The following is a 144,179-nucleotide window of genomic DNA, read 5'->3' on the forward strand; positions in this document are numbered from 1 at the left end:
ATTAGTATGTCGAACCAAGTTCAACATAATTCTTCCGGATAACCCATGCAGAAAGGTTGAGCTGGCGGAGTCACAATATAGCATGGAGAACTCATCGAGAGCACTCTTGTTGTCATCTTTTGGTTCAGAAGAACTCCTGCCAAGAATGGTTCATGGTAATTGGAAGAAGGATGTACCACGAACCTCGAGAGCTATTGCAAAGGTTACTAATATCCTGAAGGAACTAGCAAACACTATCAACATGAAGTAAGTAGAGTGAATCTCGGGTTCAAAACCCAGGGATAGAATGCCTACTAACTAAATGGCATCACGGAATGCTTTCGAGAATAAAAGCCAGAATCATCACACTGGGGCACAAAACGTTGCTAGATTTCTAGGTGACTCCCTAAAACACCTAGGGTCATAATAATAGCTCCAACATATATGTCAAGGCAATAAATTACCTCAACGCACCGGTTAGTGTGCTTATTCTGACCATAAGGGACATCGGGAACGGAAAGAGAGGATTTGCAAATGCATCAGACTAATTAGAAACCTGGGATGACTCGGACAGCATAACGGCTGTAAATGCTTAGAAAATTTTTTTGACACATTCACAAAAATGGTGGCATAACCACTCAAAAGCACAATACCAAGGTTTCGGGATCAACATTTAACATACAGAAGTCGTAGGAGGTGAACTCAAGCTTAGATCCAACAATCTTATAAGTCTACGGGTTAGTAACACGTGATCCTGATAGAAAGAAGAGAAAGCCTAGTTCCTTAACCCCCGTAGAAGAGAAGATGATGACTCAGATCAGAAGGCCATGAGGTATAAGGAGTAAAAAGAGCCTTACGTTCCATCCCACAATCAATTCCCTTATATAACTAAAGAATTTCTAGACTCAACTTCGACCAGTTTGGCTTGGTAATCCTGCAGGCAGTCAAGCTCTGATACCAACGCTGTCAGGACCCCGACTCAATGCCACATCGATCTAGCATGTAACACCTCATATCACTTTGCGGCCTAACGCACGGTATTCCCACGGGTGTCGCCTTACCTTTGCCCGGGACCGTTTGCGTCTTTTGGCACACGTATATGATAGTGTCGCTAGCATCCATATGATAAGGAGCCTGGGCTGACATGGCTAGTCGTAAACCCAAAGTGGCACAGACTTACAGGGACAGGCATCCATGACCCAGCATCGAACGTGTCGGTCATCAGCGAGTGAATCCAGGCTGTAGCACTGGGCTAGCAGGACTCCGGTGAACCGGGCTGTAGCGGGCTAACAGGACTCCGGTATTCATCGCGTGACATTTCCCCGAAGGGACAGACACAGGAACGAAGAAGGACACATGCCGGCCAGCCTAAGTGTTCCGGAGCAGTAGCAAGCTACCATGGCTCGGTGGAAGCACTAGGAGACATTTCCCGGTAAGAGAGGCTACTAAGGATAAACAACTAGATAGTCAGATCCCACACATACCAAGCATTTCAATAACATACACACAATATGCTCGATATGTGCAAATACAACATGGCATCACAACATGACTCTACAACTCAAGTATTTAATCAATAGGCTCCGAGGAGCGAGATATTACAAACAAGGGTCTCATGACCCAACATTCTGAGCATACATATCAAAGCACAAGCGGAAGCTATCATGTCTGAGTACAGACATCTATAAATGAAAAAGGCTGAGAAGCCTGACTATCTACCAAATCCTGCTGAGGCACAAGATCGTAGCTGAGATAACAAGCTAAACGTCGAAGTCCACGTGGAACTACTAGTGAGACCGAAGTCTCTCTGCAAAAACATAAAATAGGCAAACGTGAGTACAAATGTACCCAGCAAGACTTACATCAGAACTAACTACATATGCATCATTATCAACAAAGGGGATGGTGGAGTTTAACTGCAGCAAGCCAGCTTTGACTCGGTGGCTAACCTAAACTACGACTGCAAGTAACTCTTTTGAGGTGGCGCACACGAGTCCACATATTCACCATATCAATCCACCACTATGGATCCGCTCCCGTCTCCCTACGAGAATGCCATCCATAGCACTCACGCTTATCTTGCGTGTTTTAGGGTATCACCTTTCACTTGTCTATGAACTGATATAAGCAACCCAGAAGTCCTTTACCGCGGACACGGCTATTCGAATAGATGATGTTAACCCTGCAGGGGTGTACTTCTTCATACATGTTTCCACCACTTAGCGTCTGCACACGACATGTGCTCGTCAGACTTCAAGCGAAAGCTGACGTGGGTGTAGACCACGACCTACCTAAACACTCAAGTCTCTAGTCCAGGTTTATCGCCTATTCGGGTTCCATCCATGAGGAGATCCGGCCGGAGTTTCGCTCACAGCCCCAAACGATGTGAACAGGGTTCCGTGACACCAAACGGGTGCCCGGTTTACCCAGCCACGTGCCTACCGCATCACAGCCCACCCCTCCGGTCAGCACTGTGCACGGCCTCCAGCATACTACAAACACCAGAAACTACTTGCAACTCCTGGACAGAGGACTTGGGTGAATAAGAAGTCGAGCGGGGTCATATTTCAGGGCCCAATGTATGGTAGTAGCTGAATCATGGATCACAAACACAGAACTCAGTTCCTAAGAACGGCTTCAATGAGACAACCCACCATGTACTCCTACATGGCCTCTCACCGCTACCTTTACCAAATCGTGTTCACACACTTAGCTCACACACAGTAGGACATGTTTACACACATCTGATTCATCCCCGATGAATCAGATCTGACTCAACTCTAAGCAGTAGCAGGCATGACAAACAAGCATGAATGAGTAGGCACATCAGGGCTCAAACAAATCCTACTCATGCTAGTGGGTTTCATCTATTTACTGTGGCAATGACAGGTCATGCAAAGGATAAAGGGGTTCAGCTACCGCAGCAAGTAACAGATGAATCGGTGTTGTCCTAATGCATTAAAAGAGAGCAGGAGCGAGAGAGTGGGATTGTATCGGAATGAACAAGGGGGTTTTGCTTGCCTCGCAGTTCTGAAGATAACATTGAGTCTTCGTCAGTGTCAACGATCACATCGTCGGTATCACGTCTATCGAGAGGGGAGAAATACCGGCAACACAGAAGGGAACACAATCAATGCAATGCACAATATGATGCATGATCATGACATGGCAATATGAATGTGTTTTGAGCTAATGTAACTAGCAACAGATTAAATGAAGTTGGTTTGAATACAAGATTCAAATTCAAACTCCATATGTGATTATTCAAATGCCATTTTAATTGATTTGTGCTAAACAGCAGCTATAAGTTGTTCTAACATGCATGAAAATGGTACAGATGGATTCCTTGAATTTTTTTGATAATTTTTAATATATAAATTATTTAATTTGGAGTTACGGTTGAATTTCTATGATTTTTAAGAAGTTTTTTACAATTTTCTGGAATTTCCTGAATAATATAAATCCAGAAATGAATTATGGCGTCAGCACCACGTCACTGTGACGTCAGCAGAGTCAACTGGGCTGGCTCGGGTCAAACCTGACGTGTGGGGTCCACACGTCAGTGACACAGGTTAGACAGGGGGGTTAGTTTAGTTTAATTAAAGATTAGGGGCACTAGGGCCCACATGTCAGTGTCAGGGGGTTAGATTAGGTGGTGATTAGCTTAAACTAATCACCTGATGGCGGGGGCCCACCTGTCATAGACCCAGGAGAGGTCAAACCCCTGGTCAAACGACTCAATCCCGCCGGCGTTGAGTCGCCGGCGAGGCCCGAGACGGTGGCGGCGGTCGGAAACACGCTACAGGGCACGGGCGAGGCCGTGCTTGGGCTCGTTGGAGAGCCCTTGCTCCCGCGCGTCGAACGGTGCGGTTGCTGGGTCGTGGGGAGGCCGGAGCTGACGACGGCGAGCTCCAAGGCGGCGGCCGGAGTTCGGGTGAGCTCGGAGTCGGCGTTAGGAAGCACAATAGAGGGTGCGGATGGGTGCTATGGCCTCCTGGGGGTGCACTGAGCACAGCTGCGTGCTCGGTTGCAGCTCTAGGCAACCGTGGCTACGGCGGCGACATGGCCGGCGGCGAAGAGCTCTCGGCTCCGACGGTTGTCGGTGTTAGAGGAAGAAAACGAGTCAGGGGAGAGGGGGAAACGACGGAGGAGCTCACGTGGATCCCGTAGAGGTGGACGGCGGGCTCGGGGAAGGCCGAACGGCGATGAATTTGACGACGGCGATCCTCGGTGGCCGAGGAGGGGAACGGTGAGGCTAGCGGCATCCAGGGGCTCTTCTGGTCGCGTGAGACGACGAGGAGGACGAGGGAGGACCGGCGGAGCTCGGGAGCGCAACGGCAAGGCGGGGCAGTGGCTGTGGCCATGGCAGCAGCGAGCGGCAGCGGTGAGCGCGCTCGATGGCGAGAGAGAGGGGTCCAGGGGAGAGGATGAGGACGCAGGAGAGTGAGGGAGGGTCGAGGGAGGCGCGTGGCGTCACCGGGGCGTCGAGGAGGAAGCAGGAGGTGGCCAGGGGAAGCAGGAGGTGGCCGAGGCCTCTCGGGCGCGCGCCACGCCTCGCCTCTGCCTACTGGCAGAGGAAGACGACAGGGGGGGAGTGGAGATGGGCTGGGCCGTGCTGGGCCAGGTAAGTGGGCGCCAGGTAACTTCCTTCTCTCTCTTTCTTTTATTTCTTTTCTATTTCTGTTATTTTGTTTTTGATTTGATTTAAAATACCAAATCATTTAATAAAATCCTGGAAACAATTGTGGGTGCTTTCTGAATTATTTCAGTGACCCTTAACAATTTCCAACATTTATTTGAACATTTAAATTATTTATAGTGTTTTAAATGCCCAAAGTCAAATACAATATGATTTAATTCAAAAATCCAAAAATGACCTAAGAATATATTCATCATTTTTGGCAGAGGTTTCCACCTTAACCAGAAATCATGAACTTTTCTTAGGAACTTTTTGGGTTTATTGAAAAGATTTTAATTCACCCTAGTTGAGTTGATTTAATGCTAGGGTTTGAACATCCCCATTCCAATTTTAGGCAAAATTTAAACATGATGCAACACATGACTAGCTAGCTCAGAGCAAACCAGAAGTTAGGGATGTGACACCGGCGGTGACAAGTGGCGGCGGGGGAGCGTGTCGGCGCTGAAAATAAGGAAGGTGACGGCAGCTAATGATTGGGGCGGTCCGGAAATTGAGGAGGGGTTGGTAGGAGGCCACAAATGGTAGGGGAGGCGTCTATATATAGAAAGGGGGCTAGGGTTAGGGGTTTTGCTCCATTTCTGGACCCTCCGATCGCAATCGAATGGCACCGGACGGAGGGGGAAACTAGGTGGGGTTTGTGGTCTGTGCAGGAGGGTTAGGCTGAGAGGAGAGGGGAGAGATGCAGCCCGGCACAGTTTCCGGAGACCGAAAACGTCCGATAAAAAGACCGGCTACTATTGCCGCTATATTTAACCGTTGGGGCATCAAACGGACTCCGAATGCGATGAAACTTAGCAGGCTGTCTACTGACAACATAACAACACCGCACGCTAACTTTCAACCCATTCCGAGAGCATTTCCTGACCACTTATAAAATACTATTTTGGACATGCCGCGGGCACGTGCAAGTGTGTGTGGGCTCAGAACGGACAATGAAAAGAACTGGAGAAACCCGTACGGATGCAGGTTTTGAAAAACATGATGATGCAATGCACATGATGACATGATAAGATGCAACACGCAAGCAAATGACATGGCAACATCGACGAATAACTGGAAGACACCTGGCGCATCGGTCTCGGGGCGTTACAACACTACACCACTACGAGAGGATCTCGTCCCAAGATCTAGGATGGCACCGGGGAAACGGAAGAGGAAGATAAGAGGTAAAACTAAGTTGCTTCTTTGACAAAAGAGTGAAACCAAAGAATGTTGCGAGGTTGAACAAATTTAAAGAAAGAATAGGATGAAGATGAACGAAGTTGAAAACACTCCGTTAGAAAAGAGGAACAAGGAACATTACGAGAACCTTGTAGGTTGAAAGACATAAGAAAAAAGGGTTGCAATGGACAAGAAGTACATGCAAGCACTCTAGTAGACGAGATGTACAAGGAACGATACGTATTAATTACGACAACACTCCGGTTGGAAAAAGGAAGGTAAAGAATATAAACTTTGCAAAATGAAAGCACTTGGGTGAGACTCCGGTTGGAAGAGGAATGATAGACATGACACTTCGGTTAAAACAAGATAGAGAAGGGAAAAGAATGATATAATTTGGGCAGCACTCCGACTGTAAATGGAAGGAATTGAACAAGAACTTGATAAGATAAGAGCATACTTGACGAAATCAACAATACACTGCCTTCCGAACTATTGAAAGAATGGCCCAAGGGGTAAGAAAGATTTCAGACAGCACTCCGGTTAAGAAGGGAGACAAAACTTGATAAGATGAGAAGAACTTAAATGGAGGACACGACACTCCGGTTGAATGGTTTAGTAACGGAAAGAACATGATCTCTGAAAAAAATGGAATGATGGGTCGAAGAGTGAAACATCACAATGCCTTTGGAAGAAATAATAGAAGATAGATCACTGGAACAAAAGAATGGAGAAGAAAATGATAACTCCTCCCACAAATGAATTTTAAAGAAACATCCTTACGAAGAAGGCTTGAATGGAGTTGTTGAAAAATCAACAACGAAAACAATAAGCTGCTTGTGGGCTTATGAAAACATCTCAAAACTTGAGGTGAAATTCTACCATAAATGGAAACAAGATTGGATTGATATGAACAAGGAGACAAGAAACTTATTTCACCGGGAGGATAAATGAAGAACTTGGGTCATTTATAAGCACCATAAATAGCAACAATCCTAATGGAAGGCTTTAGGTGAAATCTATACCAAACAAAGAAGTTGATGGATTTAAAATATCCCATTCTTGACCACTGTGAATCATTAAACACAAAAAGGGAATGTCAAGAATGACATAACACCACCTCAAAAGATAAGGTAAGAAGAATAATATCTCACCCAAAACTAGCAAATCCTACATCCAGCTGTATCCATCCTTCAACACATAACCAAGAAACCTTCGGAAATCATTTACCTCAACCTTCAAAAAGCATCCGTTATACGAGTTATGGCAATACTCTCGAACTCCCGCCACAGTACTGGGTGGCGTCGAGGTTATCTCACCAACAACTGCGTAAAAGAGGTTTTCGATGTTGCAAACTCAGGTATTCCAGAACTGCAACGATAAAATTGTGACGACAACACCTCGGAGCTCAACTCCCTGGGACACTGCCACAACCCCTAAATGTCAAGAGGCACCAAGAACAATGTTCTCGTCACAAAACCATCAGAACGATTCCAAGATACCACGTGATCCTAAAAAAATTCATGAAATTTGAGGAGAGAAAATTCAAAACTTCTACGTCAGGAGGCCTCACCAGAGAGACGAAGGGACCGAGGAGTAAAAAGAATCCTACTCTCCAATATATATAATCCTAAGACTCAAAACATTTTGATCTTGACTCAACAACGTCAGCGATTCGATCAAGCAGGGGGCTCCTAAGTCGGGGATGGCTCTGATTACCAACTTGTAACGCCCACAATGCGGCTATATCTCCCACGTGTCGGGGCACGACTTAGAGGCATAGCCTCATGGTAGGCTTGTTGCAAGAGGGGTAATCTTCACACATCCCATGTACTGAATAAGAAAGAGATAAAGAGTTGGTTTAGAATCACCACTTCCAACAAATACAAGTTAAACATACATCATCCAGAATACAATCAAGGTCCGAATACGGAACCAAAATAAAAGAAGACAACCCCAAAAGCTAGATCCCCCATCATCCCAACTGGGCTCCACTACTGATCAACAGGAAACAAAACAACACAATGATCAAGATCTTTATCAAGCTCCCACCTGAGCTCAGTTGCGTCATCTGCACTTGTATCATCGGCACCTGCAACTGTTTGGAAGTATCTGTGAGTCACGAGGACTCAGCAATCTCACACCCGTGAGATCAAGACTATATAAGCTTATGGGTAGGAAAGGGTAGTGAGGCGGAGCTACAGCAAGCACTAGCATATATGGTGGCTAACTTACGCAAAAGAGAGCGAGAAGAGAAGCAATGCACGGTCATTAACTAGAAGTGATCAAGAAGTGATCCTGAAACTACTTATGTTCAAGCATAACACAAGAACCGTGTTCTCATCCCGGACTCCGTCAAGAAGAGACCATCACGGCTACACACGTGGTTGATTCATTTTAATTAAGTTAAGTGTCAAGTTCTCTACAACCGGACATTAACAAATTCCCATCTACCCATAACCGCGGGCATGACTTTTGAAGGTTCAAAACCCTGCAGGGGTGGCCCAACTTAGCCCATCACAAGCTCTCACAGTCAATGAAGGATATTCCTTCTCCTAGGAAGACCCGATCAGACTCAGAATCCCGGTTACAAGACATTTCGACAATGGTAAAACAAGACCAGCAAGACCGCCCGATGCGCCGACATCCCGATAGGAGCTACACATATCTTGTTCTCAGGGCAACACCGGATGAACACTACGTACAGCTAAAACCAACCCTCAAGTTTCCCCGAGGTGGCGCCGCAAGTGGCTCTGGCACTTAGAGAAGCACTGGCCTGGGGGGGGGGGGGTTAAAATAAAGATGACCCTTGAGTCTGCAGAACCCAAGGGAAGGTGATAGGTTGTTAGGCAAATGTAAAACCAAGGCTGGGCCTTGCTGGAGGAGTTTTATTCAAGGCGAACTGTCAAGGGGTTCCCATAACACCCAACCGCGTAAGGGATGCAAAATCAAGGATCATAACACCGGTATGACGGAAACTAGGGCGGCAAGGGTGGAACAGAACACCAGGCATAAGGCCAAGCCGTCCACCCTTTACCAAGTATATAGATGCATTAATTAAAATAATAGATATTGTGATATCCCAACATATCCATGTTCCAACATGGAACAAACTTCATCTTCACCTGCAACTAGCAACGCTATAAGAGGGGCTGAGCAAAGCGGTAACATAGCCAAACAACGGTTTGCTAGGGATGATGGGTTAGAGGCTTGACATGGCAATATGGGAGGCATGATATAGCAAGTGGTAGGTATCGCGACATAGCAAAAGAGCGAGCAACTAGCAAGCAAAGATAGAAGTGATTTCGAGGGTATGGTCATCTTGCCTGAGATCCCGCAAGGAATAAAAATGAGTCCATGAAGAAGACAAACAGACGTAGTCGAACGGATCCTCACAAACACGACGTTATCGGAACTAACCCAAAGAAGCAACAACGGAAAGAAGCGAACAACATGGTAAACAACCATCACATAAACATGGCATGATGCACAACCAAGTATGATGCATGTCCAGTTTAATGATTCATGGCATGGCATGGCAAAGTGCACAAGCAAAACTACCAGTTAAGTGGAGCTCAATATGCAACGAGTTGCATATTGACAAAACACCACATTCAAGTTATTTAGTTCGATCTCGTTTATGTACCCAACAATATTAAGTGTTGATTAACATGGCAGGAGGTGAAGCATAATTAAACTAACTATCTAGTCAAGTTTAAATGAGGCCGGAAATAACAAACAATAATTCCGAAAAATCCTCATGTGCATATTTTTGTATTAGGTACTATTCTTCCATATACACAATTTTAGAGTTGTCAAACATGCAAAGTAATGCCACCATGTTAATCTATGCATTTTTCTACCCCATTTACATATGAAGTTTATTTAAAATCGAGCTACGGTTTATTAGATATGAAATAGAACATTTTAACATGGCATATGAGCAAAAATTACACAAACGGCCTTTTAAACATTTTAAACATGGTTGAAAGTTGGACAATATGAATATACACAAAATTCTAATCACTTATCATATAAAGTTTGTTTTAATCCGATGCACGGTTCAAGAGATATTAAATGCATGATGTCCAAGGGCTTTTGTGTAAAACAGCCATCCTCTGGAATAATTACGCAGATCTAAAATAAAACTAAACAGGCCAAAACTGAACCACCCAGGTCAGCGCAGGAAACAATATTGCTCAAGGGGCGCAGGATAGTATGTGTGTGCTCACCAAAGGGGCCTCGGCCCAAGTCAGTGGAGAAGGTCCACGAGGCCGGCATGGGCGCACAGCTGGGCCTTGGAGCCCACATGGCGGTCACTTGCGGACGCAGCGCAGTCAACGCATGCGTTTGCTGCACGCGAACAGAGGCAGCGCACTGGATGGCTGCGGCGGCACGTTGGAACTCCAATGAGGCTCGGGCCGGCCGTGAATAAGCGGATCCAGGCGAGGATGGCCAGATCTGAACATGGGGAGTCCATTTTGGTGGCCGAGGAGCTTGGCGGCGTCGGTGGTGGAAGTGCATGCTTCGGACGCCCATGGAGGTGCTTCCATGGCAGAGAGAGGGAGAATGTTAGAGAGAAGGGAACCCAAACAAGTTAAGAGGGAGGAGAGATAGGGAGGCCGGAGAGGACCTGGGCTTTTGGTTGTCGGCGATGGGGCTCGCCGGAGTGGGGGAACAGCGGGAGGCGCGGCGACGGACGGGAGACGGCGGGGTGCTCTCCCGATCCAGATCGGGATCGAGCGGGAGAGCCTCGGACGTGGGCGGTGGCTCAAGACGCTCGGGCCCTGGATGGGCTCGGGCGGGCCTCGCGCAGGCTCCGCGGGCCGCGGTGAAGTGGGGCGCGAGAAGGACAAGTGGCGGGGTGTGGTTGCCTGCGCGCATCGATGCTGCTGACGTGGCGGTGGCGCTGGGTGGTGCTGGCAGTGACAAGTGGCGGTGGGGGAGCGTGTCGGCGCTGAAAATGAGGAAGGCGACGGCGACTGATGATTGGGGCGGCGCAGAAATTGAGGAGGGGTAGGTAGGAGGCCAAAAATGGCACGAGAGGCGTCTATATATAGAAAGGGGGCTAGGGTTAGGAGTTTTGCTCTATTTCTGGACCCTCCGATCGCAATCAAACGGCACCGAATGGAGGGGGAAACTAGGTGGGGTTTGTGGGCTGTGTAGGAGGGTTAGGCCGAGAGGAGAGGGGCGAGATGCAGCCCGGCATGGTTTTCGGAGACCGAAAACGTCTGACGAAAAGACCGGCTGCTATTGCCGCTATATTTAACTGTTGGGGCATCAAACGGACTCCGAATGCGATGAAACTTGGCAGGCGGTCTACTGACAACATAACAACACCGCACGCCAACTTTCAACCCATTCCAAAAATATTTCCCAGCCACTTATAAAATACTATTTTGAACGTGCCGCGGGTGCAAGTGTGTCTGGGCTCAGAACGGACAACGAAAAGAAATGGAGAAACCTAGACGAATGCAAGTTCTGAAAAACATGATGATGAAATGCACATGATGACATTATAATATGCAACACGCAAACAAATGACATGGCAACATTGGCGAATAACTGGAAGACACCTGGCGCATCGGTCTTGGGGCGTTAGAACAGTACACCACTACGAGAGGATCTCATCCTGAGATCTAGGATGGCACCGAGGAAACGGAAGAGGAAGATAAGAGGTAAAACTAAGTTGCTTCTTTGACAAAAGAGTGAAACCAAAGAACGTTGCGAGGTTGAACAAATTTAAAGATAGAATAGGATGAAGATGAACAAAGTTGAAAACACTCCGTTAGAGAAGAGGAACAAGGAACATTACGAGAACCTTGTAGGTTGAAAGACATAAGAAAAAGGGTTGCAATGGACAAGAAGTACATGGAAGCACTCCAGTAGACGATATGTACAAGGAACGATAAGGATCAATTACGACAACACCCCGATTGGAGAAAGGAAGGTAGAGAATACAACTTTGCAAAACAAAAGCACTTGGGTGAGACTCCGGTTAGAAGAGGAATGATATACATGACACTCCAGTTAAAACAAGATAGAGAAGGGAAAAGAATGATATAATTTGGGCAGCACTTTGACTGTAAATGGAAGGAATTGAACAAGAACTTGACAAGATAAGAGGATACTTGACAAAGTCAACAATACATTGCCTTCGGGACTACTGAAAGAATGGCCCAAGGGGTAAGAAAGGTTTCAGACATCACTCCGGTTAAGAAGGGAGACAAAACTTGATAAGATGAGAAGAACTTAAATGGAGGACACGACACTCTGGTTGAATGGATTAGCAAAGGAAAGAACATGATCTTTGAAAAAAAATGGAATGATGGGTCGAAGAGTGAAACATCACAATGCCTCCGGAAGAAATAATAGAAGATATATCATTGGAATAAAAGAATGGAGAAGAAAATGATAACTCCTCCCACAAATGAATTTGAAAGAAACATCCTTACGAAGAAGGCTTGAACAGAGTTGTTGAAAAATCAACAACGAAAACAATAAGCTGCTTGTGGGCTTATGAAAACATCTCAAAACTTGAGGTGAAATTCTGCCATAAATGGAAACAAGATTGGATTGATATGAACAAGGGGACAAGAAACTTATTTCACTAGGAGGATAAATGAAGAACTTGGGTCATTTATAAGCACCATAAATAGCAACAATCCTAATGGAAGGCTTTAGGTGAAATCTATACCAAACAAAGAAGTTGATGGATTTAAAATATCCCATTCTTGACCACTGCGAATCATGAAACACGAAAAGGGATTGTCAAGAATGACATAACACCACCTCAAAAGATAAGGTAAGAAGAATTGCACTTCAGATGCTAGATGAAGAATGCTTGAACTCCTCAGATCAAAACATGTGTTGAGCACCATGTTTACTTCAGAGTATAGCTTGGCGGATCTTAACTTTGAGAGAAAACTTGAAGAACAAATGAAGAATTGAATGAATCCTTGATGAACTACCATGTTGGCTCCATGAAGAACTCCGTAATAAAAGGATGATAAAAGAAAGAGAAGTTGAAAACACAAGGTGAAGCCTTGTGTCGGGGGACTAATCCACGAGCACCTATGGGACCGGCGGACCGAGTCCCTTTCGGTTCGGCGGGGGCGAGGGTCGCACGAAGAGCGGATCGAGGTGAAGCACACGAGCAGTTTACCCAGGTTCGGGCCGCACGGATGTGTAAAACCCTACTCATGCTTTGTGGTTTGTATTCAGTTCTTGCTCGGGAGCGCGGAGTGCTACAGTACACCCCAGCAGCTAACGAGACCGAGCGTGAGTGTTCTCTTCCTCCCCTTTTTTTCCTCCTCTACGTTGCGCATGGGCCTCCTTTTATATGCTCAAGGGGTCACTGACGGGTGGCAACGTAGACAAGGGTAAAAATGGAAAGGTGTTGCGGTTGGTACAGCTACCTGCTACAGTGTATCATACCTAACCCTGACGGTAGGGGACCAGGGCATTAAATGCCCGTCTACGTCGCCTAAATAGTGTAAAAGGGACCGTCAGGGACGCCACCGCTCGCCACGATGGCAATCTTGTCAGCACCGCTTGCCACCGCGCACCGCTGGCTGCACAGCCTCCCGCCACGTACGCCTGGAAGGGTCCCAAAGCGACACGTTGGTGGATGTGCTAGAGCACGGACACAGAGTGGTGGCTTGCCACGGCAAGCGCCTTGCCGCGGTCGTTGTCTTGTCGCGTCCGGGAGCTTGTTGCTCACCGGGCCTTGCCGGGACGCGTGGCGCGTCGCGGCAAGTTCCTTGAGATGCCGTGGTTGGCCTTCTCGGCAAGCTCCTCTTGCCGGGGTCTTGTCTCCTTGGCTTGGATACTTTGTCCTTGAATGGCTCCAAAGGAACCACGGAGGACCTTGGCGGTCACCCGGCAAGCCTTGCCGCGGGATGCTGCGACTGCCCGTGCACAAGTTCGGGATACTAGGGTACCCCTACTCTAGTACACCGACAGGAGCCCCCGGGCCTGGGCCATACACGGTGCCGAGCGCTGTTGGGCCAGGCCCAAAACAGGGCACGGGCACGCGCGGCCTGGGTTACGCCGTATCTCTCCTCGTATCCACCGCGCCCTCCCCGAACGGCACGCGTTGAATGCGGCGTCGTGGGAGAGATCGTGGGTGGTTTCTTTATTCGGAAAGGCGGAACGTCCGCCCCCTCCCTCTTTATAAGCATGGGAAACAGGGGTGGTTCGCCCATTCGCCGGTTGCTACTCCAATCTCGGAAACCTCCGCCGCTCCCTCGTCTTCCCAAAGCTGAAAGAGAGCAGCGCCCCGCCCCCCATCGCCACTAGCACCACCAACGCCGTCGACCTCCTCCACCACTTCCACCATGGCTCCGAGAGCCGACAAAGGGAAGGTTATGAAGTCGACCGAGGCGCAGCGGCTTGCGGCGCTGCGAAAGGAGCGGGCTATCTTCCCCCCCAAGCTCGCCGCGAGGGAGCTGAGGGAGAATGTGGAGCACTAGATGGAGGGTCTCGTGAATGCTGCCGCAGATATCGACAGGGAGCTGGCGCAGCTGGGGGTGGAGGATCTCGGGTATCCCTCTGATGAGAACCTCCAACCCAGCGCCAAGCTCATCTTGTTCTTCAAAGGCATGGCGACGGCCCTCCAGCGGCTCCGGGAGAAGATCCCAAAGCAGCTGGCCGATGAGTCGCGCAAGATCTGCGCGGGAGCTCTTCAAAAGGTGTTGGTGAAGGTGGCCTTCCGCAACCCAGGCCTCAACCTCACCAACATCCTCAAGACCCTGCCGCCGGATGCTGATCTGGAGGCGCTCAAGACCCTTGTCGCACCCATTGTGGACAAGGTGAGCGGGATCAAGAGGATTGAGGGCGATCGCATAGACTAGGCCGCCCGTTTTCTTCTTTTCTTGTCGCTGCTGGTCATGTTATGAGAACAATCTGTTAGAGCCGCGACAAGCTACCTTGTAATATAACTCTATTCTGGGTAATGATTGCAATGTTATTCCCTTTACTTGATTCCTTCCTTTGTATGTTTTTGCCCTACGCTTTTAGGGAACTTGCCGGTGCAGGCACCTTAGCCGCGAGCGCTGAGTGCGGGACGTCAGCAGCCTGCTGGCGGTGCCGCTACCGAGAAGAAACCTTGTCGCAACTAGTCGCAGCTCACTTAAGTTGTTGAGCGGACTCGAAACAAAGTAAGGGCGCAACTAGCTACGAGTTGGTTCCTACGCGCACAGGTTTTCCATACAAAGTGCGGTCGTTCAAGGGAGATAACTTAAAAATTTTAAAAATCTGATTGCTCAAACTTTGGCAACTTAGCTTTTCTGTTGTTTGCTTCCCGGTAAGGCGAAACTTTCTTGAACGACGCCTGGTCCATACCATTATCTTCTCCTTTCCCCCCCGGCAAACTTGTGGGCGAGGGAACCTTCCTTTCCGGAATGCTATCTTCGGTCTCAAGGCGGACAGCGCCAGGCCTTGTGACTCGTTTCACCCGGTAAGGGCCTTCCCACTTCGGCGTCAACTTGTTGGAATTCTTGGCGGACTGAACACGCCGAAGAACAAGGTCGCCTTCCTCGAGACTTCTGGCGTTAACTTTGCGGCTATGGTAGCGGCGCAAAGCTTGCTGGTAGCGAGCAGCTCGTACAGCTGCCTGAAGACGGTCTTCCTCAAGGAGTAGCGCGTCATCTTGTTGCAGCTGCTCTTGCTCAAGCTCATCATAAGCGAGCACTCGAGGTGACCCGTATACGAGTTCCGTGGGGAGAACTGCCTCTGCTCCATAGACTAGAGCGAAAGGTGTCTGGCCAGTGGCTCGATTTGGCGTTGTCCTCGTCGACCAAAGAACCACCGGCAGCTCCTCGATCCAGTTTCTTCCGCACTTGTGCAGCCTGTCGAAAGTCCTGGTCTTGAGCCCACGCAGCACTTCAGCATTTGCCCTCTCCGCTTGACCGTTGCTTCTCGGGTGAGCAACAGAAGCGAAGCAGACCTTGGCGCCAAGATCTTGGACGTACTGCATGAAGGTGCGGCTCGTGAATTACGTACCATTGTCGGTGATTATCCTGTTAGGGATTCCGAAGCGGCAAACAATCGACCTGAAGAACTTGACTGCTAACTGTGCTGTCACCTTCCTCACTGCTTCCACTTCCGGCCATTTTGTGAACTTGTCGATTGCAACGTATAAGTACTCAAAGCCCCCGACTGCTTGGGGAAAGGAGCCGAGGATGTCGAGCCCCCAGAATGAAAATGGCCAGGATAAAGGGATCGTCTGGAGAGCTTGAGCTGGTTGGTGTATCTGCTTGGAATGGAACTGGCACGCTTCACACTTGGTTACTTGTGCAGTTGCATCCTGGAGGGCTGTCAGCCAAAAGAAACCTTGCCGGAATGCTTTGCTGGCAAGTGCTCTTGCGCCAATGTGGTGACCACATATGCCTCCATGTATCTCTGCCAACAGCTTTTGTCCGTCTTCCCGGTGAATACACTTCAATTTCACACCGTTGAGTCTTCTTCTGTACAGTGTGTTGTCGACAAACTGGTACATACTTGACTGCCGGGCTACTCTTTCCGCTTCTTCTTGCTCTTCGGGAAGTTCTCCTGTCTGAAGGAAACGGACAATCTGCTATGTCCATGCTGGAGCTTGTGGCTCGACAACAAGGACTAAAGGCAAATCTGCTGCTGCGGGAACATCCGCTTCTATGGCGAGAACCTGCGGCTCTGCCGGAGCTTGACGTTCCCCGGCAAGCTTGCCGGAGCAAAACTTGTCGGGAGTTTCTGCTTCAACGGAACAAACCCTAGGGCTTGCCGGAGCAGACTGCTCCTCAGCGCTCTTGGCGTTGATCTTGGGGACCTTCTTGGCGACGGCTTCGGGAATCTCTGCCGGAAAATAGTCACCAGAAATCAACTTCCTCTTCTTGCTCTGTCCAGTTGATGGCGTTATAGATGGTTGAGTCAGCTTGAGCACAAAGATCCCTGGTTCCACAGGTAACTTAAGTGCGGCGCACTTTGATAGGCCATCGGCAATGGCGTTCTGAGCTCTTGGAACATGCTCCATCTGTAGGCCGTCAAAGTGCTCTTCTAGCTTTCTCACTTTGTCGATGTAGGCTTCCATCAGCGGACTCTGATAGCTCTTGTTCACTTGGTGGACAACAAGCTGCGAGTCACCCCTGACAATGAGCTTCTTGATCCCAAGGTCTGCCACGATCCTGAGACCGGCAAGCAAGCCTTCATACTCTGCAGTATTGTTTGTTGCTTGCTCCTTGGGAAAGTGCATCTGGACTACGTACTTGAGGTGCTCTCCGGTGGGTGCGACAAGCAGCACGCCAGCGCCGGCGCCTTGCAGCGAAAAGGCACCATCAAAGTACATCAGCCACTCTTTGCTTGCTTCCTCGACGGGGATGCTCGTTTCTGGAATTTCTTCATCTGGTGTTGGCGTCCATTCTGCTATGAATTCTGCCAATGCTCTGCTTTGGATAGTTGAAGTACTCTCAAACTTGAGGCCAAAGCTTGAAAGTTCCAGTGCCCACTCAACAATCCTGCCTGTCGCTTTTGGATTCTGTAGTATCCTCTTCAGCGGAAAACGAGTGACAACTGTGATCTCATGTGCTTGGAAGTAATGGCGCAGCTTTCTCGAGGCCATGAGAAGGCCGAAAAGCAATTTCTGCACGCCAGAGTACCTTGACCTAGCCCCCTGCAGAAGGGAACTGACAAAGTAAACTGGGCGCTGTACCATTCTCTTCTGTATCTCCTCGCGCGTCTGCACAGATCCATCCTTGTCGGGACCAGAGCTTGTCGGGGAAGCCCCCTGCTTGTTGCTGGATGCGCCTGCCATGGTTGCTGGCTCGTCATCTGCCTCCCTCTCTGCTACTAACGCAGCATTAACCACTTGATTGGTTGCCGCTATATACAGCATCAACTTCTCTTGTGGCTTAGGTGCGACAAGTGTTGGAGTGGAGGACAGGTATCTCTTCAAGTCTTGCAGCGCAGCCTCCGCTTCCGGAGTCCATTTCATTGGACCTGCCTTTTTCAATATTTTGAAAAATGGCAGGGCGCGCTCAGCAGACCTAGAGATAAACCTGCTGAGAGCAGCCACACAACCGGCAAGTCTTTGTACATCCTTGACGCGCTTTGGTGCTTCAATCTGCTCAATGGCCTTGATCTTGTCGGGATTGGCTTTGATTCCCCGCTGAGACACGAAGAACCCGAGAAGCTTGCCGGAGGGGACTCCAAACACACACTTCTCGGGGTTGAGCTTGAGGCTGATCTTGCGCAGATTTGCAAAGGTCTCGTCTAAATCTTGAATCAGAGTTGCCTTGTCCTTGCTCTTGACCACTATGTCATCCATGTAGGCTTCCACATTTCTGTGTATTTGTGGCTCAAGAGCGACATGGACTACCCTTGCAAATGTTGAACCAGCATTTTTTAAACCAAAAGGCATCCGTATGAAACAGTACGTGCCACATGGAGTGATGAATGCGGTCTTCTCCTCATCCTCTTCTGCCATGAAGATCTGATGGTATCCTGAGTATGCGTCAAGAAATGAAAGCAAGTCACATTCGGCCATGGAGTCAACAATCTGGTCAATGCGCGGCAAAGGAAATGGGTCTTTGGGACAAGCTTTGTTAACATCGGTAAAGTCGATACAAAGTCTCCATTTCCCGTTCGCCTTGCGCACGACTACAGGATTGGCCAACCACGTAGGATGGAGCACTCCTCTGACAAGGCCTGCTGCTTCCAACTTCTTGATCTCTTCTGCGATGAATTCTTGGCGCTCCACTGCTTGCTTCCTCACCTTCTGCTTGACGGGCCACGCATGAGGACAAACGGCAAGATGGTGCTCAATTACTTTCCTGGGTACACCGGGGATGTCAGACGGTTGCCACGCAAACACGTCGACGTTCGCCCGCAGGAAAGCAATGAGCGCGCTTTCCTATTTAGGGTCGAGAGTGGCACTGATGGTGAAGGTACCACCAGTGCCGTCCTCCTTGGCAGACACCTTCTTGGTCTTTGGCGGAGCTGCCATTGTCTTCTTACACTTGCCGGTGGAGCTCGATGGTGCGTCCTCGACGGCAGCGCAGCACTCCGAAGAGGTGCGCTTGCCGGAGTGGGCATCAGAACTCTTGCCGGACTTGTTCTTCGTCTTCTTCCCCCGGGAGCTTCAACGGCAGGTGACTTGCGATCTGTTGCGGCTGCCGCTTCCCGATAGATCTTGTCAGCGTAGATAAGAGCATCCTTCTTGTCGCCAGGGACAGAGATGACGCTTATCGGGCCTGGCATCTTCAGCATGTTGTATGTGTAGTGAGAGGCTGCCATGAACTTGGTGAGTGCTGGACGGCCGAGTATCCCATTGTAAGGCAATGGAAAATCGGCAACGTCAAAAGTGACCCTCTCAGTCCTGAAGTTCACCTCGTTGCCAAATGTTACTGGCAACGTGACCTTCCCCTTCGGCTTGCTCCTTCCCGAGTTGATTCCTTGGAATGTGCCGGTCTCTTCAAGCTCGCTGTCAGGGATCTGGAGTTTCTGGAGTACAGCGGAGGAGATCAGGTTCAAGCCGGCCCCGCCGTCAACTAGCATCTTAGTGACCTTGAGGTTGCGGATAGTTGGTGAAACCAACATCGGCAAGCACCCGACCGCAATTGTGCGATCAGGGTGGTCCTCAATATCAAAGATGATAGGCGTGCTGGACCATTTCAGAAGCTTGCGTGACTCGACAGGTGGTTCCGCCGCATTGACTTCCCGCACCCACTGCTTGAGTTGGCGGTGCGAAGTATGCAGAGAAGCACCGCCGTCAACGCACAAGACCTCTATGGCTTTCTGGAACTCCTGCTCACTGGTCTCGACACCATCCATGTCTTCGTCGTCGTCATCATCTTCATCCTTGTCGCGGCCGCGGGGAAGTCTGTCTCCTTGCCGCTGCTTGGCCTTGCCGCGGCGTCCTTCCCGGCCGGCGCGCTTCTTGCCAGATTCTCCAGCGCCTCCTTGGGCCCTCTCCTTGTCGCGTTGCTCGTATTCAGCCTTTTGCTGCTGGACAAGCTGCTCGACCTTCTTGCAGCTCTGGAGGTCATGGCCCTTGGTGCAGTGGATCTTGCAGTACTGCTTGTCGGTGCCGTCCTGCTTGTCGGCGACCGCCACAGTCTGGCAGTTGGTGCATGCGGCAATCTCCTTGTCGGAGCTACCAGCTTTGGCTTTCTTGGCGCCACCTTCATTGCCGGACTGCTCAATGACTAGCACATCTTTGCCTTTCTTCTTCCTGTTATTCCGCCGCCGGTTTTTGTTTGCCGGAGCAGCATCCTCGCTGTCGGATCCTCCTGCTCATGTATTCTCTCCGGGGAGTTTCCTCCCTTCCTCAGCATGTGCACACTTGTCGGCCAGGCCATACAGCTCACTGACGTCTCTGATCTTGCACATCGCCATCTCCTCCCGCATCCTGCGGTTACGCATGTTCTGATGGAACGCGCTGATGACCGCGGCAGGGTGGACATCTGGGATGTTGTGATGTACACGGCTGAATCTCTGAATGTACTTGCACATGGGCTCTCCTTCCTTCTGGGCGAGCAGATGAAGGTCACTCTCTTGGCCATGAGGTTTGTGGCCGCCTGCAAAGGCGCCGACAAACTGATGGCATAGGTCTGCCCAGGAGGATATGGAGTTGTCCGGCAAGTGCATGAGCCAGGACCTGACATTGGGCTTGAGCACCAGCGGGAAGTAGTTGGCAAGGATCTTGTCGTCCCGTCCCCCGGCAGCCTGCACCGTGATGGTGTAGATGCTGAGGAATCCGACGGATGCGACTTGCTGTCGTACTTCTCTGGTACGTGCGGCTTGAAATTCTTATGCTGGGCCACTGGACTTGCCGCAGCTCACGAGTAAACGCAGGGCAACCTACCGCGTATGGCAAGTCGCCTGGTTCCCCTAGCGCATGCATGTCGACAGAGGGCCCAGCGCACTGGTCCGATTGACGTCGCGCTTCTCTTCGGTGCTCGATGCGAGTACGAGCGTCTTCTTGCTATCGTTCGTGAAGAACTTGGCGCTGATCGCGACGAGCTCGTGGATCTGATGACGCGGTGGAGTCGCTGTCGAGGTGGATCCGGCGAGTCGGCGATCTTGGCCTTCGGGGAGGAGAGTGCATAGTGGTTGCACCCCCACCAGTCTTGTCGCCACTGGCTCGTGCCTGGCTGACTTGCCGCGGTTGCGACGTGCTCGGCTGCCATTGAGTGTCGCCGTTGGCGAAGCCGATGAGACTCTGAATGGTGGCCCTCCAGTCGTCGATCTTGTCTGCCGTTGGAGGGTAGTCCAGGAGCAGTTGAGCTCGCGCCAAAGCTTCTGCTGTAGTGGCGGGTGGCGGTGGCGAACGGTGCGAGGAGCGGGATATGCTCGGACTTCTAACTATGTTAGAAGGAGCAGTATCCCGTCCAGGCGACCGTGCCTCGCTCGTGCCAGCATGTTGGCGTGCATGCTGGTCTTGAGCACTCCGAGATCCACCAGCTCGATCTTGGTCCAGCAAACGCATGGTACCGTGAGTACCATGACGCTGCCGGTCCCGCGCCTCCTGAGATGGGCGCGGTGCATGTACGGACGCCGAGGTCTTGGAGTGCGCCCGGTCGTTGTGGGAGCCGGCTACGCCGCTGATGGGCAACGCAGCCTTGTCCTTGGACCTGGCAGCACCTTGAGCTCCCTCGTCAACGTCCATTCTTCCGCCGGCGTCTGCCCCATCAGCCGTTTGCTCCAGCGGTGGTGGGTTCGGCGCGGACGGAGCAGTCGCCTCCGAAGCCTTCTTCTTCGGCGGCATGTCGATGAAGATGATGAAGATCTAGCTCGTGTGAACGCCGGATCTGGCTCACACAACCTCGAGACCCCTACCTGGCGCGCCAAAGATGTCGAGGGACTAATCCACGAGCACCTATGGGACCGGCGGACCGAGTCCCTTTCGGTTCGGCGGGGGCGAGGGTCGCACGAAGAGCGGATCGAGGCGAAGCACACGAGCAGTTTACCCAGGTTCGGGCTGCACGGATGCGTAAAACCCAACTCATGCTTTGTGGTTTGTATTGAGTTCTTGCTCGGGAGCGCGGAGTGCTACAGTACACCCCAGCAGCTAACGAGACCGAGCGTGAGTGTTCTCTTCCTCCCCTTTTTTTCCTCCTCTACGTTGCGCATGGGCCTCCTTTTATATGCTCAAGGGGTCACCGACGGGTGGCAACGTAGACAAGGGTAAAAATGGAAAGGTGTTGCGGTTGGTACAACTACCTGCTACAGTGTATCATACCTAACCCTGACGGCAGGGGACCAGGGCATTAAATGCCCGTCTGCGTCGCCTAAATAGTGCAAAAGGGACCGTTAGGGACGCCACCGCTTGCCACGATGGCAATCTTGTCAGCGCCGCTTGCCACCGCGCACCGCTGGCTGCACAGCCTCCCGCCACGTACGCCTGGAAGGGTCCCAGAGCGACACGTTGGTGGATGTGCTGGAGCGCGGGCACAGAGTGGTGGCTTGCCGCGGTCGTTGTCTTGTCGCGTCCGGGAGCTTGTCGCTCACCGGGCCTTGCCGGGACGCGTGGCGCGTCGCGGCAAGTTCCTTGAGATGCCTTGGTTGGCCTTCCCGGCAAGCTCCTCTTGCCGGGGTCTTGTCTCCTTGGCTTGGATACTTTGTCCTTGAATGGCTCCAAAGGAACCACGGAGGACCTTGGCGGTCACCCGGCAAGCCTTGCCGCGGGATGCTGCGACTGCCCGTGCACAAGTTCGGGATACTAGGGTACCCCTACTCTAGTACACCGACACCTTGCGATGATTTAGATGGAGCTTCGCGACGAGATAAGCGGTTAGCTTGGAACTCTAGAAAAGAAAAGATAAAGCAACTTGGAACCAAGAATTTCTTCCTCATGAACAAACTCCGGAAGAAGGAATTGAATTTACTCGATGAAGCAAAAATAAGAATTACATTGTGCTTATCCTTCGCGAATTAAATTGATGACAAGCAACGGATTTGGCATACTACTTATTCTCGTTGAAAAGAATTAAAGAGAGATATAGCGCAAACTTGGGAAGGTCTTCAACGAACCACCGGTAGGATTTGGAAACAACGAATGAATTGATATGAAAAAGAAGGAAGAATAATCTTGACCAAACCATCGTAAGAATTGAAAACGAACAAAGTAAAAGGGGTGAATCACCGGTAAGAATTAGAGAATGAATGAAGATACTAGAGGGAATTTGATACAAGAGAACGAAGAGATCACGAGCTGATTAGATAATACTTGAATGATGCAACAGTATGATTTAGAGAATGAGAGATGAAAGCTGAGAATGTATACTTCTGAGATGATGGGCTCCGGATGGGTGAAAAGAATTCTTACAGTCGAAAAACAATTATGAGAGGATGGCAACAAGGTAGAATCACGAATCTTGAAGAGAATGGAGCAAGATTGAGAGAAAAATCTTCCTCGGTCTTCAAGCCCGAGAATGGCGATGAGAAACAACACCATGAATTGTTGAGGAACTCCGGAATGATTAAAAGAGGAAAAGTTAAGCCAAAGATGAAAATAATTTGAAAGATCTTGAAGAAAGACATATGACTGATGACAATCCATTCTTACGTCAAACTTGGAAAAGAATTTAAGAGTAACTTCGGAAAAATTAGAAGAGTCGGATAAGATCCTGGAAAAGGACCTGTGGGTTAGGTCCCACTCAAGAGAGAACACCGTTGAACGATTAGTTGAAAGGGAGATTGCACCAGTTGAATTGAATGGCTTGAATGAGATAACAACCTCGAAATAGGTTGAACGGATCTTGAATGTAACCGTGAATCTTCTGAGATATCTTCAGCACTCCAGAACAATTGAATAACGAGAATTGAAAGATTAAGAGGTGCACCGGCATGAGAAAGCATTAGAACCGAGCAAAGGATATGATCGACAAGGCTTGAATTAAATCCACCGGAGAAGAAAATGAGTGAAGAGTGACGAACTTGAGGCTCCCTTAGTATCTTCATGAGAATCACCGGATAAGATCATTGAGGCAAGAATGAAGAAACTTCACATCCATAAGATGGATACTTGATTTAGAAATCTGAGTCCTTGAAGGAAAAGGGTGGGAGGGCGGGAAAAAACGAAAGCAACTTGGGAACGGATGAACCGAACAACATTGAGAAAAGTGAGATTGGATCTAGCGGATGTTGAAAATGATCGGATCCACTTGAAGAGAAACACGCGGGATGAAAAAGGATTGACATGACAATCTCGATTATCATGAAGGATTAGTATTCACATAGAAGTGTGAGAACACCACTTAGAAAATGTATGGAACCACACTTGACATTGAAGCAACTCGAATACCATAACTCAAAACAAAACAATGATTGGCTTGCAAAATAAGCCAGAACAAACATATGATAGACCCCATATCGTATCATGTGTCTGTTGGAAAGATATCCTACGATATACTTGAATTCCCACTTATAAACTCCCGAAACTATCCGGTTATGCAATCAGGTGTTGGGGATACAGGGGAAGCATAATATCTCACCCAAAACTAGCAAATCCCACATCCAGCTGTATCCATCCTTCAACACATAACCAAGAAACCTTCGAAAATCATTTACCTCAACCTTCGAAAAGCATCTGTTATATGGGTTATGGCAATACTCCCGAACTACCGCCACAGTACTAGGTGGCGTTGAGGTTATCTCACCAACAACTGCATAAAAGAGGTTTTCGATGTCGGCGAACTCAGGTATTCCAGAACTGCAACGATAAATTTGTGACGACAACACCTCGGAGCTCAACTCCCCGGGATACTGCCACAACCCCTAAATGTCAAGAGGCACCAAGAACAATGTTCTCGTCACAAAACCATCGGAACAATTCCAAGATACCCGCGTGATCCTAAAAAAATTCATGAAATTTGAGGAGAGAAAATTCAAAACTTCTACGTTAGGAGGCCTCACCAGAGCGACGAAGGGACTGAGGAGTAAAAAGAATCCTACTCTCCGATATATATAATCCTAAGACTCAAAACATTTTGATCTAGACTCAACAACATCAGCAATTCGATCAAGCAGGGGGCTCCTAAGTTGGGGATGGCTCTGATTACCAACTTGTAACACCCACAATGCGGCTATATCTCCCATGTGTCGGGGCACGACTTACTGGCATAGCCGCATGGTAGGCTTGTCGCAAGAGGGGTAATCTTCACACATCCCATGTACTGAATAAGAAAGGGATAAAGAGTTGGCTTACAATCGCCACTTCAAACAAATAGAAGTTAAACATACATCATCCAGAATACAATCAAGGTCCGACTACGGAACCAAAATAAAAGAAGACAACCCCAAAAGCTAGATCCCCGATCGTCCCAACTGGGCTCCACTACTAATCAACAGGAAACGAAACAACACAATAATCAAGATCTTCATCGAGCTCCCACCTGAGCTCAGTTGCGTCATCTGCACTGGTATCATCGGCACCTGCAACTATTTGGAAGTATCTATGAGTCACGAGGACTCAGCAATCTCACACCCGTTAGATCAAGACTATTTAAGCTTATGGGTAGGAAAGGGTAGTGAGGTGGAGCTGCAACAAGCACTAGCATATATGGTGGCTCACTTATGCAAAAGAGAGCAAGAAGAGAAGCAATGCACGGTCGTTAACTACAAGTGATCAAAAAGTGATCCTGAAACTACTTATGTTCAAGCATAACACAAGAATCGTGTTCACTTCCTGGACTCCGTCGAGAAGAGACCATCACGGCTACACACGCGGTTGATTCATTTTAAGTAACTTAAGTGTCAAGTTCTCTACAACCGGACATTAACAAATTCCCATCTGCCCATAAGCGCGGGCACGACTTTCAAAAGTTCAAAACCCTGCAGGGGTGTCCCAACTTAGCCCATCACAAGCTCTCATGGTTAACGAAGGATATTCCTTCTCCTAGGAAGACTCGATCAGACTCGAAATCCCAGTTACAAGACATTTCAACAATGGTAAAATAAGATCAGCAAGACCGCCCGATGCGCCGACATCCCGATAGGAGCTGCACGTATCTCGTTCTGAGGGCAACACCGGATGAACACTACGTACAGCTAAAACCAACCCTCAAGTTTCCCTGAGGTGCCGCCGCAAGTGGCTCTGGCACTTAGAGAAGCACTGGCCCGGGGGGGGGGGGGGGGGGTTAAAATAAAGATGACCCTTGAGTCTGCAGAACCCAAGGGAAGGTGATAGGTTGTTAGGAAAATGTAAAACCAAGGTTGGGCCTTGCTGGAGGAGTTTTATTCAAGGCGAACTGTCAAGGGGTTCCCATAACACCCAACCGCGTAAGGGGCGCAAAATCAAGGAACATAACACCGGCAAGAGTGGAACAAAACACCAGGCATAAGGCCGAGCCTTCCACCCTTTACCAAGTTTATGGATGCATTAATTAAAATAATATATATTGTGATATCCTAACGTATCCATGTTCCAATATGGAACAAACTTCAACTTCACCTTCAACTAGCAACACTATAAGAGGGGCTGAGCAAAGCAGTAACATAGCCAAACAACTGTTTGCTAGGAATGATGGGTTAGAGGCTTGACATCGCAATATGGGAGGCATGATATAGCAAGTGGTAGGTATCGTGGCATAGCAAAAGAGCGAGCAACTAGCAAGCAAAGATAGAAGTGATTTCGAGGGTATGGTCATCTTGCCAGAGATCCCACAAGGAATAAAAACGAGTCCATGAAGAAGACAAATGGACGTAGTCAAACGGATCCTCACAAACATGACGTTATCAGAACTAACCCGATGAAGCAACACCGGAAAGAAGCAAACAACATGGTAAACAACCATCACATAAACATGGCATGATGCACAACCAAGTATGATGCATGTCTGGTTTAATGATTCATGGCATGGCATGGCAAAGTGCACAAGCAAAACTACAAGTTAAGTGGAGCTCAATATGCAACGAGTTGCATATTGACAAAACACCACATTCAAGTTATTTAGTTCGATCTAGTTTATGTACCCAACAATATTAAATGTTGATTAACATGGCAAGAGGTGTGATACGTCTCCGTCATATCTACTTTTCCAAACACTTTTGCCCTTGTTTTGGACTCTAAGTTGGATGATTTGAAGGGAACTAACCCGGACTGATGCTGTTTTCAGCAGAATTACCATGGTGTTATTTATGTGCAGAAACAAACGTTCTTGGAATGACCTGAAACTTCACGGAGCAAATTTTTGGAATATATAAAAAATACCTGCAAAAGATGAAGGCCAGGGGCCCACCACCTGTCCACGCGGGTGGGGGCGCGCCTTCCCCCTAGGGCGCGCCCCCCTACCTCGTGGGCCCCCTGGAGCTCCTCCGACTCCAACTCCAACTCTATATATTGTGTTTCGGGGAGAAAAAAACCAGAGAGAAAGATTCATCGTGTTTTACGACACGGAGCCGCCGCCAAGCCCTAAAACCTCTCGGGAGGGCTGATCTAGAGTCCGTTCGGGGCTCCGGAGAGGGGAATCCGTCGCCATCGTCATCATCAACCATCCTCCATCACCAATTTCATGATGCTCACCGCCATGCGTGAGTAATTCCATCATAGGCTTGCTGGACGGTGATGGGTTGGATGGGATCTATCATGTAATCGAGTTAGTTTTGTTAGGGTTTAATACCTAGTATCCACTATGTTCTGAGATTGATGTTGCTATGACTTTGCTATGCTTAATGCTTGTCACTAGGGCCCGAGTGCCATGATTTCAGATCTGAACCTATTGTGTTTTCATCAATATATGAGTGTTCTTGATCCTATCTTGCAAGTCTATAGTCACCTATTATGTGTTATGATCCGTTAACCCCGAAGTGACAATAATCGGTATACTTACCGGTGATGACCGTAGTTTGAGGAGTTCATGTATTCACTATGTGTTAATGCTTTGTTCCGATACTCTATTAAAAGGAGGCCTTAGTATCCCTTAGTTTCCGTAAGGACCCCGCTGCCACGGGAGGGTAGGATAAAAGATGTCATGCAAGTTCTTTTCCATAAGCACGTATGACTATATTCGAAATACATGCCTACATTACATTGATGAATTGGAGCTAGTTCCGTGTCACCCTAGGTTATGACTGTTACATGATGTACCGCATCCGGCACAATTCTCTATCACCGATCCATTGCCTACGAGATTTCCATATATTGTTCTTCGCTTATTTACTTTCCCGTTGCTATTGCTATCATCACTACAAAATACCAAAAACATTACTTTTACCACTGTTACCTTTTGCTACCGTTACCACTACTATCATATTACTTTGCTACTAAATACTTTGCTACAGATACTAAGTTTCTAGGTGTGGTTGAATTGACAACTCAGCTGCTAGTACTTGAGAGTATTCTTTGGCTCCCCTTGTGTTGAATCAATAAACTTGGGTTGAATACTTTACCCTCAAAAACCATTGCGATCCCCTATACTTCTGGGCTATCAAGATTATTTTCTGGCACCGTTGCCGGGGAGCATAGCTCTATTCTTTGAGTCACTTGAGATTTATATCTGCTTATCATTATGAAGAACTTGAAAGATCTAAGAACCAAGATTTATCCCTCAACTACGAGGGGTGGTAAGGAACTGCCATCTAGCCCTGCACTTGATTCACCTTCTGTTTTGAGTAAGCTTGCGACACCTAAACCTGCTTCTTCTATTCGTTATGATATGTCGCATGTTATTGATGATGCCACTTCTGCTATACATGATACTTATGATGAAACTACTTCTATGCTTGATACTATTGTGCCACTTGGTGAATTTCTTGATGAAGAACTTGCTAGGGCTAGAGAGATTGAAAATATTGAATCTGATAATACTGATGAAATTGATGATGAAGACTTGCCTGTTATTCCCGAGGGTTATGTTTTTGATAAAGAAGCTTCTTTAGATATTTTAGCTTGCAAAGATAGATACGAACCTAAGAGGTTATTAGCTAAATGGAATAAGAAATCTCTAAATGCTAGGATGAAACCTGACCCTGCTTTTGCTACTTCACCTATCTGTGTTACTGATAAGGATTATGAATTCTCTGTTGATCCTGATATAATTACTTTGGTTGAATCTGATCCTTTTCCATGGCTATGAATCTGAAATTGTTGTGGCACATCTTACTAAATTAAATGATATAGCCACCCTGTTCACTACTGATGAGAGAACTCGTTACTTTTATATCCTTAAAATATTTCCGTCCTCATTAAATGGTGATGCTAAGATATGGTTTAATTCTCTTGATCCTGGTTGTGTGCGTAGTCCCCAGGATATGATTTAGTACTTCTCTGCTAAATATTTCCCTGCTCATAAGAAACAAGCTGCTTTAAGGGATATATATAATTTTGTGCAAATTGAAGAAGAGAGTCTCCCACAAGCTTGGGGGAGGCTTCTCCAATTACTCAATGCTTTGCCTGATCATCCTCTGAAGAAAAATGAAATACTTGATGATACGTCTCCAACGCATCTATAATTTTTGATTGCTTCATGCTATATTATCTACTGTTTTGGACATTATTGGGCTTTATTATCCACTTTTATATTATTTTTGGGACTAACCTATTAACCGGAGGCCCAATCCAGAATTGTTGTTTTTTGCCTGTTTCAGGGTTTCGAAGAAAAGGAATATCAAACGGAGTCCAAACGGAAAGAAAACTTCGGGAACGTGATTTTCTCAATGAACAAGACCCAGGAGACTTGGACCCTATGTCAAGAAAGAAAAGAGGAGGCCACGAGGTAGGGGCGCGCCTGCCTACCCCAGGCGCGCCCTCCACCCTCGTGGGGCCCCTGTTGCTCCACCGACGTACTCCTTCCTCCTATATATACCTACGTACCCACAAACAATCAGATATGGAGCCAAAAACCTAATTCCACCGCCGCAACTTTCTGTATCCACGAGATCCCATCTTGGGGCCTATTCCGAAGCTCCGCCGGAGGGGGCATCGATCACGGAGGGCTTCTACGTCAACACCATAGCCCCTCCGATGAAGTGTGAGTAGTTTACCTCAGACCTACGGGTCCATAGTTAGTAGCTAGATGGCTTCTTCTCTCTTTTTGGATCTCAATACAATGTTCTCCCCCTCTCTTGTGAAGAACTATTCGATGTAATCTTCTTTTTGCGGTGTGTTTGTTGAGACCGATGAATTGTGGGTGTATGATCAAGTCTATCTATGAATAATATTTGAATCTTCTCTGAATTCTTTTATGTATGATTGGTTATCTTTGCAAGTCTCTTCGAATTATCGGTTTGGTTTGGCCTACTAGATTGATCTTTCTTGCAATGGGAGAAGTGCTTAGCTTTGGGTTCAATCTTGCGGTGTCCTTTCCCAGTGACAGTAGGGGCAGAAAGGCACGTATTGTATTCTTGCCATCGAGGATAACAAGATGGGGTTTTCTTCATATTGCATGAGTCTATCCCTCTACATCATGTCATCTTGCTTAAGGCGTTACTCTGTTTTTTAACTTAACACTCTAGATGCATGCTGGATAGCGGTCGATGAGTGGAGTAATAGTAGTAGATGCAGGTAAGAGTCGTTCTACTTGTCTCGGACGTGATGCCTATATACATGATCATACCTAGATATTCTCATAACTATGCTCAATTTTGTTAATTGCTCAACAGAAATTTGTTCACCCATCGTAGAATACTTGTGCTCTCGAGAGAAGCCACTAGTGAAACCTATGGCCCCAGGTCTATCTTTATCATATTAATGTCCCACTACTTAGTTATTTCCTTTTCTATTTACTTTGCCTGTATTTTACTTTGCATCTTTATCATAAAAATACCAAAAATATTATCTTATCATATCTATCAGATCTCACTCTCGTAAGTGGCCTTATAGGGACTGGCAACCCCTATTTGCGTTGGTTGTGAGGATTTATTTGTTTTGTGCAGGTGCGAGGGACTCGCGGGTAGCCTCCTACTGGATTGATACCTTGGTTCTCAAAAACTGAGGGAAATACTTATGCTACTTTGCCGCATCATCCCTTCCTCTTCGGGGAACACCAACGCAGTGCTCAAGAGGTAGCAAGAAGGATTTCTGGCGCCGTTGCCGGGGAGGTCTACGCAAAAGTCAACATACCAAGTACCCATCACATACCCTTATCTCCCGCATTACATTATTTGCCATTTGCCTCCTGTTTTCCTCTCCCCCACTTCACCCTTGCTGTTTTATTCGCCCTCTCTTTCTATCCTCCCTCTCTTTCCCGTTTGCCTCTTTTTGCCCGCTTGCCTTTTGTTTGCTTGTGTGTTAGTTTGCTTGCTTGTCACGATGGCTCAAGATAATACTAAATTGTGTGACTTCACCAATACCAACAACAATGATTTTATTAGCACACCGATTGCTCCTCTTACCGATGCTGAATCTTGTGAAATTAATACTGCTTTGCCGAATCTTGTCATGAAAGATCCGTTCTCCGGCCTTCCTAGTGAAGATGACGCTACCCATCTAAATAGCTTCGTTTATTTGTGTGACATGCAAAATAAGAAAGACGTGGATAATGATATTGTTAAATTGAAGCTATTTCCTTTTTCTCTTAGAGATCATGCTAAAGCTTGGTTTTCATCTTTGCCTAAAAATAGTATTGATTCATGGAACAAGTGCAAAGATGCTTTTATCTCTAAGTATTTTCCTCCCGCTAAGATCATCTCTCTTAGAAACGATATTATGAATTTTAAGCAACTTGATCATGAACATGTTGCACAAGCTTGGGAGAGAATGAAATTAATGATACGTAATTGCCCTACTCACGGTTTAAATTTGTGGATGATTGTTCAGAATTTTTATGCCGGATTGAATTTTGCTTCTAGAAATCTTTTAGATTCGGCCGCGGGAGGCACTTTTATGGAAATCACTTTAGGAGAAGCTACTAAACTCCTAGATAATATTATGGTTAATTATTCTCAATGGCATACTGAAAGATCTACTAATAAAAAGGTGCATGCGATAGAAGAAATTAATGTTTTGAGTGGAAAGATGGATGAACTTATGAAATTATTTGCTAATAAGAGTGTTTCTTCTGATCCTAATGATATGCCCTTGTCTACTTTGATTGAGAATAATAATGAATCTATGGATGTGAATTTTGTTGGTAGGAACAATTTTGGTAACAACGCGTATAGAGGAAATTTCAATCCTAGGCCTTATCCTAGTAATCCCTCTAATAATTATGGTAATTCCTACAACAATTCTTATGGAAATTATAATAAGATGCCCTCTGATTTTGAATCTAATATTAAAGAATTTATTACTTCGCAAAAGAATTTTAATGCTATGATTGAAGAAAAATTGCTTAAGATTGATGATTTGGCTAGGAACGTTGATAGAATTGCTCTTGATGTTGATTCTTTGAAACTTAGATCTATTCCACCTAAGCATGATATCAATGAGTCTCTCAAAGCCATGAGAATTTCCATTGATGAGTGCAAAGAAAGAACCGCTAGGATGCGTGCTAAGAAAGATGCCTTTATAAGAGCGTGTTCTTCTAGTTCCTATGAAAATAAAGATGAAGATCTAAAAGTTATTGATGTGTCCCCTATTAAATCTTTGTTTTGCAATATGAATCTTGATAATGATGGGACTGAATATGATCCACCTTTACCTAGAAGGCGTTCCAAGAATTCGGAATTTGTTGATCTTGATGCTAAATTTGATAAAAGTGGGATTGAAGAAATTAAAACCCTAGATGTTGCTAAACCCACTATTATGGATTTCAAGGAATTTAACTATGAAAATTGCTCTTTGATTGATTGTATTTCCTTGTTGCAATCCGTGCTAAATTCTCCTCACGCTTATAGTCAAAATAAAGCGTTTACTAAACATATCGTTGATGCCTTGATGCAATCTTATGAAGAAAAACTTGAATTGGAAGTTTCTATCCCTAGAAAACTTTATGATGAGTGGGAACCAACTATTAAAATTAAAATTAAAGATCATGAATGCTATGCTTTATGTGATTTGGGTGCTAGTGTTTCCACGATTCCAAAGACTTTGTGTGATTTGTTAGGTTTCCGTGATTTTGATGATTGCTCTCTAAACTTGCACCTTGCGGATTCCACTATTAAGAAACCTATGGGAAGAATTAATGATGTTCTTATTGTTGCAAATAGGAATTATGTGCCCGTAGATTTTATTGTTCTTGACATAGATTGCAATCCTTCATGTCCTATTATTCTTGGTAGACCTTTCCTTAGAACGATTGGTGCAATTATTGATATGAAGGAAGGAAATATTAGATTCCAATTTCCATTAAGGAAAGGCATGGAACACTTTCCTAGAAATAAAATTAAATTACCTTATGAATCTATTATGAACTTATGGATTGCCTACCAAAGATGGCAATACCTAGATCTATTCTTGCTTGTTATGCCTAGCTAGGGGCGTTAAACGATAGCGCTTGTTGGGAGGCAACCCAATTTTATTTTTATTCCTTGCTCTTTGCTCCTATTTAGTAATAAATAATTTATCTAGCCTCTGTTTTGGTTGTATTTTTTGTGTTTAATTAGTGTTTGTGCCAAGTAGAACCGTTGGGAAGACTTGGGGAAAGTCTTGTTGAACTTGCTGTAAAAAATAGAAACTTTAGCGCTCACGAGAACTACTGCCATTTTTATTTGGAAAGTTATATTTAGCTAATTAGTTTTTCAGATTATTAATAGATAAATTCCTCATGTCCAGAAATTTATTTTAGAATTTTTGGTGTTCCAGATCTTTCGCTAGCTACAGACTACTACAGACTGTTCTGTTTTTGACAGATTCTGTTTTTCATGTGTTGTTTGCTTATTTTGATGAATCTTTGGCTAGTAAAATAGTTAATAAACCATAGAGAAGTTGTAATACAGTAGGTATAACACCAATATAAATAAATAATAAGTTCATTACAGTACCTTAAAGTGGTCTTTTATTTTCTTTCGCTAACGGAGCTCACGAGATTTTCTACTTTAAGTTTTGTGTTGTGAAGTTTTCAAGTTTTGGGTAAAGATTTGATGGATTATGGAACAAGGAGTGGCAAGATCCTAAGCTTGGGTATGCCCATGTCACCCCCAAGATAATCTAAGGACACCTAAAAGCCAAAGCTTGGGGTTTCCCCGAAAGGCATCCCCTCTTTCGTCTACTTCTATCGGTAACTTTACTTGGAGCTATATTTTTATTCGCCACATGATATGTGTTTTGCTTGGAGAGTCTTGTATTATTTGAGTCTTTTCTTGTTAGTTTAACACAATCATCCTTTCTGTACACACCTTTTGAGAGAGCCATACATGATTTGGAATTTGTTAGAATACTCTATGTGCTTCGCTTATATCTTTTGAGTTATATAATTTTGCTCTAGTACTCTATGTACAATGGTGGATTTGTTTTATAGAAACTATTGATCTCTAATGCTTCACTTAGATTATTTTGAGAGTCTTAAATAGCATGGTAATTTGCTTAAAGTCTTAATATGATTGGTATACAAGATTAATAATAAAACTTCCTTATGAGTATGTTGAATATTATGATAAGTTTGATACTTGATAATTGTTTTGAGATATGAAGATGGTGATATGAAAGTCGTGCTAGTTGAGTAGTTGTGAATTCGAGAAATACTTGTGTTGAAGTTTGTGATTCCCGTAGCATGCACGTATGGTGAACCATTATGTGATGAAGTCGGTGCATGATTTATTTTTTTGATTGTCTTCCTTATGAGTGGCGGTCGGGGACGAGGGATGGTCTTTTCCTACCAATCTATCCCCCTAGGAGCATGCACGTAATACTTTGCTTTGATAACTTGTAGATTTTTGCAATAAGTATATGAGTTCTTTATGACTAATGTTGAGTCCATGGATTATACGCACTTTTCTCACCCTTCCACCTTTGCTAGCCTCTCCAATGCCGCGCACCTTTCGCCAGTATCATAAACCCACCATATACCTTCCTCAAAACAGCCGCCATACCTACCTATTATGGCATTTCCATAGCCATTCCGAGATATATTGCCATGCAACTTTCCACCATTCTGTTTATTATGACACACTCCATCATTGTCATATTGCTTAGCATGATCATGTAGTTGACATCGTATTTGTGGCAAAGCCACCATTCATAATTCTTTCATACGTGTCACTCATGAGTCATTGCATATCCCGGTACACCGCTGGAGGCATTCATATAGAGTCATATTTTGTTCTAAGTATCGAGCTGTAATTGTTGAGTTGTAAGAAAAATAAAAGTGTGATGATCATCATTATTAGAGCATTGTCCCAGTGAGGAAAGGATGATGGAGACTATGATTCCCCCACAAGTCGGGATGAGACTCCGGACGAAAAACAAAAAAAAGAGAAAGAAAAGAGGCCATAAGAAAGAGAAAAGACCCAAATAAAAAATGAGAGAAAAATAGAGAAGGGACAATGTTATTATCCTTTTTACCACACTTGTGCTTCAAAGTAGCACCATGATCTTCATAGTAGAGAGTCTCTCAACTAATCACTTTCATATACTAGTGGGAATCATTCATTATAGAAATTGGCTTGTATATTCCAATGATAAGCTTCCTCAAATTGCCCTAGGTCTTTATGAGCAAGCAAGTTGGATGCACACCCATTTAGTTTTTTTTTGAGCTTTCATATACTTATAGATCTAGTGCATCCGTTGCATGGCAATCGCTACTCATTCACATTGATATCTATTGATGGGAATCTCCATAGCCCGTTGATACGCCTAGTTGATGTGAGACTATCTTCTCCCTTTTTGTCTTGTCCACAACCACCACTCTATTCCACCTATAGTGCTATATCCATGGCTCACGGTCATGTATTGCGTGAAGATTGAAAAAGTTTGAGAATGTCAAATGTATGAAACAATTGCTTGGCTTGTCATCGGGGTTGTGCATGATTTAAATATTTTGTGTCGTGAAGATAGAGCATAGCCAGACTATATGATTTTGTAGGGATAACTTTCTTTAGCCATGTTATTTTGAGAAGACATAATTGCTTTGTTAGTATGCTTGAAGTATTATTATTTTTATGTCAATATGAACTTTTGTCTTGAATCTTTCGGATCTAAATATTCATACCACAATTAAAAAGAATTACATTAAAATTATGCCAAGTAGCACTTCGCATCAAAAATTCTGTTTTTATCATTTACCTACTCGAGGACGAGCAGCAATTAAGCTTGGGGATGCTTGATACGTCTCCAACGTATCTATAATTTTTTATTGCTCCATGCTATATTATCTATTGTTTTGGACATTATTTGGCTTTATTATCCACTTTTATATTATTTTTGGGACTAACCTATTAACCTGAGGCCCAGTCCAGAATTGCTATTTTTGCCTGTTTTAGGGTTTCGAAGAAAAGGAATATCAAATGGAGTCCAAACGGAATGAAACCTTCGGGAACGTGATTTTCTCAACGAACAAGACCCGGGAGACTTGGACCCTACGTCAAGAAAGAAAAGAGGAGGTCACGAGGTAGGGGGCGCGCCTGCCTACCCCAGGCGCGCCATCCACCCTCGTGGGCCCCCTGTTGCTCCACCGACGTACTCCTTCCTCCTATATATACCTACGTACCCCCAAACAATCAGATACGGAGCCAAAAACCTAATTCCACCGCCGCAACTTTCTGTATCCACGAGATCCCATCTTGGGGCCTGTTCCGGAGCTCCGTCGGAGGGGGCATCGATCATGGAGGGCTTCTACATCAACACCATAGCCCCTCCAATGAAGTGTGAGTAGTTTACCTTAGACCTACAGGTCCATAGTTAGTAGCTAGATGGCTTCTTCTCTCTTTTTGGATCTCAATACAATGTTCTCCCCTCTCTTGTGGAGAACTATTCGATGTAATCTTCGTTTTGCGGTGTGTTTGTTGAGACCGATGAATTGTGGGTTTATGATCAAGTCTATCTATGAATAATATTTGAATCTTCTCTGAATTCTTTTATGTATGATTGGTCATCTTTGCAAGTCTCTTCGAATTATCAGTTTGGTTTGGCCTACTAAATTGATCTTTCTTGCAATGGGAGAAGTGCTTAGCTTTGGGTTCAATCTTGTGGTGTCCTTTCCCAGTGACAGTAGGGGCAGCAAGGCACGTATTGTATTGTTGCCATCGAGGATAACAAGATGGGGTTTTCTTCATATTGCATGAGTCTATCCCTCTACATCATGTCATCTTGGTTAAGGCGTTACTTTGTTTTTAACTTAATACTCTAGATGCATGCTGGATAGCGGTCGATGAGTGGAGTAATAGTAGTAGATGCAGGCAGGAGTCGGTCTACTTGTCTCGGACATGATGCCTATATACATGATCATACCTAGATATTCTCATAACTATGCTCAATTATGTCAATTGCTCAACAGTAATTTGTTCACCCACCGTAGAATACTTATGCTCTCGAGAGAAGCCACTAGTGAAACCTATGGCCCCCGGGTCTATGTTTATCATATTAATCTCCTACTACTTAGTTATTTCCTTTGCTATTTACTTTGACTTTATTTTACTTTGCATTTTTATCATAAAAATACCAAAAATATTATCAAAATATTAACTTATCATATCTATCAAATGTCACTCTCGTAATTAAGTGGCCTTATAGGGACTGACAACCCCTATTTGCGTTGGTTGCGAGGATTTATTTGTTTTGTGCAGGTGTGAGGGACTCGCGCGTAGCCTCCTACTGGATTGATACCTTGGTTCTCAAAAACTGAGGGAAATACTTATGCTACTTTGCTGCATCATCCCTTCCTCTTCGGGGAAAACCAACGCAGTGCTCAAGAGGTAGCACTAGATATCTTTTATAATGGACTAACCGATGCCTCCAGAGATTACCTGGATAGTTGTGTTGGTTCTGTTTTCAGGGAAAGAACACCGGATGAAGCTGAAATTCTATTGAATAATATGTGGACAAATGAAAATAATTGGACACCTCCTGGACCAGCTCCTGAGCCTATTCCTAAACCTACTCCGAAGAAGAGGGGTATTCTATTTCTCAGTCCTGAAGATATGCAAGAGGCAAAGAAATCTATGAAAGAAAAAGGTATTAAAGCTGAAGATGTTAAGAATTTACCTCCTATTGAAGAAATACATGGTCTTAATTTACCGCCCATTGAAGAAACATATGATCTTAATCCTTTACCTATTTAAGAAACTCATGGTCTTGATAACCCGACACAGGTAGTAAAGGTAAATTCTCTCTATAGATATGACAAAGCTGAAATCCCATTTACTAAGTTTGCTAGCCCATGCTTAGATGAGTTTGATAAATTTATGGCTAAGCAAGAAGACTTTAATGCTTATTTTGGTAGACAATTGAAATACAATTCAAATATGCTTGAACACTTGGGTGATTATATGGCTAATGTCAAAGGTGAACTTAAACTTATTAGTAAACATGCTTCTATGGTTACCACTCAAGTAGAACAAGTACTTAAAGCTCAAAATGATTTGCTCAATGAATTGAATAGTAAGAATAATGATAAGGCTGTTAGAGTTATGACTAGATGTGGTAGAATGACTCAGGAACCTTTGTATCCTGAAGGCCACCCAAAGAGAATTGAACAAGATTCTCAGAGAAATAATGTGGATACACCTAGTCCTTCTAAAAAGAAGAAAAAGAAAAATGATAGGACCTTGCATGCTTCTAGTGAACCTATTACTGAAACACCTGAGAATCCAAATGATATCTCTATTTCTGATGCTGAAACACAATCTGGTAATGAACCTGAAACTAGTGATAATGTTCATGATGATGCTCAACCTAGTAATAATAATGATATAGAAATTGAACCTGTTGTTGATCTTGATAACCCACAATCAAAGAATCAACATTGTGATAAGAAAGACTTTGTTGCTAGGAAACACGGTAAAGAAAGAGAACCATGGGTTCAGAAACCCATGCCTTTTCCTCCCAAACCATCCAAGAAAAAGGATGATGAGGATTTTGAGCGCTTTGCTGAAATGATTAGACCTATCTTTTTGCGTGTGCGATTGACTGATATGCTCAAAATGAATCCTTATGCTAAGTATATGAAATATATTGTTACTAATAAAAGAAAGATACCGGAAGCTGAAATTTCCACCATGCTTGCCAATTATACTTTTAAAGGTGGAATACCAAAGAAACTTGGATATCCCAGTGTACCAACTATACCATGCTCCATTAAAAGAAACTATGTTAAAACTGCTTTATGTGATCTTGGAGCCGGTGTTAGTGTTATGCCTCCCTCTTTATATCGTAGACTTGATTTAAATAAGTTGACCCCTACTGAAATATCTTTGCAAATGGCTGATAAATCAACTACTATACCTATCGGTATTTGTGAGGATGTGCCTGTTGTAGTTGCAAACGTTACTATTTTAACAGACTTTTTTATTCTTGATATTCCCGAGGACGATAGTATGTCTATTATTCTTGGAAGACCCTTTTTGAATACTACAGGGGCTATTATTAATTGCACTAAAGGCAATGTCACTTTTCATGTTAATGGTAATGAGCATACGGTACACTTTCCAAGGAAACAACCTCAAGTTCATAATATCTACTCTATTGGAAAAATTCCATCGATTATATTTGGAGGTTTTGAATTTCCTCTTCCTACTGTCAAGACGAAATATGATATTCTTATTATTGGGGATGTGCATATCCCCGTTGAGGTAACATAGTGTTATTCGAAATTTCTCCGGTTCCTAGTTATTCCGAATGAGTTCGTTAACAAGACTTGATAAACCTTGTTAGTGGATTCCTTTTGATGATCATGAGATGGATGAAACTAGAAGGCACAACCTAATGTACCCTCATTTTACTTTCTGTTATTTATATTTAATAAAATAAAAATAAATATTTTCCCGTCTGTTATATGATTATCCGTGCAATATAAAAATACCCCGAAAATAAAATTTCTCCAAATGCCCTGAAATTTGAATATGATTTTTTCTAGAATATTTGAGAATATTTGGCACTGAGAACACAGCAGGGGGGTCATCCACCTGGCCACGAGGGTGGAGGGCGCGCCCTACCCCCTGGGCGTGCCCCCCTGCCTCGTGGGCCCACAGTGGCCCTCCTCCACTTATCCTTTCACCCACACACTCCTTCTTCCTCCCACAAACACGAATATCCAGTTCATACCCGAGTCCAAGCTCGTTTTGCTGCCAATTTTGATCTCCTTGCTCAAAGCACCTCTCACAAAACTTCTTGGGGAGATTGTTCCTTGGTATGTGACTCCTCCATTGGTCCAATTAGTTTTTGTTCTAGTGCTTTATTCATTGCAAATTTGTGCTGCTTAGGTGACCCTCTTCTTGAGCTTGCATGTCAAATTTATATGGTCAAAAGTAGTTTTGATGCATGATATAGGCCCTAGACACTTGTAGGAGTAGTTGCTATCAATATTACTGAGTTTGGTTTACATTTATTTTGAAGTTACTAAAAATTTCAGAATTTTTTAGAAAATGATGAAGAGACTGTTGAGCGGCTCATCGAGCCGAAGCTCGAAGGAAAAGGCACCGAAACCTAAGTATAATATGCCTCACACCATGGAGGTTCGGTCGTGTGAATCGCCTTCCGATGATTTCTTGAGAGCAGCCGGGATTTATGAAGACTTTCATGAATTGGCTAAGAATGCAGGCCTCACTATTTTCCTCCACGACCAACGTGATCAGTATCTCTTACTCACAAATATCTTTGTGCAAAACTTTCATTTCCATTGTAGGAGCTCACCACCTACGATGGAATTTCATTTATATGATGAGCATAAGGAGATGTCACTTTATGATTTTTTTGGGTTTGTTTAGTCCCTTTCGAGGGCAACACAGAGGAACCACATCACGAGGATGTGGATGGGTTTATTGATACTATCACTGTAGGGGAAACAAGGAAGGTTTCTGATGCACGAATCACTAGCATACATTTTCCTGTTTTATGCTATTTTGCATTATTTGCTAGTCGTTGTTTAATTGGCTGTGAAAACTGTGGAAACCTTAATGTCCCTGATATTATTATTTTTCTCCATGGTTTATATGGTGATAACTCTGTTAGTATGGGCGGCATTATTGCTAAACGGTTAAGTCTGAACCGTATAAAGGGCCCCGTCTTTGGAGGCATCTATGCTTCATGCCTAGCTGCACATTTTAATATACCTATTAGGCATTATGAGAAGGAAGAAAAAGTGCTACCTCGTGTTTATTTGGATTATAAAAGTATGGTGGCACATGATTTTATTGTTAAGAATAGGGAAGGAGAGCTTAAATACAAATTGTTCTTTGATAAACATCATCCTGAGACTATTACCTTGCCTGCTCCTGCACCAGCCGAGGAGCCAGCACCGGAACCACAATTTGATCCTTCATGACAGTCTAACTATCAGTGGGATCCGGAGATGATTGCCACCCAGTGGCAATCAGAGCCTTCTTCTTCCTCATCGCAGTACGGCCCCAACAACTATTATTATGGATATCAGCCAGGCTAGCCGTGGACATAGACCAACTTAGGCCAAAAGCCTAAGCTTGGGGGAGTACGTATTTCTCACCGACATTACATTTATGTTCACACACACTCATTGCTAGATGTCGGTGCTCATACTTTTTCATTGTATCATCCATGCTAGTTTATTTCCTTTTATGCTTTCTTCTTGTGTGTTTAATAAACCTTAAGAAAAACCAAAAAAATTAGTTGTAGCTTTTAATTAATTGTGTGCCGAGTCAAGTCACTTAAGTCATTCAGAGGAGGATACCGCCCTATCATACCACATCACAACCATTTTAATAGCATGTTGGCACGCAAGGTAAACCATTATAACTCATAGCTAATCAAGCATGGCACAAGAAACTATGATCTCTAGTTGTCATTGCAAACATGTTTATTCATAATAGGCTGAATCAGGAATGATGAACTAATCATATTTACAAAAACAAAAGAGGTCGAGTTCATACCAGCTTTTCTCATCTTAGTCAGTCCATCATATATCGTCATAATTGCCTTTCACTTGCACGACCGAACGATGTGAATAATAATAATAGTGCTCGTGCATTGGACTAAGCTGGAATTTGCAAGCATTCAATAAACAGGAGAAGACAAGGCAATATGGGCTCTTTTGTCAGATCAACAATAATTCATATGAGAGCCACTTCAACAATTTAATTATGGTCTTCTCCTATCGACCCCCAAAGAAAACACACAAGAATTTTTTTGGTTTTTCTTAAGGTTTATTAAACACACAAGAAGAAAGCATAAAAGGAAATAAACTAGCATGGATGATACAATGAAAAAGTATGAGCACCGACATCTAGCAATGAGTGTGTGTGAACATAAATGTAATGTCGGTGAGAAATACGTACTCCCCCAAGCTTAGGCTTTTGGCCTAAGTTGGTCTATGTCCACGGCTAGCCTGGCTGATATCCATAATAATAGTTGTTGGGGCCGTACTGCGATGAGGAAGAAGAAGGCTCTGATTGCCACTGGGTGGCAATCATCTCCGGATCCCACTGATAGTTAGACTGTCATGAAGGATCAAATTGTGGTTCCGGTGCTGGCTCCTCGGCTGGTGCAGGAGCAGGCAAGGTAATAGTCTCAGGATGATGTTTATTAAAGAACAATTGATATTTAAGCTCTCCTGCCCTATTCTTAACAATAAAATCATGTGCCACCATACTTTTATAATCTAAATAAACACGAGGCGCACTTTTTCTTCCTTCTCAGCATGCCTAATAGGTATGTTAAAATGTGCAGCTAGGCGTGTAGCATAGATGCCTCCAAAGATGGGACCCTTAGTACGGTTCATACTTAACCGTATAGCAATAATGCCGCCCATACTAAAAGTGTTATCACTGTATAAACCTTGGAGCAAAATAATAATATCAGGGATACTAAGGTTTCCACAGTTTCCGCGACCAATTAAGCAACGACTAGCAAATAATGCAAAGTAACGTAAGATAGGAAAATGTATGCTAGTGATTCGTGCATCGTAAACCTTCCTAGTTTCCCCTACAATGATAGTATTAATAAATCCCTCCATATCATCACGATGTGGTTCTTCTGTCTTGCCCTCAAAAGGGACTAAACAAATCCGACAAAAATCTTAAAGTGACATCTCCTTATGCTCATCATATAACTGAAACTCCACCGTAGGTGGTGAGTTCCTAGAATGAAAATGAAATTTTTGCACAAAGGTATTTGTGAGTAAGAGATACTGATCGCATTGGTCGTGGAGGAAAGCGGTGAGGCCTGCATTATGAGCCAACTCATGAAAATCTTCATAAATCCTGGCTACTCTTAAGAAATCCTCGGAAGGCCATTCACACGACCGAACCTCCGCGGTGCAAGGCAAATTATACTTAGGCTTCGGTGCCTTCTCCTTCAAGCTTTGGCTTGATGAGCCCCTCAAAAGTCTCCTCATCATTTTCTGAAAAATTCTGAAATTTTTAGTAACTACAAAATAAAAGTAAACCAAACTCAATAATATTGATAGTAACTACTCCTACAAGTGCCTAGGGCCTATATCATGCATCAAAACTACTTTTGACCATATAAATTTAACATGTAAGCTCAAGAACAGGGTCACCTAAGCAGAAAAAATTTGCAATGAATAAAGCACTAGAACAAAAACTAATTGGACCAATGGAGGAGTCACATACCAAGGAACAATCTCCCCAAGCAGTTTTGTGAGAGGTGCTTTGAGCAAGGAGATCGAAGATGGGAGCAAAACGAGCTTGGACTCGGTTTTGAGCTGGTTTTTCATGTTTGGGGGAGGAAGATGAAGTGTGTGGCTGAAAGAATAAGTGGAGGAGGGCCACCATGGGCCCACGAGGTAGGGGGCGCCCTAGGGGGTGGGCGCCCCCTCCACCCTCATGGCAAGGTGGTTGGCCCCCCTGGTGTGTTCTTTGTTCCATAAATCCTCAAATAATGTATAAAAAATCATATTTAATTTTCAGGGCATTTGAAGAACTTTTATTTTCGAGGTATTTTTATATTGCACAGATAATCAGATAACAAACAGAAATTTATTTATTTTTTCTTTATTTCAACTAAATAACAGAAAGTATAGAGAGTGTACAGAAGGTTGTGCTTCTAGTTTCATCCATCTCATGCTTGTCAAACGGAATCCACTAACAGGTTGATCAAGTCTTGTTAACAAACTCATTCCGATTAACATGAAACCGAAGAAATTTCGAATAACACTAGGTTACCTCAACGGGGATATGCACATCCCCAATAATAAGTATATCATATTTCTTCTTGATAGTAGGAAGAGAAAATTCAAAACCTCCAAATATAATCGATGGAATTTTTCCGATAGAATTGATACTATGAACTTGAGGTTGTTTCCTTGGAAAGTGTACCGTATGCTCATTACAATTAACATGAAAAGTGACATTGTCTTTGTTGCAATCAATAACAGCCCCTGCAGTATTAAGAAAAGGTCTTCCAAGAATAATAGACATACTATCATCCTCGGGAATATCAAGAATAACAAAGTATGTTAAAATAGTAACGTTTGCAACCACAACAGGCACATCCTCACAAATACCGACAGGTTTAGCAGTTGATTTATCAGCCATTTGCAAAGATATTTCAGTAGGTGTCATCTTATTCAAGTCAAGTCTATGATATAAAGAGAGAGGCATAACACTAACACCGGCTCCAAGATCACATAAGGCAGTTTTAACATAGTTTCTTTTAATGGAGCATGGTATAGTAGGTACTACTGGATCTCCAAGTTTCTTAGGTATTCCACCCTTAAAAGTATAATTAGCAAGCATGGTGCAAATTTCAGATTCTAGTATCTTTCTTTTATTTGTAACAATATCTTTCATGTACTTAGCATAAGGATTCATTTTGAGCATATCAGTCAATCGCATACGCAAAAAGATAGGTCTAATCATTTCAGCAAAGCACTCAAAATCCTCATCATCCTTTTTCTTGGATGGTTTGGGAGGAAAAGGCATGGGTTTCTGAACCCAAGGCTCTCTTTATTTACCATGTTTCCTAGCAACAAAGTATTTCTTATCATAACGTTGATTCTTTGATTGTGGGTTATCAAGATCAACAGCAGGTTCAATTTCTACATCATTATCATTACTAGGTTGAGCATTATTATGAACATCATCATTAACATTTTCATTAGGTTCATGTTCATTGCCGGATTGTGTTTCAGCATCAGACATAGATATATCATTTGTATTATCAGGTAGCTCAGCAATAGGTTCACTAGAAGTTTGCACAGTTCTATTATTTTTCTTTTTCTTCCTTTTAGAAGAACTAGGTGCATCAATATTATTTCTCTGAGAATCTTGCTCAATTCTCTTAGGGTGGCCTTCAGGATACAAAGGTTCCTGAGTCATTCTACTAGTTCTAGTAGCCACTTTAACAACATAATTATTTTTCTTACTATTCATCTCATTGAGCAATTCCTTTTGAGCTTTAAGTACTTGTTCTACTTGAGTGGTAACCATAGAAGCATGTTTGCTAACAAGTTTAAGTTCACCTCTAATATTAGCCATATAATCACCCAAGTACTTAATCATATCAGCATTTTGTTTTAATTGTCTACCAAAATAAGCATTGAAGTCTTCTTGCTTAAACATAAAATTATCAAACTCATCCAAGCATTGACTAGCAATTTTAGCAGGAGGGATTTCAGCTTTATCATATCTATAGAGAGAATTTACCTTTACTACCTATGTCGGGTTATCGAGGTCTGGAGGTTCTTCAATAAATAAAGGATTACAATCATATGTTTCTTCAATAGGCGGTAAATTAAGACCATGTATTTCTTCAATAGGAGGTAAATTCTTAACATCTTCAGCTTTAATACCTTTTACTTTCATAGATTTCTTTGCCTCTTGCATATCTTCAGGACTGAGAAATAGAATACCCCTCTTCCTTGGAGTTGGTTTAGGAATAGGCTCCGGAGGTGTCCAATTATTTTCATTTGTCAACATATTATTCAATAGAATTTCAGCTTCATCCGGTGTTCTTTCCCTGAAAAGAGAACCAGCACAACTATCTAGGTAATCTCTGGAAGCATCGGTTAGTCCATTATAAAAGATATCAAGTATTTCATTTTTCTTAAGAGGATGATCAGGCAAAGCATTAAGTAACTTGAGAAGCCTCCCCCAAGCTTGTGGGAGACTCTCTTCTTTAATTTGCACAAAGTTGTATATTTCCTTTAAAGTAGCTTGTTTCTTATGAGCAGGGAAATATTTAGCAGAGAAGTACTAAATCATATCCTGGGGACTACGCACACAACCAGGATCAAGAGAATTAAACCATATCTTAGCATCACCCTTTAATGAGAATCGAAATATTTTAAGGATATAAAAATAGCGAGATCTCTCATCATTAGTGAACAGGGTGGCTATATCATTTAATTTAGTAAGATGTGCTACAACAGTTTCAGATTCATAGCCATGAAAAGGATCATATTCAACCAAAGTAATTATATCAGGATCAACAGAGAATTCATAATCCTTATCAGCAACACAGATAGGTGAAGTAGCAAAAGCAGGGTCAGGTCTCATCCTAGCATTTAGAGATTGCTTATTCCATTTAGCTAATAACCTTTTGAGTTCATATCTATCTTTGCAACCTAAAATAGCTAAAGAAGCATCTTGATCAAATAAATAACCCTCAGGAATAACAAGTGATTCTTCATCATCACTTTCATCTTCATAATTAGATTCAATATTTTCAATCTCTCTAGCCCTAGCAAGTCGTTCCTCGAGAAAATCACTAAGTGGCATAGTAGTATCAGGCATAGAGGTAGTTTCATCATAAGTATCATGTATAGCAGAAGTAGCATCATCAATAACATTAGACATATCAGAACGAATAGCAGAAGCAGGTTTAGGTGTCGCAAGCTTACTCATAACAAAAGGTGAATCAAGTGCAGAGCTAGATGGCAGTTCCTTACCTCCCCTCGTAGTTGAGGGATAAATTGTAGTCTTAGCGTCTTTCAAATTCTTCATATGTCCAGCAGATATAAATCCCAAGTGACTCAAAGAATAGAGCTATGCTCCCCGGCAACGGCACCAGAAATTAGTCTTGATAACCCACAAGTATAGGGGATCGCAATAGCTTTCGAGGGTAGAGTATTCAACCCAAATTTATTGATTCGACACAAGGGGAGTCAAAGAATATTCTCAAGTGTTAGCAGCTGAGTTGTCAATTCAACCACACCTGGAAACTTAGTATCTGCAGAAGAGTGTTTAGTAGCAAAGTAATATGATAGTGATGGTAACGGTAACAAAAGAGTAATGAAAGCAAAGTAATGTTTTTGGTATTTTGTAGTGATTGTAACAATAGCAACGGGAAAGTAAATAAGCATAAACCAGTATATGGAAAGCTCGTAGGCATTGGATCAATGATGGATAATTATGCCGGATGCGGTTCATCATGTAACAGTCGTAACATAGGGTGACACAGAACTAGATCCAATTCGTCAATGTAATGTACGCATGTATTCTGAATATAGTCATACGTGCTTATGGAAAAGAACTTGCATGAAATCTTTTGTCCTACCCTCCCGTGGCAGCGGGGTCCTTATGGAAACTAAGGGATATTAAGGCCTCCTTTTAATAGAGAACCGGAACAAAGCATTAGCATATAGTGAATACATGAACTCCTCAAACTACGGTCATCACCGGTAAGTATCCCGATTATTGTCACTTCGGGGTTAACGGATCATAACACATAATAGGTGACTATAGACTTGCAAGATAGGATCAAGAACACTCATATATTGAGAAAACATAATAGGTTCAGATCTGAAATCATGGCACTCGGGCCCTAGTGACAAGCATTAAGCATAGCAAAGTCATAGCAACATCAATCTCAGAACATAGTGGATACTAGGGATCAAACCCTAACAAAACTAACTCGATTACATGATAAATCTCATCCAACCCATCACCGTCCAGCAAGCCTACGATAGAATTACTCACGCACGGCGGTGAGCATCATGAAATTGGTGATGGAGGATGGTTGATGATGATGACGGCGACGAATCCCCCTCTCCGGAGCCCCGAACAGACTCTAGATCAGCCCTCCCAAGAGGTTCTAGGGCTTGGCGGCGGCTCCGTATCGTAAAATGCGATGATTTCTTCTCTCCTATTTTTTTCTCCCCGAAAGTAGTTATATAGAGTTGGAGTTGGAGTCGGGAGGTCTCCAGGGGGGCCCACGAGGTAGGGGGCACGCCCTAGGGGGGTGCACCCCCCACCCTCGTGAGAAGGGTGTGGGCCCCCTGGTCTTCATCTTTGGCGAGGATTTTTTATTATTTATTGTAAGATATTCCGTGGAGTTTCAGGTCATTCCGAGAACTTTTTTTTCTGCACATAAAACAACATCATGGCAATTCTGCTAAAAATAGCGTCAGTCCAGGTAAGTTCCATTCAAATCATACAAGTTAGAGTCCAAAACAAGGGCAAAAGTGTTTGGAAAAGTAGATACGACGGAGATGTATCACAGTACGGTGCTACAGTACTCCACGAAACATGAACCATATGAAGCATGATTAGTGTTAGGCAGGGTGTATGAAGGGTGCACGGTATGGGAGCAAAAGTTCCCTTCTCGACCCACTTTTGGGTGTTTGGCAGAGTGCATGAAGGGTGCATGAGTCCACACTAGTAGGTTAACACAAATACACGAAGAGGAAACAACTACTCCGTCTAGGTGTGTAAGTCATCTTACGTTGTGCACTGCGACCAAGGCGGAGAGGAAAACGAGAAAACTTAATGTCTTTTTGCTAATTAATAGCATTGCATGCAATGAACTAACCACTACATGTCATGTTTATTAGTCTCAAGTCATTGAAAGCCTACACGGCCCATGTCTCTTATTGGTTGATATGTCATAAAACAAGAAACGAGGAGGGAGTCAATGTACCGTGCCTAAGTGTTTTCGGATTATTTGGTTTTCGTAAGGTGACTTACACACTATATTGAGATGAGAATGCAACCAAACACACCCACACGCTTTGTGCTACAGTGACTGATCTGCACCATCTGAGTTTGATCCAACGATCATGAGACATGGACATGCCCATGCAGAGGGTGCCTAAACACCACCGAAGTCCCTCTGCTTCTCGAGGCGCATGACATTGATGATGCAGGGGGCGAAACGGCTGAAAGGCAATGCAATCTATGGGAAGGCAGAGGGAGCCAGCCGAGTAGCGGGGAATCGTTTGGTTTTCACCATGGTAAAACACCAGTCGACGACTTCTCACATCAGGGAGCAGTGGGTTTTACAGGCGGAGTCATCGTGACTAATTGCTGCCGCACCTGCTCCCGTCAATCAAAAAATTAAAAATCAAGTCGTGCCTGCTCCCGTCAATCAAAAAATTAAAAATCTTGCCGCACTCAAACACCAGAGCAATGCCGCGGTGGATGTTTAAATTTACCTGCCAGCAAGTAGATAAAAAAAGGGGTGAAAAAACAAATGTGGCGGCGGCCTAGCTAATCGGTCGAACTAGCCCAACTAGCTAGCCTCCGTGCTTCACTAATGTACTTGGCAGTAAAGGTGGTCTTTCGTGATTTGACGACTCATTTATTTACTTGCTTCGACGAAAACGCGCGGTAGGGCGTCCCACGTCAGGAAGAATATATGCGTGCACCACCCGAGAGGAACCCCGAAACCTCGCGGTAGGGTGTGCCATGTCTCGGCACGAAGGAAAAATGTGCGTGTAAAAATTTACTATATCAGATGTAGTACCTATGGTTTGACCTCGGGACCCAGCCAGTCGGTCAAAAACACCCCACTAGCCACACAGCTTCATCATGCTAACATGGCACGGAGGATAGGTGTGGTTAGCTCCGTCTCGACCAGCCAACGTCTCTTGTTCTAGGCGATTCTTCTATTTTCCAAGCTTTTTTAGTTGTAGTAACACCACGGCAAGCTAGTGCCGGTCTTCGTGTGTGCCCGTGCAAAGGTTAGACATTGGAGAGAAGAGAGAGATCACAGACCTGGGACCCACCAGTAAGTGAGTCAACGGTCATGCACGTGTAGACGAGGCACTCCCTCTACTCTACTCAACGTAATACCGTATAAAATCAAGTTATGGGACAAAGCCAACAACCGTTGTTGTTACAGGCTATCGTCTTACACTTTGTAGTCCAGGTTGCCAGTTCGAATCTCGTCTTTCAGATTTGTTAGTTTTAGGTCCAAATTTGATTAATGACAAGTGGGACCCCCGTGTGTTGTTCCGATATTTCAGTGTAGGATGGTTTTTTTGAACAAACACTTTGCGTGGTTACACAAGTAACGGCAAAAGTTACACGTATTTTGCAAGTGTACGAACAGAAATGACAGCGGCATAGAATATCACATCCACCCCGCGGCTTAGATGCTATGGTGATACGAGTTTTTACACCGTTCGAAGCGAGATCCAATGGCTTGGGAGTAGTCTTTGTAATTATGCGCAATTTCCAAACTCTCCAAAGGTTTTTTTGCAAATAAAACATTCAGGCCTCGTGTGTGCCGCTGCATCTTGGATCCAACAGCTCCCCATTGCTCATATTAGGTGCTCCCCGTAGCTTAATTACCCGCTACTGTGATATGAGCATCTAGCTTGTATGATCAGTGATCAGATGGCACATGCGTCGTACTTGTACTTTCTGCGCAATTCCAAAAATCTCTCAGCCGTATATTGCAAAAACATTCAAACCTCCTACTATGGGCCGTTAGATCTCCGTGAACTCGTATCACCATAGAATCTACGGTGCGGGAGCACCTCATATTCTCCCATGCAAGAAAACATAAGGTGCTCTCGCAGCTTGGATGCTATAGTGATACAAGCTTTGAGGTCGTTTGATATGAGATCCAATGGCATCTGAGCAGTCTTTGTGCTTGTAAGCAGTGGCCGAACTCTTTGGGGGCTTTTCTGCAAAAAACCATTCGAACCACCGAGGAGGCGTTGGGTCACAAATCCAACGACTCCGAAGAGCTTGTATCACCAAAGCATCTAAGGTGTGGTAGCACATGATATTCTTACATACAGGAGAATATGATGTCCTCCTTCATCTTAGATGCTATGGTGATATGAGCTTCGAGGTTGTTGGATATGGGATCCAAGGGCATCTGAGTAGTTTTTGTACAAATTGTGTGCAATTCTCAAACTCATCAAGGTTTCCTGTAAAAATATTTAAGACATCATGTGAGCTGCTATATCTCAGATCTACAAGCTCCAAGCAACTCGTATCGGCATATAGCATCTAAGGTATGGGGGCACATGATATTCTCCCGGGGAGGAGGGGTGGGGGTGCACAACCAATCGGTGGTTGGGAGGGTGGGGACAAATATAATCTAAACAACCCTAAACAGAGCTTCACAATTTTATCTAAGGTCGAGGGGGTGACCCCCGACAATCATAGCTCCACCTAATTAAACACAACATTTGCATGTACTGTAATACTAGACTTAATATTCATGTTTCAGTTTCATGTTCGTTTTAAATATTGAATTGAGGACCATGCATGTCTTACATTTTACTCCCTTCATTCCTAAATATTAGTCTCTTTAGAGATTTCAAGTGGACTAGCACATACGGATGTATATAGACATATTTTAGAGTGTATATTCACTCATTTTGCTCCGTATGTAGTCGCTTGTTGAAATCTCTAAAAGACTAATATTTAGGAACAGAAGGAGTATTTTCGAATTCGTGTCATACATGCATGGCTTGGAAAAATAGATGCACTATACTTACTGGATTGTTGTTGTGTTCGTGTGTGGGTGTCTGTGTGTGTGGGGGGGGGGTCATATGCTTGATACATACAAAGTTTTCTCACCTCCATATTGTTCATCTTTTAAATTTGAATTTGCATTGAAAAACTTAGCAGGGATACCATGAAATGTGAAATCCACGTTGAGATCACTATATCACAAACTCACTCTAATTCAACAACTCGTCATAAATCAATTACCATGTTGAGATTAGTATTTGCAAGGAAAATACGGGCATTGTAATACACATAGATTCGTTCGGCAGCTTAAAAGGTTCCTTTCGTATTCTCGAATGGTAGGACCCAATGGCGTACCAGCCAGACCTTGGCTCGTGTTGATCCTAAAAAAAACCGGGCTCGTGTCCTTCGGGTGGCGTGCGTGCTACGCACATTAGGCAACCCCAACCAGTCGAGCCTCCGCGTTTCGAGTCGAAATATCAGGCGGCCAGAATTCCAGCCCTAGGAAATTCCCCTCATGTCCCCGATCCATAATGACTACCGATGAACAATGGAGGGATGCTTTAGTAACTAGACAACGTTGTGTTCAAAAAAAAGTAACTAGACAATGTTACCTACCGTGCCGAGCACGGTTCAATTCCCTCGGTCGCCGCTCGCCAAGGTCACCCGTGAACTGCATTGCCTAGTACTACTACTACTACACCAGGATGAGGATAGTATTGAGCCCATTTGTTTGTGCCTAGTACTTGAGTTAATATATCAGGCAATGCACTGGTACGGAGGGATTATCCTTTTGCTCTGCATATATAACTTGTCTGAAGTCTAACTAAGCAAAATGTTTGACCAAATCCTTTCTTAAGAAATACAACAGGACGGATGAATGGCATGCAAATTTATTGTATGATGCAGGTTATGATATTGTTTCGAATCCTGGATCTTAAATTTTAGAAAATCCAAAAGTGACCATAAATTCTTGAAACTGAGCATGGTCACGTGATATGGCACAAATATTACTTCGTAATTTTTTCCTTCAATTTGAGACAAGCTACTTATGACAAGCTGCACAAATGAAGAGCCAAGGTATTTTGGAACAAAGACCTGTCACGTTAAGGCGAACGCTTTCACTATTGAAACCATGGGCATTTACGTGCCGCCACGAGTCCCGCTTCTCATCGACAGGTGCCGTCCGAGCAAGCGTGTGAGTCGACGGGAGGCGTGCAAGCAGACCGCTGCGTCGGCTGACAGAGAGGCGTGCAAGCAGACCGTTGTGCAGGCTTACCGGGAGGCGAGCCCTTTTACCAGGCTCCGCCGCCCACCTTCGTCCCAACTGCTCCCACTTTTAATGTTGTCGGCGCCGCAGTGTAAAATCAACCCCGCACTACCTAATATCGCTACAATCTTCTCTTTTCCTCTTCGATTCTCCTGTCGTCTACCTCCAACCAGCCTGACCTAAACGTACGCCATGCCGCATCACGATGGTCTGCCCTTAGTCTTGCAGTTTCCTGAGGATGACACCCAGCCGAAGTCTCAAGAACATAAGGTGCTTTGGGACGAGCTTGAACTGGCCTTGTGGGAAGGCATGCTCCCGTTCCGGCTCCCGTCACCCCGACTGCGCCAGCGCCCATTGTCGGTGTCAAAACCAGCGGATCTTGGGTAGGGGGTCCCAAACTGTGCGTCTAAGGCGGATGGTAACAGGAGACGGGGGACACAATGTTTACCCAGGTTCGGGCCCTCTCGAGGGAGGTAATACCCTACTTCCTGCTTGATTGATCTTGATGATATGAGTATTACAAGCGTTGATCTACCACGAGATCGTAGAGGCTAAACCCTAGAAGCTAGCCTATGATTATGATTGTTGTTATCCTACGGACTAAACCCTCCGGTTTATATAGCATCGGAGGGGGCTAGGGTTACACAGATTCGGTTACAAGGGAGGAGATCTACATATCCAAATTGCCAAGCTTGACTTCCATGCAAAGGAGAGTCCCACCCGGACACGGGACGAAGTCTTCAATCTTGTATCTTCATAATCCAACAGTCCGGTCGAAGGATATAGTCCGGCTGTCCGAGGACCCCCTAATCCAGGACTCCCTCAGTAGCCCCTGAACCAGGCTTCAATGATGATGAGTCCAGCGCGTAGATTGTCTTCGGCATTGCAAGGTGGGTTCCTTCTCCGAATACTCCATAGAAGATTTTGAACACAAGGATTGTGTCTGGCTCTGCAAAACAAATTCCACATACCACCGTAGACAGTATATTATTCCACAAATCCAATCTGCTGACAACTTTTCATAACGTGACGTCCTACCGTGGCCTGGTCATTACGAACTGTTTTTCCCTGCCTGCCATTGCACGTGTTATGAGGCGGTTTTATTGGCACGTCTTGTTGAAGCAGAGATCGTGCTCCCCTTATCATGGAAGTCTCATCAATACGGGCGTTGGTAACCCAATCGTGCTTGTTAATATGACTCCTCGATTTTAGGCAAGTTCCAAACGGGCACGCGGAGGACGCTTGATATTCGCCCTCTTTATAAAGGGGCCAAGACCTGTCCTTTTCTTCTCGCGCTCAATCATTCCCTTCCCCCACCCCGAGTTCCAACAGCCAAGGCTCAGGCTAAGCATCGGACCCTCAACCATGTCCGGATCCAACCTTCAAGGCCGGTGGATGGCCTCCTCTGTCACAGAGGGGGACATCAAGAAGCTAAGGGAAGCCAGGTATCTGACCACCGAAATCTCGCACAGGCTGCCTGCTCAAGGGCAGGTCATCCCCACTCCCGAACCCAACGAGAGCGTCGTATTTGTTTCCCACTTCCTCTGAGGGCTAGGCTTTAGTATTGATCCCTCTGTTAGAGGGCTTATGTTCTATTACGGGCTCGATTTCCACGATCTAGCCCCAGATTCCATCCTTCACATCTCGTCGTTTATCGTCGTGTGTGAGGCCTTCCTCAGTGTCACCCCACACTTTGGCTTATGGTTCAAGACCTTCAATGTGAAGCCGAAGATGATCGATGGGCGACACGCAGAATGCGGAGGTGCCATAATAAGCAAAGGCGCCGATGCTCCATGGCCAAAGGGTTCCTTCCCGGAGGTGTCCAACTTATGGCAGCGGGAGTGGTTTTACATCACAGCTCCCCGAAGTACTAAGTGGGTAGCTGCCCCCGCCTTCCGTTCGGGCCCCCGCCATAACTGTCGTCATGGGTCAACAAGGGGCTGGACTGGGGGCCAGTTAATGACGTGCCGACATTGCAAAGTCGCATCCGAGATCTCCTCAAGAGGGATGTCAGTCTCGTCAAGGTGATGCAAGTTATGCTAGTTCGTCGGGTCCTGCCATGCCAACGTCGATCTCTCCGTATGTGGGAGTTCAACCCGGAAGGACCGCGAACTATTCAACAATTCTTCGGCATGACACTCGAAGGAATGTATGGATTGTTCTTCGGATCACGAATAAAGTGTCCGGATACCACTGAGGATGTGGGTCTAAACTGCAATCGTCCAGATACCCATGTAAGTCATTCTGCGGCCGAACACATCGTCTTTTCATTTGTCATAACAACATTCTAAAAAAATCGCTCTTGGCCAGGACTGGATAAGAAAGGCGAAGATGATCAGGTGTTCGGGCCCCCTTCCCGAAGGCTCACCGGATCCTGTACTAGCCAGGATGCTTGAGCATGCACTTTATCAAGTGCCATCAGGGGAAGATAGAGGGAGGAATAAAGAAGCCGAAAGCGGACCTCATGCATTACTCATCCAAACCGGGGGAATTAGTATCTCCGTGAAGGAGGATGATCAGGGAGAAGAATCTAGAATCCCCTCTCCCCAAGGAAGGAAAAGGACTGCCTCTGACGACTTGGAAATGAAAGTTTCCAAACGAGGGAAGAAACCTTCACCAGGGGGCCCTGCCCCGGAGGGCGTCCTTACCGCACAGTGACCGCAAGGGGGCCAGCCCTCCACCGAGCTGTAAGTGAATCAAGAGTACTTTTGGTAAATATACCCTGCTTTATCTCTGAGGACAATAACCGAGACATATATATTGTAGTCCGGCTCGTAGCCCTTCTCAACAGAGTTCGTCTTCGAGGGATCTTCTTCCGGAGATGATGGAGAGCGAAACGCCTCCCCCTGTCTCCCCGCCTCCTAGGGCAGACGACCCTGAGGTTTCATCACGGAGGATTTCTCCTGACCCGCCGAGGCTAGAAGGTAACCCTTCGGCCACCCGAAGTTCGGAGCATTCGTCTCCTAAGGAGAGCAACAGGAAGAGTCCGGGACTATCCGGTGCACAACCGGACGCACTGATGGGTCTTTTGGAGCTAGCGGCTATCTCAGAGGCGCATCGTACTTTAATGGGTACTGTGGTTGAGAGGATTTCATCCGCCAAAAGTGAGTTGCATGAAGCTTTTATGAGTCTGCTAAGAGGCTTTGAGGTATGCAAAGTAATATATAAATTTTTTGACGGTACCACACACACTAGGTGTGCTCTATACAGATAGTAGCCCCTGAGACTCTGGTTGCTGTCCCGAGGCGGCACACAGAGGATCATAGTCCCAGGTAATGATCGCACTGCTTCCATGTGTAGGCGGCTGACGGTCCGGTGGCTGGCCGGACTGCTGAGTTTGCCGGACTGAGGCGGTAACTTGATACGGCAGATGCCGACATCGTGCTTGTGAACAAGCGGCTTGACGAGGCATAGGGTATGTATTCTCCGGTGGTCAATAGATATTAAGAGAAGCATGATGCTAGTATCTATAACATGTTGTGACTGCAGATGGAGCTGCCGCCGTGGAGACCCCTCGGGCGGAGCTTGCCCGAGCCAAGGAACAAGGCAGGATAAGTGATGCGGACGCCCTAAAGGCGGACGAAGAATTAAGAGCTGAACGGGCTGCTCATCGCCAGAGCGAAGATAAAGTAGCCAAGATGGCTACTGAGCTGAAGGATGCCGCCGACCAGTATGAGCTTCTTGAAAAGGAAAGCCAAGAGAAAGCGGAGGACCTGAAGAAAGCCATGGTAGCAGCCAAGGAAACCCGCTCTGAATTAGAGCGGCAAAGGAGGAGCTCCGTCAGGCCAGAGATATCATGGCTGGGAAGCCCTTTTTGTTGCGGACGAAGTTCAGAGATCCAAAGTATGCCCCTCTGGATCAATTATGGAGTGCTTCAGACGCGTATTTGGACCTGGCAATGAGTGCTACTGATGCGACTGAGTTTTTCAAAGATCAAAAAGATCACGAAGTGGAAAGGTTGTTCTGGTCGCAGTTCAGTGCTCCAACGCGTCCGCTGCTGTTAAATGAGCAAATGACCGAGTGGGTTGAGCTCCATAGGTTGTCCGGGCTTGCCATGAGGTCTGTCGTGGATAATATTTGGACGAAAGGACCAAAGCCGAATAGTTATTTTGGTTTAGTGCAACGATTCCTTGGTGATGTGCCACATATCGACGCTGTAAAGAGGTCTACATGCATAGAGGGTGCGCGGATGGCTCTTGCCCGTGTTAAGACATACTGGGCAGAGATGGATGCCACCGCTATTGCAACACGGGGTCCGGCCGTAGGCCAGGTCTCGCTCGAGCACTATTTTGAAGAAGTCCTAGAAGGCGCTCGTTTAATAGAGGCTCAGTGCTCGAAGAGTATCATGTTCGAGTGGCATGTATCCCAATTGTAAAAACAATGCTATTTGGCTTATAAAGCCTGTGTTTATACTTTTGCCTGAAAGTATTATGATACCTCCTGTGCGGCCATTTATGTATGTATATAACCTGAAAGTTTGCAGTCGTCGGCTTCAGCCCCCACGCATATAATGCGGGGGTGTTCGGAAAAGCGCGTATTCACACTTGATCCAACGTCTTGGTCCATTTAAGGAGGTGATAGTGCGGCAAACAAGGCAATCAGGCTATATTGCTTTAACACTTTCACTTAGCCATAGGAGTTTGACAGCGGGACTACTATATAGCCCCTGGTACTTCCGCGCTTATCCGAATACAGTGCGCGTACATACATGATCGGGAAACCGGTCCTTCGTTAATGCGGAGGAATCGTGAAGATTCCGCTGAGTCCTTGAGTGGTTGACTAGTCTCGCGCTTTATCATGACAGTCAGTTTTCGGCTTTCTCTACTGAGGTGCTCATCCGGATGAACCAGGGCACAATCGCAGTAGTTCTCCCAGTGCCGCCTTAGCCGATAGAGGGGAACGTAAGGTAGCAAAACACGGGAGCCGGGCAAACCCGACATTTGACCAAAGACATGATTCGGAGCTGATGCATATAAGGCCAAACTCGTGACACCGAACACTCCCTAAGGTATTCGGTCTTTATAACATATATGTTGTTCCGAACAATGCCCTTAATAATAAACCCCGAGTGTCCAGGTACGTGCAATATTCTGACGTGGCGAAATGCCAATAACGTCAGCATCCTTCTCGGTTGTACCGAGTAACCGGGGGATGTGAACAACAAGAGACAGTAAAAAAGGTTTACGCAGGGTCTTAATCTGAAATGAAACCTTTGAGCGGGTCCCTGCTGCATGTCTGCGCATGTGTCTCCGTTGTGTCGTGTCCTGGACGGGTGTAGCACGATTGTCATCTGTAAAAGAGAGGAACTTGTGCTTCAAAGTAGCACCATGATCTTCATGATAGAGAGTCTCCTATGTTATCACTTTCTTATACTAGTGGGAATTTTACATTATAGAACTTGGCTTGTATATTCCAATGATGGGCTTCCTCAAAATACCCTAGGTCTTCGTGAGCTAGCGAGTTGGATGCACACCCACTAGTTTCTTTTGTTGAGCTTTCATACACTTAGCTCTAGTGCATCCGTTGCATGGCAATCCCTACTCACTCACATTGATATCTATTGATGGGCATCTCCATAGCCCGTTGATATGCCTAGTTTATGTGAGACTATCTTCTCCCTTTTCGTCTTCTCCACAACCACCATTCTATTCCACCTATAGTGCTATATCCATGGCTCACGCTCATGTATTGCATGAAGATTGAAAAGTTTGAGAATGTCAAATGTATGAAACAATTGCTTGGCTTGTCATACGGGTTTGCATGATTTAAATATTTTGTGTGGTGAAGATAGAGCATGGCCAGACTATATGATTTTGTATGGATAACTTTCTATGGCCAAGTTATTTTGAGAAGACATGACTGCTTTGTTAGTATGCTTGACGTATTATTATTTTTATGTCAATATAAACTTTTATCTTGAATCTTTCGGATCTGAATATTCATAAAACAATTAATAAGAATTACATTAAAATTATTCCAAGTAGCATTCCACATCGAAAATTATCTTTTTATCATTGACCTACTCTAGGACGAGCAGGAATTAAGCTTGGGGATGCTTGATACATCTCCAACGTATCTATAATTTTTTATTGCTCCATGCTATATTATCTACTGTTTTGGACATTATTGGGCTTTATTATCCACTTTTATATTACTTTTGGGACTAACCTATTAACCGGAGGCCCACCCAGAATTGTTGTTTTTGCCTATTTTAGGGTTTCGAAGAAAAGGAATATCAAACGGAGTCCAAACGGAAAGAAACCTTCGGGAACGTGATTTTCTCAACAAACATTATCCACGAGACTTGGACCCTAACTCAAGAAACAAAGGAGGCCACGAGGTAAGGGGCACGCCTACCCCCCCCCCCCAGGCGCGCCCTCCACCCTCGTGGGCCCCCTGTTGCTCCATCGACGTACTCCTTCCTCCTATATATACCTACGTACCCCAAAACGATCAGATACGAAGCCAAAAACCTAATTCCACCGCCGCAACTTTCTGTATCCACGAGATCCCATCTTGGGGCCTGTTCCGAAGCTCCGCCAGAGGAGGTATCAATCACGGAGGGCTAGTTTACCTCAAACCTTCGGGTCCATAGCTAGTAACTAGATGGCTTCTTCTCTCTTTTTGGATCTCAATACAAAGTTCTCCCCCTCTCTTGTGGAGATCTATACGATGTAATCTTCTTTTTGCGGTGTGTTTGTTGAGACTGATGAATTGTGGGTTTATGATCAAGATTATCTATGAACAATATTTGAATCTTCTTATGTATGATTGGTTATCTTTGCAAGTCTCTTCGAATTATCAGTTTGGTTTGGCCTGCTAGATTGATCTTTCTTGCAAAGGGAGAAGTGCTTAGCTTTGGGTTCAATCTTGCGGTGTCCTTTCCCAGTGATAGTAGGGGGAGCAAGGCACGTATTGTATTGTTGCCATTGAGGATAACAAGATGGTTTTTTTTATCATATTGCATGAATTTATCCCACTACATCATGTCATCTTGCTTAAAGCGTTACTCTGTTTCCATGAACATAATACTCTAGATGCATATGCTGGATAGCGGTCGATGAGTGGAGTAATAGTAGTAGATGCAGGAAGGAGTCGATCTACTTGTCTCGGACGTGATGCCTATATACATGATCATACCTAGATACTCTCATAACTATGCTCAATTCTGTCAATTGCTCAACAGTAATTCGTTCACCCACCGTAAAATACTTATGCTCTTGAGAGAAGCCACTAGTGAAATCTATGGCCCCCGGTTCTATCTTCATCATATTAATATTCCTATACTTATTTATTTACTTTGCTTTTTTACTTTTCTTTTATTTTACTTTGCATCTTTATCACAAAATTACCAAAAATTTTACCTTATCGTATCTATCAGATCTCACTCTCGTAAGAGACCGAGAAGGGATTGACAACCCCTTATCGCGTTGGTTGCGAGAAGTTATTTGTTTTGTGCAGGTACGAGGGACTCGCGCGTAGCCTCCTACTGGATTGATACCTTGGTTCTCAAAAACTGAGGGAAATACTTACGCTACTTTGCTGCATCACCCTTTCCTCCTCAAAGAAATCCAACGCAGTGCTCAAGAGGTAGCAAGAAGATTTCTGGCGCCGTTGCCAGGGAGTCTACGCAAAAGTCAACATACCAAGTACCCATCACATACCCTTATCTCTCGCATTACATTATTTGCCATTTGCCTCTCGTTTTCCTCTCCCCCACTTCACCCTTGTCGTTTTATTCGCCCTCTCTCTCTCTATCCTCCCTCTCTTTCTCTATTTGCCTCTTTTTGCCGTCATGTCTGAAATTGGGGAAATTATTGTCAATATGGACAATAATAATATCATCAAAAATTCTGATGCTCCTGCTGAAGAACCCCCTGTCTTACATACAAAGAAATTTCGTATTGGTAGTGGTAATATTATTGGAAAAGGAGTTATCCAAGATTTCTTTACTTGTGCCGGTGCTTTACCTTCTATGGGTAGTTCTATTCTTCATGGAACCAGTAGCCTTGCGGACGCTATCGCCATGCTTGTAGTTGAACTTGAAAGACAATTTATGCACTTGCATCCTTGCATACAGAGGATTTTCCTAGAATTTTCTAATATTGAGCATTCTTCTGTTAAGCATGCTGCTACTATCTTTTTGGCTCACGAGTTTAGATTCATAATAAAAGAGGCCAAAGAAATCTTTGCGCATGATAGGGAGGCTATCCTTTTTGATCAAGAAGAAATAATGCGTTTTCAATCTCTAGATTTTGTTGCTTTCAATGAGAATCTTAGGAAAAAGGTTCCTACCAATGTTCTAGTTGATAGAATCTCTAAACTTAATAATGATTTGGGTATTCAAAATAATGAGTTAGGATATTCTCTCGAGATAGGCTCACAAAGTTCTGTCAAAAGAATGCTTATAATGATGAATTAATTGTGCATTACGAAGGGCCGAAGGAGGAACTTATACCTACTAAAGTTGATCTTGGGAACTCTTGTCCCAATAAATTTAGCCCTTTTTATTACTTTTGCTTGCCTCAAAGAAAACTTGTTGCCAAGCGTAGAGAATATGAAATGAGCTTTAATAATTTATCCTATTACTATGGCAATACCTAGATCTATCCTTGCTTTTTATGCCTAGCTAGGCGCGTTAAACGATAGCGCTTGTTGGGAGGCAACCCAATTTTATTTTTATTCCTTGCATTTTGCTCCTGTTTAGTAATAAATAATTTATCTAGCCTCTGTTTTGGTTGTGTTTTTTGTGTTTAATTAGTATTTGTGCCAAGTAGAACCGTTGGGAAGACTTGGGGAAAGTCTTGCTATCTTGCTGTAAAAAACAGAAACTTTAGCACTCACGAGAACTGCTGTCATTTTTATTTGGAAAGTGCTATTTAGTTAATTATGTTTGCAGATGATTAATAGATAAATTCCTCACGTCCAGAATTTTATTTTAGAATTTTTGGGGTTCCAGATCTTGCGCTAGCTACAGATTACTACAGACTGTTCTGTTTTTGAAAGATTCTGTTTTTCGTGTGTTGTTTGCTTATTTTGATGAATCTATGGCTAGTAAAATAGTTTATAAACCATAGATAAGTTAGAATACAGTAGTTTTAACACCAATATAAATAAAGATTGAGTTCATTACAGTACCTTGAAATGGTCTTTTGTTTTCTTTCGCTGACGGAGCTCATGAGATTTTCTACTTTGAGTTTTGTGTTGTGAAGTTTTCAAGTTTTTGGGTAAAGATTTGATGGATTATGGAACAAGGAGTGGCAAGAGCCTAAGCTTGGGGATGCCCAAGGCACCCCCAAGATAATCTAAGGGAACCTAAAAGCCAAAGCTTGGGGATGCCCCGGAAGGCATCCCCTCTTTCGTCTACTTCTATCGGTAACTTTACTTGGAGCTATATTTTTATTCACCACATGATATGTGTTTTTCTTGGAGCGTCTTGTATGATTTGAGTCTTTGCCTTTTAGTTTACCACAATCATCCTTGCTGTACACACCTTTTGAGAGAGCCATACATGATTTGGAATTTGTTAGAATACTCTATGTGCTTCGCTTATATCTTTTAAGTTATATAATTTTGCTCTAGTACTTCACTTATATTTTTTAGAGCACAGTGGTGGATTTGTTTTATAGAAACTATTGATCTCACATGCTTCACTTAGATTATTTTGAGAGTCTTAAATAGCATGGTAATTCGCTTAAATAATCACAATATGCTTGGTATGCAAGAATAGTAAAAACTTTCTTATGAGTGTGTTGAATACTATGAGAAGTTTGATGCTTGATAATTGTTTTGAGATATGAAGATGGTGATATTAAAGTTGTGCTAGTAGAGTAGTTGTGAATTTGAGAAATTCTTGTGTGAAAGTTTGTGATTCCCGTAGCATGCACGTATGGTGAACTGTTATGTGATGAAGTCAGAGCATGACTTATTTTTTGATTGTCTTCCTTATGAGTGGCGGTCGGGGACGAGCGATGGTCTTTTCCTACCAATCTATCCCCCTAGGAGCATGCGCGTAATACTTTGCTTTGATGACTTGTAAATTTTTGCAATAATTATCTGAGTTCTTTATGACTAATGTTGAGTCCATGGATTATACGCACTCTTCTTCCTTCCACCTTTGCTAGCCTCTCTAATACCGCGCACCTTTCGCCGGTATCATACACCCACCATATACCTTCCTCAAAACAGCCGCCATACCTACCTATTATGGCATTTCCATAGCCATTCCGAGATATATTGTCATGCAACTTTCCACCGTTCCGTTTATTATGACATGCTCCATCATTGTCATATTGCTTAGCATGATCATGTAGTTGACATCGTATTTGTGGCAAAAGCCACCGTTCATAATTCTTTCATACATGTCACTCATGAGTCATTGCACATCCCGACACACTGCCGGAGGCATTCATATAGAGTCATATCTTTTTCTAAGTATTGATTTGTAATTCTTGAGTTGTAAGTAAATAAAAGTGTGATGATCATCATTATTAGAGCATTGTCCCAGTGAGGAAAGGATGATGGAGACTATGATTCCCCCATAAGTCGGGATGAGACTCTGGACGAAAATAAATAAATAAATAAAAGAGGCCAAACAAGCCCAAACAAAAAAATGAGAGAAAAAGAGAGAAGGGGCAATGCTACTATCCTTTTACCACACTTGTGCTTCAAAGTAGCACCATGATCTTCATGATAGAGAGTCTCCTATGTTATCACATTCTTATACTAGTGGGAATTTTACATTATAGAACTTGGCTTGTATATTCCAATGATGGGCTTCCTCAAAATGCCCTAGGTCTTCGTGAGCGAGCGAGTTGGATGCACACCCACTTAGTTGATTTTGTTGAGCTTTCATATATTTATAGCTCTAGTGTATCCGTTGCATGGCAATCCCTACTCACTCACATTGATATCTATTGATGGGCATCTCCATAGCCCGTTGATACGCCTAGTTGATGTGAGACCATCTTCTCCCTTTTTGTCTCTTCCACAGCCACCATTCTATTCCACCTATAGTGATATGTCCATGGCTCACGCTCATGTATTGCGTGAAGATTGAAATAGTTTGAGAATGTCAAATGTATGAAACAATTGCTTGGCTTGTCATCGGGGTTGTGCATTATTTAAATATTTTATGTGGTGAAGATAGAGCATAGCCAGACTATATGATTTTGTAGGGATAACTTTCTTTGGCCATGTTATTTTGAGAAGACATGATTGCTTTGTTAGTATGCTTGAAGTATTATTATTTTATGTCAATACGAAATTTTACCTTGAATCTTTCGGATCTGAATATTCATACCACAATTAAGAAGAATTACATTAAAATTATGCCAAGTAGCATTCCACATCAAAAAATATCTTTTTATCATTTACCTACTCAAGGACGAGCAGGAATTAAGCTTGGGGATGCTTGATACGTCTCCAACGTATCTATAATTTTTGATTGCTCCATGCTATATTATCTACTGTTTTGGACATTATTGCGCTTTATTATCCACTTTTATATTACTTTTGGGACTAACCTATTAACCGGAGGCCCAGCCCAGAATTGTTGTTTTTTGCCTATTTTAGGGTTTCGAAGAAAAGGAATATCAAACGGAGTCCAAACGGAATGAAACCTTCGGGAACGTGATTTTCACAACAAACATGATCCAGGAGACTTGGAACCTACGTCAAGAAACAAATGAGGAGGCCACGAGGTAGGGGGCGCGCCTACCTCCCCCCCCCCCAAGCGCGCCCTCCACCCTTCACTACTAGGAAAAGGGCTATAGATGGAATTGACACTAATGGCGCACCAGACATGTGGTGCGCCATTACTATATACTAATGGCGCACCATGTGTCGGTGCGCCATTAGTGTGCAAATACTAATGGCGCACCACGTCCATGGTGCACCATTAGTAATTTTTTTTAATTTTTTCAAAACTACTAATGGTGCACCGTGGGAGTGGTGCGCCATTACTAGTTGAACTAGTAATGGCGCACCACATCCACGGTGCGCCATTAGTAAAATTATTATTTTTTTCAAAACTACTAATGGCGCACCGTAGGAGTGGTGCACCATTACTAGTTGAACTAGTAAAAGCGTACCATGTGTTGGTGCGCCATTAGTGTGCAAATACTAATGGCGCACCACGTCCACGGTGCTCCATTAGTAAAAAAAATTAATTTTTTCAAAACTACTAATGGCGCACCGTGGGAGTGGTGCGTCATTACTAGTTGAACTAGTAATGGCGTACCGTGGGAGTGGTGCGCCATTACTAGTTGAACTAGTAATGGCGCACCATGCCACGGTGCGCCATTAGTAACTTGGCCCAAACATTCGCCCGAATGCACCCCCCCCCCCCGGTGGACCGCCTTTTCAGTTTCAAAAAAAATAAAAGAAAATGATAGAAATGTCAAAAAAATAAAAGAAAATAAGATTCCCATGTGATATGTGGTCTAGTTGTTAGCAAAATTTACAAACATGAATTTTCGACTTTTTTGCAAAATCTCTCGAGAATTTGTAAAAATGGGCATAACTTTTGCGTACGAACTCGGATGAAAAAGTTTTTTATATGAAAAATCATCTACTCGAAAAGTTACATCCGAATTTAATCGGGGGAACCCCGTTAAACATTTTCAAAATTCTCAAAAACCTAACAGAAAAAAAGATACGGGGCTTTTAAGATCTGGAGAGGCAAAAAAATTCAAAAAAATTCAAACTTACTAATGGCGCACCTGTCCATGGTGCGCCATTAGTATCTTCCCGCCTTCAAAATTCAAAATAAGTAAAAAAAAATAAAAAAAAGTTACTAATGGCGCACCTGCCCATGGTGTGCCATTAGTATCTTCCCGCCTTCAAAATTCAAAATAAAAAAAATAAAAAAAAAATAGTAATGGCGTACCTGCCCACGGTGCGCCATTACTATGTCGTATATATGGTTGGGCGCACCTCCTCCACTCCACCTCTCCTCCACTCCATCTCCTCCTCTCCTCCACTCCATCTCCTCCTCTCCTCCACTCCATCTTCCCTTCTCTCCTCCACCATACTACCCTCCTCCTCCTCTCCGGCGACCTTCTCCTCTCCGGGGACCTCCTCCTCCCTCCTCTCCTCTCCTCCCCTCCCCTCCCCTCACGGTTTCTCCTCCCTCCTCTCCGGTGAGCTCCTCCTCCCTCCTCTCCTCCCATTCCCTCATGGTTTCTCCTTCCTCCTCTCCGGTGCTTCGGTGAACTCCTCTCCGGCGACCTCCTCCTCCTCTCCGGCGATGTAGGCGAGCACCTCTCCGGTGACCTCCTCCTCCTCCTCTCCGGCGAACTCCTCTCCGGCAAAAGAACACGGCAAAAGAACGTACAAGATCCAAAAACAGGAACAAAATTTGAAATAATATCGTGCCAAAAATCGAGCAAAAAAACGAGCAAAAAATGGGCAAAAAAATCACGATCCAGATCCAAATTCAAAATTCAAAAATAGCAATGGCGCACAGTGGGGGTTAGACGGTGCGCCACTACTATTTTCCCGCCTTCAAAATTCAAAAATACTAATGGTGCACCGTGGCCTATACTAATGGTGCACCAGTGGCCTATACTAATGGCGCACCGTGGCCTATACTAATGGCGCACCAGTGGTGCGCCATTAGTAGGCAAAACTGGTGCGCCATTAGTAGCCCTTTTCCTAGTAGTGCTTGTGGGGCCCCTGTTGCTCCACCGACGTACTCCTTCCTCCTATATATACCTGCGTACCCCCAAACAATCAGATACGGAGCCAAAAACCTAATTCCACTGCCGCATCTTTCTATATCCACGAGATCCCATCTTGGGGCCAGTTCCGGAGCTCCGCCGGAGGGGGTATCCATCACGGAGGGCTTCTACATCAACATCATAGCCTCTCCGATGAAGTGTGAGTAGTTTACCTCAGACCTTCGGGTCCATAGTTATTAGCTAGATAGCTTCTTCTCTCTTTTTGGATCTCAATACAAAGTTCTCCCCCTCTCTTGTGGAGATCTATTCGATGTAATCTTATTTTTGCGGTATGTTTGTTGAGACCGCAGAATTGTGGGTTTATGATCAAGATTATCTATGAACAATATTTGAGTCTTCTCTGAATTCTTTTATGTATGATTGGTTATCTTTGAAAGTCTCTTCGAATTATTAGTTTGGTTTGGCTTACTAGATTGATCTTTCTTGCAATGGGAGAAGTGCTTAGCTTTGGGTTCAATCTTGCGGTGTCCTTTCCCAGTGACAGTAGGGGAAGCAAGGCACGTATTGTATTGTTGCCATTGAGGATAACAAGATGTTTTTTTATCATATTGCATGAATTTATCCCTCTACATCATGTCATCTTGCTTAAAGCCTTACTCTGTTTCCATGAACTTAATACTCTAGATGAGTGGAGTAATAGTAGTAGATGTAGGCAAGAGTTGCTCTACTTGTCTCGGACGTGATGCCTATATACATGATCATACCTAGATACTCTCATAACTATGCTCAATTCTGTCAATTGCTCAACAATAATTCGTTCACCCACCATAAAATACTTATGCTCTTGAGAGAAGCCACTAGTGAAACCTATGGCCCCGGGGTCTATCTTCATCATATTAATATTCCTATACTTATTTATTTACTTTGCTTTTATTTTACTTTGCATCTTTATCACAAAATTACCAAAAATATTACCTTATCATATCTATCAGATCTCACTCTCGTGAGTGACCGAGAAGGGATTGACAACCCCTTATCGCGTTGGTTGCGAGAAGTTATTTGTTTTGTGCAGGTACGAGGGACTCACGCGTAGCCTCCTACTGGATTGATACCTTGGTTCTAAAAAACTTAGGGAAATACTTACGCTACTTTGCTGCATCACCCTTTCCTCTTCAAGGAAATCCAACGCAGTGCTCAAGAGGTAGCACGGGCTAGCCAGCTGTCTTCGCCCGTGCAAAACTGGGTCATAAGGCTTGTTAGGGCTGCCATTGTCCTCGGTTTTTCCTGGTCGAGGTGTCTGGCGAGCCATTCATCTCGGACACTATGTTTGAAAGCGGCTAAGGCTTCGGCGTCCGGGCAGTCGACAATTTGATTCTTCTTAGTGAGGAATCTGTTCCAGAGCTTTCGGGCTGACTCTCCGGGCTGTTGAATTATATGACATAAATCGTCTGCATCCGGAGGTCGGACATAGGTCCATTGAAAATTGGCCCTAAAAGCATCTTCGAGCTCTTCCCAACTTCCAATTGAGTTTTCAGGGAGGCTCTTCAGCCAGTGCCGAGCTGGTATTTTCAACTTGAGGGGTAAGTATTTGATGGCATGGAGATCATCTCCGCGAGCCATGTGGATATGAAGGATAAAGTCCTCAATCCAAACCCCAGGGTCTGTCTTTCCGTCATATGCCTCTATGTTCACGGGTTTGAATCCTTCAGGAAATTCGTGATCCAGAACCTCATCGGTGAAGCATAGGGGGTGCACGGCACCCCTGTATTTGGACGTGTCATGGCATTCTGACGGTTGTAGTGTTCGGTTTTGATTCTATGTCGGAGCGCGCTTCCTAGATCTATAGATGGACCTGGTCATACCGGCTTTTTGGTGCAAGTCCTCATGTAAATCGTGTGCTTACTTATGTGCGACATCCTTAGCCCCCCTATCGCGGCCACATGGTGGTCGATCCGGCTGATCGACCGTTTTATTTTTCTGCTGTATAGGCTCTAAAGCCTCGTCATCAAATTCAGGCAGCAACTTGCGCTTTGGATAGCTCTTTGTGTGGCGGCTTGGTACGTCTCCAACGTAACTATAATTTTTGATTGCTCCATGTTATATTATCTACTATTTTGGACATTATTGGGCTTTATTATCCACTTTTATATTATTTTTGGGACTAACCTATTAACTGGAGGCCCAGCCCAGAATTGATGTTTTCTGCCTATTTTAGGGTTTCGAAGAAAAGGACTATCAAACGGAGTCCAAGTGGAATGAAACCTCCGGGAACGTGATTTTCGGAACAAACATGATCAAGGAGACTTGGACCCTACGTCAAGAAACAAAGGAGGAGGCCACGAGGTAGGGGGCGCGCCTACCCCCCCCCCCCCAGGCGCGCCCTCCACCCTCGTGGGCCCCCTTTTGCTCCACCGATGTACTCCTTCCTCCTATATATACCTACGTACCCCCAAATGATCAGATACGGAGCCAAAAACCTAATTCCACCGCCACAACTTTTTGTATCCATGAGATCCCATCTTGGGGCCTGTTCGGGAGCTCCGACGGAGGGGGCATCCATCATGGAGGGCTTCTACATCAACACCATAGCCTCTCCGATGAAGTGTGAGTAGTTTACCTCAGACCTTCGGATCCATAGTTATTAGCTAGATGGCTTCTTCTCTCTTTTTGGATCTCAATACAAAGTTCTCCCCCTCTCTTGTGGAGATCTATTTGATGTAATCTTCTTTTTGCGGTGTGTTTGTTGAGACCGATGAATTGTGCGTTTATGATCAAGATTGTCTATGAACAATATTTGAATCTTCTCTGAATTCTTTTATGTATGATTGGTTATCTTTGCAAGTCTCTTAGAATTATCAGTTTGGTTTGGCCTACTAGATTGATCGTTCTTACAATGGGAGAAGTGCTTACCTTTGGGTTCAATCTTGCGGTGTCCTTTCCTAGTGACAGTAGGGGCAGCAAGGCACATATTGTATTGTTGCCATTGAGGATAACAAGATGGTTTTTTTATCATATTGCATGAATTTATCCCTCTACATCATGTCATCTTGCTTAAGGCATTACTCTGTTTCCATGAACTTAATACTCTAGATGCATGTTGGATAGCGATCGATGAGTAGAGTAATAGTAGTAGATGTAGGCAGGAGTCGGTCTATTTGTCTCGGACATGATGCCTATATACATGATCATATCTAGATACTCTCATAACTATGCTCAATTCTGTCAATTGCTCAACAGTAATTCGTTCACCCACCCTAAAATGCTTATGCTCTTCAGAGAAGCCACTAGTGAAACCTATGGCCCCCCGGTCTATCTTCATCATATTAATCTTCCTATACCTATTTATTTACTTTAGTTCACTTTTATTTTACTTTGCATCTTTATCACAAAATTACCAAAAATATTACCTTATCATATCTATCAGATCTCACTCTCGTGAGTGACCGAGAAGGGATTGACAACCCCTTATCGCGTTGGTTGCGAGAAGTTATTTGTTTTGTGCAGGTACAAGGGACTCACGCGTAGCCTCCTACTGGATTGATACCTTGGTTCTCAAAAACTTAGGGAAATACTTACGCTACTTTGCTGCATCACCCTTTCCTATTCAAGGAAATCCAACGCAGTGCTCAAGAGGTAGCACGGGCCAGCCAGTTGTCTTCGCCCGTGCAACACTGGGTCATAAGGCTTGTTAGGGCTGCCATTCTCCTCGGTTTTTCCTGGTCGAGGTGTCTGGCGAGCCATTCATCTCGGACACTGTGTTTGAAAGACGCTAAGGCTTCGGCGTTCGGGCAGTCGACAATTTGATTCTTCTTAGTGAGGAATCTGTTCCAGAGCTTCCGGGCTGACTCTTCGGGCTATTGAATTATATGACTTAAATCATCTGCATCCGGAGGTCGGACACAGGTCCCTTGAAAATTAGCCCTAAAAGCATCTTCGAGCTCTTCCTAACTTCCAATTGAGTTTTCGGGGAGGCTCTTCAGCCAGTGCCGAGCTGGTATTTTCAACTTGAGGGGTAAGTATTTGATGGCATGGAGATCATCTCCGCGAGCCATGTGGATATGAAGGATAAAGTCCTCAATCCAGACCCTAGGGTCTGTCGTTCCGTCATATGCCTCTATGTTCACGGGTTTGAATCCTTCAGGAAATTCGTGATCCAGAACCTCATCGGTGAAGCATAGGGGGTGCACGACACCCCTGTATTTGGATGTGTCATGGCATTCTGACGGTTGTAGTGTTCGGTTTTGATTCTGTGTCGGAGCGCGCTTCCTAGATCTATAGATGGACCTGGTCATACCGGCTTTTTGGTGCAAGTCCTCATGTAAATCGTGTGCTGACTTATGTGCGACATTTTTAGCCCCCCTATCGCGGCCACGGGGTGGTCGATCTGGCTGATCGGCCGTTTTATTTTTCGGCTGTATAGGCTCTAAAGCCTCATCATCGAATTCGGGCAGCAACTTGCGCTTTGGATAGCTCTTTGTGTGGCGGCTTGGTACGTCTCCAACGTAACTATAATTTTTGATTGCTCCATGTTATATTATCTACTGTTTTGGACATTATTGGGCTTTATTATCCACTTTTATATTATTTTTGGGACTAACCTATTAACCGGAGGCCCAACCCAGAATTGATGTTTTCTGCCTATTTTAGGTTTTCAAATAAAAGGAATATCAAATGGAGTCCAAATGGAATGAAACCTCCGAGAACGTGATTTTCGGAACAAACATGATCAAGGAGACTTGGACCCTACGTCAAGAAACAAAGGAGGAGGCCACGAGGTAGGGGGAGCGCCTACCCCCCCCCCCCAAGCGCGCCCTCCACCCTCGTAGGCCCCCTGTTGCTCCACCGACGTACTCCTTCCTCCTATATATACCTACGTACCCCCAAACGATCAGATACGGAGCCAAAAACCTAAGTCCACCGCCGCAACTTTTTGTATCCACGAGATCCCATCTTGGGGCCTATTTGGGAGCTCCGCCGGAGGGGGCATCCATCATGGATGGCTTCTACATCAACACCATAGCCTCTCCGATGAAGTGTGAGTAGTTTACCTCAGACCTTCGGGTCCATAGTTATTAGCTAGATGGCTTCTTCTCTCTTTTTGGATCTCAATACAAAGTTTGTTGGAAATATGCCCTAGAGGCAATAATAAATTAGTTATTATTATATTTCATTGTTCATGATAATCGTTTATTATCCATGCTAGAATTGTATTGATAGGAAACTCAGATACATGTGTGGATACATAGACAACACCATGTCCCTTGTAAGCCTCTAGTTGACTAGCTCATTGTTCAATAGATGGTTATGGTTTCCTGACCATGGACATTGGATGTCATTGATAACGGGATCACATCATTAGGAGAATGATGTGATGGACAAGACCCAATCCTAAGCCTAGCACAAGATCATGTAGTTTGTATGCTGAAGCTTTTCTAATGTCATGTATCATTTCCTTAGACCATGAGATTGTGCAACTCCCGGATACCGTAGGAGTGCTTTGGGTGTGCCAAACGTCACAACGTAACTGGGTGGCTATAAAGGTACACTACAGGTATCTCCGAAAGTATCTGTTGGGTTGGCACGAATCGAGACTGGGATTTGTCACTCCGTGTAAACGGAGAGGTATCTCTGGGCCCACTCGGTAGGACATCATCATAATGTGCACAATGTGACCAAGGAGTTGATCACAGGATGATGTGTTATGGAACGAGTAAAGAGACTTGCCGGTCACGAGATTGAATAAGGTATCAGGATACCGACGATCGAATCTCGGGCAAGTATCGTACCGATAGACAAAGGGGATTGAATACGGGATTGATTGAATCCTCGACATCGTGGTTCATCCGATGAGATCATCGTGGAGCATGTGGGAGCCAACATGGGTATCCGGATCCGCTGTTGGTTATTGACCGTAGAGTTGTCTCGGTCATGTCTGCATGACTAGCGAATCCGTAGGGTCTACACACTTAAGGTTCGATGACGCTAGGGTTATAGGGAAAGTATGTACGCGGTTACGGAATGTTGTTCAGAGTCCCGGATGAGATCCCGGACGTCACGAGGAGTTCCGGAATGGTCCGGAGGTAAAGATTGATATATAGGAAGTATGGTTTTGGCCACCGGAAGTGTTCCGGGCATCACCGGTAGTGTACCGGGACCACCGGAGGGGTCCGGGGGGCCACCAGCCCCGGAGGCATACATGGGCCAATAGTGGGAAGGGACCAGCCCCTAGGTGGGCTGGGGCGCCTCCCCACCAAGGCCCATGCGCCTCAAGAGGAGAGGGGGCAAACCCTAGGCGCAGATGAGCCCTAAGGCCCACCCTAGGTGGGCCCCCCTCTCTCTCCCCTTGGCCGCCTCCCAGATGGGATCTGGGGGCTGCCGCCGCCCCTAGGGAGGGAACCCTAGGTGGGGGCGCAGCCCCTCCCCTCCCCCTATATATATTTGAGGTATGGGGCTGCCCAAGATGTGTGATTTAATCTCCTTATTGGCGCAGCCCTACCCCTCTTCCTCCTCGTCTCTCGTAGTGCTTGGCGAAGCCCTGCTGGAGTCCTGCGCTCCTCCACCACCACCACGCCGTCGTGCTGCTGCTGGATGGAATCTTCCCCAACCTCTCCTTCTCCCCTTGCTGGATCAAGGCGTAGGAGATGTCACCGGGTTGGACGTGTGTTGAACATGGAGGTGACGTCCGTTCGGCACTAGGATCATCGGGGATTTGGATCACGACGAGTACGACTCCATCAACCCCGTTCACTTGAACACTTCCGCTTAGCGATCTACAAGGGTATGTGGATGCACTCTCCTTCCCTCGTTGCTAGACTTCTCCATAGATTGATCTTGGTGATGCGTAGAAAATTTTGAATTTCTGCTACATTCCCCAACAGTGGCATCATGAGCTAGGTCTATGCGTAGTTTCTATGCACGAGTAGAACACAAGTTGTTGTGGGCATTGATTTTGTCAATTTACTTGCCGTTACTAGTCTTATCTTGATTCGGCGGCATCGTGGGATGAAGCGGCCCGGACCGACCTTACACGTACTCTTACATGAGACTGGTTCCACCGACTGACATGCACTAGTTGCATAAGGTGGCTAGCGGGTGTCTGTCTCTCCCACTTTAGTCGGATCGGATTTGATGAAAAGAGTCCTTATGAAGGGTAAATAGAAATTGGCATATCACGTTGTGGTTTTCGTATAGGTAAGAAACGTTCTTGCTAGAAACCTATAGCAGCCACGTAAAAACTTGCAACAACAATTAGAGGACGTCTAACTTGTTTTTGCAGCATATGCCTTGTGATGTGATATGGCCAAAAGGATGTGATGAATGATATATGTGATGTATGAGATTGATCATGTTCTTGTAATAGGAATCACGACTTGCATGTCGATGAGTATGACAACCGGCAGGAGCCATAGGAGTTGTCTTAATTTATTTATGACCTGCGTGTCAACATAAACGTCATGTAATTACTTTACTTTATTGCTAAAGCGTTAGCCATAGTAGTAGAAGTAATAGATGACGAGACAACTTCAAGAAGACACGATGATGGAGATCATGATGATGGAGATCATCGTGTCATGCCCGTGACAACGATGATCATGGAGCCCCGAAGATGGAGATCAAAAGGAGCAAAATGATATTGGCCATATCATGTCACTATTTGATTGCATGTGATGTTTATCATGTTTTACATCTTATTTGCTTAGAACGACGGTAGCTTAAATAAGATGATCCCTCGTAATAATTTCAAGAAAGTGTTCCCCCTAACTATGCACCGTTGCGAAGGTTCGTTGTTTCGAAGCACCACGTGATGATCGGTGTGATAGATTCTAACGTTCGAATACAACGGGTGTTGACGAGCCTAGCATGTACAGACATGGCCTCGGGACACATGCGAAACACTTAGGTTGACTTGACGAGCCTAGCATGTACAGACATGGCCTCGGAACACGGAAGACCGAAAGGTCGAACATGAGTCATATAGAAGATACGATCAACATGAAGATGTTCACCGATGATGACTAGTCCGTCTCACGTGATGATCGGACACGGCCTAGTTGACTTGGATCATGTAATCACTTAGATGACTAGAGGGATGTCTATCTGAGTGGGAGTTCATAAGATGAACTTAATTATCCTGAACATAGTCAAAAGGTCTTCACAAATTATGTCGTAGCTCACGCTTCAGTTCTACTATTTAGATATGTTCCTAGAGAAAATTTAGTTGAAAGATATTGTAAGCAATGATGCAGACTAGGTCCGTAGTCCGAGGAGTGTCCTCACTGCTACACAGAAGGCTTACGTCTTTGATGCACCGCTCGATGTGCAAACCCCTACAACGTCGTCTGTGGATGTTGTGAACACCTGACAGACACATCCTGATGACCACTTGATAGTTTAGTGCACCATACTTCACGGCTTAGAATCGGGATTCCAATGACGTTTTGAACGCCATAGAACATATAAAATGTTCCAAGAGCTGAAATTGGGATTTCAGGCTCATGCCCGTGTTGAGAGGTGTGAGACCTCTGACAAGTTCTTTTGCCAACAAGATGGAGGAGAATAGCTCAGCTAGTGAGCATGTGCTCAGAATGTCTGGGTGCTACAATCACTTAAATCAAGTGGGAGTTAAACTTCCAGATAAGATAGTGATTGATAGAGTTCTCTAGCCACTATCACTAAGCTACTAGATCTTCGTGATGAACTATGACATGCAAGGGATGGAGTTGATCCCGGAGCTGTTCACGGTGCTTAAGACCGCAAAAGGTAGAAATCAAGAAGGAGCATCAAGTGTTGATGGTTTAACAAGACCACTGGTTTCAAGAAGGGCAAGGGCTAGAAGGGAAACTTCATGGATGGCAAACCAGTTGCCGCTCCAGTGAAGGAACCCAAGGTTGAACCCAAACCCGAGACTAAGTGCTTCTATTGTAAAGGGAACGGTCACTGGTAGTGGGAATTACCCCAAATGCATGGTAGATAAGAAGGCTGGCAACTTCAACAAAGTATATATGTGTTATTAATGTGTACCTCACTAGTACTCCTGGTAGCACCTGGGTATTGGATACCGGTTCAGTTGCTATTATTGGTGACTTGAAGCAAAAGCTACGGACTAAACAGAGACTAGCTAAGGGCGAGGTGACGATGTGTTGGAAGTGTTTCCAAAGTTGATGAGATCACCATCGCACGCTCCATCTGCCTTCGGGATTAGTATTGAACCTAGATAAATGTTATCAGGTGTCTACGTTGAGCATGAATATGATTAGATCATGTTCATTGAAATACGGTTATTCATTTAAGTTAGAGAATAATGGTTATTCTGTTTACATGAATTATACCTTTCATGGTCATGCACCCTATGTGAATGGTTCATTGAATCTCGGTCGTGGTAATACACATGTTCACGCCAAAGATGTAGAGTTAATAATGATAGTACCACTTTCTTGTGGCACTGCCGCTTAGGTCATATTGGCGTAAGATGCATGAAGAAACTCCATGTCGATGGATGTTTGGAGTCACTTGATTTTGAATCGCTTGACACATGCGAGCCATGCCTCATGGGCAGGATGACTAAGACCCCGTTTTCAGGTACAATGAAACGGGCAAGTGACTTGTTGGAAATCATACATGCTGATGCGTGTGATCCAATGAGAATTGAAGCATGCGTGGATATCGCTATTTTCTCATCTTCACTGACGATTTGAGTAGATATAGGTATATTTACTTAATGAAGCACAAGTCTGAAACGTTTGAAAAGTTCAAGCAATTTCAGAGTGAAGTTAAGAATCATCATAACAAGAAGATCAATGTTCCTACGATCTGATCAAAGGGGATTTTCTGAGTTATGAGTTTGGCAATCACTTAAGACATTGTGGAATTGTTTCACAGTTGAAGCCACCTGGAACACCACAGGGTAATGGTGTGTCCGGACGTCGTAATCGAACCTTATGAGATATGGTGCGATCTATGATGTCTCTTACCAATCTACCGTTTTCATTTTGAGGTTATGCGTTAGAGACAGCTGCATTCACTTTAGATAGGACACCATCTAAGTCCGTTGAGACGACGTCGTATGAACATTGGTTTGGCAAGAAACCAAAGTTGTCGTTTCTTAATGTTTGGGGCTGCGATGCTTAAGGCTTCAGCCAGAGAAGCTCGAACCCAAAGCGGACAAACACATCTTCATAGGATACCCAAAGGTGACAGTTGGGTACACCTTCTATCTCAGATCCGAGGGCAAATTGTTTGTCGCTAAGAACGGGTCCTTTCTCGAGAAGGAGTTTCTCTCGAAAGAATTGGGTGGGAGGAAGATAGAATTTGATGAGGTTGTTGAACCTTTACTTCAACCAGATACTGATGCAACACAGAAAGATGTTTTCTGTGGCGCCTATGTCTGTTGAAGAGAAAGTTAATGATAGTGATCATGAAGCTTCAGATCAAGTTGCTATCGAACCTGTAGGTCGACAAGAATATGTACTACTCCTGAATGGTACCGTAATCCTGTCTTAGATATCATGTTGTTAGACAACAATGAACCTACGAGCTATGGAGAAGCGATGGTGGGCCCGTATTCCGACAAATGGTTAGAAGCCATGAAATCCGAGATAGGATCCATATATCAGAACAAAGTATGGACTTTGGTGGACTTGCCTGATGATCGGCAAGCCATTGAGATAAATGGGTCTTTAAGAAGAAGACGGACGTGGGCGGTAATGTTACCGTCTATGAAGCTTGACTTGTGGGAAAGAGTCTTTTCACAAGTTCAAGGAGTTGACTACGATGATAATTTCTCACCCGTAGCGATGCTTAAGTCCGTCGGAATCATGATAGCATTAGATGTATTTTTCGATTATGAAATCTTACAGATGGATGTCAAAACAAGTTTTCTTACCAGTTTTCGTAAGAAAAGTTGTATGTGATACAATAAAAGGTTTTGTCGATCCTAAGGATGCTAAAAGGTATGCTGGCTCCAGCAATCCTTCTATGGACTAGAGCAAGCATCTCGGAATCGGAATATATGTTTTGATGGAGTGATCAAAGGTTTTAGGTTTGTACAATGTTTGCTAGAAACTTGTATTTACAAGAAAGTGAGTGGAAGCACTACAACATTTCTGATAAATATATGTGGATGACATATTGCTGATTCAAAATAATGTAGAATTTCTGGAAAGCATAAACGGTTATTTGAAGAGTGTTTTCCAAAGGAAGACCCGGATAAAGCTGCTTACAAATTGGGCATCAAGATCTATAGAGATAGATCAAAACGCTTGATGATACTTTCAAAGAACGCACACCTTGACATGTTTCTGAAGGAGTTCAAAATAGATCAGTCAAAGAAGGGGTTCTAACCTAAGTTGTAAGGTGTGAAGTTGAGTAAGACTCGAAGATTGACCATGGCAGAAGAAAGAGGAAGGACGAAGGTCGTCCCCTATGCTTTTGTCATAGGCTCTATACGGTATGCCGTGCTGAAGTACCGCACCTGATGTGTGCCTTGCTACATGTCTGGCAAGAGGGTACAAAGGTGATCTAGGAGTAGATCACCGGGTAGCGGTCAAAGATTATCCTTAGAGGAATAAGGAAATGTTTCTCGGTTATGGAGGTGATAAAGAGTTCGACGTAAAGAGTTACATCGATGCAAGCTTAACACCTATCCGGATAGCTCTGAGTAGAGATACCGGATACGTATAATGAAGCAATGATTTGGAATAGCTCCAAGTGGAACGTGGTAGCAGCATTGTCACATCCCTGGTCCTGTTATGCACTAGGCTAGACCTCATGTGAGCATCATGTTTAAATTCAAATGAAATTGAATTGAGGAATTTTCAAAGCCTCAGAAGACCTCTAAAAATAACCAACAATTAAATCTTCTCAAATGTGTCCAAGAAAATGTTCCTGTTATTCCATGGAAATATTGGTAAGAGGTAAAATTTAAACCAATATTTTGGGAGTCACAGAGATAATTATTTTGGCCATTTGAATTAATCCAATAACTATTTGCTTTGGATTTATATTTAATATATATTAAATATGACTCCAATAATTCTGGAAGTTTGTGAGTGGTTTTGTATATATTTTAGCAAGCCACATAAAAATCTACATAATTTATTTAAATGATTTAGTTGCTAAACTAAATCAAAACAAACTACAAAAATAGAAAACAGTAAATAAAAAAGAGAGAAGGAACTACCTGGCGCTCACCTGTGCTGGCCCAGCCCCCCCTGCCAGTCCACTTGGCGGCCCAGCCCACCAGGGGCACCGCTGTCTTCAACCTCTGCCTACTGGCAGAGGCGTGTCGACGCGCCCGTGCCCGGGCCTCCACCTCCTGCTTCGCCGTGGCAGCCTCCCCGACTTCCTCGCGACGCCACGGAGACGCCCTGGAACCCCCTCGACCTCTCGCATCGCCTCTCCCCTTCTCCGTCCCTCTCGCACACAACCGGCCGAGCGCCACCGTCGCTGACCCTCGCTGCCCTCGCGGCCACCGCCACCCCCTCTCCTCCCCGACGCGCTCCCGAGCTCCGCAGTGCCTCCCTCGACCTCTCCGTCGGCTCACGCGACCGGAGAAGCCCCGAAGCGCCATCCCGACGCTTTTCCCCTCCTCGGCCACCGAGGACCGCCGCCGTCGATTCGCCGCCGCCGCCGCCTCCCCGAGCTTGCCGTCTGCTCCAACCGACTCCCCGTGAGCTCCTCTTCCTCCTCCCCCTTCCCGTTCTCACTCTCGAGCACCACAGCAACTGCATCGAGTTCGGCCGAAACCCGCCGCCGCCTGTGACCGCCGCCGATGTGCCTCCGGCCACCTAGTGGCCTGGCTGTTGTGCTCAGCTTTCTCCCCGCGCTGTGTAGAGCATGTAGGTGCCCCGCACGAGTCTCCCCGGCCACCGTAGCGTCAACCCCGAGCTCGCCCGAGCTCCGGCAACCGCCACGGTCGACGCCGGTGACGACTCCGGCCATCTTAGGCCCAGCCGCTGCCACTACTCGACGCGGACGAGCGCCCGCGTCATGTAGACGCTCTCCGCCGGCCATTTGGTCGCCGGAGGAGGAAACCCGCACCCCTCCGCCGTCTCTGGCTCCGCCGGCGACGAGCCGCGGGTCAACTCCGGCGAGTTGACCCGGGTTTGACCCCGTTGACTACTGACCATGTGGGCCCAGTTGGACGCCCCTGCCTCAATGACAGGTGGGGCCCAGCCCTGTTAGTTAATTAGGATTAGTACTAATTAAATTAGTTAAACTAATTACCCCTGCTGACACTGACAGTGGGCCCCGTGGCTATTAACCTGATTAGTTAGAGTTAATTAACTCTGTTAGTCACCTAAGTCACTGACCAGTGGGCCCCACTGGTCAGGTTTGACCCGGACCAGCCCCTGTTGACCTGCTGACGTCATGCCAACGTCATGCTGACGCAATAAGTATTTTCTGGATTTAAAAATAATTCTGAAAATTCCAGAAAATGCCTAAAACTTCTAAAAATCATAGAAATTCAACCGTAACTCCAAATTAAATAATTTATATATGAAAAATTATCAGAAAAATTCAAGGAATCCATCTGTACCATTTACATGCATGTTAGAACAACTTGTCACCACTGTTTAGGGCAAATGAAGTGAATGACATTTAAATAACCACATATGGAGTTTGAATTTGAATCTTATATTCAAACCAACTTCATTTAATCTGTTGCTAGTTGCATTAGCTCAAAACACATTCATATTGCCTGTCATGAGCATGCATCATATTGTGCATTGCATTGATTGTGTCTTTCCTCAGTTGCCGGTGATTGCCCCCTTTCGATAGACGTGATACCGATGATGTGATCGTTGACACTGATGAAGACTCAATGTTATCTTCAGAAGTGCCAGGCAAGCAAAACCCCCTTGTTCATTCCGATAAAATCCCACTCTCTCGCTTCTGCTCTCTTTTACTGCATTAGGACAAGAACGACATATTTGATACTTGCTGCGGTAGCTGAACCCCTTTATCCTTTGCATGACCTGTCATTGCCACAGTAAATAGATGAAACCCACTAGCATGAGTAGGAGTTGTTTGAGCCCTGATGTGCCTACTCATTCATGCTTGTTGTCATGCCTGCTACTGCTTAGAGTTGAGTCAGGTCTGATTCATCGGGGATGAATCAGAGGCGTGTGAACATGTCCTACTATGGGTGAACTAAGTGTGTGAACACGATTTGGTAAAGGTAACGGTGAGAGGCCATGTAGGAGTACATGGTGGGTTGTCTCATTGCAGCCGTCCTCAGGAACTGAGTTCTATGTTTGTGATCCTTGATCAGTTACTACCACACATTGGGCTCCGGGCGCTCCAAGCTCTCTCGACTTATTAATCAACATGACCTCTGTCCAAGAGTTGCAACTAGTTTCTGGTGTTTGTAGGTAGTGTTAGTAGTCTACCAAGTGGCACCCGGTACAGGTGGGCTTGGGACAGACTAGGCACAGTGGCCCGGTGTACCAAGTGGCACCCGGTTGGTGGGCTTGGGAACCCTGTTCACATCGTTTGGGGCCGTAAGCGACACCCCGGCCGGATCTCCTTGCGGATGGAACCCGAATAGGCGATAAACCTGGACTAGAGACTTGTTCGGTTAGTCAGGTCGTGGCCGACTCCCTCGCCCGGCTTCCGCTTGAAGGTTGCCGAGGTACAAGACGTGTACAGGGCGGTAAGTGGCGAAAGCGTGTGTGAAGAAGTACACCCCTGCAGGGTTAACATCATCTATTCGAATAGCCGGATTCCTCGGATATGGAAACTTGGACCCCATTGCATAGTTCATAGACAAGTGAAAGTGGATACCCTAAAATACGCAAGATAAGCGTGAGTGCTATGGATGGCGTTCTTGTAGGGAGACGGGAGCGGATCCATAGTGGTGTATTGATATGGTGAATATGTGGACTCGTGTGCGCCACCTCAAAAGAGTTACTTGCAGTCGTAGTTCAGGTTAGCCACCGAGTCAAAGCTGGCTTGCTGCAGTCAAACCCCTCCACCCCCTTGTTGATAATGATGCATATGTAGATAGATCTGATGTAAGTCTTGCTGGGTACATTTGTACTCACGTTTGCCTATTTTATGTTTTGCAGAGAGACTTCAGTCTCACTAGTAGTTCCGCGTGGACTTCGACGTTTAGCTTGTTACCTCAGCTACGATCTTGTGCCCTCGACAGGATCTGGTAGATAGTCAGGCTTCTCAGCCTTTTTCATTTATAGTTGTCTGTACTCAGACATGATAGCTTCCGTTTGTGCTTTGATTTGTATGCTCTGAGTGTTGGGTCATGAGACTCATGTTTGTAATATCTCGCTCCTCGGAGCCTAATGAATAAATACTTGAGTCGTAGAGTCATTTTGTGATGCCATGTTGTATTGCACATATCGAGCATATTGTGTGTATGTTATTGAAATGCTTGGTATGTGTGGGATCTGACTATCTAGTTGTTTATCTTTAGTAGCCTCTCTTACCGGGAAATGTCTCCTAGTGTTTCCACCGAGCCATGGTAGCTTGCTACTGCTCCGGAACACTTAGGCTGGCCGGCATGTGTCCTTCTTCGTTCCTGTGTCTGTCCCTTCGGGGAAATGTCACGCGATGAATACCGGAGTCCTGTTAGCCCGCTACAGCCCGGTTCACCGGAGTCCTGCTAGCCCAGTGCTATAGCCTGGATTCACTCGCTGATGACCGACACGTTCGATGCTAGGTCATGGATGCCTGTCCCTGTAAGTTTGTGCCACTTTGGGTTCACGACTAGCCATGTCAGCCCGGGCTCCTTATCATATGGATGCTAGCGACACCGTCATATACGTGTGCCAAAAGGCGCAAACGGTCCCGGGTAAAGGTAAGGCGACACCCGTGGGAATACCGTGCGTGAGGCCGCAAAGTGATATGAAGTGTTACATGCTAGATCTATGTGGCATTGAGTCGGGGTCCTGACAGCGCTGGTATCAGAGCTTGACTGCCTGTAGGATTACCAAGCCAAACTGGTCAAAGTTGAGTCTAGAAATTCTTTAGTTATGTAAGGGAATTGATTGTGGGATGGGACGTAAGGCTCTTTTTACTCCTTATACCTTATGCCGTTCTGATCTGAGTCATCTTATCTTTTCTACGGGGATTAAGAGCTAGGCTATCTCTTCTTTCTATCAGGATCACGTGTTACTAGTCCGCAGACTTATAGGATTGTTCGACTTAAGCCTCAGTTCAGCTTCTACTACCTCTGTATGTTAACTGTTGATCTCGAAACTTTGATATTGTGCTTCTGAGTGGCTATGCCACCATTTTTTGTAGCATGTCTCAAATCTTTTGAGCATTTATAGCCGTTATGCTGTCCGAGTCATCCTAGGTTTCTAAATAATTTGATGCATTTGCAAAATCCTTTCCCTCTGGTTTCGATGTTCCTTTATGCCAGCTCAATCACACTAATTGTTGAGTTGAGGTATTCTATTGCCTTGACACTTATGATGGAGATATTATTATGACCCTAGGTGTCTTAGGGGATCATCTAGTAATCTAGCTATGATTTGTGTCCCAGTGTGATGACTCTGGCTTTATCCCCGCAAGCATCCCGTGATGCCACTTAGTAGTAGGTATTCTATTCCTGGGTTTTGAACCCGAGATTCACTCTACTTACTTCATGTTGATAGTAATTGCTAGCGCCTTTAGGATATTAGTAACCTTTGCAGTAGTTCTCGAGGTCCGTGGTATATCCTTCTTCCAAATATCATGAACCACTTACGGCAAAAGTTTGTTGGATCAAAAGATCACAACAGGAGTGCTCTCTATGGGTTCTCCATTCATAATTGTGACTCTGCCAGTTCTACCTTTCCGCATGGATTGTCCGGAAGAAATATGTTGAACTCGTTCGACATGCTAATCTATGCATTCACAACTCAGAAAATCATATGTTCCTTTGAGTTGTCCCTCTTTAGTTGTTTTCTGGCCCTTGTCTATCAATTGATAGTCAGGAGTATTTGTGCATTCGTGTTATCAATGCTTATTACTCTTGTGGTCCGTCAAGCCATTCTGTCCTGAATGACTAGGAGAAGCAAACTCCAGTACCTCATCCATATTCAGGATTGGGTCAAAGAAGTTGTGCTCCGCAGATCAAGTTACAATCCAGCTTCTGGTCTGCTCTACCCTGAAGTATTACCTTCTTTATGACAGGAATTTCATGAGAATTGCACCACCTTTTGTGAATTCTTGACATAGTGATACTTCTCGCCATCCTTTCTCATTCCTCGGTTCCGTGTTGTTGCAGTCGGAGTGCCGACAAGTGAATCATGGTGTGTGAAATCAATACTCCCAGCAACCTCGTTGCTTGGTAGCTAAAGGATAATAATTTCATCCTTAGCGTGTTGGTTTTTGAATCACCATTCTAAGATTGATCGTGCTACCTAGTCCTTATCTCCTGGTGCACTCTTTGATTGATGACTAGGATTTTGTCAAGTCCTCGCTCATTTGATCATATCATCTTGCCCTGAAAAGCAAGATTGTTCTCGAGCCTAGTAACATATCGGTGGTTCGTGATTTCCGAAGATCTTCTCGGAAGTGTTACCAGGTTGTCACCTGACCACTATGTTGAGCTCGTGATCAAGTTGGTTTCTTGTGAACCACCTTCTCTCCAAGAATCGGTGTTAGATATCCCTGAGCTAGTTGGTTAAGCTAAACGACAACTTGGAGGGTTGGAAGATAAAAGCTTGCCTGACTTAGTTCGTTCCAAAGGGATATTCTTGTGTAGTGTGTATTGAAGAAAGATGATATCTTCATCGATTGGTCCCTGTGATCAGTTGCTGGACCTATTGTCTTATCAATCCTTTGATTTGAGTGTGGGCTATCGTCAAATCAAGTCAGAACCAATGATGTTCGTAATGTTGTCTTCCTCGTGGTTGATCCCTCGAGCATACACCATTATATCTTTTGGATCTGACCAATGCTATCACCGTGTTCACACGATGGTGGAAGTCCAGTGATATGGAAATTCCGATGAGTTGTTGTTGAGTTAATTGAAAACATCCTTATCTCCTCCATGATGTTGTTGAACATTAAGTTAGTGTTGGAAACTTTTGAAAGCATTTTCTTCATGCTAGCTCATGAAGTACTTGTTTGATGAAAGGAGTGACTTCCTTTGATTCACGTGCATTTTGATGTAAGTTGCCGTCGTGAATTCGAGAAAGTTTGTTTTTGCTCCTTTGGAATCATCCCAAGTCGGTCATGCACGTGCGAAGAATTCTGTGGTCTGTTAGACTGATCATCTTCATTCCATATGTATATCCTAGCACACCAAGCCACTGATTGATTTGTTCAAGGAGAAGAAGTTCCTTCTTAAGAGTATACCTTATGCAAGGATTTTGATATCCTCGTTGATGGTTCCCCACCTGAACTCGGTAGTGTTTTATTATAAGACTACCACGTGGTCATGCTTGTCTGGGACAACGTGTTCACATGTTTGTAGCAGAACCAGCTCATGTTTTGGAGCTTACTATCGTAGTTCATTTCCCGAGAATCTCGCAACGTCATCTCGTCGATTTGTGTTGCAAACTTTCGTTTTCCTTCCTAGACTCGATGGGTCTGGAATATTCTGACACCAACCAGATCTGAATCTCAGGCAGATATGATGGTTGGAACATTTCCCAAGAACTATAATATTGGTTCCTCGATAACTGGTAAGGTGGATGTCGTGGCCAACACACCCCGCCAGGAGACCTATTATTCTAGTATCTCGATTGGAGAAGTTGGCCACCTCCCCATAGGGATTTCGTAGGGTTTACTCCCTAGTTGCCCCTATGGATTTTTGTGTTCCCGAAGTCCGACCTTTTACTTGATGTTTTAGATATCAAACCATATCTATGAATGGGTTACACTAGCACATCAAGGAGAACATTAGAAGCAGAGTGCTAAATGTCTCTCGGTCGATCATCCAGATTTTATTTCCTTGGCCCCGCCAAGGGTGAAATCTGAGAAGGTGTTATCCTCCTTTGCATCTGCATCCTCCATCACCATTCATCATGGTAGTAAGTTGTGTTACCGGACCCTTGACACAGATGTTGGTAAAACCCTGATGAATATGGAAATGCTCAAGTTCTTGAGAGCACGCACAAGCGCTACGTGTTATCATCGGCACTAGCTGGGTTTGCTCTCAGTTCCCTCGGCAATGCTATGATCTATTCAACAGTGAATTCACTCTCTATTGTTGGGTTCTTCCCCAGTTACCAGAATCATTCCATCATTTGCATTTTGTTCCCAGCTTGCACCGCCAATGTGCCATTCTACCATGGGTCTCTTCCATCTCCGGTGATAAGCAAATTCATCCATTACGTTGTCTTCAACAAGGTAATCCACATCATCCAAGTCCAAGTATGCCATTCTACCGACCCCGCCAATCGATTGCTGTGATTTGCCTTAGGCTGATATAGAGAGTCTCAATGATCTCTATATCAAAGGTAATTCTTTTTGCCACTTAAGATAATAATCTACGAATCACCCTTCTCCAGGATGTTTCGTCGTGGTATCATGGCAATTCAACTCCTCGCTACGTTGACAATCGTTTACCACCTTCTTAGGTGTGGAATTGTTGTCTACCTAGTGAACCCTCATCATCTGTTCCACTCCATCCCTCTAGAGGTGTGCTTCGTCTCTCAGCTCGAGAGATGTTGCTACATCTCATTCCGAGAGTTAATCCTGAGTTGTTCGACCTTCGAGAAGAACAATTCTTTTAGGGTCTTTCCTTTCCTCTCGTTGTCATGATAACTGGAGTTCTCAGAACAAGATGTCGAGACAAAGATGGTGATCGAAACAACGTTCCTATGAAGTGCAACCTGGATCGTGAAGATTGTGCTAGTTTGCGTTCCCCCTTCACCTTACCCTAAGCTTGAATCTCGGGACGAGATTTTTGTTTAGTGGGGGTGAGTTGTCACATCCCTGGTCCTGTTATGCACTAGGCTAGACCTCATGTGAGCATCATGTTTAAATTCAAATGAAATTGAATTGAGGAATTTTCAAAGCCTCAGAAGACCTCTAAAAATAACCAACAATTAAATCTTCTCAAATGTGTCCAAGAAAATGTTCCTGTTATTCCATGGAAATATTGGTAAGAGGTAAAATTTAAACCAATATTTTGGGAGTCACAGAGATAATTATTTTGGCCATTTGAATTAATCCAATAACTATTTGCTTTGGATTTATATTTAATATATATTAAATATGACTCCAATAATTCTGGAAGTTTGTGAGTGGTTTTGTATATATTTTAGCAAGCCACATAAAAATCTACAGAATTTATTTAAATGATTTAGTTGCTAAACTAAATCAAAACAAACTACAAAAATAGAAAACAGTAAATAAAAAAGAGAGAAGGAACTACCTGGCGCTCACATGTGCTGGCCCAGCCCCCCCTGCCAGTCCACTTGGCGGCCCAGCCCACCAGGGGCACCGCTGTCTTCAACCTCTGCCTACTGGCAGAGGTGTGTCGACGCGCCCGTGCCCGGGCCTCCACCTCTTACTTCGCCGTGGCAGCCTCCCCGACTTCCTCGCGACGCCACGGAGACGCCCTGGAACCCCCTCGACCTCTCGCATCGCCTCTCCCCTTCTCCGTCCCTCTCGCACACAACCGGCCGAGCGCCACCGTCGCTGACCCTCGCTGCCCTCGCGGCCACCGCCACCCCCTCTCCTCCCCGACGCGCTCCCGAGCTCCGCAGTGCCTCCCTCGACCTCTCCGTCGGCTCACGCGACCGGAGAAGCCCCGAAGCACCGTCCCGACGCTTTTCCCCTCCTCGGCCACCGAGGACCGCCGCCGTCGATTCGCCGCCGCCGCCGCCTCCCCGAGCTTGCCGTCTGCTCCAACCGACTCCCCGTGAGCTCCTCTTCCTCCTCCCCCTTCCCGTTCTCACTCTCGAGCACCACAGCAACTGCACCGAGTTCGGCCGAAACCCGCCGCCGCCTGTGACCGCCGCCGACGTGCCTCCGGCCACCTAGTGGCCCGGCTGTTGTGCTCAGCTTTCTCCCCGCGCTGCGTAGAGCATGTAGGTGCCCCGCACGAGTCTCCCCGGCCACCGTAGCGTCAACCCCGAGCTCGCCCGAGCTCCGGCAACCGCCACGGTCGACGCCGGTGACGACTCCGGCCATCTTAGGCCCAGCCGCTGCCACTACTCGACGCGGACGAGCGCCCGCGTCACGTAGACGCTCTCCGCCGGCCATTTGGTCGCCGGAGGAGGAAACCCGCACCCCTCCGCCGTCTCTGGCTCCGCCGGCGACGAGCCGCGGGTCAACTCCGGCGAGTTGACCCGGGTTTGACCCCGTTGACTACTGACCATGTGGGCCCAGTTGGACGCCCCTGCCTCAATGACAGGTGGGGCCCAGCCCTGTTAGTTAATTAGGATTAGTACTAATTAAATTAGTTAAACTAATTACCCCTGCTGACACTGACAGTGGGCCCCGTGGCTATTAACCTGATTAGTTAGAGTTAATTAACTCTGTTAGTCACCTAAGTCACTGACCAGTGGGCCCCACTGGTCAGGTTTGACCCGGACCAGCCCCTGTTGACCTGCTGACGTCATGCCAACGTCATGCTGACGCAATAAGTATTTTCTGGATTTAAAAATAATTCTGAAAATTCCAGAAAATGCCTAAAACTTCTAAAAATCATAGAAATTCAACCGTAACTCCAAATTAAATAATTTATATATGAAAAATTATCAGAAAAATTCAAGGAATCCATCTGTACCATTTACATGCACGTTAGAACAACTTATCACCACTGTTTAGGGCAAATGAAGTGAATGACATTTAAATAACCACATATGGAGTTTGAATTTGAATCTTATATTCAAACCAACTTCATTTAATCTGTTGCTAGTTGCATTAGCTCAAAACACATTCATATTGCCATGTCATGAGCATGCATCATATTGTGCATTGCATTGATTGTGTCTTTCCTCAGTTGCCGGTGATTGCCCCCTTTCGATAGACGTGATACCGATGATGTGATCGTTGACACTGATGAAGACTCAATGTTATCTTCAGAAGTGCCAGGCAAGCAAAACCCCCTTGTTCATTCCAATAAAATCCCACTCTCTCGCTCCTGCTCTCTTTTACTGCATTAGGACAACAACGACATATTTGATACTTGCTGCGGTAGCTGAACCCCTTTATCCTTTGCATGACCTGTCATTGCCACAGTAAATAGATGAAACCCACTAGCATGAGTAGGAGTTGTTTGAGCCCTGATGTGCCTACTCATTCATGCTTGTTGTCATGCCTGCTACTGCTTAGAGTTGAGTCAGGTCTGATTCATCGGGGATGAATCAGAGGCGTGTGAACATGTCCTACTATGGGTGAACTAAGTGTGTGAACACGATTTGGTAAAGGTAGCGGTGAGAGGCCATGTAGGAGTACATGGTGGGTTGTCACATTGCAGTCGTCCTCAGGAACTGAGTTCTATGTTTGTGATCCTTGATCAGTTACTACCACACATTGGGCTCCGGGCGCTCCAAGCTCTCTCGACTTATTAATCAACATGATCTCTGTCCAGGAGTTGCAACTAGTTTCTGGTGTTTGTAGGTAGTGTTAGTAGTCTACCAAGTGGCACCCGGTACAGGTGGGCTTGGGACAGACTAGGCACAGTGGCCCGGTGTACCAAGTGGCACCCGGTTGGTGGGCTTGGGAACCCTGTTCACATCGTTTGGGGCCGTAAGCGACACCCCGGCCGGATCTCCTTGCGGATGGAACCCGAATAGGCGATAAACCTGGACTAGAGACTTGTTCGGTTAGTCAGGTCGTGGCCGACTCCCTCGCCCGGCTTCCGCTTGAAGGTTGCCGAGGTACAAGACGTGTACAGGGCGGTAAGTGGCGAAAGCATGTGTGAAGAAGTACACCCCTGCAGGGTTAACATCATCTATTCGAATAGCCGGATTCCTCGGATATGGAAACTTGGACCCCATTGCATAGTTCATAGACAAGTGAAAGTGGATACCCTAAAATACGCAAGATAAGCGTGAGTGCTATGGATGGCGTTCTCGTAGGGAGACGGGAGCGGATCCATAGTGGTGTATTGATATGGTGAATATGTGGACTCGTGTGCGCCACCTCAAAAGAGTTACTTGCAGTCGTAGTTCAGGTTAGCCACCGAGTCAAAGCTGGCTTGCTGCAGTCAAACCCCTCCACCCCCTTGTTGATAATGATGCATATGTAGATAGATCTGATGTAAGTCTTGCTGGGTACATTTGTACTCACGTTTGCCTATTTTATGTTTTGCAGAGAGACTTCAGTCTCACTAGTAGTTCCGCGTGGACTTCGACGTTTAGGTTGTTACCTGAGCTATGATCTTGTGCCCTCGACAGGATCTGGTAGATAGTCAGGCTTCTCAGCCTTTTTCATTTATACTTGTCTGTACTCAGACATGATAGCTTCCGTTTGTGCTTTGATTTGTATGCTCTGAGTGTTGGGTCATGAGACTCATGTTTGTAATGTCTCGCTCCTCGAAGCCTAATGAATAACTACTTGAGTCGTAAAGTCATTTTGTGATGCCATGTTGTATTGCACATATCGAGCATATTGTGTGTATGTTATTGAAATGCTTGGTATGTGTGGGATCTGACTATCTAGTTGTTTATCTTTAGTAGCCTCTCTTACCAGGAAATGTCTCCTAGTGTTTCCACCGAGCCATGGTAGCTTGCTACTGCTCCGGAACACTTAGGCTGGCCGGCATGTGTCCTTCTTCGTTCCTGTGTCTGTCCCTTCGGGGAAATGTCACGCGATGAATACCGGAGTCCTGTTAGCCCGCTACAGCCCGGTTCACCGGAGTCCTGCTAGCCCAGTGCTACAGCCTGGATTCACTCGCTGATGACCGACACGTTCGATGCTGGGTCATGGATGCCTGTCCCTGTAAGTTTGTGCCACTTTGGGTTCACGACTAGCCATGTCAGCCTGGGCTCCTTATCATATGGATGCTAGCGACACCGTCATATACGTGTGCCAAAAGGCGCAAACGGTCCCGGGTAAAGGTAAGGCGACACCCGTGGGAATACCGTGCGTGAGGCTGCAAAGTGATATGAAGTGTTACATGCTAGATCTATGTGGCATTGAGTCGGGGTCCTGACAAGCATCTACGATATAAAGTTTTGCGAAATACATAGGGATCTGAATATGGCAAGACCCGTTGACTACAACCTCTCTCACAAGCATAACATGATCAAACCCAGAACTCTTTGAGTGTTTATCACATAGTGATGTGAACTAGATCATTGAGTCTAGTAGACTCTTGGATGTTGGTCACTTGGCGATGTGACCTGTGAGTGTTAATCACATGGCGATGTGAACTAGATTATTGACTCTAGTGCAAGTGGGAGACTGTTGGAAATATGCCCTAGAGGCAATAACAAATTAGTTGTTATTACATTTCATTGTTCATGATAATCGTTTATTATCCATGCTAGAATTGTATTGATAGGAAACTCAGATACATGTGTGGATACATAGACAACACCATGTCCCTAGTAAGCCTCTAGTTGACTAGCTCGTTGATCGATAGATGGTTACGGTTTCCTAACCATGGACATTGGATGTTGTTGATAACGGGATCACATCATTAGGAGAATGATGTGATGGACAAGACCCAATCCTAAGCCTAGCACAAGATCGTGTAGTTCGTATGCTAAAGCTTTTCTAATGTCAAGTATCATTTCCTTAGACCATGAGATTGTGCAACTCCCGGATACCGTAGGAGTGCTTTGGGTGTGCCAAACGTCACAACGTAACCGGGTGGCTATAAAGGTACACTACAGGTATCTCCGAAAGTATCTATTGGGTTGGCACGAATCGAGACTGGGATTTGTCACTCCGTGTAAACGGAGAGGTATCTCTGGGCCCACTCGGTAGGACATCATCATAATGTGCACAATGTGACCAAGGAGTTGATCATGGGATGATGTGTTATGGAACGAGTAAAGAGACTTGCCGGTAACGAGATTGAACAAGGTATCAGGATACCGACGATCGAATCTCGGGCAAGTATCATACCGATAGACAAAGGGGATTGAATACGGGATTGATTGAATCCTCGACATCGTGGTTCATCCGATGAGATCATCGTGGAGCATGTGGGAGACAACATGGGTATCCAGATCCCGCTGTTGGTTATTGACCGGAGAGTTGTCTCGGTCATGTCTGCATGACTCGCGAACCCGTAGGGTCTACACACTTAAGGTTCGATGACACTAGGGTTATAGGGAAAGTATGTACGCAGTTACCGAATGTTGTTCGGAGTCCCGGATGAGATCCCGGACGTCACGAGGAGTTCCGGAATGGTCCTGAGGTAAAGAATGATATATAGGAAGTATGGTTTTGGCCACCGGAAGTGTTCCGGGCATCACCGGTAGTGTACCGGGACCACCGGAGGGGTCCGGGGGGCCACCAGGTGGGGCCACCAGCCCCGGAGGCATACATGGGCCAATAGTGGGAAGGTACCAGCCCCTAGGTGGGCTGGGGCGCCTCCCCACCAAGGCCCATGCGCCTCAAGAGGAGAGGGGGCAAACCCTAGCCGCAGATGGGCCCTAAGGCCCACCCTAGGTGCGCCCCCCTCTCTCCCCCCCTTGGCCGCCTCCCAGATGGGATCTGGGGGCTGCCGCCGCCCCTAGGGAGGGAACCCTAGGTGGGGGCACAGCCCCTCCCCTCCCCCTATATATATTTGAGGTATGGGGCTGCCCAAGATGTGTGATTTAATCTCCCTGTTGGCGCAGCCCTACCCCTCTTCCTCCTCGTCTCTCGTAGTGCTTGGCGAAGCCCTGCTGGAGTCCCGCGCTCCTCCACCACCACCACGCCGTCATGCTACTGCTGGATGGAGTCTTCCCCAACCTCTCCTTCTCCCCTTGCTGAATCAAGGCGTAGGAGACGTCACCGGGCTGTACGTGTGTTGAACACGGAGGTGCCGTCCGTTCGGCACTAGGATCATCGGTGATTTGGATCACGACGAGTATGACTCCATCAACCCCGTTCACTTGAATGTTTCCGCTTAGCGATCTACAAGGGTATGTAGATGCACTCTCCTTCCCTCGTTGCTAGACTTCTCCATAGATTGATCTTGGTGATGCATGGAAAATTTTGAATTTCTGCTACGTTCCCCAACAAAGTCCTCCCCCTCTCTTGTGGAGATCTATTCGATGTAATCTTCTTTTTGTGGTGTGTTTGTTGATACCGATGAATTGTGCGTTTATGATCAAGATTATCTATGAACAATATTTGAATCTTCTCTGAATTCTTTTATGTATGATTGGTTATCTTTGCAAGTCTCTTAGAATTATTAGTTTGGTTTGGCCTACTAGATTGATCTTTCTTGCAATGGGAGAAGTGCTTAGCTTTGGGTTCAATCTTGCGGTGTCCTTTCCCGGTGACAGTAAGGGCAGCAAGGCACATATTGTATTGTTGCCATCGAGGATAACAAGATGGGGTTTCTATCATATTGCATGAATTTATCCCTCTACATCATGTCATCTTGCTTAAGGCGTTACTCTGTTTCCATGAACTTAATACTCTAGATGCATGCTGGATAGCGATCGATGAGTGGAGTAATAGTAGTAGATGTAGGCAGGAGTCGGTCTATTTGTCTCCGACGTGCTGCCTATATACATGATCATATCTAGATACTCTCATAACTATGCTCAATTCTGTCAATTGCTCAACAGTAATTCGTTCACCCACCCTAAAATACTTATGCTCTTGAGAGAAGCCACTAGTGAAACCTATGGCCCCTCGGTCTATCTTCATCATATTAATCTTCCAATACCTATTTATTTACTTTACTTTGCTTTTATTTTACTTTGCATCTTTATCACAAAATTACCAAAAATATTACCTTATCATATCTATCAGATCTCACTCTCGTGAGTGACCGAGAAGGGATTGACAACCCCTTATCGCGTTGGTTGTGAGAAGTTATTTGTTTTGTGCAGGTACGAGGGACTCACGCGTAGCCTCCTACTGGATTGATACCTTGGTTCTCAAAAACTTAGGGAAATACTTACGCTACTTTGCTGCATCACCCTTTCCTCTTCAAGGAAATCCAACGCAGTGCTCAAGAGGTAGCATGGGCCAGCCAACTGTCTTCGCCCGTGCAACACTGGGTCATAAGGCTTGTTAGGGCTGCCATTGTCCTCGGTTTTTCCTGGCCGAGGTGTCTGGCGAGCCATTCATCTCGGACACTGTGTTTGAAAGCCGCTAAGGCTTCGGCATCCGGGCAGTCGACAATTTGATTCTTCTTAGTGAGGAATCTGTTCTAGAGCTTTTGGGCTGACTCTCCGGGCTGTTGAATTATATGACTTAAATCGTCTGCATCCGGAGGTCGGACATAGGTCCCTTGAAAATTAGCCCTAAAAGCATCTTCGAGCTCTTCCCAACTTCCAATTGAGTTTTCGGGGAGGCTCTTCAGCCAGTGCCGAGCTGGTATTTTCAACTTGAGGGGTAAGTATTTGATGGCATGGAGATCATCTCCGCATGCCATGTGGATATGAAGGATAAAGTCCTCAATCCAGACCCCAGGGTCTGTCGTTCCGTCATATGCCTCTATGTTCACGGGTTTGAATCCTTCAGGAAATTCGTGATCCAGAACCTCATCGGTGAAGCATAGGGGGTGCGCGGCACCCCTGTATTTGGATGTGTCATGGCATTTTGACGGTTGTAGTGTTCGGTTTTGATTCTGTGTCGGAGCGCGCTTCCTAGATCTATAGATGGACCTGGTCATACCGGCTTTTTGGTGCAAGTCCTCGTGTAAATCATGCGCTGACTTATGTGCGATATCGTTAGCCCCCCTATCGCGGCCACGAGGTGGTCGATCCGGCTGATCGGCCATTTTATTTTTCGGTTGTATAGGCTCTAAAGCCTCGTCATCGAATTCGGGCAGCAACTTGCGCTTTGGATAGCTCTTTGTGTGGCGGCTTGGTACGTCTCCAACGTAACTATAATTTTTGATTGCTCCATGTTATATTATCTACTGTTTTGGACATTATTGGGCTTTATTATCCACTTTTATTTTATTTTTGGGACTAACCTATTAATCGGAGGCCCATCCCAGAATTGATGTTTTGTGCCTATTTTAGGGTTTTGAAGAAAAGGAATATCAAACGGAGTCCAAAAGGAATGAAACCTCTGGGAACGTGATTTTCGGAACAAACATGATCAAGGAGACTTGGACCCTGCGTCAAGAAAAAAAGGAGGAGGCCACGAGGTAGGGGGCGCGCCTACCCCCCCCCCCCCTGGCGCGCCCTCCACCCTCATGGGCCCCCTGTTGCTCCATTGACGTACTCCTTCCTCCTATATATACCTACGTACCCCCAAACGATCAGATGCGGAGCCAAAAACCTAATTCCACCGCCGCAACTTTTTGTATCCACGAGATCCCATCTTGGGTCCTGTTCGGGAGCTCCACCGGAGGGGGCATCCATCATGGAGGGCTTCTACATCAACACCATAGCCTCTCCGATGAAGTCTGAGTAGTTTACCTCAGACCTTCGGGTCCATAGTTATTAGCTAGATGGCTTCTTCTCTCTTTTTGGATCTCAATACAAAGTTCTCCCCCTCTCTTGTGGAGATCTATTCGATGTAATCTTATTTTTGCGGTGTGTTTGTTGAGACCGATGAATTGTGGGTTTATGATCAAGATTATCTATGAACAATATTTGAATCTTCTCTGAATTCTTTTATGTATGACTGGTTATCTTTGCAAGTCTCTTAGAATTATCAGTTTGGTTTGGCCTACTAGATTGATCTTTCTTGCAATGGGAGAAGTGCTTAGCTATGGGTTCAATCTTGCGGTGTCCTTTCCCGGTGACAGTAACGGCAGCAAGGCACGTATTGTATTGTTGCCATCAAGGATAACAAGATGGGGTTTCTATCATATTGCATGAATTTATCCCTCTACATCATGTCATCTTGCTTAAGGCGTTACTCTGTTTCCATGAACTTAATACTCTAGATGCATGCTAGATAGCGATCGATGATTGGAGTAATAGTAGTAGATGTTGGTAGGAGTCGGTCTATTTGTCTCGGACGTGATGCCTATATACATGATCATATCTAGATACTCTCATAACTATGCTCAATTCTGTCAATTGCTCAACAGTAATTCGTTCACCCACCCTAAAATACTTATGCTCTTGAGAGAAGCCACTAGTGAAACCTATGGCCCCCCGGTCTATCTTCATCATATTAATCTTCCAATACCTATTTATTTACTTTATTTACTTTTATTTTACTTTGCATCTTTATCACAAAAATACCAAAAAAATTATCTTATCATATCTATCAGGTCTCACTCTCGTAAGTGACCGCGAAGGGATTGACAAACCCTTATCCCGTTGGTTGCGAGGAGCTATTTGTTTTGTGCAGGTACGTGGGACTCGTGCGTAGCCTCCTATTGGATTGATACCTTGGTTCTCAAAAACTAAGGGAAATACTTACGCTACTTTGCTGCATCACCCTTTCCTCTTCAAGGAAATCCAACGCAGTGCTCAAGAGGTAGCAAGAAGATTTCTGGCGCCGTTGCCGGGGAATCTACACAAAAGTCAACATACCAAGTACCCATCACATACCCTTATCTCTCGCATTATATTATTTGTCATTTGCCTGTCGTTTTTCTCTCCCCCACTTCACCCTTGCCGTTTTATTCGCCCTCTCTCACTCTATCCTCCCTCTCTTTCTCTATTTGCCTCTTTTTGCCCGCTTGCTTTTTGTTTGCTTGTGTGTTGGACTGCTTGCTTGTCATGATGGCTCAAGATAACACTAAATTGTGTGACTTTGCCAATACCAACAACAATGATTTTATTAGCACTCCGATTGCTCCCCTTACCGATGTTGAATCTTGTGAAATTAATGCCGCTTTGCTGAATCTTGTCATGAAAGATCCGTTTTCCGGCCTTCCTAGCGAAGATGCCGCTACCCATCTAAATAGCTTCGTTGATTTGTGTGATATGCAAAAGAAGAAAGATGTAGACAATGATATTGTTAAATTGAAGCTATTTCCTTTTTCGCTTAGAGATCGTGCTAAGGCTTGGTTTTCATCTTTGCCTAAAAATAGTATTGATTCTTGGAACAAGTGCAAAGATGCTTTTATCTCTAAGTATTTTGCTCCCGCTAAGATCATCTCCCTTAGAAACGATATTATGAATTTTAAGCAACTTGATCATGAACATGTTGCACAAGCTTGGGAGAGGATGAAATTAATGATACGTAATTGCCCTACTCATGGTTTGAATTTGTGGATGATTATTCAAAAAATTTATGCCAGATTGAATTTTGCTTCTAGAAATCTTTTAGATTCGGTCGCGGGAGGCACTTTTATGGAAATCACATTAGGAGAAACTACTAAACTCCTAGATAATATTATGGTTAATTATTCTCAATGGCATACTAAAAGATCTTCTAATAAAAAAGTGCATGCGATAGAAGAAATTAATGTTTTGAGTGGAAAGATGGATGAACTTATGAAATTATTTGCTAATAAAAGTGTTTCTTCTGATATGCCTTTGTCTACTTTGATTGAGAATAATAATGAATCTTTGGATGTGAATTTTGTTGGTAGGAATAATTTTGGTAACAACGCGTATAGAGGAAACTTTAATCCTAGGTCTTATCTATACATCTATCTATCTATATCTATACATCTATCTATCTATACATCTATATCTATACATCTATACATATACTAATTCTAGACTTCCTAGAAATTCCCATGTTAATTAGAATTTATGAGTCATTAATCTGGTGGGACCGAGTTATTATGGTCTAGATTAAACCATATAACGTGGGCTGAAATTTTAGTCAATTCGGCTGAAAAGATTGCCCGGAAGACTCATCACGGTTGTAGATGTAGAGTCCTTGCCTTTCATGGCTGTAGGATTAGAAACCAAGGAGAGAGATATACGCTTAAAAAAGAAGCGGAAAGAGATAAGCCTCAGAATTCTTTCACAGTTGTGAAACAGAAGCCACCTCCCCTAATATACAGCTAACTTCATCGTCTCTTCCTCTCACAGCTAGAAAAGAAAACAACTCAATCTTTCTACATGAACCCTCTATGGTCCCTATCCGTCCCCAGTTGCGAGTTGCGACTATACGGCCTCCCATGCAGGACTACATGCTCGCCTCTCCCAAACTGACCTAGCGCGGCAACATGATATCGGTGCCGGAGGCTGTAAGGCAGAGGCCACTAGATCAATTCCTTTCTAGATAGCTTTGCGATAGCTTGGAAAAACAGTTTGGTCGATACTTTTATCTGGCAGCAAAACACGCCAGTGCCGATGTACATGACGAATAGATGGCGGGTTGTGCGCCGGCGTTGGCCTGGGGCGCCCAGTGGGAAAAGACGCTAGCCTCGGCATGAGGCCTTCTCGAGCTGCAAGTAGCCAAGCAAATTTAAGGTACAATTTTTATTTCTCATGCTTTATTGCTTTATGTTGGCTCAGGCCCTGATCACATGTCACACATCGCTCCTTGATGAGTACTCTTTGTTGGCTGAACATCGTATGTACTCTGCCTACTTTCTACTTTCTGGCTAGACGCGCAGGTGCACAAACCAGGCTTGATTAACACTCACGGGAGATAAGCACGTCCAAGGAAGCACGCAGACATGGAGGTGGATTGATTCTGGAGCACGCATGAGCTAGCTTGCACAGCCTTGGTGCTGATCGAAGTAGCACCGACTGAAGCCACAAAACTCACCGTGTAACACAATACGACAAGACAATACGAGGTCACGTGAGTTATGGCTACATCCACGTGTCATGCGTGTTGATTTCTTTCTATAGATCAGGTACAGTTGATTACAGAGGAGCCATCATACAGGTATACATAGAACATAGTCTACCTATTAACTTGACCGACTCAGCCAAGGCAAGAATCCTTGCCGGATAAGATGGCCTGATCGTACTTAAATGTAACACTTTATGTCATCTCCATTGTCATGTCTAATTTGCTAACTGCGTGTATGAGATATATACCTATAATATGGTATTAAACAAATTAGATACACTTACAGGAATGATGTGGTTCTGTTGTAATTTATTTGTAGTGTCAGGATTTCTTTCAGAGGCTTTTTAAGTAGTGTTCCATCATTACATATTAGAACATAATTTTGTTTCTTTTATGGTGCTTGATTTCTTTGTGTACAAAGAGCAGGAAGCGGACACATTTTTTATATTGTACCTAATATGACCTCAATAAAGTGTTTCTTGACTTTGTACCTTATCTACATTGTTTTTTTGTATATTAGTTGTGTGCAAGACCTTTTGTACAGATAGAAATCAAAATCGGCAAACTATGTCACATGTTCATGTGTTAGGTTTCGCAAACTATAAGTTTGAACAGAAGCATCAACCCAATAATCTAGTGCTTAATTTTTTTTCTTACCGAACAACTTTTGGTCATTCTAATTATAGATTCTTTTTTTCTGCGAGGAATTGCAGGTTTTCGTGTCATCTCTGTTTGGGTAAAGGGGGAAGAGTACTACATGTAAAATCGTCGAATATGAGGTTGATCTATTTTGCTTGAAGAATTATGCATTTCTTATAATTCGTTGATCTGATAATACAATTATATAATATAGTCTTTTAAATATAGTATCTATTATTAACTGACTTTGACTAGCTTGCTTCGTTGTATCTAATTAGGATAGTGTTGAAGGCAAGGCTAGCGTTGGAGATTTTGATTTCGCGTAAATGTAGTTGTTCTCCTCTACATGATTTGTACTTCTAGACGAAATTCTATGGTAGAATATTCACACTTATATGCTTATTTATTAATTATATTTTTGTTTCCAAAAACTAGAGAATTGTTTGCACATTACTTAATGTGCAAACTTTTGGCATAAACTAGAGAACTGTTTGTACATTACTCCATGACCACACATTTCCATTGTGGTTGTTTTTTAATACAAGTAGTATAGATTTAGCTACTCGGCTCGAATCTATTTCTATTTCAAATAATTAGATTTTATGTCACTTTGATAACCAAATTTATCATGCAAATCTACGAGTTTATGATTTTTTATCAAATATCTACAATTATATTCCTCTATACATGTTTGATTGAACATGGAGTCAATAACCATCTCAGCTATTAGTAAGACCAACGGGATTAGCCTACCTTTGGAATTGTGGATTGTCATGATCCTGATTACCCAGTAGCATTTTGTGTTTTTTAGTATTTTCTGACATACTCCTCTCATACTTTGGTTGTCATTTTTTCACAACTGATTATAAAACAGCCACATCACAACACAATATAGCATAAATGAACACGATAATTCTTGAACGTTTTCTACATGAATTTTCTCACATGATTTTGAAGGATTGAAGGAATATTATTTATACATGTTATATATTGCATAATTTTGAGTAAAATTGATTTTTTAATACATATTGCATGTTCCCAAAGGAGGCAAGTATAGTTAATGTTTTCCATGAACTTTTACTAAGGTTATGTATGATGCTAGCCCGTGTAGATCCACAGGTTGACGACTAGTCCTAGTAATTCCTTAAATAATTATGGTAATTCCTACAACAATTCTTATGGAAATTTTAATAAGATACCCTCTGATTTTGAATCTAATATTAAAGAATTTATTACTTCACAAAAGAATTTCAATGCTTTGATTGAAGAAAAATTGCTTAAGATTGATGATTTGGCTAGGAACATTGATAGAATTTCTCTTGATGTTGATTCTTTAAAGCTTAGATCTATTCCTCCTAAGCATGATATCAATGAGTCTCTCAAATCCATGAGAATTTCCATTGATGAGTGCAAAGAAAGAACCGCTAGGATGCGTGCTAAGAAAGATGTCTTTATAAGAGCGTGTTCATCTAGTTCCTATGAAAATAAAGATGAAGATCTAAAAGTTATTGATGTGTCCCCTATTAAATATTTGTTTTGCAATATGAATCTTGATAATGATAGGAGTGAATATGATCCACCTTTACCTAGAAGGCGTTCCAAAAATTCGGAGTTTTTAGATCTAGATGCTAAAATTGATGAAAGTGGGAGTGAAGAAATCAAAACCCTAGATACTAATAAACCCACTATTTTGGATTTCAAGGAATTTAATTATGAAAATTGCTCTTTGATTGATTGTGTTTCCTTGTTACAATCCGTGCTAAATTCTCCTCATGCTTATAGTCAAAATAAAGCGTTTACTAAACATATCGTTGATGCCTTGATGCAATCTTATGAAGAAAAACTTGAGTTGGAAGTGTCTATCCATAGAAAACTTTATGATGAGTGGGAACCAACTACTAAAATTAAGATTAAAGATCATGAGTTCTATGCTTTGTGTGATTTGGGTGCCAGTGTTTCCACGATTCCAAAGACTTTGTGTGATTTGTTAGGTTTTCGTGATTTTGATGATTGTTCTTTAAATTTGCACCTTGCGGGTTCCACTATTAAGAAACCTATGGGAAGAATCAATGGTGTTCTTATTGTTTCAAATAGGAATTATGTGCCCATAGATTTTATTGTTCTTGACATATATTGCAATCCTTCATGTCCTATTATTCTTGGTAGACCTTTCCTTAGAACGATTGGTGCAATTATTGATATGAAGGAAGGAAATATTAGATTCCAATTTCCGTTACGGAAAGGCAGGGAACACTTTCCTAGAAAGAAAATTAAATTACCTTATGAATCTATTACGAGAGCCACTTATGGATTTCCTACCAAAGATGGCAATACCTAGATCTATCCTTGCTTTTTACGCCTAGCTAGGGGCGTTAAACAATAGCGCTTGTTGGGAGGCAACCCAATTTTATTTTTATTCCTTGATTTTTGCTGCTGTTTAGTAATAAATAATTTATCTAGCCTCTTTTTTGGTTGTGTTTTTTTGTGTTTAATTAGTGTTTGTGCCAAGTTGAACCGTTGGGAAGACTTGGGGAAAGTCTTGTTAATCTTGCTGTAAAAAAACAGAAACTTTAGCGGTCACGAGAACTACTGCCATTTTTATTTGGGAAGTGCTATTTAGTTAATTGTTTTTGAAGATGTTTAATAGATAAATCCTCACGTACAGCAATTTATTTTAGAATTTTTGGGGTTCCAGATCTCGCGCTAGCTACAGATTACTACAGATTGTTCTGTTTTTTGACAGATTCTGTTTTTCTTGTGGTGTTTGCTTATTTTGATGAATCTATGGCTAGTAAAATAGTTTATAACCCGTAGAGAAATTGGAATACAGTAGGTTTAACATCAATATAAATAAATAATGAGTTCATTACAGTACCTTGAAGTGGTCTTTTGTTTTCTTTCGCTAACGGAGCTCACGAGATTTTCTACTATGAGTTTTGTGTTGTGAAGTTTTCAAGTTTTGGGTAAAGATTTGATGGATTATGGAACAAGGAGTGGCAAGAGCCTAAGCTTGGGGATGCCCATGGAACCCCCAAGATAATCTAAGGACACCTAAAAGCCAAAGCTTGGGGATGCCCCGGAAGGCATCCCCTCTTTCATGTACTTCTATCGGTAACTTTACTTGGAGCTATATTTTTATTCACCACATGATATGTGTTTTGCTTGGAGCGTCTTGTATGATTTGAGTCTTTGATTTTTCGTTTACCACAATAATCCTTGCTGTACACACCTTTTCAGAAAGCCATACATGATTGGGAATTTGTTAGAATACTCTATGTGCTTCGCTTATATCTTTTGAGTTATATAGTTTTGCTCTAGTACTTCACTTATATCTTTTAGAGCATGGTGGTGGATTTGTTTTATAGAAACTATTGATCTCTCATGCCTCACTTAGATTATTTTGAGTGTCTTAAATAGCATGGTAGTTTGCTTAAAATCATAATACGCTTGGTATGCAAGAATAGTAAAAACTTTCTTATGAGTGTGTTGAATACTATGAGAAGTTGGATGCTTGATAATTGTTTTGAGATATGAAGATGGTGATATTAAAGTTGCGCTAGTTGAGTAGTTGTGAATATGAGAAATACTTCTGTTAAAGTTTGTGCTTCCCGTAGTATGCACGTATGGTGAACCGTTATGTGATGAAGTCGGAGCATGATTTATTTTTTGATTGTCTTCCTTATGAGTGGCGGTCGGGGACGAGCGATGGTCTTTTCCTACCAATCTATCCCCCTAGGAGCATGCACGTAATACTTTGCTTTGATGACTTGTAGATTTTTGCAATAAGTATATGAGTTCTTTATGAGTAATGTTGAGTACATGGATTATATGCACTTTTCTTCCTTCCACCATTGCTAGCCTCTCTAATACCACGCACTTTTCGCCGGTATCATACACCCACCATATACCTTCCTCAAAACAGCCACCATACCTACCTATTATGGCATTTCCATAGCCATTCCGAGATATATTGCCATGCAACTTTCCACCGTTCTGTTTATTATGACACACTCCATCATTGTAATATTGCTTAGCATGATCATGTAGTTGACATCATATTTGTGGCAAAGCCACCATTCATAATTCTTTCATACATGTCACTCATGAGTCATTGCATATCCCGGTACACCGCCAGAGGCATTCATATAGAGTCATATCTTGTTCTAAGTATTGAGTTGTAATTCTTGAGTTGTAAGTAAATAAAAGCGTGATGATCATCATTATTAGAGCATTGTCCCAGTGAGGAAAGGATGATGGAGACTATGATTCCCCCATAAGTCGGGATGAGACTCTGGATGAAAATAAATAAATAAAAGAGGCCAAAGAAGCCCAAACAAAAAAAATGAGAGAAAAAGAGAGAAGGGGCAATGCTACTATTCTTTTTACCACACTTGTGCTTCAAAGTAGCACCATGCATGATCTTCATGATAGAGAGTCTCCTATGTTGTCACTTTCATATACTAGTGGGAATTTTACATTATAGAACTTGGCTTGTATATTCCAATGATGGGCTTCCTCAAAATGCCCTAGGTCTTCGTGAGCAAGCGAGTTGGATGCACACCCACTAGTTTCTTTTGTTGAGCTTTCATACACTTATAGCTCTAGTGCATCCGTTGCATGGCAATCCCTACTCACTCACATTGATATGTATTGATGGGCATCTCCATAGCCCATTGATACGCCTAGTTGATGTGAGACTATCATCTCACTTTTTGTCTTCTCCACAACCACAATTCTATTCCACATATAGTGATATATCCATGGCTCACGCTCATGTATTGCGTGAAGATTGAAAAAGTTTGAGAATGTCAAATGTGTGAAACAATTGCTTGGCTTGTCATCAGGGTTGTGCATGATTTAAATACTTTGTGTGGTGAAGATAGAGCATAGCCAGACCATATGATTTTGTAGGGATAACTTTTTGTGGCCATGTTATTTTGAGAAGACATAATTGCTTAGTTAGTATGCTTGAAGTATTATTATTTTTATGTCAATATTAAAATTTGATCTTTAATATTTCGGATCTGAATATTCATACCACAATTAAGAAGAATTACATTGAAATTATGCCAAGTAGCACTCCACATCAAAAATTATCTTTTTTTATCATTTACCTACTCAAGGACGAGCAGGAATTAAGCTTGGGGATGCTTGATACGTCTCCAACGTATCTATAATTTTTGATTGCTCCATGCTATATTATCTACTGTTTTGGACATTATTGGTATTTATTATCCACTTATATATTATTTTTGGGACTAACCTATTAACCGGAGGCCCAGCCCAGAATTGTTGTTTTTTGCCTATTTTAGGGTTCCAAAGAAAAGGAATATCAAACGGAGTCCAAACAGAATGAAACCTTCGGGAACGTGATTTTCGGAACGAACATGATCCAGGAGACTTGGACCCTACGTCAAGAAACAAAGGAGGAGGCCACTAGGAAAGGGGGTGCCTACCCCCCCCCCCCCCGCCCCCCCAGGTGCGCCCTCCACCCTCGTGGGCCCCCTGTTGCTCCACCGACGTACTCCTTCCTCCTATATATACCTACATACCCCCAAACGATTAGATACGGAGCCAAAAACCTAATTCCACCACCGCAACTTTTTGTATCCACGAGATCCCATCTTGGGGCCTGTTCGGGAGCTCCACCGGAGGGGGCATCCATCATGGAGGGCTTCTACATCAACACCATAGCCTCTCCGATGAAGTGTGAGTAGTTTACCTCAGACCTTCAGTTCCATAGTTATTAGCTAGATGGCTTCTTCTCTCTTTTTGGTTCTCAATACAAAGTTCTCCCCCTCTCTTGTGGAGATCTATTTGATGTAATATTATTTTTGCGGTGTGTTTGTTGAGACCGATGAATTGTGGGTTTATGATCAAGATTATCTATGAACAATATTTGAATCTTCTCTGAATTCTTTTATGTATGATTGGTTATCTTTGCAAGTCTCTTAGAATTATCAGTTTGATTTGGCCTACTAGATTGATCTTTCTTGCAATGGGAGAAGTGCTTAGCTATGGGTTCAATCTTGCGGTGTCCTTTCCCGGTGACAGTAACGGCAGCAAGGCACGTATTGGATTGTTGCCATCGAGGATAACAAGATGAGGTTTCTATCATATTGCATGAATTTATCCCTCTACATCATGTCATCTTGCTTAAGGTGTTACTCTGTTTCCATGAACTTAATACTCTAGATGCATGCTGGATAGCGGTCGATGAGTGGAGTAATAGTAGTAGATGCAGGCAGAAGTCGGTCTACTTGTCTCGGACGTGATGCCTATATACATGATCATACCTAGATATTCTCATAACTATGCTCAATTCTTTCAATTGCTCAACAGTAATTCGTTCACCCACCGTAAAATACTTATGCTCTTGAGAGAAGCCACTAGTGAAACCTATGGGCCCCGGGTCTATCTTCATCATATTAATCTTCCAATACCTATTTATTTATTTTACTTTTTACTTTGCTTTTATTTTACTTTGCATCTTTATCACAAAAATACCAAAAAATATTATCTTATCATATCTATCAGATCTCACTCTCGTAAGTGACCATGAAGGGATTGACAACCCCTTATCGCGTTGGTTGCGAGGAGCTATTTGTTTTGTGCAAGTACGAGGGACTCGCGCGTAGACTCCTACTGGATTGATACCTTGGTTCTCAAAAACTAAGGGAAATACTTACGCTGCTTTGCTGCATCATCCTTTCCTCTTCAAGGAAATCCAACGAAGTGCTCAAGAGGTAGCACGGCTGCCACCGTACTTTTCTTCAATGTCGAGCAATTTGTTCCATCTACTGTTGAGTGTATTTTGCGCGGCCTTATGCCTTTGCTTCTGCTTCTTCAGACTCATCACGGTGGCAATAATACTTCTATGGAGGTCCTCTTGCTCCAAGTGCCTTTCCAGGATGATGTGTGCATCGTCGTCCGGACTGTTCTCCTCTCCGGAGACAGGTTGATGAGCTTTACCCTCGGTGTCGCCGTGATCGGACAGCGGCTCCGTACTATGTTCATCGTCCGCTGGTTCATCCTGCTCTGTCGCTGGGTCCATGTGGTCGTTGTTTGCTTTGGAGTTGACCGGGGTATTATTCTTTCTTGCGCTATTATCGTTGTTTTTGCCGAGGCGGGATTTGGAGCGGCGCCTACATCATCGCTTTGGTTGCTTCTCGAGGGAATTATCCTCCACTGCATCGTTCCGTTCCTCGTCATTGTTTTCTTTGGGTGTATACACCATGTATATATCGTGTGATGAAGTAGCTGTCCAGCGCCCTGTGGACGGTGGTTCCTGTTCCTCTCCTCCATCGTCGTCCATACCGTTGATGTCTTTGGAGTCAAAATCAAGCATGTCGGTTAAGTCGTCGACAGTGGCTATTAAGTGGGTGGTGGGTGGGGAACGAATTTCTTCGTCGTCCGCTTCCCACTCAAGCCGGACATAGTTCGGCCAAGGGCCTTCCGACAAGGAGAGGGACCTTAATGAATTCAGCACGTCGCCCAGGGGCGACTGCTGAAAGATATCCGCGGAGGAAAACTCCAAAATCGGCGCCCAATCAGATTTGACGGGCACGAACGCATGCAGTTCGGAGCCCGTGGCCGGAGACGAATTCAAGGGTCCGACAACACAAGTCTCGTAGGAGGTGAAGTCAGTATTCGGCTCTATCGCCTCTGAGTGTGCGGCCTCCGTGGCGGGGTCCATCCACCTATCCTCGGACGGCGCGATCTCTTCCGGATCAAGGGCCGGAGTTGCCACAGGTGTGATCTCCCGAACACTGTCCGGCGGTAGAGCTAAGTCATGCTCGTCGTGGCTGTGCGGCACACCTGACACGGGCTCAAATCCGTCGAAGATCAAGTCTCCGCGGATGTCGGCAGTATAGTTTAAGTTTCCAAACCTGACTTGACGGACAGGGGCTTAGCTCTCGATCTGCTCCAGATGGCCAAACGAGTTGGACTGCAGTGCGAAGCCGCCGATTATGAAGATCTGTCCGGGAGAAAAACCTCACCCTGGATCGCATCGTTGTCGATGATCGAAGGAGCCATCAAGCCTTATGGTGAAGACACAGTGGAACTCTCAATGAAAGCACCAATGTCGGTGTCAAAACCAGTGGATCTCGGGTAGGGGGTCCCGAACTATGCATCTAAGGCGGATGGTAACATGAGACAGGGGACACAATGTTTACCCAGGTTCGGGCCCTCTCGAGGGAGGTAATACCCTACTTCATGCTTGATTGATCTTCATGATATGAGTATTACAAGAGTTGATATAACATGAGATCATAGAGGCTAAACCCTGGAAGCTAGCCTATGATTATGATTGTTGTTGTCCTATGGACTAAACCCTCCAGTTTATATAGACACCGGAGGGGGCTAGGGTTACACAGAGTCAGTTACAAGGTAGGAGATCTACATATCCGAATTGCCAAGCTTGCCTTCCACGCAAAGGAGAGTCCCACCCGGACAAGGGACGAAGTCTTCAATCTTGTATCTTCATAATCCAACAGTCCGGCCGAAGGATATAGTCCGGCTGTCCGAGGCCCCCCTAATCCAGGACTCCCTCACCCATCCCGGTGGCATTGATGGTCTGGGAGCCGCACATTGTCGCTGAGCTTGATGCCACGGGGTTCCACGAGGTCCCCGCCGACTTTCACGCGCCCGTGCACCTGCCAGCGCATGCGCCTGCGCGTGCACTGACACGCATGCCCGTGCCAGTGCCCATGCACCTGCCAGTGCATGCGCATGCGCGTGCACTGATGTGCATGCCCGTTGTCAGTGTCAAAACTGGCGGATCTCGGGTAGGGGGTCCCGAACTATGCGTCTAAGGTGGATGGTAACAGGAGGTGGGGGACACAATGTTTACCCAGGTTCGGGCCCTCTCGATGGAGGTAATACCCTACTTCCTGCTTGATTGATCTTGATGATATGAGTATTACAAGCAGGGGCGGATCCAGCGCCAGGCTAGCCTGGGCACTTGCCCGGGCTCACAAGATACGCGACATACTATGATGGCACTATCATAACGGGGCAAATTACTCCTCGTATGGTGGTTTACCCGGGCAGTAGGTAGCTAGGCCAATGGGCTTCCGTTTCGATCCTCTCTGGTCAACACTATTAATTAGTAATTATTAAGCAAAAAAACGTACGTACAGGCTAATGGGCTACGTACCTACGTGAGATAAGCCTACTCGTTTGATCTTTTTTTACTGGAGATGAGAAGGAAACGATCGGTCCATCGCTCCACGCCTCCACCTCCCCGCTCCGTTCGGTTAATTTTTGTTCACTCGAGACGGCCGCATCCTCAGTCCAACAGAGACGGAGACTGGCCGGCAGCCTAGGCACGCCGCCGGCAGTGGGCGGAGCTGGAGCTAATCCATCCGAGACTCTGAGGAATGCTTTGCATCATCGCCTACTTGTCCCCTTCTTCAGAATTAGGTGAGATTCATAGACTTATTAGGGCTTAAATTTTGAGGTCACGGCAAGGAAAATTGCTCATCAAGGATGATTACCAATTTATGAGTTTAGTTCTTGTTTAGGGATTTATTCTACATATAAATATTAAATCCAAATTTAAATCATTAAATTTGAGAGATGAGGAGATTTTGGCAGAAAGTGTGCATGGTGTGCAACCATAAATAGAAGTAGAGCCACAACCACCATCTCGTATTGCCTCATGTTTTTCTTGAATATATTCGCAAATCACAATACTTGATTTATGTGAATATTAAAAATCCATTTTTGTCATGTTGTCTCTGCTATGATGTTTGGATGATAATTTGGACAGCTATACTTTTGTGAGTAATATGATGAGTTTGGTTCTATGTGGCCCCGGTTCTATCACTTAAGGTATCAAGTATCAACTATATTTTGGTTTGTGAAACTAAATTTTGGTATATTATATATTATTTCACTGTCAAATTACATTTGTGTGATTAATATGGTTATATTTTCACTACATTATTAATGTGGATTTGTGATTTGAAAGTTTGATGCTATTTTATATATTATGTATCCAAACACTCGATTCTGGTTTTTTATTAGAAACTTGGGCTTAAACTCGCCCAGGCTTCACAAAAATTCTGGCTCCGCCACTGATTACAAGAGTTGATCTACCACGAGATCGGAGAGGCCAAACCCTAGAAGCTAGCCTATGGTATGATTGTTGTTGTCCTACGGACTAAAACCCTCTGGTTTATATAGACACCGGAGGGGCTAGGTTACACAGAGTTGGTTACAAGGGAGGAGATCTACATATCCGAACGGCCAAGCTTGCCTTCCACGCAAAGGAGAGTCCTACCCGGACACGGGACGAAGTCTTCAATCTTGTATGTTCATAGTCCAATAGTCCGACCAAGGGATATAGTCCGGCTGTCTGAGGACCCCCTAATCCAGGACTCCCTCACCCGTGCCGGTGCCCGTGCACGTGAATGTCTCCGCCACGCCATTGACAGTGCCTATCCCCGCGCGGGTGCCAGTGCCCCCCTCAGCGGCATGGATGGCCACTGTCGACCGCTTCCTTGCACCAACGCCAGTCGCCTCCTCCCGTCAGTTAACTCGCTCCTGGAGACCGAAGTCCAGAACATTGTGGCCTTTCTTGAAGCTAGGGCCAACGTACAGGAGTACGCCAACAACGGTGCAAGACGCCGCCGTCGCCGTCGGTCAGTGGCCCGACGACACACAGAGCACAGCAGAGGAGCCGCTTCCCACCGCAAGATGCCCCCGCCGCCGCGTAATCTAAATTTGCCATGAAAAACGTTTGGATTGCCATGCTTAAAATCTGAAGTTTATCATTTCCGTTTATTTTAGATCGATCATTGTATAATTTAAAGTTGGAGTCAGACTGAATGAAATCTATGGTTTGATCGATTGAATGTTCTGCTAGAGCTGTATCAAATTAAATATAAAACGTCATCAAGCCACATGTACTCCTTCTCATCCAACGACCTACACTGCTTCAATGTCGAGCGCTCAACACGTTTAGCGTGCAGTTAGTTTCATGCCAAAAATAGTGCTAATCACATAATAACACGCAAATAATATCCAACTTAATATTCGCATGCACTTAATATACTTCCAAATTAACGTGCATTGCACGTACACACTGACTAGTGCTGCTAGCACGTGAAACTGGTGCCGTAACTTATGAATGTGTCCAGATATGGTCAACGGCAACATCACCCGTGAGTTCTTTGTGTATGCCAGTGCGTCTAAACGCAGAAGGGGAAGAGAGAGAGAGAGAGAGAGCACACATGGAACCCACCAGTAAGTGAAGGCGAATAGTACTAAAAATAATATTACATGTTATCAATTAAATAGGCTATGGTAATATAAAAGCATTATGTGAACAAAGGGAGGTACAACAAACATTGTTGTTCTATGTATGTTGCCTATTGACGTGTGGCTTGAAGGCCCTGGTCGCATGTTCGATCCTCGTCCTTTATTTTTTAATTTGTATATGGGTCCAAATTTGTTTCATGACATGTGGGCCCCTCGGTGTGTAGTTTGTAGCACTTTAATTTGTGGGTCCAAATTTGTTCCATTCCAAGTGGACTATCGGTGTGTAGTTTTGTAGCTTATTTATAACAATTAAAGAGAACAACAGAGTTTTTTGCAATAATACCATGGTGCGACGTTGAAGCCGAGAAAGGACGTGCGAGAGAGCGATGACCGAGCTAGAGGGAAATCAACTAGGGGAGTTGCGGGGGTTGCAACGGTGTTTCGAGTAGTTGTGGGACGAATGCTACAAAAATATAATCTAAACCGACCGGAATAAATCCCTCACAGATTAATCCAAGGTTGGAGTGCCCCTCGCAATGTAAAAATCTCTGACTTTGCGAGGGATGGAGAGGTAGCTTCAATGTGTGGAAGATACGGCATGAGAAAGCGAGGTCAATCGAGAGACATATAGATAGAGAGACAAAGTGAGTGTGGTCCGACATTCATGGAACAAATATATATGCTCTGGAAAGATATTGTCCGATTGAGCTTTTGGCAAGGGTGAGGGCTGTAAGATAGAGCTTGAGAGATGATCCAGTCACAGACGTGTAGATATATTTTGTGCGTGGGAGGAAGCAATGTCGATCGATCACATACGGTCGTCGTGCGATCGGAAGAGTGAGACGGGTTGGAGAGAGTGACCTAGATAGACAATGTGCATGAGAGAGTATACAATGTGAATAAGTCGAATTGGGCTCAAACATGATGATATATCGTTTTTGTCCGAGACATCCAAAGAGAGAGAGAGAGAGAGAGAGGGAGGGAGGGAGGGAGAGAGAGAGTGGCCCGCCATGAGGTCGAAAGAGTGGGGCGGCTTCGATGGACTGACCTAGATAGACAATCTGTGTGAACAGGGAGATATATCATTTGTGTGTGAAAGAAAACGAGGTTAAATGAGACTCAGATAAAGAGAGCGAGATTGAGAGAGTGTGGCCCGCCGTGCGGAAGAAAGAGTGGGACGGTCTCGAGGGAGTGACCTAGATAGACAACGTGTGTGCGTGCGCACGAGAGGTTGGGGGCTAGATAGGCAATGCATGTACTTAGCGCGAGAGGGTGAGAGGGAGAGGGAGAGAGAGAGCTCGGCATGGGGTGCAATGGAGGGTGTGTGAGGTAAATACATTTCGTAAGAGAGTGGAAAAAGGGGGTCGTGTAGTTGAGAGAGTTAGAGATTGAAACATGGAGAGAAAGAATGGATGTGTGTTGGAAACCGATAGGTTCCTAAGGTGGTTAGGAGAGGAAGATTGAGCGATATAGGAAGTATGTAGCGTGTGTGGGCGGGCTAAAAACAACATTTGAATGTAGATAGTACGAAACTTAATATCGATGTTTCAATTCGGTGTACATTGTAAGATTTGAACTGAGGACCATGCATATGGGTAATTATTTTGAATTCGTGTCATACTAGGTTTCGAAAAGTTGACATTGACTCGATTTGTTGTGCTATTTTGTATGTCATATGTTTGAATCCATCCAAAAGATTTCTCACTACCATGGTGTTCATCATATACATATGAATTTGTATTAAAAAAGTAGCATGGATACAGTGAAATGTGAAATCCACGTTAGAATTGGAGATCGCTATGTGACACACACTCTAATTCAAATAACTAATTATGTGACACACACTCTTATCCACGTTAGCGTGGATACCGTTTCGATTTTTTTTAAATAACTCCTCATTAATTAATTTATAGTATCTCGTTTTGAATGACTCATTATTGCATGGAAAACACGGGCATGGTAATACATACAGATTCATTTGCAAATGAAAGAAGATTCGTTTGCATTCTCAAATGTAGGCGCACCAGGGTCGTGTCGTGGTGGTCGCGTGTGTCGGACGGATGCGTAGGACCCAGCCACCCACCCCTCCCTCACTCCCCCCTCCCCCCCCCCAATAAGGACAACGACAAAATAAGTTTGCGCTTCCACGTTTCGGATTGAAATATCTGGCGGCCCCAATTCCAGCCCTGCAAAATCTCCCTTCTCCACCGTCCCCTTCCGTGCCCAGATTGCTCAAATCCCTAATTCGCCACCAACCCAAGCAAAGTTTGAATCGCCCCTCGTCTCGTCTCTTTCCCCACCTCTGTGCCGGACGACGATGACGAAGACGACGGTCGCGCTTCACCACCGCACCGGAGCTACCTCATCTACGCCCTCGTCCACCGCACCTAGTGGTTCACCGACAACGTCGGCCGCCGCAAACCGACGTGCCTCACAGACACCGACTTCCACCGCATCAGGTGCGCTTCACCGATGCCGTCTCCTAGCTCACCGGGGCTACTTCACCGAGCACATCGTCGCATCTCCGCCCCCCGAGGCCGCTGGGGCTTCACCAACGGTCTCGTCCACCGCATCATAGCACTCCTCTGCCACTCAAGATCTGCATACGTGCATGGCCAGCCAATGCCAGCGCATCAGCCTCAACGGCTCTGAAGTGACCCGCACTCTAGCTAGGTGAGCATGCCCAAACGCCGGCCCGAACTAGGTATCCACACATCACTCCCTTCACTGTTCCGACGATGTTTGGATATCCTTTCACTGCTCTCTTAGCTTACATGCTTATCCAACTCTGACTTTAACTCTTATTTCTTCTGGAGATATCATCTGAAACAAGCAAATCCATTTTTTAGCGAAGCATGACGGCGCCACGGGATCTGGTACACATCCTGCACACCCGTATAACCTTGTAAGTATCTGTCCTCCGGTACAACAGCAAGGTCGATTCCTTTTATTTGATCAGCCATTTGCCGTGTCAAAAATGCAGAGGGGGATGCAAGGAGCACAAGGCCTGCACATCCAAGCAAGTGGTAACATGGAATTTTACATGGAACATCCCAAGCGCAAGCAGAGCTACAGTGAGCATGTACAACAAGCTAGCGTAAGTCCCTGCATTTCATTTAATTCGTACTGGCATTCGTGTATGATTTGTGTGTAGTGGCGGATCCACGAATTCAAGTTACTAGGGGTGAACATTTAACTTAAAAAATACGAAGGCACTTGCACTCTGGGAATCAACATAACTTGAGAAATGTGAAGCCACATGCACTTTGAAAACTAGCTAATGATCCAAAGTAGTTCAGATTATAAACACTAAATGATGCAAGCACCCAAAAAAATGCAACATGGTGTAGAAGGACTACAAACATGGTCTATACATGCTTGAATTATTTGTTCTCTGGCTGAAAATATCGAAGTGTAATTGCACCTATAACCAGTGCGCAAACTTCATATCAATATAACTATCCTGCACAAGTATGCCAGTAGTTTCAAACAACAGATTAGAAAAGTATTTATGCTACGTTTTTGATGATACGGGGACTTTCTGGTAGATGGCCTCGACGTTTCCTCAAGCCATGAAAATGCACTATAATTTGCTTGTCATCAATGCTTGCAAATCTCTATGTCTACCTCAACATAGCAGATCATCATTAGTCACTAAATCCTTCAATGGGAGCTTGCAAAATGCTTGCATTAGATGCCTCATTAGACACTATATGTTCATCACCAGGAGCATGTAAAATGTTTGCATCAAATCCTTCATTAGCAGTCTATTAGACACTTCAGGCTCAAGAACAACATGAGCTTGGATGTTTGCACTAGAAACTTGATTTTATACATCAGATTCAGTCAGTTCAGTATTGATTGGGGGAGTTATAAAATAAGTAGAAATTGGTTTCATTTTCTCATAGATTCCCTACATACAAGCAATTTTACAACACCGCCAAGTTTAACTACTGGCCAGAAATTGAAGAGTTGAATTAGATATAATCAGGGTTGTGATGTACCTGCTCATTGTGCATGCTACTCTTGCAAGCTGTGACTGTCCGTTTGCGCAAGCTCGATGCCATGCCCGTGCTGCCACCACTGCCTCCGACGCAGGCTACACCTAGGGTTGGATCTTCATCTTCTTGTCCTTCCGTTTGCTTGAAGCCCGGCGACCGCCCTCCAACGAGGGCACGAGGAAGTGCTGTGTCGGTCTGTCCAGCGGTGGCTAGGTTAGGAGCGAACCAGACTGGAGGCTGGAGCGGATGAATTGGGATTTTCCCTGCTGTCGATCGATATGGGAGGCGCTCGTTTGGGCCGCGAGCCTGCTATAGGGCATGCCTTGCACTTATGTTATTGGCCTATCCAAATTGAAGCATTGTTCTTCATTTTTTACATTGCCTGCTCATGCGTTGGGACAAACAAAACTAGCTTGGGCCAACCTGGACGGCTCAAACTAGGTGCACACTTTCGAGCCACCCGAGGCGGCCGCCCATACCAGCCCCTATGGTGGCGTCGCCCCTTTTTGCGTGTATGATAGGGGTAGTGAAAAATATTCCAGTGGCGCTTTTGATTTACCCACAGAATGGTTGAATTGCTTGTTTCTATGAACTGAGTTCGCCAATAATGTGAAGGATGCCAGTCTTTTCATCCTATTGTAGGTTGCTTAGATCTCGATATGCCAAAAGTAATTGCATGAAATATACAGTAAAAGCCAGTGTGATGTGTGTGGCTACAACTAGTCTGACTACACGTCCTCATATAACATATCAAGGACGCACCATCTTACCAGATTAACCATTCGACTTACCAATGCAGTGTGGGAAGAAAGAAGTATTGGGACTGCGTATCCAAGCAATTGATGCCATGGACTCCTTCGTACAACCTTGTAAGCGAAAAAAGAAGTTGCAGTGTGCCTGTACAAAGAACTAGCGTAAGTTCAATTACATGCTTCTCGGAATTTTAGTTAGCCACTTATTGCAAAATTGTTCAATTACGTTGCTTGGCTTAATTTAGTTTGCTACTGATTACATAATGCCACAGCCTGTTAATCCTATTATAGACTGCACCTATCTATGTGTTTGATACTTACTGTTAAGAATTACCTGTTTGCCTGAACTTAAATAGCTACTTGTTTGTTTAACTGCTTTGCTGCTGCAACAATGGGTTACAATGATGTTAATAACTACTTTTCAGCATCGAATTGAAACTCTTTAATTCCTTGTTTGTTTAACTGGTTTGCTGTTATAACTCCCAGTTGAGATGTTTTGCTAACTTCAACTTTTCTGAATCCAATCGGAACTTTAATGGCAAAACAGGTTAGCCCAAGATCAAAGAGCGAGGTCCCCATGGACGTTGTATCATCCCACAGCAGTGGCACCGGCCCAATCGTGCATTATGAATTGCCAACTGCTGATGCTCTAGAGGCTAAACTAGTGGTAGAAAGAGATTCTGCTTCTGCACTTAGAGATGAAGTTGACATGTTGAGGAAGCAAACAACACAATCAGTAGCAGTACTCAAGACAACCATTAAATATTTGGTGGATTTCAAAACGAAGCAAGCTGAGACTGACCACATTGTTAAGGTCCTGAAGGAAAAAAGGAAATTAAATTCCCACTTGGTAAATCATAGGTGAAATGTTCTTTCCATCGTTGAATAACCTTTGTGTTGTTTGTTCATGTAATCAATCAAACCATTTGTTTTAGAGATCATGTAATAATTGTTTTTTGTTTTTTGTTTTTTGGTTTGTAATTTTATTTGAGCACAAGTCTGTATTAATTGATAAGACTCGGAGACATTTCATTTTGATTGTTGTGCCAGACCTACAAATATGCCAATCGGGCTGAATGTGCATTCAGCAATAATAGTAGTATAGATGGACCATAAGTGGCACGCATCGGAAAGGGCCAAGATGCTGTAGTAGCTTGGCTAAAAAAGGATGTTGTTGTAGCAAAGAAAAGTACAGCGGCCTGGCTTATGTATGTTAGTTGATATTATTGATCCATATACTCTATAAGTGTTTATATGTCTGTTAGTTCTGTACATTCTTGGTTGATTCACTCGGTATTTGAATCTTGATACATCGCTTGTGTACATATCTAAATGGGAGTACACATTATGCTGCGTGTGACATTTGAGTTGGACATGAAGTGTTCCAAATATTCGAATTCACCTTAAACTGGATTCTAGCTTCTGAATTTGAGTATCGGCATTTGTAAACCATATTCATATATGACAGTGGAATACATCTTTGTCATCCTTTTGAAGATATATAAAAACACATAGAATGATTTATAAAGATTCGTATAGGAATACAAAATGGACTCAAATTTAGTTGCCAGGGTAAACGTGGATGCTTATTGTCCCAAAATTCGAAAGAAACGGCAAAATGTCCACTCCCACGTCGGCTGCCCGAAGACAAGTGTTTGGGAGATGGAAATTACTGTCTACCCATTACACGGACAATCCATCGGCCCAATTTCCACTGCTCTAAATAGGGGCAGGATAGTAACTTCAATAAGACGTGACACGACCGCCTTTGAGCCCATTCCGACACGATGGGCGCCAAACATGGGTAGCAAAACACATTTGATTAAAGCTCGTCCGAAAGACCTCTGTTTCTCCCTCCATTTCCCCATTCATACATGGTGGGAGGCAAAACAAACTCGACTCGGCCGAAATCGATGTAGGCAAATATTTTCAACAGGGGCAGGTTTGTAACTTCACTCAGACGTGACACAACCGCCCTACCTGTCAGCCCCGTTCATACACCATGGGCGCCAACCACCCTCTCCGCGCCCGAAATCGCTCTGGGCAAATATTGGCGAGATGCGAGATTACCATCGTATTCCCAACCAACGAGACGTCCAAATTTTAAATGGGGCTAAGTTCATAACTTTCCCATATTTTAGACAGGCGCGTCCCAAAAACATGGTTCCCCGTAGCTCTCCCTCCATTTTCCCATTCATACACCGTCCGTGCTAGAACACCATCCCCATACCAGCCTCCGTCCGCCACCCCATCCATCGCCGTCGTCCTCCACCACATCCATCGCCGCCGTCCTCCACCACATCCATCGCCACCATCCTCCACCCTGCCGGAGTGCCTACCAAGACCGCGTCGTCCACTGCTAGAGATGGACGTTTCTCATCCACGGCGACGGGCCAAGAGCCTTGCATCACATCCTCTCGCTTCATCAGCGTCGTCGTCCTCTTTGCCGGGGCCGCTCACACGACCTTCTCTTCCACCGCAACGGGACTTATCCCCCGATGCACCCGTCTACCATCGCAGATCTGCTTCAACGCCACCGACAGTCATCGCACCCCTGATGCCTACATGGCGCCGCAAGAGAGGTGGTACTTCATATCTCCTCAACTTTTTGATCTCAACCAGAAAATAGATCTTAACTTGGTTACTCTACTTTCTTTTCAGCTCTTAGAATTTAGTTCTTAGTTTGAAGCAAACAATGGCTGCTAAATATCATTTCTCTGGTTTCCCCCTTTTATGATCACTGTACGATCAGAATACGTGCTTCGTGTCATAATAGCACTGCTCGACCCATCAAGCTAAACAAGCTTAGTTGTTAAAATACGAATCTGATATTATTAAAACAGATTCATTTAATTGGTCAGCTAAATGTTCCTAAATTAGTTTCAAAAATGCATGTTCGCCGCTCGGGTGTGTATCTCTACAGGGTGCCCACGGTGGGCTGGCCCACCCTGGGATTTTGGGTCGTCCCAGGCCCCGATTCCCCTTTGTTCTACTGCACGCTTCCGATCTCTACTCGCCCCTAGCCGCCTGCCTCGCTGGCAACTTGCTGTCCCCGGACGGCATGACTCTAGGAGGAGACCCTGGACTAACAGGAGGTCAAGAGCCGCTCGCCCAATAGCGTCATCGCTGCCCGGGCGTGCCGCCGTGCCTACCTTCCTAGTCTGTTCAGGGCTCAGGCGTGCAGCACCCACTAAGCCAACCCGATTTATCCTGAGATAAGTCCTCAACACTCAGCAGCCACTCCTCATCACCCATTTTCTAATTGATTCATTACTCATTAGGCAGGACTGTCATTAGGGTTTGTTGTGTGCTCAGTGCTACCTACACTTAATGGTTCAGATGTATTTCGGTAATGTTTAGTACCTATAAAGTTCACAGGGTTTTCAAAATTCCGGCTCTAGGAACATACACTAGTCATTTTGGATTGTTGGTTGTAGCGACATTGACCCAGATTACTACTGCAAGCCAGGTTTGTTGACAACTTTACTTGTCTTTCTTACTCATTCGATATAATATCCAATTATTCACGTCGATTAGTTGCAAACAATAAGTGCTAGACAAACTTCTTGATTCAGATTTTGGATGGTCTCTTGCTGCAGTTATAATTATGCATACTTGTCCTAGTGAGATCACAAGTAAATGATTGATTCACTACATCTATGCTTGCCTTGTCATATTTGTTGTCAATATTCTTTTAGGGTGGACCACCCTATTTCTAAATACTGCAACCGTAGACATGAGTGAATAGTATTTCTCTATGTGATCTCTTCCATCATGTGTGGGCAACGGACACTGCATTGTATAGAAAGAAAGTGTCATTTCCAGCTTTTACATAGGCTTCGATCTTTTACATGGAATACAATCTGCCCACTTGCTTTGTGTCGCACTACCAACACTCCACCCTTGAAGCTAAACATTATGCCACTCATAATTCCTTAGTTTATTTGTTCAAATACGAAATTCATATAATTCTAATGTTCCTACTTCAGTTTTGAAATGTGTGTCTGCCTGTTATAGAGACATAAGGGGTTTGTATTTCTGTGTGTGGTCTGGTCAGCACGGTTGGGGGTGAACTTTGCATATGCAGTGGTTTATAGGGAGACACTCTTCGAGTTGAATCCGCAATGCATTCCATAGATAATCTGACTACTTTTTATGTTTTCATGAATCTTAGATTCTGAACAGCATCATAATGATTATGAGCTTGCATGCATGAAAAGAATAAAGCGGAACAATGCCATGGCTGTCAAACTTAGCATTAAGGGACTGAAATAAAGTCTGGATGCAATGCAATGCAAATGCTCTCCACCTAGAGATTCATGCTCAGAATATGATCCTAACAGTGATTCTGAGCTAGAGGGAGACCTAAGTCAATGTAGCTCCCTAGTGGAGGAGTCAGAGGAAGATGCCCTATCTTATTCACCCATCAAGGTGCTTGCTCTAACTTTCCAAGGTTATATTTGTCGCACATATCTTGCAACGGATGCTTTGCATTGCTTCTACTTTGTTGAACTACCATTAGCTTAGTTTACACATCGTGTATGTGAATACGGCCTGCCTATCCATTTTTAGTACATATTCCATCTGTCATCATACCATATTTATCCATTCAAATGTTGTTCTTGTGTATCAGACGTTCAAAAGGAAGAGGGAGATTGCTGATCATGGAGGAGCACAAGAAAGTATTTGGAAAAGGTAGTGGCACCTGGTAACTCAAATAGCCCATTAGGTGTAGTTGCAATATCACCTGGCCCACAAAACACCCCAACTCTAGTAGACTCTAGCCCTACTACACTGGTCATTTCTAATGCCCCAACTCAGCAGACCCCAACTGCAGCAAACATTATGATTATGCTAGTTGACATAGCACCAGCTCTACGACGCAAAACCCCCATTCCAGCAAAGAGTAAACCAAATCCAGTTGCCAAATCCCTTTTCGAACCAGAGAGAGCCCCAATTGCAGCAAATAGGACCCCTGTCCCAGTTCTTCCCTGTTTAGAAGATGAAGCTTATATTGTTGTCAGGAACTTTGTGTGCATCTTTCCCTCATGGAAGGATTATACCGCAGACACAGAACAATTTCTAGTCTTCCTCCGCAACTTACGCGTAATAATGTACTAATGTTATTCATGGTAATTGCTGCATATGTTTCTGCTGACAGAAGGCACAATATTTCATTCTTTTAAATAGGCGAGGACCAAACTGGATTGTGAAGACGAGCAAGGGTTGGTTGCCCTTTTCAAGCACTCATTGATGAAGTATCGTTCCTACCTGAGGCAAGTGCACTTCGATGTCAAGCCTCTAAACAAAATTTCTCTAAAGTCTCTGGTGCTACATTTATCCGACGGTGACTGGAATAATCTTGTTACACATTGGTCTCGGCTGCAGCGTAAGGTACTATCTATGATATCACATCACAGTTTGAACTACACTTCTGCATTTACCTTAACGTCTCATGTGTACGAAAACTGTTAGCAGAAGAACATTCATTCTCAAGGGACCACAGAATCTCGCAACTATACTGCACATTGCATTGCTCTTGTGAGTACCTCTTGCCCTGTATGACCATACTTACTTTCATAGTTGTTTGATTATGTAGCATCACTGCACATGTTAGCCTCATTATCGTCCATTTGGTGGACATTATAAGATCTGTATGGACTCTTACATAAATTTAGAATCAACCCAATGCTTTTGAAGAGGTTTAGCTCTGCAATCCTCTTGTAAGGACTGAACGTCGTCTATGATTGTACTTACATTAACAGCTACTCCCTCCGTCCCATAATATAAGAATGTTCTGTACAGTACACCAGTGTTCAAAACACTCTTGTATTATGGGAAGAGGGATTGGTTCATTGTGTAGCATTCTGCATCCTATCTCCCTCGCCCACCATTTACTAAAAAATATCAGATCTATATTTAATCTTACCAAAAAGTAGAATACATAGACAATGCCAGTGCAGAAGTGTAGCCCATTGCTCTTGTCAGTACATTTTGTCCTGTAATGCTTGTACTTCCAGGGATTGGTAGTTGATTATGTAGCATCAATCTGCATCTTATCTTCATTATCCTCTATCCCTTCTAGTATTATCATATCTATAATTACTCTCTACAAAATGTAGAGTACAAGAAATGCTTATGAAGAAGATTATGTGCTGAAATTCTTGAGTTATCCTTCCCTTGACATGGAGAAGGGCATTACAAAGTCGGTGTTAACTGTTAATGTAAGTCAGTCCTTCTAAAGCCTTTATCCTCAAGTGTTGTTTAATTTTCTCATACTCCCTATCGTTTACTGCTGTTTAGTTTGTTGTTTCTACGAAAATGCATGTTCGCAAGAATCGTAAGTTCTAAGTTTTACTTGTAAAACCAAATTCCTTATTCATACCATGCACATTACTCAATACTCCCTATATGTATGCTTGTTTTTGTGGATCTATAATCCAGTGTGTGGTGAAGCAGCCCACGTTTGCACCTTGTCATCTCCTGTTTTATCTTACTGATGTGACTGATGATATGAACAACATGCCATGCACATTAACCAAAATAGATACAATGATTTCTTTGCCCTTCATCTATGCTTGTTATGTTGACATGGTAATCCAGTAGTGTGGTGAAGCTCCCCGCATTATGAACAATGCCAAATTATGCTATTGATATTTTGAGCTTACTCTTTATTTTCTAATTTGAAATTGCATGGAATTGGCAGCACTGTTATCATCTTTGTTTATACATGTGCAAAACATGTCATCTCTCTGCTTTGTTTCAAGGTGATATGCCTGATGGCATGCACAAGTCTGCTGAAGGCTGTGCGACAAACCCAACATATATTGCAGCAAAGAAGGCAAAACATCTTGAAGATAGCAAGACAACCCCAAAGTCTTGTCTTGATGCAGTGTTCAAGTTACTTGAGACTAGCAGTCAGACAAGCTCACAGAATTCGTTATCTGAATCAGTTCAACTTCTTCAGTCCCAAGTTCTAGCAGAAAGGCATTCTGCAACTCAACTTCGACTTGAAGTCCTATCTCTAAGAAAGATTGCGAAGAACAACAATGAGAACCTCATCGCTAAACAGCTACACCTGGAAGCTATGACCGACATGCTAGGCCGATCTCACAGCCTTGCTCAGCAGCATGCGCAGCAGTTCCCGCGCAAGGCTAACCTTTCTTGAACTGTCTTGGAAGTGGTCTCGGTTCAGTATTATTTTGTTACGTTGCAATGGTGCCCAGTTTTTGTAATCTGCTTTTTCGTTGCGCTTTATGATCACTAGTGGCGAACTTCGATGCCCAGTGGATGTAATATACCATAAATCATTTATTGTATAGTGTAGGTTAATTCTTAATTACTATGATGTAATTTCTTTATTGTATAGAGTAGGTTTGTTCTTAATTCCTACTAGTTACTGCCATCATTCGCTATCTGGAAAAAATCAGATGTAGTCGACCGGGCCGAAACATTCGCCTCTAACGGGCCTGGTGTTTAGCGGGCCACAATTGGGCTGGCCAGCATCATTCTTGGGCCTGAATGATTGGGGCCTTACTTTGCGTGAGGCCCACAACTTACACCGGCCTATATTTTAGTTGGGCCTTTTGTGGACCCAGCGCTTAGTTTGGCCCAGGTAGCGTTGGGCCATTAACAGGCTGAGTATTGTACTGGCCTATTACGGCCCAGATGAAACCATGGGCCTTTAGCAGGCCGAAATGCATATTGGGCCTCAATTTTCACTAGTCGTCGACGGGCCTTCAGCAAGCTGAAATGTAAACCGGTCCTTTTTGGGCCCAGTTAAATCATGGGCAGTTATCGGGCCGAAACATATCTCGGGCCTTAGTTGGCCCACTGATATCATGGGCCTTTAAGAGGCCGAAAGCTTAGTACAGACATCAACGGGTCGAATTATGCGACAGGCCTTTAACAGGCCCAAAGTCACGTTGGGCTTAACTGTTGCCACCTTTATCACGGGCTGTTAGTGGGCCTGATGTCCCGTCGGACCATATATGGCCCATGGGCAGCATGGGCCATTCCGAGGCCGAAAGTCACACCGGGCTGAAATGGGCCCATGTATACATCGGGCCTCTAACAGGCTGAAAGTCACTGGGCTATAATTGGGCCCAAATATTCGATGAACAATTAACGGGCAGATCTGGCTTCGGGCTGTAAATGGGCCCAAATATTCGGCAAACAATTAACGGGCCAGATCTGGCTTTGGGCCATAAATGGGCCATTATTAAGCAGGCCATTATTGGGATGGCCCACTAGTACCTGAGTAAGTACTATGGGCCTTTGACTGGGCCGGCCTTCTTAAACCTATATGGGCCTCTGTTGGGCTGTGCCACGTGTCAACGTATCATAGGCGCTTTGGGTCCAATGAGTGGATGACATCTGTCCCAACGGTGAGCTGACACGTGTTTCCTCAGCCAATGATGATTTTACACGTGGAAAATCCCCATTGGTCGGGGCTGTTAACGGGTTATCAGATCCAAAACCGGACCCGATAGCTTAACGGCGTTCCATTACGGTGGATGCCACGTGTCGGTCACCCTTGACGAAAGCACTTCTGTGACGCGCGATTTATCTTCATGGAAGTGGACACTTCCGTGATGATAATTTTGGTAATGTCATGGAACACTTCTATGACAGCACAGGTATAACTATCTTGATTCTGTCATAAATTTGTCATGGATATACATGCATGACAGAAAACGTGACCTACTGTGACAAACACGTATCATCACGGAAGTGTATTTTTTTGTAGTGTTAGTCCAGGACACCGTTAGTAGCCCCCTGAACCGGTCTTCAAGTTAGGGATGCTCCTCGATTCTTCCAAACTATTCTTCATCTTCGGTTGTCGATCTTGAAAACTAGTTCAACAAATCTTCCCACCTTCGATCTTGAAGATTTCCGAAGTGGATCCGAAGAGTTTATACATCGGGTATCCGAGGAGCCCCTTTAAGTTGTCAGCCTTTATCAATGCCTTGTTATTTTTACGCCCACCTCGGGTTTGAAGTGTTTCCCGTGCGGCGGTGTCCTCTCGCATCCGAGTTCCAACGACGGGCTGAATTCAAAGTATCTTTTGCAGCCGAGCACCAACGCCGGACCGCTTCCGAGCTCTAACGCCGGAATGTATCCGAGTCCCAACGCTGGACTATATCCGAGGTGTCATAGATTACCTCGGTCTTGAAAAGGTTCAAACAAGCTTATTACCGGAGATGCCCTCTATGGAGCCAGCCACATGCAATTGAGCTTTATGCCGAACTGCTTCCGAGGTATCTTTTGTAGTCGAACACCAACGTCGGACTGTATCCGAGGTGGTGCACCACCTCAGCCATGGGCTAATTTTTATGAATTTAATTCCGAATTGTGCAATGTAATCTCTGCTAAGATGTATGACCAGTAGCCCTCAAGGTGCGTGTTAGCCTAATATCCGGGATGCACCTGAAGGAAAAAATCAAACCGCTGACCCCAGTAGCCCCTTAGACTCAGGTCGATTCATAAAATCAGCCTGAGGATCAATTCCCAGCTCGGCAACATACTTAGGAATAGAAACACGATGTAATATATTAGAGGAAATAGTGATCGACGAACGGGCCCTTGAGAGAGGGTCTTGAGAAGTTGTCGTAATATATTATCTTGATGCCGGATAGGTCCAGATGGTACCTATTATTGTCCGAAGACGCATTTTCCCATAGTTCGGTCAAGCCGAACACTGCGCCATTTGAATTTTCTGCATTGAATAGGCAATGCAGTAGCCCCCGAGACACTGGTCGGGTGGCAACACCAGATCAGGGGATCGTTGGGCCCCTTTAATATTAGTAAATGATAAGCCCGAAGCCCAGTAGCCCCCGAGCCTTAATGTGGGCATGGGTGGCCGAATTAAGGATCGATATCCGAAGTAAAATCACAATTTATGTGAAATGATTCTATGTATCCAAGTACTTTACATCATTAATGCTCGGATCCGCATTGTACAAAACTTTGTTCACCAACCATCGGCTTCCACCTCCTTGGCCAGTAGCCGAGGAGTGTTTGTCCTACTTTATAAAGCCTTTATGAGGGCAAAGATTTACGACAAACAAGGCAATCCGGCCATACGGTTTTATAAAAAAAGGTACACGGAGAGATATGTTATATTACTTTTTAACGTAAGAAACATCTTCCAAAGAAAATAGTCCCACTGTCGGTTCCTTTCTTTGGGTTGTCATGCTAAGCATGATCATGAAACCTCAGCTCCATTCAATGTGGGAGCAAAATATTAAAGATTTAGTTTGGGGTAATTTCCCGAACTGTGTGGTCTTTAGCAAACCTAAATTTTCACTTCGGTCGTTGCCGACCAATTATATTATTTAAGATTGCTAGCTTTCGGCTTCACCCAGTCTGAGGTACTAACTTGGATGACCCGGTAGTAACAATCACAGAGGTGCTCCCTTTACCGCCTAGCCGAACAATCGGGAACGTAGGGGTAAGCACAGGAGCCAGGCAACCCAGCTTAGCCAAAATCTAAAGTCAAATTGATGCATATGTATGGCTTTATAACAATAATTACGGAAGACAACCCTTGTATATTAAATACAAATGCCGATGACATGTTTATTTTGACTCCGTTGCGACCGTTTATCAGTGGAAAGTGACCCATTGTCGGCTTCCACCCCTTGTAGATGCTACGCAGGGTGTTTCCTCAATAACAAAATAACCCTTATCCGACGTCTCGGTGCCCGAAGGCGGTTGTGTTAGCGGAAACGAGGCAATCAGATATGCGGGCTTTATAACTTTCACTTAGTCATAGGAGCTTTAAACTGGGGAAGCTAGCTACGAGCCCCCGGTTAGTGTTCGACACTGACCAAAGTCAAGCCGATAACACTTCGGCAAATGTTATGAAAGGCCAACCGTATAACACGGGGTGACCTCTATCGATCTTATAGTTTAATACAGTCATCGGATCACTGACCAGTTTACGCTTATTGTGATAGTCAGTTTTCGGCTTTCTCCACTGAGGCGCTTAACCATGCTAGCTAGAAGCACAATCGCAGTGGTTCTCCCTTTGCTCACCTAGCCGAACAAAGCGGAATGTAGGAGGCAAGCACAGGAGTCGGGCAACCCAAATATTGATCGAAGACACAATTCGAAACCGATGCATATATAGCAATATCGAGAATGTTTTTGCCGAATCCCTAAAGGTGTCCGGCATTGCATTGCGAGACTTATGCTGGAAACACACAAATAGTTTAAAAGTGCCATAGGCTTGGAAAAGAAAAAAAACTTCAGTAAAAACTTGACGTCCGAACTAGATCAAGTGTTCGATGCCAATCCAAAAATTGGTCTTAGAACAAAAACGCTTCTGTCGTGCTTTAACATGACACATCCTATCTCAAGACTCCAAGCGGGTCAGCCTACGGCTTCAACCTCCTATCCCGAAGGCGGAGTACTTCTCGTTAGGACAGTTTAGAAAACTAAACTCTAGTGTCTTTGAGAGAGAAATTAGGCTCCCCGGCTATTGACCACATGCTCGTGTCAAAAAAGGAGTGATAAAAAAACTTTGCAACGACTAAGAAAAAGAACACTTATTATAAAATAACTCATATAGATTTAAGAGCCCCCGAGTGACTTGGGTAAAAGAATTTTATGTATAATGATTGCAGGTACTGAAGTACTTGTATCATATCTGTGTTCACCCGAACTTTAAACGCGTCTTAACCGATCGTCGGCTTCTCCCTCTTTGGTCAAGGGCCGAAAAGTGTTATGTACTCCACCTGTCGAGAATATCGACGGCGTTTTTGATAACCAGGCAATCAGGCCACAAGGCTGTAACAGACAAAGCGCGCTCAGGGAACTTATGCTATATTACTAACGGTGTAAGAAGCATCTTCGAAGAAAATAGTACCCCCACCGATACCTTTCTTCGGTTACTCATTGTTACTATGAGACTTGTGCAATAGATTTTTGTACTCATGAGTTCCGTTGCGTGCCGACCATGATTGAAAACAATAAGAGTGTTAGCTTTCGTCTTCACCCAGTCCAAGGTCCAAGCTCAGATGACCCGATCGTGACAATCGCAGAGGTGCTCCCTTTACTCCCTAGACGAACAATCGGAAACTTACGGGTAAGCAAAGGAGCAAGGCAACCCATCTTGTGAAGCACTTAAGTCAACATGGTGCATATTGTGGCGTAATACACGAACAAGGAACGAAGCCATACAAGTATCATCATATGCAAGAGAAAAGGCTTCATAAAGGAATCCCCCAAGTAAACGGGGTATTCGAATTTGTGTGCCACTGATAACCCACAAGTATAGGGGATCGCAACAGTTTTCGAGGGTAGAGTATTAAACCCAAATTTATTGATTCGACACAAGGGGAGCCAAAGAATATTCTCAAGTATTAGCAGCTGAGTTGTCAATTCAACCACACCTGGAAACTTAATATCTACAGCAAAGTATTTAGTAGCAAAGTAATATGATAGTAGTGGTAACAGTAGCAAAAGGTAACTATAGCAAAAGTAATGTTTTTGGTATTTTGTAGTGAAGATAGTAATAGCAACGGAAAAGTAAATAGCGAAGAACAATATATGGAAAGCTCGTAGGCAATGGATCGGTGATGGAGAATTATGTCGGATGTGGTTCATCATGTAACAATCATAACATTGGGTGACACAGAACTAGCTCCAATTCATCAATGTAATGTAGGCATGTATTCTGAATATAGTCATACGTGCTTATGGAAAATAACTTGCATGACATCTTTTGTCCTACCCTTCCGTGGCAGCGGGGTCCTAATGGAAACTAAGGGATATTAAGGCCTCCTTTTAATAGAGTACTGGACCAAAGCATTAACACATAGTGAATACATGAACTCCTCAAACAACGGTCATCACCGGGAGTGGTCCCAATTATTGTCACTTCGGGGTTGCCGGATCACAACACATAGTAGGTGATTATAGACTTGCAAGATAGGATCTAGAACACTCATATATTGATGAAAACATAATAGGTTCTGATCTAAAATCATGGCACTCGGGCCCTAGTGACAGGCATTAAGCATAGCAAAATCATAGCAACATCAATCTCAGAACATAGTGGATACTAGGGATCAAGCCCTAACAAAACTAACTCAATTACATGATAGATCTCATCCAACCCATCACTGTCCAGCAAGCCTGCGATGGAATTACTCACGCACGGCGGTGAGCATCATGAAATTGGTGATGGAGGATGGTTGATGATGATGATGATGGCGACGGATTCCCCTCTCCGGAGCCCCGAACGGACTCCGGATCAGCCCTCCCAAGAGGTTTTAGGGCTTGGCGGCGGCTCCGTATCGTAAAACATGATGAATTCTTCTCTCTTATTTTTTTCTCTCCGAAACCAAATATATAGAGTTGGAGTTGAGGTCAGAGGAGCTCCAGGGGGGGCACGAGGTAGGGGGCGCGCCCCCACCCTCATGGCTAGGGTTTGGGCCCTCTGATCTTCATCTTTTGCAAGGATTTTTTATTATTTCCGAAAAGATGTTCCATGAAGTTTTAGGTCATTCCGAGAACTTTTGTTTCTGCACATAAATAACACCATGGCAATTCTGCCGAAAATAGCGTCAGTTCGGGTTAGTTCCATTCAAATGATGCAAGTTAGAGTCCAAAACAAGGGCAAAAGTGTTTGGAAAACTAGATACGATGGAGACATATCAACTCCCCCAAGCTTAAACCTTTGCTTGTCCTTAAGCAATTCAGTTGACAAACTAAAAGTGATAAAGAAAAACTTTTACAAACTCTGTTTGCTCTTGTTGTTGTAAATATGTAAAGCCAGCATTCAAGTTTTCAGCAAATATTATGACTAACCACATTTGCAATAACTCTTAGGTCTCATGTTTACTCATATCAATGTCATAATCAACTAGCGAGCAATAATAATAAATCTCGGACGACAACACTTTCTCAAAACAATCATAATATGATATAACAAGATGGTATCTCGCCAGCCCTTTCTGAGACCGCAAAACATAAATGTAGAGCACCCTTAAAGATCAAGGACTGACTAGACATTGTAATTCATGGTAAAAGAGATCCAATCAAGTCATACTCAATGTAAACTAACAGTAATGAATGCAAATGACAGTGGTGCTCTCCAACTAGTGCTTTTTAATAAGAGGATGATGACTCAACATGAAAGTAAATAGATAGGCCCTTCGCAGAGGGAAGCATGGATTTGTAGAGGTGCCAGAGCTCGGTTTTGAAATAGAGATGAATAATATTTTGAGCGGTATACTTTCATTGTCACCATAACAACCAAGAGATGGCGATATCTTCCATGCTACACACATTATAGGCAGTTCCCAAACAGAATGGTAAAGTTTATACTCCCCCTCCACCAACAAGCATCAATCCATGGCTTGCTCGAAAAAACGAGTGCCTCCAACTAGCAACAGTCCCAGGGGGAGTTTTGTTTGCAATTATTTTGATTTAGTTTGCATAAAGCATGGGACTGGGCATCCCGGTGACCAGCCACTTTCTCGTGAGTGAGGAGCAGAGTCCACTCCTCTTGAGAATAACCCGCCTAACATGGAAGATACGGACAGCCCTAGTTGATACATGAGCTATTCGAGCATACAAAACAAGATGATTATTTGAAGGTTTAGAGTTTGGCGAATACAAATTTACTTGGAACGGCAGGTAGATACCGCATATAGGAAGGTATAGTGGACTCATATGGAATAACTTTGGGGTTTAAGGGATTGGATGCACAAGTAGTATTCCCGCTTAGTACAAGTGGAGGCTAGCAAAAGACTGGGAAACGACCAACTAGAGAGCGACAACAGTCATGAACATGCAATAAAATTAATCAACACTGAATGCGAGCATGAGTAGGATATAATCCATCATGAACATAAATATCATGAAGGCTATGTTGATTTTGTTTCAACTACATGTGTGAACATGCGCCAAGTCAAGTCACTTAAATCATTCAAAGGAGGATACCACCCCATCATACCACATCACAAGCATCTTAATAGCATGTTGGCATGCAAGGTAAACCATTATAAGCTCCTTGCTAATCAAGCATGGCACAAGAAACTATGATCTCTAGTTGTCATTGCAAACATGTTTATTCATAATAGGCTGAATCAGGAACGATGAACTAATCATATTTACAAAAACAAAAGAGGTCGAGTTCATACCAGCTTTTCTCATCTCAGTTAGTCCATCATATATCGTTATAATTGCCTTTCACTTGCACGACTGAATGATGTGAATAATAATAATAGTGCACGTGCATTGGACTAAGCTGGAATCTGCAAGCATTCAATAAACAGGAGAAGACAAGGCAATATGGGCTCTTTTGTCAGATAAAAAATAATGCATATAAGAGCCACTTCAACAGTTTAATTATGGTCTTCTCCTATCGACCCCCAAAGAAAAGAAAAGAAATAAAACTATTTACAAGGGAAAGCTCCCAACAAGCAAAAGAAGAACAGGAAATCTTTTTGCATATTTACAAAAACAAAAGAGGTCGAGTTCATACCATCTTTTCTCATCTCAGTTAGTCCATCATATATCATTATAATTTCCTTTCACTTGCACGACCGAATGATGTGAATAATAATAATAGTGCACGTGCATTGGACTAAGCTGGAATCTGCAAGCATTCAATAAACAGGAGAAGACAAGGCAATATGGGCTCTTTTGTCAGATAAAAAATAATGCATATAAGAGCCACTTCAATAGTTTAATTATGGTCTTCTCCTATCGACCCCCAAAGAAAAGAAAAGAAATAAAACTATTTACAGGGGAAAGCTCCCAACAAGCAAAAGAAGAACAGGAAATCTTTTTGGGTTTTATTTTTAATTACTACTACAAGCATAGAAATTAAAGCTAGCTAAAAGCTACAACTAATTTTTTTGGTTTTTTCTTAAGGTTTATTAAACTCACAAGAAGAAAGCATAAAAAGGAAAATAAACTAGCATGGATGATATAATGAAAAGTATGAGCACCGACATCTAGCAATGAGTGTGTGAACATGAATGTAATGTCGGTGAGAAATACGTACTCCCCCAAGCTTAGGTTTTTGACCTAAGTTGGTCTATGGCCACGGTTGGCCTGGCGGATATCCATAGTAATAGTTGGGGTCGTACTGAGATGCAGCGGCTATCGCCTCCTGAGCTGTAGCTTGGCGACGAGCGACATCCGCCCTCCTCTCGTACTCATCTGCCTCCTCTCTGGTAATAACATATCTTCCTTTTGCCTGATAATCAAAGAAGGCACGAGCAGGGAGAGTAATACGGACAGCATGACGTTTGTCAAAGATTAAGCGATACTGGAGAGGTGATTCGTTCCTCTCAACAAACTGGCGGCGAACCATAGCATTAAAGTCTAGGTAAGCAGGAGGTAATTATATCATCATTACATATAGTTACACCAAGGAAATCAGCTAAGTGGGTTGCATAAATTCCTCCAAAGAAATCTCCATTAAATCTATTAAGATGCAACCTACGTGCAACAATGACTCCCAAATTATAAGATTTATCTCCTAACACAGCACTCGTAAGAATACTAAGGTCAGGGACACACATGTGACATGCTTCATCTTTACCGTTAATGCATCTACCTATGAAGAGAGCAAAATAATGTATAGCAGGAAAGTGGATGCTCCCTATGGTAGCTTGTGTTGTATCTCTAGATTCCCCAACAGTTATACTAGCAAGAAAATCTCTAAATTCAGATTTGCAAGGTTTCCTGACACTACCCCAATGTGGAAGTTTGCAAGCAGTTGTAAAATCCTCCAAGTCCATGGTATAAGATTTTTCATAAAGGTCAAACAGAACAGTTGGAGAATTATGTGAAGATGAAAATTCAAACCTCCACGAATGTACTAGTGAGATAATGGTATTGGCTGCACTTCTCTGCCTCAAAGCTCACAAGGTCAGCGTTACGCAAATATGCGTTAAATTCTTCCTTGATTCCCGCTCGATCCATAAAATTTTCTAAAGGCCATTCGCAGGTCTGCACAGGAGCATCCCTTGTGGCTCATCATCAGCATCACGCATTGTAAGCATGGGCTCTTGTTTCCTTGAAGAGCCACCTTGGTACATTTTCCTAAACATATTTCTTCCTCTGAAAAATTTCTGAAATTTTTAGTAACTTCAAATAAAAGTGAACCAAACTCAACAATATTGATAGCAACTACTCCTACAAGTGCCTAGAGCCTATATCATGCATCAAAACTACTTTTGACCATATAAATTTGACATGCAAGCTCAAGAACAGGGTCACCTAAGCAGCAAAAATATGCAATGAATAAAGCACTAGAACAAAAACTAATCGGATCAATGGAGGAGTCACATACCAAGGAACAATCCCCCCCCCAAGCAGTTTTGTGAGAGGTGCTTTGAGCAAGGAGATCGAAAATGGCAATGAAATGAGATAGAACTCGTGCTTGAGCTGGATATTTGTGTTTGTGGGAGGAAGAAGAAGTGTGTGGGTGCAGGAATAAGTGGAGGAGGTCCACCGTGGGCCCACGAGGTAGGGGGCGCGCCCTGGGGGGTAGGGCGCGCCCTCCACCCTCATGGACAGGTGGATGACCCCCTGCTGTGTTCTCAGTGCCAAATATTCTAGAAAAAATCATATTTAAATTTCAGGGCATTTAGAGAACTTTTATTTTCGGGGCATTTTTATATTGCACGGATAATCAGATAATAGACGGGAAATACTTATTTTTATTTTATTTAATATAAATAATAGAAAGTAAAAGGAGGTTACAGGGAGTTGTGTTTCCTAAATTCATCCATCTCATGATCATCAAAAAGAATCCACTAACAAGGTTGATCAAGTCTTGTTAACAAACTCATCTCGAATAACATGGAACCAGAGAATTTTTTAATAACACTAGGTTACCTCAACGGGGATATGCACATCCCCAACAATAAGAATATCATATTTCTTCTTGACAGTAGGAAGAGGAAATTAAAAACCTCCAAATATAATCGATGGAATTTTTCCAATGGAGTTGATACTATGAACTTGAGGTTGTTTCCTCGGAAAGTGTACCGTATGCTCATTACCATTAACATGAAAAGTGACATTGCCTTTAGTGCAATAAATAATAGCCCCTGCAGTATTCAAAAAGGGTCTTCCAAGAATAATAGACATACTATCGTCCTCGGGAATATCAAGAATAACAAAGTCTGTTAAAATAGTAACGTTTGCAACTACAACAGGCACATCCTCACAAATACCGACAGGTATAGTAGTTGATTTATCAGCCATTTGCAAAGATATTTCAGTAGGTGTCAACTTATTCAAATCAAGTCTATGATATAAAGAGAGAGGCATAACACTAACATCGCCTCCAAGATCACATAAAGCAGTTTTAACATAATTTCTTTTAATGGAGTATGGTATAGTGGGTACTCCTGGATCTCCAAGTTTCTATGGTATTCCACCCTTAAAAGTATAATTAGCAAGCATGGTGGAAATTTCAGCTTACGGTATCTTTCTTTTATTTGTAACAATATCTTTCATATACTTAGCATAAGGATTCATTTTGAGCATATCAGTTAATCGCATACGCAAAAAGATAGGTCTAATCATTTCAGCAAAGCGCTCAAAATCTTCATCATCCTTTTTCTTGGATGGTTTGGGGGGAAAAGGCATGGGTTTCTGAACCCAAGGCTCTCTTTCCTTACCGTGTTTCCTAGCAACAAAGTCTTTTTTATCATAACGTTGATTCTTTGATTGTGGGTTATCAAGATCAACAGCAGGTTCAATTTCTATATCATTATCATTACTAGGTTGAGCATCATCATGAACATTATCATTAACGTTATCACTAGTTGCAGGTTCATTACCAGATTGTGTTTCAGCATCATAAATAGAAATATCATTTGGATTCTCAGGTGTTTCAGTAATAGGTTCACTAGAAGCATGCAAAGTCCTATCATTTTTCTTTTTCTTCCTTTTAGAAGGACTAGGTGCATCTATATTATTTCTCTGAGAATCTTGCTCAATTCTCTTAGGGTGGCCTTCAGGATACAAAGGTTCCTGAGTCATTCTACCAGTTCTAGTAGCCACTCTAACAGCATAATCATTTTTCTTACTATTCATTTCATTGAGCACATCATTTTGAGCTTTAAGTACTTGTTCTACTTGAGTGGTAACCATAGAAGCATGTTTACTAATAAGTTTAAGTTCACCTTTGACATTAGCCATATAATCACCCAAGTGTTCAAGCATATTTGAATTGTATTTCAATTGTCTACCAAAATAAGCATTGAAGTCTTCTTTCTTAACCATAAATTTATCAAACTCATCTAAGCATGGGCTAGCAAATTTAGGAAACGGGATTTCAGCTTTATCATATCTATAGAGAGAATTTACCTTTACTACCTGTGCCGGGTTATCAAGGGTATGAGTTTCCTCAATAGGTGGAGGATTAAGATCATATGTTTCTTCAACAGGCGGTAGATTAAGACCATGTATTTCTTCAATAGGAGGTAAATTCTTAACATCTTCAGCTTTAATACCCTTTTCTTTCATGGATTTCTTTGCCTCTTGCATATCTTCAGGACTGAGAAATAGAATACCCCTCTTCTTCGGAGTTGGTTTAGGTATAGGCTCAGGGGTTGGTTCAGGAAGTGTCCAATTATTTTCATTCGTCAACATATTATTCAATAGAATTTCAGCTCCATCCGGTGTTCTTTCCCTGAAAACAGAACCAGCACAACTATCCAGGTAATCTTTGGAGGCATCGGTTAGTCCATTATAAAAGATATCAAGTATTTCATTTTTATTAAGAGGATGATCAGGCAAAGCATTAAGTAATTGGAGAAGCCTCCCCCAAGCTTGTGGGAGACTCTCTTCTTTGATTTGCACAAAATTATATATATCCCTTAAAGCAACTTCTTTCTTATGAGCAGGGAAATATTTAGCAGAGAAGTAATAAATCATATCCTGGGGACTATGCACACAACCAGGATCAAGAGAATTAAACCATATCTTAGCATCACCCTTTAATGAGAACGGAAATATTTTTAGGATATAAAAGTAGCGAGTTCTCTCATCATTAGTGAACAGGGTGGCTATATCATTTAATTTAGTAAGATGTGCCAGAACAGTTTCAGATTAATAGCCATGAAAAGGATCAGATTCAACCAAAGTAATTATATCAGGATCAACAGAGAATTCATAATCCTTATCAGTAACAAAGATAGGTGAAGTAGCAAAAGCAGGGCCAGGTTTCATTCTAGCATTAAGAGATTGTTGCTTCCATTTAGCTAATAGCCTCTTGAGTTCGTATCTATCTTTGCAAGCTAAAATAGCTAAAGGAGCTTCTTTTTCAAAAACATAACCCTCAGGAATAACAGGCGATTCATTATTAGGGGAAGAGTATTCATCATCACTTTCATCAACATTATCAGATTCAATATTTTCATTCTCTCTAACCCTAGCAAGTTGTTCATCAAGAAATTCACCAAGTGGCACAGTAGTATCAAGCATAGAAGTAGTTTCATCATAAGTATCATGCATAGCAGAAGTGGCATCATCAATAACATGCCACATATCATAATGAATAGCAGAAGCAGGTTTAGGTGTCGCAAGCTTACTCAAAACAGAAGGTGAATCAAGTGCAGAGCTAGATGTCATTTCCTTACCTCCCCTCGTAGTTGAGGCATAAATCTTGGTTTTTGGATCTCTCAAGTTCTTCATGATGATAAGAAGATATAAATCCCAAATAACTCAAAGAATAGAGCTATGCTCCCCGGCAACGGCGCCAAAAAATAGTCTTGATAACCCACAAGTATAGGGGATCGCAACAGTTTTCGAGGGTGGAGTATTCAACCCAAATTTATTGATTCGACACAAGGGGAGCCAAAGAATATTCTCAAGTATTAGCAGTCGAGTTGTCAATTCAACTACACCTGGAAACTTAATATCTACAGCAAAGTATTTAGTAGCAAAGTAATATGATAGTAGTGGTAACGGTAGCAAAAGTAATGTTTTTGGTATTTTGTAGTGATGATAGCAATAGCAACGAAAAAGTAAATAGCGAAGAACAATATATGGAAAGCTCATAGGCAATGGATCGGTGATGGAGAATTATGTCGGATGATGTTCATCATGTAACAATCATAACATTGGGTGACATAGAACTAGCTCCAATTCATCAATGTAATGTAGGCATGTATTCCGAATATAGTCATACATGCTTATGGAAAAGAACTTGCATGACATCTCATAGGCAACGAAAAAGTATTAGCAAGCCTACGATGGAATTACTCACGCACGGCGGTGAGCATCATGAAATTGATGATGGAGGATGGTTGATGATGATGATGGCAACGGATTCCCCTCTCTGGAGCCCCGAACGGACTCCAGATCAGCCCTCCCGAGAGGTTTTAGGGCTTGGCGGTGGCTCCGTATCGTAAAACGCAATGAATTCTTCTCTCTTATTTTTTTCTCTCCGAAACCAAATATATAGAGTTGGAGTTGAGGTCGGAGGAGCACCAGGGGGGCCACGAGGTAGGGGGCACGCCCCCAACCCTCGTGGCTAGGGTGTGGGCCCCTGGTCTTCATCCTTTGCAAGGATTTTTTATTATTTCCGAAAAGATGTTCCGTGAAGTTTCAGGTTATTCCGAGAACTTTTGTTTCTGCACATAAATAACACCATGGCAATTCTGCTGAAGACAGTGTCAGTCCGGGTTAGTTCCATTCAAATCATGCAAGTTAGAGTCCAAAACAAGGGCAAAAGTGTTTGGAAAAGCAGATACGACGGAGACGTATCATCCACAAACAAAGTTTTGACAAGGAAGTTTTTCACAAACATTTTTTGCCAAAAAAGTATAATGCTTGGTCGAACCGACCAAAATTTAAAACTGAAAGTTTTTTAGCATGAAAGCGACTTAGCTGGTCAATGTGTTCGGCATTGATGACATGGTCCGGGCTTGATGCGGGACAAGGTTCCAACCCCCAAGCCAGTCCCGAGGAGGCGGAGCGAAGAGCTCGGCACTCCGAAGTGGCGACATAGCACGACCAGTGCGGCGAGGTGGAACCCCCAGTCCGACCGAGGCGATGGAGCAGGCTGGCAGCATGACACCGAAGTCCCCGGCGTAGGTTAACGAAGTGATGACGAAACCCCCGGTCCAGCCCGAGGTGACGTGGTACATCGGTACGCCGAGGTGACAGAGCTACCCAACCTGGATCATTTACCTGTGCATAGAAAATAGCGCAAAGCCAGATATAATAGTAATTAAAAAAATGTTGCATAATTAATAATTTATGCAAAGTGATTAATAAAAGAAATATGGCATGTGTGTCGAACACTCGATGAGGTAGAGCTCTCTCAACGATGCCGAAGTCCCCGAGGCAACTGAGCCTGTCGGTATGGCAATTTTTACCAACAGAGTGATCACGCGAGCTAATTTACGCCAATTGGGACGACGATGTCGGTTTGCAGAGGTGGCGGCATAGTGCACCACTATTAATTTTCCTACATACATAAGGCAGTGCGGGATGGGAAAATGAAAAATCCCTTTATGTAATTTATCTATGCAAAATAAGTAATTTAAGAAGTATAGCATGTTCGCCAAGGCTCGCTTGTCGGACTGGCGACGCGACGGTGCTGGCATAGCTCGGCCCAAATTCACAGGATGACGATGCCGCATGATACGATCCAAATTTGTAGGGCGACAATATTGGCCTGATGCAATGGCGCTATGACGAATTTGGTACGGATCATGCCGACGAGAAGCCTGCCAGGTCGCGCGATGGTGCATCATGACATCTTATGGCGAGGAGGCTGGCCGAGTTACGGACGCACTGTCCACTGTACTGTGGACATAAAAACAGCCAAGTAGCCTATGAAGCACCTGAAAAGTAAAAAGCTGACACAAAGCTTTATGTAGATTAGTACTCTGTATATCTTAGCCAACATGTACTATCAAACGAATAGAGCACGCATGCTTTAACAAAAAATACTACTGAGTAGCCAACCGCCTTGATACTTGTACAATTTAGTGTAAAGTAAAGAAACGAGAGGATCTCCCTGGTGGATGACGCCGAGCAGGGATCTTCTTAGCTCTGCGTGTGGTGCACTCGCGCGAGTACTTCAAGTAACAGACATCGGTTGGGTTGGACGGCGTAGGAACACACCAGATTAGTACCTCGGGAACGCCGCCATCAGTCAGCCTCGTGCGGTAGTTCCAACACACATCGGATTAGGCCAATCGTTCGTATATTGTCCGGATCTCGGCCATGATCTACAAGTAAAGTTTGAAAGGCTGGCAGAAAATATGGTCGCACAAGTAATTTATATTGTACGAAATTATTAGGAGGGACTTGACCTGATGTAACAATAGCGGATGAAGTAGCTATTAGTCATCAACATGGCATACGAGATCTAGCATCTCACGCCAGTGCTAGCAAGTAGTCAAAGTAGTAGTGCTACTACTCGGTAGGGTAAAATCAATCAATCTAATATGTGTAGTATGCACGGAAGATAGACCACTAACCGAAGGACTGCCATTAAAAAATAGTATAAAGAGAAAAGGAAGGATGGAATCTCCCTGTGTACGGCCGCAGATCAGAATTCATGTCGGCTAGCCCGCCTGCACTACTCCGCATGGGCAGGAGTTTTGGGGGATCTCCTCAGCTGCGTATAGCACGAGGCCTCTGCTCTCCTGACATGCGCATAATGCGTCTTGCACTGGTATTGGCCACCGCCGCCACACGGTCCGCCATTGTGCAGATTAGTAGATGCTCATCGGGTACCAACAAACAAACCCTCTTCGCCTGATCTTAGATCGAAACTAATCACGGACGAACCTGTGAAATAAAACATCAATCTGACTGCCATAATTCTTAAAGAAATCAATTCATGCGGAACGGATCTGACTGAAAAAATAGCACCTGATCATCCCATCGATCCGCAATGAACACCCAGCAGGCTCTCGGTGAAAGCACCGATGTCGGTTCCATATCCGGCATATCTCATAGTAGGGGTCCTAAGCTAGACGTCTTGGAGCGATGGTAACATGAACACGTGATTTTACCCAGTTTCGGGCTCTCTCGAAGAGATAATACCCTACATGCTGCTTTTGATTGTATTCATATGGGGTGTAGTACAGAATACATGTATCTACCATGAGATTGTAGTAATGAATGTGAGATTGTCTATTGACTAGCCTGGCCTTGGTTTATATAACACACCAGAGGCCTAGGGTTTAGGAGAGTCCTCATCTTAGGCGCCAAGTCATGTGGAATCTTCCTTGTATGCGGCATGGGCTGTCCAAAGTGGCCCATGATAGAACCGTCATGGGGGTCCTTGGCCCGATCCACCTGGTCGGGAGACGATGTGGTGAGTACCCCTTAGTCCAGGACACCGTCAGCCGGCCCTCTATGGCGCACCCTGGAGGAGTCCTACTCCCACCGGGAGTAGGATTCCCCCCCCCCCTTCCCTAGTTGGACTAGGAGAGAAGGAAGGGGGAGAGAGGGAGGAAGGAAAGGGGGCGCCGCCTGAGGGAGTCCTGGTCTAAGGGGTCCTCGAGCGTCCGGCCTGTTAGCCATGGGCCAGACTGGTGAGCTATGAAGATACGAAGACCAAAGACTGTATCTGTGTCCGGATAGGACTCTCCTTGGCGTGGAAGGCAAGCTTGGCAGCCAAATATGTAGATTCCTTTCTTTGTAACCGACCTTGTGTAACCCTAGATCCTCCCAGTGTCTATATAAACTGGAGGACTTAGTCCGGAGGAGGGGGGACTCATTACCATAGTCATACGGGGTAGACTTCCAGGGTTTAGCCATTACGATCTCGTGGTAGATCAAATCTTGTAATACTCATATTCATTAAGATCAATCAAGCAAGAAGTAGGGTATTACCTCCATAGAGATGGCCCAAACCTAGGTAAACATCGTGTCCCTTGTATCATGTTACCATCGACCTTAGACGCATAGTTCGGGACCCCCTACCCGAGATCCGTCGGTTTTGACACCGACATTGGTGCTTTCATTGAGAGTTCCACTGTGCCATCCCCAAAAGGTTATCGATGGCCCCTTCAATCGTCAACAATGACGTTATCCAAGGAGAAACATTCCTCCCCGGACAGATCTTCGTGTTCGGCGGCTTCGCGCTGCGGGCCAACTCGTTTGGCCACCTGGAGCAGATTGATAGCTACACCCCTGGCCATCAGGTCAGATTTGGGATCTTGAATTGCGTCGCGGACGTTCGCGGAGATTTGATCTTCGCCGGATTCAAGACCGCGGCAACCGCCCCTAGTCATCTTGATGAATGTGACCTAAATCTGTCACCAAACCGCATCCAGGAGATAGCTCCTGTAACAGCTCTGGCCTTAGATCTAGAGCATACAGCGCCGTCCAAGGGGTGGAGGCTCAACCCCACCACGAAGGCCGCAGATTCCCCGGTGTTGGAGCTGCACATGGACTTAACCTCACACAATATCTGTGTCACCGGAACTCCGGACTTGTCTCTGGGTGTAAGTTTCGAACCATGTGAGCCCGCGGATGCCGAACTTGATCGTTTATCGATCTTCGAGTTTAGCGCCAAAGACATCTTTCAACACTCGCCCTTGGGAGATGTGCTAAGCTCATTAAAGAACTTATCCTTGGCAGGGGACTCATAGTCGAACTATGTTCGGTTCGAACTAGGGGCTGATGATGGAGAATCTTGTTTCCCACCCGCCACCCACTTTATAGCCACAGTCGAGGATTTAACCGACACGCTTGATTACGGCTCCGAAGACATCGACGGTATGGACGAGATGCTCATGAAGAGCAAGATCAAAATCCGCCATTTACTGGACGCTGGACGGCCACCTCTTCGTACAATGTGTACATGGTGGACACGCCGAAAACAACCAACGACGATGACAAAGCAAATCCAGTCGAGAATAAACCTCCTAAGACACAGCAAAAACGCCGGCGTCCTCGGCGCCGCTATAAGTCAAGTCGTTCAAAAGACAGCAATGCTGGCACCGGTGAAAATAATACTCCGAACGATGCCGAAAACAATGAAGACCTCACTGAGGTAACATCCGAACAGGAGGAGCAAGAAAATGGGCAAGCTAGCCTCGACAAAAAGGCCAGGCCCAATGACTCGGAGGACGGTAGTTATCGTCCACTCTCCGAGGATGAGAAAAGCCTCGCCAACAAAGATTTCATCGTGCCAGAGGAACCTCTCGAGCAGGAGCGCTTCAAGCGCCAGCTAATAGCCACTGCAAGGAGCCTGAAAAAGAAACAGCAGCAGCTTCAAGCTGACCAAGATCTGCTCATCGACAGATGGACTGATGTCCTGGCAGCCGAAGAACACGGCCTCAGACGCCCAGCCAAGAGTTACCCAAAGCGAAGGTTGCTACCGCAGTTCGATGAAGAGGCACTGGAGCCCATACCTCCCTTGCGCAATGTGGCCGACCAAACACTACGTGGTCGGGACAGTGCGGCGGACCGACCACCTCGGGGTCGGGATAGAGCGGCAACTCAAGCCGAACAGCAGCCCGCCCCGCCGCCATGAAAAAACAGAGACAAAATAGTTCAGGGTCATACATACGACCTCCGGCAAACCCTGGATAGTAGAGCAGGATATACCCGATCGATCTACGGATTGCGAGGACGTGCCTCGACACGTGATGATGGCTACCTATTCGGACATGACAAACCTAGCCACACCCAAGCTGATAATCGCAGATGGACTCTATCAGAGCTACGACGTGATGTAGCTAGGTATAGAGGTGCCGCACACCCTCTTTGCTTCACTGATGAAGTAATGGATCATGAATTCCCCGAAGGGTTTAAACCCGTGAATATTGAATCATACGACAGGACAACTGATCCCGCGGTATGGATCGAGGACTTTATCCTCCACATCCACATGGCCTGGGGAGACGACCTATGCTACCTCTTTTAGCACTGCATTGGTTTTCCTCGAAGAGGAAGGGATGGTGCAGCAAAGTAGCGTAAGTATTTTCCTCAGTTTTTGAGAACCAAGGTATCAATCCAGTAGGAGGCTACGCGCGAGTCCCTCGTACCTGCACAAAACAAATAAATCCTCACAACAAAAGCAAATAGGGGTTGTTAATCCCTATAAGGCCACTTACGAGAGAGAGATCTGATAGATATGATAAGATAATCTTTTTGGTATTTTTATGATAAAGATGCAAAGTAAAATAAAGGCAAAGTAAATAGCAAAGTAAATAACTAAGTAGTAGGAGATTAATATGATAAAGATAGACCCGGGGGCCATAGGTTTCACTAGTGGCTTCTCTCGAGAGCATAAGTATTCTACGATGGGTGAACAAATTACTGTTGAGCAATTGACAGAATTGAGCATAGTTATGAGAATATCTAGGTATGATCATGTATATAGGCATCACGTCCGAGACAAGTAGACCGACTCCTTCCTACATCTACTACTATTACTCCACTCATCGACCGCTATCCAGCATGCATCTAGAGTATTAAGTTAAAAACAGAGTAACCCCTTAAGCAAGATGACATGATGTAGAGGGATAGACTCATGCAATATGATGAAAACCCCATCTTGTTATCCTCGATGGCAACAATACAATACGTGCCTTGCTGCCCTTACTGTCACCGGGAAAGGACACCGCAAGATTGAACCCAAAGCTAAGCACTTCTCCCATTGCAAGAAAGATCAATCTAGTAGGCCAAACCAAACTGATAATTCGTAGAGACTTGCAAAGATAACCAATCATACATAAAAGAATTCAGAGAAGATTCAAATATTATTCATAGATAGACTTGATCATAAACCCACAATTCATCGATCTTAACAAACACACTGCAAAAAGAAGATTACATCGAATAGTTCTCCACAAGAGAGGGGGAGAACATTGTATTGAGATCCAAAAAGAGAGAAGAAGCCATCTAGCTACTAACTATGGACCCGTAGGTCTAAGGTAAACTACTCACACTTCATCGGAGGGGCTATGGTGTTGATGTAGAAGCCCTCCATGATCGATGCCCCCTCCGACGGAGCTCCGGAACAGGCCCCAAGATGGGATCTCGTGGATACAGAAAGTTGCGGCGGTGGAATTAGGTTTTTGGCTCCGTATCTGATTGTTTGGGGGTACGTAGGTATATATAGGAGGAAGGAGTACGTCGGTGGAGCAACAGGGGGCCCACGAGGGTGGATGGCGCGCCTGGGGTAGGCAGGCGCGCCCCCTACCTCGTGACCTCCTCTTTTCTTTCTTGACATAGGGTCCAAGTCTCCCGGGTCTTGTTCGTTGAGAAAATCACGTTCCCGAAGGTTTCATTCCGTTTGGACTCTGTTTGATATTCCTTTTCTTCGAAACCCTAAAACAGGCAAAATAGCAATTCTGGACTGGGCCTCAGGTTAATAGGTTAGTCCCAAAAATAATATAAAAGTGGATAATAAAGCCAAATAATGTCCAAAACAGTAGATAATATAGCATGGAGCAATAAAAAATTATAGATACGTTGGAGACGTATCAAGCATCCCCAAGCTTAATTCCTGCTCGTCCTCGAGTAGGTAAATGATAAAAACAGAATTTTTGATGCGGAGTGCTACTTGGCATAATTTTAATGTAATTCTTTTTAATTGTGGTATGAATATTCAGATCTGAAAGATTCAAGACAAAAGTTCATATTGACATAAAAATAATAATACTTCAAGCATACTAACAAAGCAATTATGTCTTCTCAAAATAACATGGCTAAAGAAAGTTATCCCTACAAAATCATATAGTCTGGCTATACTCTATCTTCACCACACAAAATATTTAAATCATGCACAACCCCTATGACAAGCCAAGCAATTGTTTCATACTTTTGACATTCTCAAAACTTTTTCAATCTTCACGCAATACATGAGCGTGAGCCATGGATATAGCACTATAGGTGGAATAGAGTGGTGGTTGTGGAGAAGACAAAAGGGGGAAGATAGTCTCACATCAACTAGGTGTATCAACGGGCTATGGAGATGCCCATCAATAGATATCAATGTGAGTGAGTAGGGATTGCCATGCAACGGATGCACTAGAACTATAAGTATATGAAAGCTCAAAAAGAAACTAAGTGGGTGTGCATCCAACTTGCTTGCTCATGAAGACCTAGGGCAATTTTTAGGAAGCCCATCATTGGAATATACAAGCCAAGTTCTATAATGAAAAATTCCAACTAGTATATGAAAGTGATAACATGAGAGACTCTCTACTATGAAGATCATGGTGCTTCTTTGAAGCACAAGTGTGGTAAAAGGATAGTAACATTGTCACCTCTCTCATTTTTTTATTTTTTTTATTTGGGCCTTTTCTCTTTTTTATGGCCTCTTCTATTTCCATTTTTTTATTTGGGCTTCTTTGGCCTCTTTTATTTATTTTTTGTTTGGAGTCTCATCCTGACTTGTGGGGGAATCATGGTCTCCATCATCCTTTCCTCACTGGGACAATGCTCTAATAATGATGATCATCACAC

The sequence above is a fragment of the Triticum aestivum genome, chromosome 2A (assembly GCF_018294505.1).
Source record: "Triticum aestivum cultivar Chinese Spring chromosome 2A, IWGSC CS RefSeq v2.1, whole genome shotgun sequence".
Lineage (NCBI taxonomy): Eukaryota > Viridiplantae > Streptophyta > Magnoliopsida > Poales > Poaceae > Triticum > Triticum aestivum.